General features: G+C 41.3%; 7 protein-coding genes across 11 annotated transcripts; 4 read left to right on the top strand and 3 right to left on the bottom strand.

Moving 5' to 3' along the window:
* Positions 1-3,034: 3,034 nt before the first annotated feature.
* On the top strand, positions 3,035-15,601 carry pdlim3a (PDZ and LIM domain 3a). Its single transcript, XM_066662017.1, has 7 exons — positions 3,035-3,164; positions 8,505-8,656; positions 9,499-9,583; positions 9,782-9,969; positions 11,542-11,675; positions 12,849-12,960; positions 14,506-15,601. The coding sequence occupies exons 1-7, from the start codon at positions 3,072-3,074 to the stop codon at positions 14,693-14,695; spliced, it is 954 nt and encodes a 317-aa protein (XP_066518114.1). The 5' UTR covers positions 3,035-3,071; the 3' UTR covers positions 14,696-15,601.
* Positions 15,602-22,689: 7,088 nt separating this feature from the next.
* On the top strand, positions 22,690-34,986 carry ufsp2 (ufm1-specific peptidase 2). Its single transcript, XM_066661458.1, has 12 exons — positions 22,690-23,045; positions 26,357-26,435; positions 27,024-27,207; positions 27,862-27,922; positions 28,462-28,616; positions 28,971-29,163; positions 29,903-30,049; positions 30,694-30,858; positions 31,225-31,349; positions 31,725-31,801; positions 31,893-32,017; positions 34,849-34,986. The coding sequence occupies exons 1-12, from the start codon at positions 23,043-23,045 to the stop codon at positions 34,933-34,935; spliced, it is 1,401 nt and encodes a 466-aa protein (XP_066517555.1). The 5' UTR covers positions 22,690-23,042; the 3' UTR covers positions 34,936-34,986.
* Positions 34,987-35,888: 902 nt separating this feature from the next.
* On the bottom strand, positions 35,889-39,396 carry ankrd37 (ankyrin repeat domain 37). The gene is made up of 4 exons (XM_066661459.1): positions 39,273-39,396; positions 37,914-38,066; positions 37,444-37,535; positions 35,889-37,193 (listed from the first exon to the last, which is right to left on the bottom strand). Exons 1-4 carry the CDS (start codon positions 39,294-39,296, stop codon positions 37,004-37,006), a joined length of 459 nt encoding a protein of 152 aa, XP_066517556.1. The 5' UTR covers positions 39,297-39,396; the 3' UTR covers positions 35,889-37,003.
* Positions 39,397-41,843: 2,447 nt separating this feature from the next.
* Positions 41,844-59,462, top strand: cfap97 (cilia and flagella associated protein 97). 2 transcript variants are annotated; one of them, XM_066662290.1, is made up of 5 exons: positions 41,844-41,979; positions 43,728-44,705; positions 46,510-46,787; positions 56,878-57,004; positions 57,712-59,462. In XM_066662290.1, the coding sequence occupies exons 2-5, from the start codon at positions 43,748-43,750 to the stop codon at positions 57,810-57,812; spliced, it is 1,464 nt and encodes a 487-aa protein (XP_066518387.1). In that variant the 5' UTR covers positions 41,844-41,979; positions 43,728-43,747; the 3' UTR covers positions 57,813-59,462. The 2 variants fall into 2 exon arrangements, with proteins under 2 accessions (XP_066518387.1, XP_066518386.1); XM_066662289.1 differs by lacking the exons at positions 56,878-57,004; positions 57,712-59,462 and adding an exon at positions 50,533-50,841.
* Positions 59,463-59,767: 305 nt separating this feature from the next.
* On the bottom strand, positions 59,768-63,135 carry slc25a4 (solute carrier family 25 member 4). 3 transcript variants are annotated; one of them, XM_066659639.1, is made up of 4 exons: positions 62,974-63,135; positions 61,127-61,613; positions 60,762-60,902; positions 59,768-60,285 (listed from the first exon to the last, which is right to left on the bottom strand). In XM_066659639.1, the coding sequence occupies exons 1-4, from the start codon at positions 63,082-63,084 to the stop codon at positions 60,128-60,130; spliced, it is 897 nt and encodes a 298-aa protein (XP_066515736.1). In that variant the 5' UTR covers positions 63,085-63,135; the 3' UTR covers positions 59,768-60,127. The 3 variants fall into 3 exon arrangements, with proteins under 3 accessions (XP_066515736.1, XP_066515738.1, XP_066515737.1); XM_066659641.1 differs by lacking the exon at positions 62,974-63,135 and adding an exon at positions 61,821-61,891; XM_066659640.1 differs by lacking the exon at positions 62,974-63,135 and adding an exon at positions 61,702-61,885.
* Positions 63,136-66,666: 3,531 nt separating this feature from the next.
* si:ch211-197n1.2 (EF-hand calcium-binding domain-containing protein 6) lies at positions 66,667-99,601 on the top strand. Of its 2 annotated transcripts, XM_066661600.1 has the most exons (19): positions 66,723-66,782; positions 67,179-67,464; positions 69,029-69,126; positions 71,553-71,653; positions 71,739-71,816; positions 72,581-72,709; positions 72,929-73,066; positions 73,146-73,282; positions 73,995-74,137; positions 74,820-75,016; positions 76,802-76,909; positions 77,354-77,419; positions 78,596-78,706; positions 89,912-90,041; positions 90,137-90,261; positions 96,473-96,716; positions 96,834-97,006; positions 97,704-97,869; positions 99,081-99,601. In XM_066661600.1, exons 2-19 carry the CDS (start codon positions 67,200-67,202, stop codon positions 99,327-99,329), a joined length of 2,658 nt encoding a protein of 885 aa, XP_066517697.1. In that variant the 5' UTR covers positions 66,723-66,782; positions 67,179-67,199; the 3' UTR covers positions 99,330-99,601. The 2 variants fall into 2 exon arrangements, with proteins under 2 accessions (XP_066517698.1, XP_066517697.1); XM_066661601.1 differs by lacking the exon at positions 99,081-99,601 and having other exon boundaries at positions 66,667-66,782; positions 67,177-67,464; positions 96,834-97,833.
* A 9,258-nt stretch (positions 99,602-108,859) lies between these two features.
* Positions 108,860-111,676, bottom strand: helt (helt bHLH transcription factor). The gene is made up of 4 exons (XM_066662339.1): positions 111,561-111,676; positions 110,950-111,054; positions 109,838-109,937; positions 108,860-109,418 (listed from the first exon to the last, which is right to left on the bottom strand). The coding sequence occupies exons 1-4, from the start codon at positions 111,588-111,590 to the stop codon at positions 108,916-108,918; spliced, it is 738 nt and encodes a 245-aa protein (XP_066518436.1). The 5' UTR covers positions 111,591-111,676; the 3' UTR covers positions 108,860-108,915.
* Positions 111,677-114,669: the final 2,993 nt, after the last annotated feature.

Raw genomic sequence — 114,669 nt, 5'->3', positions numbered from 1 at the left:
GCTGTTACTGCAATTCTTGTTTTTCTTAAACAAGCAACAGTTTTGTTTTGTTTCTTTCCTTTTTTCCTGATACTCGTTTTTGTCGTTTTGACATGTTTATCTCTGTGTACATTTTTTTGGGATTTGGAATGTTTCTTCTGGTTTTGACCTCGCTTCACGTATTGTGTTTAATAAATCTTCAACTGACTCTCACTCTCGCTAAGTGATTTGTGAACTCTACAGATCCGTAAACCGTGTATTAATTAGTTCTAGCTAACAATTCCATTTTGTGAAAACACATGAATTGTAAATTAACATTTTTCTAAAATGCTTACATTTTCTGCACATACAAGCTTTCCCAAAACATCAACTATGAATCTTTCTTGACTCATTTACAAATGCTTGCACACAGCGAGCCAGAAATGAAAACCTAATGTTTAAAACCATAAATACAGTATAAATCATCTACTTCTGGAACATCAGCAGGTAAAAGCTCTATTGAAACCACTTAAAGGTACTTTTACACTGCTTTTACCTTTGGTGACAATAATGTACCTTTATCTACCATCCCCTTTTTTCTGAAAGTGTGCTGTTATAAGCACTTTTACTGCACCAGTTCTGTCTTTTTTGTCAACCATACAGTAAATATTACTCATTCACCAAATGCACACGTTTGACACTAAAGCAAAAAACGTTTCAAGGAAAATGTCGTGCATGTCATAACATCAGTTGTTTGCTAGTAGAATTGAAACATGAAAAGTAATACTGTTTTTTTAATGCCATCAACTGTTAGAATTCTGAGAGTAGTTTTGCTGTGATTGACTATATGTTCCTTGGATAGAAAACATGTGCCAATGTTTTGAAAATATCACTCAATTATGAGGCAGGTTTGATGTGTTTTGATAGAGTTGGTGAATGTAGAGAAAGTTTTGTTTGAATATTGAAACGAACACTTGGTATTTAATTAACAAAATGTGGCTTTGAGCAGAAAATGAACTATTTGGCTACTTGTGTGAGGTAGATGTGTCGCTGTGTTTAGAGTTTTGAAAAATTATCTTAAGTATTGGTAAATGCTTGTTGTCAGTTATAAAAAAGACTGTAATACCCTTCATTTTAGGCCTTACAGTGTAAATAAGAGAGAGGGAGGGAGTAGAATTATGTGTGTGTGTGTGTGTGTGTGTAGCTCCACCACTCTCCACTGTGTCTCACCAAATAAGGAGCTGAGTCTGGAAGAGAGCAGGGTGGGAGTTCAGCTCTGTCGTTCTCATGTTCTTCACTCTGACAGATACCCCAGTCCAGCATGTGGAGGGTTAACAGTGCCTGTTTATCATCCCCCACACTCTAAACAAACAGGTAAACAAACTGTAACACAGAGATAAACACACACGTTAGATAAGGGTCAGTCTCATTAACCACACACACAATCTCACACAAAACACTGGCCTCGGCCCTCGTGGATTCGTTTGTGAAATGTGAGTGAATGTGTGACTGAGTGAACGTGTGAGTCAGTGAATGTGTGATTGGGAGAGCCAGTGAATGAGTTATTGAAGGAGTGAATCCGTGAGTGAATGTGTGACTGAGTGAAGGTGTGAGTCAGTGAATGTGTGATTGGGAGAGCCAATGAATGAGTTATTGAGGGAGTGAATCCGTGAGTGAATGTGTGATTGGGAGAGCCAGTGAATGAGTTATTGAAGAAGTGAATCCGTGAGTGAATGTGTGACTGAGTGAACATGTGAGTCAGTGAATGTGTGATTGGGAGAGCCAGTGAATGAGTTATTGAAGGAGTGAATCCGTGAGTGAATGTGTGACTGAGTGAAGGTGTGAGTCAGTGAATGTGTGATTGGGAGAGCCAGTGAATGAGTTATTGAAGGAGTGAATCCGTGAGTGAATGTGTGACTGAGTGAAGGTGTGAGTCAGTGAATGAGTTATTGAGGGAGTGAATCCGTGAGTGAATGTGTGGGTGAGTAAAGGTTTGAGTGGATGAGTGAAACACTGACTGTGTGAATGAGTGTGACTTAAAGAGTTGGTGAATTTGTTAGTGAATAGGTGAATGTGTGAGTCTATGATGTATGTATTAATTTATGAATGAGCAAGCAAGAGTGTAGGTGAAGGAATGTGAGTGACTAATTATAAGTTAGAGAGTGAATGTGTAATTGTGGCTGAATCAGTGAGTGTATGTGTGAGTGAGTGTGTGTATGTGTGCTTGTGTGAATGAGTGAATGGGGTAGTGAGAGTGTGTGAACAAGGGAACGTGTGAGGGACGGAGTGTGAGTCTATAAATTAGTGATTGGATATGAATGAGTGAATGTGGGTGATTTAATAAGTGTGTGAATGAGTGAATGCTATGTCTTTAGTACCTGTAATTCAGTTTGGTAAATCCAGATGCTCTGTTTTATTAACATATTTAAGAGTTATAAGACTTCAAAGAGGATACAGATGTGCCCCCTGTGTATCCTTTATGTTACACAAATTTGATGGACCACAAAGACCACTGATGCACTTTCTAGACTACACTTACAATGCTCGTGTTTATTTTTACAGCTCAACATGCTTGAAGGAGAACGCTAAAAGCCTAGTGATCTTATTTTAAGTAACAGACACCTGTGTCGTGAAGGGTCTCACTGAGTTAAGTGAGGGAGGGTGGTCTGTTCTGCCCTGTCGCCCCTGAGCTCCTGATTATGTATGTCTGTGGCATCACCACCTTGAAGTCCCCACCGATCCAGTCCCCGGAGCTCAGAACCATGGACTTAAAGGGTCCCTGGGAAAGTTTATTTCCCAAACCCCCCCTCCCCACAGTCAAACATTCAAGGTCTCCTACAGTTCGCAGTCCATCTGATCCCCAACTAAACACCACCCTGCAGGAAAACAGAACTGGGACAGTGAGTGGCTGAACAAGTGGTCAGTGTTTATGTGTCAGCCATAACAGGAGAGAGAGGGTTGGCCAGTAGAAAGAAAGAGAGGGGGTCCACCCAATAGCTCTGTCTGGAAGGAGGGGTCTGTTTAGTCATTTTTAAGGAGTACAAGCCAGGACAGATATTTATTCTGCTGAGGGAGGCTCTACATTTAAACACACACACACACAGGCTGGAGATATGCCCCACTGTGTGGTTCTGGAGGGTCCAGCTCCGTGGGGCTTTAGGCTCATCGGAGGAAAAGACTTCAGTCAACCTCTGACCATAGCACGGGTAAGTGTGTGTGTCTGTCTGTGTGTGTGTGTGTGTGTGTGTGTATGCTTGCATACATATTAGGTGGAATTATTCTGTACTACGATGCAAATGTATTAGAGTAAAATTATTTTACATTATTCATGATAAAATATTATAGTATCATAACAGAAAACAATACAGTAGTATTAAAATAGAGTAATGTAATGACTCGATATGATATTAAAATACAATCATGGTATTATAATACCACAATGTTAAAACAATTCTATATTAATTTGGGGAAAAAATATTTCAATGATACAATTTATGATACAGTATAAATTATGTTATTATCACAATGCAGCATCAAGCTTCAACATTGTGATACAAAATGACCAAAATATGATCAAAATACAAAATTGTAATATAGTGATCAAATGTAATTATAATATTTGCACCAAACCCCAAATTAAATTAATTACCTACTGTCATTTATTTGTTATTTATTAATGTTTACAGACATTTTGCACAAAAGATGTTTTGTGTTATTTCAATTTTCATTTTTTCTATATTATTATCAGTGTCATCTTGTGTAGTAACAAAACAATGAATTGTGGTGTTTAGTTTCTCTACTAATGAAATTAATGCATATTTAAGATGTTAATTCTTTAAAGAATTAAGCTCAAAGTCACTGATTTTTATATCTACCCCATTTCCATAAAAGTTGTGATGTTTTGTAAAATGCAGTGAAAACAAGAAATTTGTGATGTATTAATACTGTAGAAGATTGAGGGAGTCCAGAAAAATCTTAGTCCTTGTAGTGCAAGGCTGGGCACAACGGTTGATTGAGTGTGACCTTTGAGCCCTCAGACAGCACTGCATAAGGAACTGTCATATTACTGCAATAAATGTAGCAACATGGGCTCAGGCCACTGGAAAAACTTTGTCTCTTAACACAGTCCAACACTGCATCAAGAAATTACACCAGTTCCATGCAGAAACTCTGCTGAGATCTCTGCACCAAACCTCGTCCCAGATGGTCAGCATGTTTCAGATTGTTTTTGTGCCAAAAATGAATGTGAACACCCAGAATATCTTCTACAATTGGTGCAAAATCCAGTTTAAAAATACGGGGGTGAAACAGTGGTCAATTCATGGGTGAACTGCTTATGTGTGATGGCACCACTCATTTGGAGGTTTATATTGGGATTTTAAAGAGACAAAAGCTCAGATCAAGTTGATGCATTGTCACAGGAAGTCCATGGTTATTTCAGCAAAACAAAGCCAGGTCCAATTCTGCATGAGCTACAACAACAGTGTGGCTTCAGAGACACACTGAGTGCCTGTGCTTGCCCAGATCTGTCTTCTGGGCAAGAATTCAACTCGCTAAACAGCAGCGATTAGTCTCCTCAGTTCCCAAACGCTTAAATTATGTTATTAAACAGTAAGGTGAGGGAACACAGTGGGATACTTGCCTCTGTCACAAATATTTTGGAGTGTGTTACAGGCATCAGATTCTAGATGTGTTTATTATTACAAAATACAATTCAGTTGTTTAGTAAAAACTTTGGAAATATTTTTTCTTAAGAATTAGCACATTACAGCCTACTGTTTTTATTGCTTTTTATAATAAAAATTCCAGACATTTTCAGAAACAGGGTTTGTAGAAAATTTGTTCTGTTTCTAAATGCTGATACTGATCACTTTCTTCCAGCTTTGAAAGGCATGTATGTTTGTACTGATAATCTTCTATCCTGGCCTGAACACCTGTGTTTGAATTAACATTTATAGCAACTTACATCAAGTGACACACACACACATGTCTTCTACAGAGACAGCTGCAGTTATAATCTGCTTTAGTCTGTGTAGTGCCTCCAACAATAACTGTAAGCCTTAGTGTGCACCACTCCAGGAATTTCCAAGTTTAGAAACGTGTTGCAATGTGACGGTAAAGAATCGGCTCATTTGTGGTTCGTTTCTGCTGGAACTGAACCTGCCCTAAATTTAGAGACACACAGAAAAGCAAGAGAGAGAGAGAGAGAGACAGACAGACAATGAGAGAGAAAGAGAGAACGTTTCTAAAAACATTATCAGTGATTCATAAGGAAGGCAGCACTGAGACACACACACCTGTCGGTGCAGTGGATGGGGTGAGGCTCAGCTTAAACAAACAGCAAATGGTGGATGATGAGAGGATGAGAAAAGAGATGGATAGATGCAGGAATGAAAGGATGAATGAGGAAGTGAAAGGAATATAACTGAATGATTTTGTGAGTAGGGAATGGGTGGGTGGAGGAATGGATAAATAATGGGATGAATGCAGGTTAGTAAATGAGTGGATGGATGGATGAGTGAATGGAGTCTGGAATGGACAAAGGGAATCTTTGGTGAACACAAATGAATGGAGGGACAATTACATAAGGAAATGAAAGAAGAAATGGAAGGATTGATGAAGGAATGGAAGAATGGACTGTTGACAAAATGTAGAAACTCTGAATGAAGAGAGGAATGAAGGGATGAATAGAGCTGGCTGAGGAAATGGTTGTACGAGTTGATGGTTACATGGTTAAAGGAAGAAGGAACAGAAGTATTGATGGACTAATTGAAGGATGGACGGAAGAAGAAAAGAAAGTATGAATGGAAGACCTGAAGGATGCTTAGATTCATCATTGGATAGAGGAAGAGCAAATGACTGGATGGAGAAATAGAGAAAAGGACATGTACATGGAGCTATGAATGAATTTATTGAGAAGTGAATGTATGGATGAGTGAATGGATGATTTGTCAAACATCTGCTGAGGTTAGTACTCCTACTGCCGCTGCCAGTCCCAGGTAAAATGGGGGGTTGCGTCAGGACGGACATCCAGCATCAATCTCGTGCCAAGTCAACTGCGGACCGGTTTGATACGACCCACTCGGAAGTGGAACAACATCAGTGTTGGAATGTCGTGCACAGTTTATATGTGATCTGTCCATTTATCTAAGGGATCACCTCATATTAATCTGAAAACAACACCTAATAAATCACAACTAACATCTTCGTGCTTAAAAACATCTTCCAAACATCGATGGTCGGAATACTATTTCAGTCAACGTTTACTCAAGAACTTCAGCCTTTTTTGAGATATTCCTTTACATCTACGGAAAAGCCACTCTCACTGATGTAAGGTCTGAGATTGCAGGAGCATGTCTTGTCATTGTGAAGGTTCCCAGCTATTCTCCCAGAGCTTTACTCAGCTCTAATGAGGTTTGGCTCACAACTCTAGGTGTTACCTAATACAGCTGCACACGGCCATTTTTGGTCAAAAATTCCAGCGTCCTTCACTCTCTCTCTCTCTTTCCTTCTCAGACTCTCTCTCTCTCTCACTTTCCTGTAGCAGATGGCACCTTAACCTAGCCCATATCTGGATAAACTCCTTTGTTACCCTCTTAAAATCACTGTTACACTCCCCCCATCCCTATAAACTCTGCTAAGATAACGCTTTCCCATAGATGTGCCAAAGACAAGTTTGCCATCCAATGTATCTCCTTTGTATCCATCTGTTCATTCCACCCTTACATCCAAGAATTGCTTTCTTTCTCCATCCTGCTATGTACTCGTTCTTCCATCAAAATATTTTTTAAGTATCCTTTAAATAGTCTTCTCAACAAGTAAACCATTAACATATTCCTCGACTCATCTACTTGTCCATGTAGTCATTGGACAGATAGAAAGTGATGTATGTCCTTCCGAAGTGGGTCGTCTCCCAATCTATGAGTTACAGTCTTAGTGGTCTTTTTCCCATCACATGTTCTACATCAGTCCCCTGAGTTCTCAGTGCTGTTTCTATTGATAGTAAAACTCTCCCACCCCTGTGAGAACTTCAATACTCTCCCAGTTCACATGGGGGCTGTTTTTGCTCTTTACTACTTCACAGCTACTCTTCTCAAACTGATCTGGGAAAACCCAGCAGCGATGAAGGGAATAAGAGTCAGAAAAATCAGATGGAGTGATTCCCTTCTCTATTGCTTCCATATGGAGGTCATTGCTCTTGCTTGTTGTTGTTGTTAGCTACTTTTATTTAGCTACTTTCTGTAAAGTGAATACATACATGTATGAACCCAATTCCAAAAAAGCTGGGACAGTAAGACTAAGGCATTATGTATTACAGAAACCTGTCCGTTTTTAATGAGGTGCTGTCTGAGGGATTGAAGGTCAAATGGACTGATTTTCATGCCTTACACAAATCCCAGAAATGTATTTTAATAACAATGGACAGTATAAGTCTACATTCCTTACAATTATACTAATGACCAAATCTCCCAGCCTTACATTATCCTGGTACCTTTTTTTTGGAATATGTTGAAGGTAATAAAAAAATGTAACAAATAAAATAAAAAATTACAATATGGTCCTACACTATGTGTTAGGACCATAATAAAGATTTGCCACATGGAATAATGACACTTGAGCAGACCAGTCAGAATCTGATCTCAGAAGAGCAGTGTTAGCATTAACATAACAGTCAGTTAATTAATTTTTTTTCCTTTAATTCAAAATTCATTGTTGGCAAATAGTTAACTAATACACTGCTCCAGAATGTTCCACTAAATAAATGTGTTTGAAGCTCTTTTACTTTGGGCTACATTGCTAATAAAGCTACCAAGCTTATAGCCATCAGTTAGCATTCTTAATTTTGCTTATGCCATTTCTAACAATGATTATTTTTTTTTAGAAATCTGGACAAAAATAATTCAAAATAATAATTCAAAATAATTAGAACTATTAACATTACAGTATATTAACTGGTGTCAGAAACTACTGATGCAGATCTGTTTAAATTATTTATACTCAATGCAGCTGCAGTTATTTGGTGTTAAACAGCTAAGTCATGGAATGAGGGTGCATATGAGACATGCACATTGCTAATGCTAACAAGGAACAGAAGCAGGGCTGGAGAGTTAGCCTAGAGAATGTTATTCTGTTTACTGTGCAAACACAAGTGCACATACCAGGAAAGCCAAAAATACGCATGCGCACACACAAATACACATGTTTAGGACACTCCATCAAAATAAACAGGAGCAAATTGCAGGGAGATTTATGAGTTAAGAGCTGTTTTCCTATTTTAAAGACTGTCACTAAAAACGTACATTCACAAATTCAAGCTTGTAGCTCCATTCATTTAGCAGACACTGCATTCATTTAAACAACACTGCACAGAAGGCCTTCATTCAAGCGTTTTAATAGCTTATGTTGTTCTAGGAAGATTTTACTAGCTGTTGGAATATTGTTGTGAGGATTTGATGGCTGAAACTTGATGATGATCTAACCATTTGATTTTGTGTTGGTGTTTTAAAGAAGGTGAATATTCTCTGAATTTTCTTCACTGTGGTCAGATATCTCCAGGCAGTAAGGCCTCCCTGGTTGACCTCTCTCCTGGTGACATCGTCTTGGCCATAGATGGCATAGCCACTAATAACATGATGCACTGTGAGGCTCAGAATCACATCAGAGAGGCCAAAGCTCAGCTCACCTTAACAATCCAGAGGTCAGTGGGTCACAATACAAGTCTAATACACTTAAAGGAGCAATTTGTCATTAAAATGCTATATGGACAAAAGTTTTGGGACAGACCACCTGTTTCATTCAGTTCCATTCCCACGGGTGTATAAAACCTAATTAGTCCTGCAATCTACTTTTACAAACATTTATGAATGAGTGTGTTGTTTCAATTACCTCATGGATGGGTTTGATCACAATGCTGTAGTAGAATGCCACTGTTGCAGCATTCAGTTTGTGAAATATCTTCATCCGTAGACATTCCATATGAGTTGTATTTAAATGTGATATTGAAAAGTGAAAGCATTTAGGAACCACAGCAATTCGACAACAAACAGACCATGTAAAGTTAGTGTGTTGTCACTGAGTACTGAGATGCACACAACAACGATCTCTTGCCACAATAACTGCAGTTCCAAGCCCCCTGTTATCACTGGAAAGGGGAACCAACTCCATATTAATGCCTGTGGGTTTAGAATAGGCTGTTGTAAAAACTCCTGTAGGTGTAATGTGCACGTTCTTTTTTTCATATAGTGTATGAAAGTGATTATTCATAAATTTTATATTTTACATTGTAAAAGCCATTTCAGATTGATGTTCCATAGAGTGGGTTCCTCATATGGAGTGGCTATGTTTAATATAGTCAGTACAGAGTCTCTGACATATCCAGGCCTCTAGGTTTCAGTATAACAGCTGTATAAAGAAGCATCACTGGAGAAAATTGACTTGCAAATGAGTATATATCATGTATCAGTACTAACTCCCAAGCAGAATAGAAAAGAATAGAAGAAGACGTTCTACTCAGAAGTAAACAGACCACTTATATTGCAGGCCAGAGACCAAGCTGTGGTCTCCTCGAGCACGAGAAGATGGTCAATCTCACCCTTTCAGAATCAACTTGCAGACAGAGAGACAGGTCAGTGCAAGACTGCGAACATTTCTTCTCTGTGGTCATAAAATTGGGGTGTTCAGAAAGAAGCTTCAGCAAATTGCCATGCTAATGCACCATTTGTGTATATTTTAGTATTGTAATGCACAGTTAGCATATTCTGCCACATAGGTTCTAGAGAAGTATTAATTGTTAAGTTGTGCATAACGTAATTTTGAATGGCAGGAATACCGGCCAATAGGAACGGGTCATAACCGGAAGGCCGCCCCTTTTGTGGCAGCAGGCAACATCGATGACAAGCAGCAGGTGGTCAGCTCAGCCTACAACTCCCCCATTGGCCTTTATTCCGAAGGCAACATCCAAGACGCCTTGCATGGCCAGCTTAGGGGCCTGATGCACAACAAGCCAGAGAGGTGAGTTAGGAAAGACCTTCTAATAACTAATACCTCTCAACTAACAACTAATCAACTTATAGTTAATCAACTGTGTTAAAAATTGTTTGGGACAAAAAGCTGGAGCTAGGTCTCACCCATTCATTCAATGTTATCCAGCTGCAGGGATGAAGCCTAGCACTAAGCTTGTGAAACTTCACCAAAGCTTTTAAGCAAACAGTCACTGGGGCTCAACACGCTTGAAGGATAACACTAACTGCCTAATTCTAACATAAGAGCTAACAATAAGAACATTTCACCCACGCAGAGAGAACAAAGAGAAAACAGGGATGACATGGGTATAAAAAGGGTTCAGATTACAGGAAGGACTCTGGGGTATGACCCCACTCCAATTCATATTTCACTCACTCTAAGTGCTGTCTACAGACTAAAGGACATACAGTGTAGTTTTAGAGTGAGGATGGGAGCAGAAATTCATGTGGATAACATTAGGAATAGAAGATATATGGAGTGTGTGAGAGAATCAGAAGAAGAGCAGGGGAATGAATATCTCGTAAAGGGATTAGTGAGAGGCCACGGAGTCTGCTCGAGCCAGGTGAGCTGCATCAAAAAAGTATGTGTACAGACACACACACACACACACACACACACAAATGCACAGACAAATGCACACACAGACCTACTCAACCTGAAACTGACAACATATAGAAAAGCCAACTGTATGCTGCATGCAAAATTTCACTTAATGTTCCTTTAAATGATAATAAACCACTCGCAGTTCACTCAATTCCTGAGACCGGCAAGAGAAAATTAATTTAAGGCTAAAATGCCCTTGAGCAAGGCACCTAATCCCCAGACTGTTTCACGGGCGCCGAGGTTGTTGGTAACCCTCTGCTCTGGTTGTGTGTGTGTGTTCACTGCCCCTAGTGTGTGTGAAGAATTGCTCACTAGTGTGTGTTTGTGTGTTCACTGCTATGGATGGGTCAAATGCAGAGAGGCAATTTCCCTAAGGGGATCAATAAAGGTGTTTCTTCTTTTTCTTCTTCTTCTAAACTCTCTTTACTTGATGTCAGAAGAGGAGCAGAATCAGACTTTACTTGACTTTATCCCATTTTTCTGACTAAGGCAGCACACACAAAACTGACTGGGTGGTCTTTTTTCACAGTGTGTGGGTTGGTGGATTCCAGATCCACACATTAATGTGAACATGCCCTGAAACTGAACGAGGGACTTTTTTCATAATATGTGCCCTTTAATGTTTTAACTGGAATGATGGACATCATTTTTTTGTGGAAAAAAACAGTAATTTTGAAATGGTCTTGTCTTTTATGAAGCAGGAAGGGCTATGTATCAGTGAATAACTGACAGTTTAAGAGCACTGTGTGGTTGCAGGAATTTTAGATATTTCATCCTCTACAGTTCATAGCTTTAAAAGGGGTGAGGCCATGTGGAAAATCTGTATTAAGATCAAGAACAAAAATATGACATAAATGGTCCAGTGCAGCTGAAGTTGTTTAAATATTCAACTCTATAATGGAATCATATAAAATACTGAGGTGTGTGTGTGTGTGTGTGTGTGTGTGTGTGATTTAGTCCTAGGATTCTAACCAGTATAGAAGAGTCAGATGTGTATCGAATGCTGCAGAAAGATCAGACAGAAGAGGAACCTCATGAGCCTCGCCAATCAGGATCCTTCAAAGCCCTGCAGGACTATATTAACAGCGAAGGTCTCACACACACATACACACACACACACACACACACACAAAGTTTCTAAACTTCCGCAGAAAAAAAAATCAATTAATCTATCTGAGCGAAAAATGTATAAGCCAATCAGAGCTTTCAGTGTCAGTGACATCACAGTAGGGAAATTTTAGCAAGCCAATCAGATCACTAGGGAAACTAGTAGGGAAAATATTATGGAGAGAGATTAGTCTCAGATATATCATCATTTTGTGCTAAATAAATACATTTGTTTAAATTTACATCGCATATATTTGTGAAATCACAGTCTTGAATATAAAATGCATTTATAAAGTGTTGAATCTGTATTTGAAATCAGGTATTCTGATTTCTGTGAAATATTTTTGTTCATTTCCTCTCGTGGGTTTTTGGATTTTGAGACTTTCCTTGAGCATTTCACTCAATCCACACACAAATGCAGCCTCATCCACAAATGTGGCCAGCAGGCAAACGGAAAAAAACAAGCGAGTGACTTGATCCACAAGTGCAGACTCAACATTTTATAAATACATTTTTAATTCAGACTGTGACTTTACAAATATATGCAATGTAAATTAAAACAAATGTATTGTTTTTCACATAAAATGAGGAGATATCTTTGAAAACCAAGCACATGTGTTTATGCATTTAACTGTATTTGTACAAATTGCAAACCACGAGACACAGATTGGGATGTATTCATTTGTGAATAGTGAAAAATATTTGTGACTTTTGTTTAATTTGTGGATTAACATTTACACATTTGTCAAGTATTTTGAGACTAAGGTCTCTCCATAAAATATAACGATCCAACCAGGGCACAAGACTGAAGATTCAGCTAGCCAATGAGAGTACAAGACAAAAATGTAACTAACCAATCAGAAAACAAGACAGAATTTCAATTATCCAATCACCAAACATTCAAGTAGCCAATCAGACAACAAAAGTGAAAATTCAGATAGCCATTCAGAGTACAGAATTGGATCAGAGGAGGGACAATTTAACAATCTCTCAGAAGAGTAATGACAGATGCCAATCAGATTGTAGGACTCCAGCAGGATGCTAAAGCTAAGGAAGCTGCTACATAACATCACATATATCAGACGTTTTAAAATCTGAAATGAACTGTAGTCTCTAAAATCCATATTAGTAAATGACCGGACTGTATTTCTCCACAGGGGCACGTCCCATGGTGACGAGGACAGTGCGAGCCCCCACCACCAAGCCCCCTCCACCTGCAGGAAACATTCATAAACTGCCCATGTGTGACAAGTGTGGTAATGGCATAGTGTGAGTACCAGCAGAAACACAGCTATATTACACACAGAATCTTGATAAAGGGGGAGGGTACAGGACACTAGTTAGAAATTAGTGAGCCCTCATTATGATTCACTGACCACACAGGAGCACTTTGTAGCTCTACAGTTACAGACATGTTGTCCATCTGTTGCTCTGCATACTTTCTTATCTCCATTTCACTGTTCTTTAATGGTGAGGACCACCCAGAGACCAGGTATGTTTTGGGTGGTGGATCATTCTCTGATGTAGTTATGGTGTCTTCGTGTGTGTTATGCTGGTATGAGTGGATCAGACACAGCAGGGCTACTGGAGTTGTTAAACCTGTCAGTGTCAGTACTAGACTGAGAATAGTCCACCAACCAAAATCATCCAGCCGACAGCGTCATGTGTCCACTGATGTAGGATTAGAGGATGACTAACACAGAATGCAGAAAAGATGACTTACTGTCTCTGAATTAACAGCTTCAATGTGGATCAATGAGGTAGGAGTGTCTAACAGAGTGGACACCACTGCTGTGTCTGATCCATTCACACAGTGCAACACATTAATACACACCTACCATGCCAGTGTCACTACATCGCTGAGAGTGTGAGCCCAGTAGGGGGTCCTGACCATTGAAGAACAGTGTGAAAGTGGGATAAGAGATAAGTGGGATAAGTATGCAGAGCAACCGACAGACTACAGTCTGTAATTTTAGAACTACAAAGCACACTTATGTGGTCAGTGGAGCTAAAAGAAAAACAATTTTCATGGTTCCCAATCCAGTGATGATTTAGTGTAGTAAATTGTATTAAATGTTAGCTATATTAGCATTGGCCACATCATAGCTCCTACACAGACGTTTTAGATTGATTAATTATTGTCTCTTTTCCACAAGGCCAAACAGTTCTGAGCATAGAAGGTAAATGTTCCGGTTGCTTTCCCAGATGGACAAAGTTCGGCATGGGATGCTTAGACACCGCGCTGAGCGCAGTTTCTCAGAATGGTTAGCTAACCATACTCAGGGCCACAGAACCATTCTTAAATGATGTAGGGATCTTTATTTTTTGTCTCTTTAAGCATTTTGTTGCTCAAACATTTTGTTTTTCAGCAGCATGTCATTTTTACAGTTGATTAAACAGTACATCCTCTCCCTATATTTTAAAAATGTTTGTGATGTGTTAGTAGCTATAATAAACCACACAAGTCTTCCTATCAGCCACAGGCCTTCCACAGGCAAACCCATGGTTTTTGACGGCACTTTCGTTTGCAGTGTTCACAGAGGGTAACATTAGTCTGTGCTGCTATGAACACAAAAATTATTAAACAATCCAGTTCTCCATTTATTTAGCATGCTAACTCGAAGAATTATTATATGATTATAATGAGATGCCACGCACTTCCTGCTTGTGATGTAGAAATGGAAAGTAACTGTAACTAACAGACCTGCCTTAAGAACCATTTGGCCCTGCAATGGAAATGAGGTCTATATATGTACTATTTGTGTACTTTTATCTCTCTTTATCTCTCTCTCTCTCTCTCTCTCTCTCTCTCAGTGGGACAGTGGTGAAAGTTGGGGAGAGGTATCGACACCCCGGCTGTTTTGTGTGCTCAGACTGTGAGGAGAACCTGAAACAGAAAGGTTACTTCTTCATAAATGACCAGCTCTACTGCGAAACTCACGCTCGAGCTCGCAGGAAACCCCCTGACGATCACAAACTAGCCACTGCTTACGCCTCAGAATAGACTACACACAAACACACAAGTATAAACAGCAAATCACACTATACACTTCGAAATGTAGGTAGAATGCAGGTAACGTAGAGAGCAGTGAGATGCTGATATTGTTATATATACACCATTCATAATGGACTCCCACAGCATGTTCCAAAATGGCAGCACCCTCTGTCTGTGTGGGATCAGGTTTGGAATGAGTGTATAATTTATGTAAATCTAAAGAATTAATAAAAATTTGTACAATTTCAGATCACTGCTTTCTATTTTTAGTGGCATGTCATACACTCTCCCAACTCTTGATCACAGAATTCAATGAGACTGCGCTATTTGGACATTTTTGAAGGTTTCATATCTTAGGAACCTGAATAAAGGTGGTGCAATACATGTCAGCCAATCAGAAGAGAGGGAGGCTCATTTGCATATTTCATTATTGTAGGCACAGTAGCACAAACAGCATGTTAATAAAGCACATGAAGATGTTAGGAAATGGTCATCATTAAATAAATCTGTATTATTTGGGGTTCATAGAACAAATAGAAATAAAATATATAGAAGTACAAAGATTATCTTTGCTTTTGAACAAAATCTCCATTTTCTTCCATATTTTGGAAACTCTGACTGCTCTTTACATTGTGTGAAAATGGCATGAAAATTGGCCTAATCGGAGTGTCCCAAAATTACTCTGACAAAAGTACAGATCCATTAACTTCATTTATAAGATACCTTCTAGAAACGGTAACGTTTTGGAAATGTTTGCATTTGATCCAACCATGGATGATAAAAATGTGTGCTATGGGCCCCACTCACACTGTTTCACACAGATTCACATTGTTCAGTCTTGAAAAACACCCCCACGGGTTTACAGACTGTGTTTCTCTGCTCAGCTCTGTGTGTGCTGTTGAAATATTGACTGCAATGGATAAATACTTTAATAAAAATATAGATATTTATTTCCTTTCTTACATCTCCATTGTTTGTCTCTATCCCACTTCAAACATTATTAATGTCCCCCTCTGTGCTGTACTCTCTGAATGTAATTATGTACTATAGCTACATGATGAATCACAGTAAAAATGAACTGAATACTGTCTGGATTTGATGGCATCCACCTATCAGAGCATTAGTGAGGTCAGGTGCTTGTGTTGGAGGATTGATTCTGTGTCGCAACCATCACTCCACCCCACAGCTCACTGCTGGGGGTTCTGTACCCCTCTAGCTGTCACAGGGCATTTTATTTTTATCAGATTGAATGGTATTATGTTGGAATCCTTAAAATCCTTATTTGGTCTCTTTATAATTGACTTAATACACTCTCCAAATGTTACATAATGCAGTTTCGGCAGTGTTGAGCCCAGAGTAGCAACAACTACAGCTCAGTGAAGCCTCGTGATCATTTTGAAGTTGTAATTTTAAGATAAAAATACTACTTAGTTGCTTTACATGAAGAAGATAGTGGATCCCTTTAAGGTGGCAAGTGGAGGGAGGGGTGGTGGCGCTGCTGCACAGCTCCATGGCCATAGGGATGTGGGTTCGAGCCTCATCTCGGGTCACTATGTGGAGTTCAGTGTGTTCTTCTTGTGTAAACTCACTGCTGTGGTGAGGAGCCGAGGGTGGGTTTCCTCTGGGTGCTCGTTTCCTCCCACAGTCCAAAAACACACGTTGGTAGGTGGATTGGCGACTCAAATGTGTCCGTAGGTGTGAGTGAATGTGTGTCGCCCTGTGAAGAATTGGCTACCCCTCCTGGGTGTGTTCCCGCCTTGCACCCAGAGTTTCTAGGTAGGCGCCGGACCCACCGTGACCCTGAATTGGACAAGAGGTTACAGACAATGAATGAATGAATAAATGAATAACACTTAAAAGCCTGTTTTTTATTCTTCCTTGAGATATAAATACATAGAAAGCCTGCAGGAAAATATGCTAAAAGTGTTACATTTCCTACAGAGTCCCTAGTCTCATGGTGGAAAAATATTATTTAGAGACTTGATTCGTTCCCTCAATTTAGTCATTTGTTCCGTCAATTTAATGCTCCGTTCCCTCGATTTAATAATCTGTTCCTTTAATTTAGTAATCCGTTTCCTCAGTTTAATAATCCTTTTCAGACAGACTTGGGCTATTCAGGACACACGTTTGAGCTCTCCTGTCCATTCCTTATTTACACATTACAACAACGTTTTTAGACTAAAATATTAAAGGCTAAGTACCAGCTATATGAACGAGTCAAACAAATAAATACAGTGGAATTTGAGTTCCTAATTTGTGTTTATTGTTAGTCAAAAAACATGTTATTTCTTACTAATTCAAGGAATAAGGTTTAAAAGACCGTTGGCCCAACAATATGGGCATGTAAGGAAACCAACGAAAGGTGTTCAAGAGCCTCTGTAACATGGAGGTAAACAGGGTAAGGACACTTACTTCACCTGTTTTAGTTGGTGTTAGTTAACGTTAGCTTGACTCGCTAAACTCGGTGGCTCAGATTATACTCGGCTACGTAGCTGCATTACGGAGGTTTATAGTGTCGGATGAATTCGAGTACGACTTCGATCACATTTACAGGAATAACGGTACCTCTAAATTTGAGTTTAGCTCATTGCTAGGCTATTGTCATGAATAATGTTTGTTATTTAGCTATCAGCTAGATACTGGTATAACACTCAGTCATAACGGTGTTTTACCGCGGCGTTGTTCAGCTGTTGTCCACCAGTGACGTCACGGCTGCGTTCAAGAATTTCCGTAGCGAGCTCGGGTTTTTCCGTCAATTTAATAAAATTGTCAGTTTTAAACCAAATTAAGCTGCTATTTTTATTTTAATTCATACTTATATATGTCAGTAACTAAAATAAAGGGAAATATTCATGGAGGTCCATTAAGTGGTGCTTAGCATTTAATAGTACCGGTCGAGAAGAGAGTGAACCAGACGGGACTTGTTTTTCATTTTGTTTTTCATCCATTCAGCTGAAGGACAGTGGGCTCCTGTTGTGCGGCACATAGCCGCGGCCAAAATCACATTTAATTCTCGAACAAATTGTTCAGTAAAATCCAATTGCTCTGCTATGGTAATTATTTATCAGTTACCACATGAAAAAACAAAATAATAAAACCAAACGGGGCTTTTGTGCACAGGGTTAAGCCTCAAACGAGATAAATGAGAAGATCAGGCAATACCTCATATCGTCCACAAGAGGGAACCCTAAGATTTAATTTGGAACCTCATTCAGTGTAACGGGGCATTGTGTGATATGACGACACTTCGGGGATTTGTGACCCCGATTTTTGCAAAACGGACACATAGTTAGACACCTAGTGAGTTCATTGTTGCTTGTCAGAACGTAATATTGCCCAATATGTGATGTTCATAAGACAATTCATGCAATGTATGTTTGTAATTAATATTCATATAAATTACACGACTCCAACGGGAAAAGGACAGTTCCAGCTTTCATATGTGTCACCTTCATCTTGTATCTGTTTATTAAACGTATTGTACATTTATTTCGTAGACTACGCTTTGATGCAGACAATAGAGAATAAAGAAAATAGGTATGAACATACACCTACGCAATTGGCTAAATTAACCAAATAAGCAGTGGCGCCGACAGCTGTAATCCTCTACACAGCGTACTAGTTTTTACGGTTTTCTTCTTCTTTTTTTAATCTAAGCATTCATCCTTGAAAAACATGACAATAGCAGGTCAATTGGATTTTATTAAATAATTTGCTTGAGAATTAAATGTGATTTTGGCCGCGGCTATGTGCCACACAACAGGAGCCCACTTCAAAATTCCGCCTTCATTCACTCCCTCCTCCACCTGAACTATGACTATCGAGGTCACATCATCAGTTGTTTTACTGAGACCAACTAAAGGAGGGAAATCAGGCGTGCCCGGAATCACTGGCTCCGGACCCACCGCGCCCCTGAACTGGATTAGCGGTTATAATGAATGAATGAATTTCAGGTGTGCTCTGGTCTGAATGGACTAAAATCCAGCAGCCACACGTAAAGTGTAAATAAGGAACGGATTATTAAATTGAAGGAACGGGTTGCTAAATTTTGAGGGAACTATATATTAAATTGACGGGAAGGATTACTAAATTAAGGGAACAGATTATTAAATAGACGGAACGAATGAAGTCTCTAAATAATAGTTTTCCACCATGAGACTTTAGGGGCTCCGTACGTTTGTAATCTGGAAAAAAAAACTCCCACACTGTAGGTGGCAGTGGTATCCACTTGTCCAATGGTTATACACTAATGAACTCCTCCGGGTTTTCTAGTGTCGACTCTGAATTTGTGTCTCAATTCAGGGGCTGCATCCTTCGAAGGGCGTGTTTTGTAGGCCGATTGCGTCACCGGGTCGCGACTAGGCCGTCCCATTTCAGATCGGCCCTCGGAGGACACTCACCCGCTTCCTAAGGAAAGACCTTCGTAGACCGCGTTCTTCCAAGAATGCAGCCCTGTATTGAGACACAGCTTAAATCTCGACTCCTTCTGATGGGAATCTACGGAATCGGCTCCTCGAGAGTGTTAACTAGTGTCTCAATAATTAATCCTCTCTGTCGGAGTCAGAGCCATAGATAAACGGATAAAGGTTTAGGATTACAGATGGTTTAACCTGTCTTTAGAGAGGGCACATATCATTGTGGTTTTTTGGATACACGAGTGTCGACCCGTGTAATAATCAAGAGTCGACTCCCACTCCTGGTTCACACTGGTTGAGGTTGAAGCAGTTCTAGACCTGACTCCTGTGGGACTCGGCTTGTCCTGACTCGGGCTCAGAAAGAGAAAGGAAAACTGCGGAGCCGGTTCTGGACATGACGTTGATTGTGGCCCGGACGGTGATGGAGGCGTAGCCGGATGAGATGGTGCAGTGTTTTGTGGCGGAGTGTGATCACAGTTACAGTAAAAATCAGTGCAGTTTCTTTCGGCTTCCCAGCGACGCCTCGGCTCGGCGAACGTGGGAGAAACTCTCAGGGTCCGTGAGGGGTGATAATCTCAGGTTTACCTGCTTTAAGGGCGATGTTCACGATTTTAATCCAACACACTCTTTTTGTAAAAACAGAAAATGTTTGCTCACAATTTGCTGCTCTGCGATCTGTTTGCGCTGGAAAACATCCTGGTGTTTATGCGCAGCACTGGATCAGTAAATGGGGGGGAAAAAATATTCTCGGTCCAAACAGGCTCCGGCGTTCTCACCCTTTCTCTCTTCTGGAGGAGCTTAGACCTCAGAACGTTAAAAGAGATGCGGACGTTGTTCTATTCCATCTACATAGGTGGATAATAAAGGTTTATTTTTGATGTTACAATTACATTACTAGAGAACTGACTAAATTTGGGAGACTGCCAACTTGCCATGAAAATAAATGCTGAGTGAAAGTGTTACAAAACTAAACGGGTCGAGTTACAAATGAGTTTTTGTAGCAGATCAAAACGGAATAAAAATGTACAGAAATGTTCATTTTCAACCACCAACGAAGTACAGTTGCTTCTTTCTCAAACATTCTTTTCCACTTTAAAAGACACCGAGCTTCTGAATGAATACAAAGCCAGGATGATGTCACAAACAATCCAAAACCTGCGGGGTGGAGCTTTCAAGGTGAGGGTGGAGAGAGAGAGGCGGCAGGGACTATATTAATATTATGTTCCATGGAGTGGGTCTTCCAAATAGGTGTGGCCATATGTGAAATAAATTTAAAGCAACTCTATGTAAGCATTGGTACTCTTGCTCCTGGGCTCCCCCTACATGTTCAAAGTGTAATTTATAAATTACTTTTACAGCACTGTCATGAAATAAAAGGGACATATAAGGGGTCATTTTCTACCCTCCTCCAAAAGTTACATAGTGAGGTTTCTGTAGTGCTGAGCCTGGAGTAACAGCAACAGAGGCTCTATTCTCCCTATTACAGCTCAGTGGATTATCACATTGATTTTAAATTGATTGTGTTGCTTTAAAGCATATGTAAACCAGTGTGTGATGTGGAGAGCTTCTTATCAGCTTGGAAGTGGGGTTCCAATGTACACAGGGGGCTCTCTTCCCTCCACAGAGTGTTCCCTTCTCAAATTTCTCACAAAAGAGAGACACTCCAGAGGCAGAGTCGCTTTTTCCTACACTGAAAATATTAGGGTTGAAGGGATTGTCGCCTAAGTGTCCGTCTCTGTTGTTTTCATGGTCCAGAAGACCTCAAGACTGTTCCAATGACAATTCAAGGATCTGCAGCTGTCACTTCATCGGAGGAGTGAAGGCTGCGGGGCCCAGTCTTTTCAAATGGAATCAAGAGATGTCTCACCTTCAAGCTTCAGATCATGGAGTGAAGGTAACTGTCCAAGATCACACCATAATCAGCCAGAACAGCATTTTGTGGTTCTACAATTACAGACTGTAGTCCATCTGTGGCTCTGCATACATGGTTACTCCCTGTTTTTCAATGGTCAGGATCCAACAGAGCCGGTATAATCTGGGTGTTGTGTTAGTGTGTATTATGTTTATACAAGTGGATCAGACAAAGCAGCTGCTCCTGGAGTTTTTAAACTTTGTGTCCACCCACTCTCCACTCTTTTAGAAACACATACCTTGTTCGTCCATCCTTGTAGATGTAAGGTCAGAGACAGTAACTCATCTGTCGCATCACAGATTGTGTAGTTTGTCCTCGATTCCTACATTAGTGGACATGGTTGACTGGATATTTTTGGTTGTTGGGCTCTTCTCAGTCCAGCAGTGACCTCTGTTTTGTCCATGTACTGTATCAGGAGGAGCCAGAAGAGAAGGACGTTATGGACACAAAGGACTGTTCAGGGAGGCCCAGGAATTGCAGCTCACTGCAGAAATCTTCAGTGGATGTCCATGCAGGTAAAGCTAGAAGTGGTTTTAACTTGAACCCACAGACACTAAGATGATGAGGACAAGCCTGTGCTTAATGTGAGACGTGATGTCTACTACTGCCTTCCTTTTAAACAGATGCTAATAAAGCATCACCGGACACTCAGACACACCAGAGGAGAGCACCCATTGCTCAGGTACTCATATCAGTTGATCATATCAGTTAATGGACACTTGGTGTTAACAACTGTCCAGAAATGACAAAGAAGTCTTGCCTACTGACTCTAACTGGTGTGGGGACTTGAACCCCAGTCTCTTGTGAAGGTTTGAAGTGAGACACTCTGATTATTTTCTGCAGGAGACAAAGCTGTTGAGAGGAGGACACTTTAAAGACGAGGAGATGGAAAACAACACAACTGTATCAGCCTGTTACAGTGAGACACAATCTTCGTCCAGAGACTTATAGAAGAGGAGTGTGTATGTAAAGCTGTGGTGTGTGTGTGTGTGAGGATGGGGTGGGCCCAGAGTCTCCCCAGAGTCATTGAAGGCAAAAGACAGGAACACACTCTGGACAGGGCACTCACACACTCACACCTAAGGACAATTTCACACAGTTGCTCCACCTACCAACATGTGTGTTTCGACCTGGAGGAAACCAATGCAGACCCTGAGTTAACACACTGCATTCTTCACACATAGTTACCAGAAGAGAGGATCCCACCTGGGACCCTGAGACCCTGGAGCTGTGGCAGAGACACCACCAGCTGCGCTGGACTTTTCACTGCAAAAACTGCTTTATGTAAAGTTTGAAGGAGGGTAGGAAACCACCCCGCACTCCCTTACCCCTCTTCTCGATTCTAGAACTGCGCTGTAAATGTGAAGTACAATCTTCAACTGTAGGGGGAGCAAAAATACCAAATCTTAAATTGTTTTAATGCATGATTTCTTGTGGGTGTCGTTTGAACGCAGAAATGAAATGCTGTGTAATAAATGTGCCTAAACTTGTTGAACAGGTCATATTTAATGGTGTATTTTATTTGTTTCCATTGTGCTTTCCATTAGCCTCGAAACCTGCAGTTAAACCTGTTGTCTGTAGGACGTGCTTGTATTTATACCTGTTCTCCAGTCAAGCAGGGGGCGCCCTGCTCCGCTGTGTCCATTATGCTCAGAAGCGTGACGTGTTGTGATGAGAGAGGAGTCGACTTTGAATATCGACTCCTATGGCAAGAGCCGGCAGTAACGATTCTTGGAAATAGTCAGGATATAACAGTTTTGAACTGAGAATACTAAATATGGTTCATGATTATAAACAATACAAATGTGTAAGCGAAGCCCAGTGCAGCCTCTTCAAGTTTAATAACAGGGGTTGCAGAAAACGCTTCCAAACTAGTACTGAGTGGACTCCAATGGTTCCACTCGCTTGTTAAAAATCGACTCTCTCCAAACGCTTTGGAATTGATAAACTGATTCTTTGGAGGTCGACTCCTTATCAGCAGCCGGGAGTCAGTTGCAGCCGTTAACGGTTGTGGGGTTTAATCTTCAGAATGGTGAGTAAAGCTCTATTTAGAGACACCATTATAAACACGTTATGATTGTATTGTGTGGTTAATGGAGTTTATGTAGTCCACAGCCTGACAACGAAGGAGTTTACGGATGTTTACACTAGTTTGGGCATATGTAACTTAACGTTAAAAGGTACACACACAGGTTGTACTCAGGAGCAGCGGCACATGAGCGTAAGCTCACCAGAATTGACTGCGGTTAAGCCAGCCGCCGTTTGAGAAAACACGTTTAAACTAGCCGCACGTCAGATTTTATTGCGCGTATACTAGTGACAAACCGGTAATACTCAATGCGCGTTAAGACCTGAGCTTATGCCCTTCATTTTAAAGAAAGTAACAGCATTTAACCGGTTTATATATTGGTCATTTCTAGTAAGCAATCCATACAATCAACAGATATCAGTTCAGGGTTTACTACACTATCTATCTATGAAGTTTGAAGTGATTTTACTGTATAGTTTTTTATGTAAATGACATTCAAAATCCCTATAATTGTCCATTGTTTTTAATGTTAACTCAAGTTTACTGCTTTATAAAATGGTTATTTTGAATAAGTAGTCCACACAACCATCCATCCATCCATTATCTGTAACCGCTTATCCAGTTCAGGGTCGCGGTGGGTCCAGAGCCAGAATCATTGGGCGCAGGGCAGGAATACACCCCGGAGGGGACGCCAGTCCTTCACAGGGCAACACAGACACACACACATTCACTCACACACTCACACCTACGGACACTTTCGAGTCGCCAATCCACCTGCAACGTGTGTTTTTGGACTGTGGGAGGAAACCGGAGCACCCGGAGGAAACCCACGCGGACACGGGGAGAACACACCAACTCCTCACATACAGTCACCCGGAGCGGGAATCGAACCCACAACCTCCAGGCCCCTGGAGCTGTGTGACTGCTGCGCCACCGTGCCGCTCCACACAACCAATATATATATCAATTCAGTGTTTGCCCTACTATGTACCTATAAAATATGAAGTGATTTTACTTTATAGTTTGTATGTACATGACATTCAAAGTCCCCATAATTGTCCATTGTTTTTTAACATGAGTCACGTTCACTGCTTTATAATATGGTCATTTCTAATAAGTAGTCCATACAATCAACAGATATCAGTTCTGTGTTTGCCATACTATGTCCCTTTAAAATATGAAGTGATTTAACTGTATACTTTTTGAGTAAATGACATTCAAAATCACAATTAATCTCCATTGTTTTTAATGATGACTCGTTTACTGCTTTATAAAATGATCATTTCTAATAAGTAGTCCACACAACCAACATATATCAGTTCAGAGTGTACCACACTCTGTACCTATGAAATATGAAGTGATTTTACTGTATAGTTTTTGAGTGAATGACATTCAAAATCACAATAATTCTCCATCGTTTTTAATGATGATATAAAGCAGTGGACTTGACTCGTGTTAAAAAACAATGGACAATTATGGGAATTTTGAAAGTCATTTCCTCAAAAACTATACAGTAAAATCACTTCATATTTTATAGATACATAGTGTGGTACACTCTGAACTGATATCTGTTGTTTGTGTGGACTACTTATTAGAAATGATCATTTTATAAAGCAGTAAACGAGTCATCATTAAAAACAATGGAGAATTATTGTGATTTTGAAAGTCATTTACTCAAAAAGTATACAGTTAAATCACTGCATATTTTATAGGTACATAGTGTGGTACACCCTGAATTGATATATGTTGGTTGTGTGGACTACATATTAGAAATAGCCCTATTCTAAAGCAGTAAACTTGACTCAGGTAAAAAAAAAAATATTGGACAATTATTGTGAATTTGAATGTAATTTACTCAAAAAGTATACAGTAAAATCACTTCATATTTCATAGACACATAGTATAGTAAACACAGAATTGATATATGTTGGTTGTGTGGACTACTTATTAGAAATGACCATATTATAAAACATTGAACTTGAGTTAACATTAAAAACAAAAATAGACAATTATAGGGATTTTGAATGTCATTTACATAAAAACTATACTGTAAAATCACTTCATATTTCATAGATGCATAGTGTAGTACACACAAAACTGATATCTGTTGATTGTATGGACTACTTATTAAAAATAACCATATTATAAAGCAGTGAACTTGACTCATGGTAAAAAACAATGGACAATTATGGGGACTTTGAATGTCATTTACATACAAACTATACAGTAAAATCACTTCATATTTCATAGATACATAGTATAGTAAATCCTGAACGGATATCCATTGGTTTTATGGACTACTTATTAGAATTGACCATATTATGGGACTTTTGAATGTCATTTACTCAAAAACTATACAGTAAAATCACTTCATATTTAATAGGTACATAGTGTTTTACACTCTAAACTGATATCTGTTGGTTGTGTGGACTACATATTAGAAATAACCCTATTCTAAAGCAGTAAACTTGACTCAGGTAAAAAAAAAATATTGGACAATTATTGTGAATTTGAATGTAATTTACTCAAAAAGTATACAGTAAAATCACTTCATATTTCATAGACACATAGTATAGTAAACACAGAATTGATATATGTTGGTTGTGTGGACTACTTATTAGAAATGACCATATTATAAAACATTGAACTTGAGTTAACATTAAAAACAAAAATAGACAATTATAGGGATTTTGAATATCATTTACTCAAAAACTATACAGTAAAATCACTTCATATTTCATAGGTACATAGTGTAGTACACACAAAACTGATATCTGTTGGTTGTATGGACTACTTATTAGAAATAACCATATTATAAAGCAGTGAACCTGACTCATGGTAAAAAAAAACAATGGACAATTATGGGGGTTTTGAATGTCATTTACATAAAAACTATACAGTAAAATCATCTCATACTTTATAGATAGGTAGTGTAGACCCTGAACTGATATCTGTTGATTGTATGGATTGCTTACTAGAAATGACCAATATATAAACCGGTTAAATGCCGTTACTTTTGCTTTAAAATGAAGGGCATAAGCTCAGGTCTTCGCGCACTAAAATCTGACGTGCGGCTAGTTTAATCGTGTTTTCTCAAACGGCGGCTGGCTTAACCACAGTCAGAATTGGGCAGTGGAACTGCGTTCCATGGCATGTTGGCGCTCCATGCAGTACATTTATGAAGATTCATGATTATGTACATGATCCAGAACCCATCACCTAAACCATCTTAACCTTGCCTCACTAATGCACATCAAATGCTCACAGCAATGTATAAATGTCTAGTGTAAACCCTTTTATCTTATTTCTAACAGGTTCTCACAGATAACCACTCCATTATTTTTCGATTGAAAGGTGTGCTGGAATTTTCCTGCCAACTTCACACCTCCAATGGTAACTGCTTATATACTGTATGACTATGCTTATGCTGTTATTAGATAAGTAAATCAACACTACGTAGCTAGTATTTTATTATAAATATTCCAATCATTGTGATGATTCACAGACCTATAATAGGGAGAATGGATCTGTTCTGTTGTTGCTAGTCTGGGCTCAGCTCTGCCAATACTGCCCTATATGGGTGGTTTGCAAACCACCTCTTATGTTTACATACTGCAGTTTCTGCACTGCTGAACCCAGACTAGCAACAACATATGCTCTCTATTTCAGCTCAGTGAAACTTCACAAAGGTTTAAAAGCTAGAATTTAAAGATAAACATACTACCTAGTGTATGTTGCTGGATACCGGCCCTCCTCCAAGACTGGAGTTGGGCACCCCTGCTTTAACTAATACTAACTGCATATAAGACTACTTATTAATAATATAACTAATCAATTACTATCTGTGTTTACGCAGTACAGCTGGCTTTTATCTCACTCATACATACTCAGTCATATTTAGAAACAGCTCCACAAGGGGATGCTATTCAGTGCTTTGCTCTTTGATCAGTGTGTGTTTGACTTCTTTCTTGTTTGTTTTAGAGTCACTGATAGAGGACACCATCTCCAAGTGCTTCCGAACCCTCCACTCTCGAGTGTCATCTGAGGGTCTTGTTTTCTCCATCTGTAACAGTGCTGTGTTACTGTGGCCCAACAAGGGTTTACAAACAACAGCAGAGAATCTGACCTCCACGACGGCATGCAGAGATGTCCTTCAGCATCTGGAGTAAGCTCAGACACCTATTTACACACACGTATTTTTCAAGTTTGAATCAGAATTACTTATTTTATCCTATGTTTTCTGACTTAGACAACACACACAACTGGGTGGTTTTGTTTTGTTGTGTGTGTTGGTGGGCTCCGGGTTCACACATGAATTTTTTCCCCCTTATTTATTCCCTCTAATGCATAATATCAGACATAGGTTATTATTTCTGGAGAGTAATAGTGACTGGGTGAAAATAAGGCAAAAACATGGGCATAATGTTGATACAACCCTAATTCCAAAAAGGTTGCTATGTAAAATATAAATAGATTCTGTAAATAATTACAGAATTCAGTGATCTGCAAAACACAGAGACCCATATTTTGTTAAAGGTAAAACATTAGTAGAACACGTATCAGATGTTGAAAGTTTACCATGTCATGAAAATATTAAGTCATTTAGAACTTGATAGCAGCAATGCATCTCAAAAAAGTTGACAGGGACAATAAAAACCCTTAAAAAATAAGCGTTACTCATAAAACAGCTGGAGTAACAATTTGCAACTAAGTCAGATGACTGGGCTTTTTTTTTTTTTAAAAAAAAAAAACATTTTAGAGAGGGAAAGTGTTGGAGAATTTAGCTGATGTTGCTAAACCATCGTTTCATATTTCACAGCATGGAAGATGGAGGGAGCAAGAAGTCTTCAAAAAAGAAAGACAGAAAAAATGCTGGTCCTGTGAGTAGAGCATTAATCAGAATTGGTGCTGTCAATATGAACGTGATGACACACAAAGGAATTTTACATGTTATTTTTTTAATTGACATTTAACATGTTAAATTGCCAGATTTGCCATTTGTATTTTACATTTAACAGTCCATTAATAAAAGCTAAAAAAAATCATACTTAATTGCAGCAAATTGTGCAATTAATTTTTTTTTTCTCTGTTGATTGACATCTCTAATCAGAATAGTGTTTATCTGGTTGAGTGTGTGGAATTGTCCATGAGTCTGTGTTTATGAATGACTTGGTGAGTGTTTGATACCCTGTGATGTGGTCTGGTGGTCTGTCCAGAGTGTGTATCTTATCTGCAGCCAATGATTCTTGGTAAGGTCCAGATCCACCACTCCCCCTCCACCTTTCACTTCAGGATAAAAATTAATTACACACAATTGCAATTGTTGGGGGAACCCAGGAGCAAAAAACAAAATCATACAAAGTTTTGCTGTAACTCTCTCTCTTTATCTCTCTCTCTCTCGCTCTGTCGCTCTCTGCAGCCAGTGGTGAATATGAAGTTGTTGACAGAGGTCACAGAGTCTGAGGACATTGGAGCCCTTAGTCTCTGTAAAGTAACACAACAGCTACACAACGTGCAGATGCCCCTCTGTGTGGACTGTGTATTCACAGTGACAGGACAAGACACCCTCGCCTTGTAAGTGCACTCTTTGGAAAACCAGTCATAGCATTTAAACATAGAGTTCATTTACATATATCTTTTATATATAATCTTGTTTTAAAGGGACAATAACAAAAAATGACTTTTTTGAGCTTGAGTGGATTTGGGACATGAGCACTCCATCGTTTTCTCCAGTGGAGTTGAACTAGTGGCCTGGATGAGTCAGAGTTTTTTACATGGCTGCCCCCATGTGGGTGACCCTCTCTGTGGAGTATATTTATGGAACAACACAGCAGTTTGTGCTTTATTAACTGGTTATAATGAAAACTGTAAATATTGTTTGCTGCTTATTGCTGGTTAAAAAAAATGGTGTTCTGCTGTTTCCTGCAGTGTGTGTTCAGGCCTGGTGGCGGTGCTGTGCAAACAGCTGTCAGAGATGGAGGAGGTGGTGCAGAAGTACAGAAAAGGGTCTTCTTTGTTGGTACCACAGCCTTTCCACTTTCAACTTCCAGAGACCATTGCACTGGTCACTGTTATTTACCCGGCTGGTGTACAGGACAGTCAGCTGCTGAGTGTGAGAGAGGTAACGTGCACACACACAAACACCTGTGTGTTTTGCTATACCTGTGAGAATAGAAAAAATTATTACTATAGAAATAATAACAGGTAACCCTAATCTCAGTAAACAAACATAAATAATTCCAATTTTAAAAATTTCACCTTCTAAGTGCCAGGTTTTGTTTTAAATAAATAAATAAATAAATAAAACCTTAATCAGAAATGAGGACCACCAAAATGTCCTCACAATACAGTAAATGGGACATATTTCTAAAACAAACACATACACTCAGTCTCAGTGGTTGGCCAGTGTAATTGGTAAAACATGCCTTTAACTTAGAAAATGGGGTTCAGTTCCCATCCAGACAACCACCCCTCCACTGCACCAATAGGAGACCCTGTGCAAGAGCCAAACATGTGATATATACATGTAATATTATATCGGTCAGCCAATCAGAAAAGAGATTGTTTATATAATACGGGTCATAAAGAGATTATAAGGAGTGTGGTGTATTCTTCCTGTGTCTGCGTGGGTTTCCTCCAGATGCTCTGGATCCCTCCCCAATCCAGACACACATGCTGAGTAGTTATGTAAGTGTTTACAGGTGTGTGATAAAATAACTGGGTGTGTAATGCTCTGTCCAACACATATTGTTGCCTGCTCCCTATGATTCTAGGTTTGATGTTGACCCACAACAAAGAAATGAATGGGTGAATGAAAGATTGATTAATACCCTCATTAATGAATGCTCTCTTGTCATTAGGAGCTGCACAGGAAGTACGGGTTGCCCAGCGACAGGCCGTGGTTCCGGAGGGCAAATGTATTCCACTTCCCAGACGAAGTGTATAAAGACGGTTACCTCCGCAATCCACACACATCCCTGACAGCACCCAATGTGGAGGACGCCAAGGTGATGCCACACACACACACACACACACACACAAACTTCAGAATGAAATCCTGTAAAAGCCGTTGTACAAATAGTATAGGTCCGGCCTCAAACCTAGTGAGCTGTCTACATTTTATGGCTTTGTGTGCACACTCTCGATATGTAGGCTGTCCCAATTCTTAGATACCTCATTATGCTACCTACTGACATACTTTAATCTGCCAGAATTTTAAGGCAGCATCAAACCGTTCCTTAGCTGCGAAGACAATCCCATGGTGCAATGCAAGCACAACTCCCATCTGTTTTGCTCATATCCCATAGCAGAAATAATTTAAAATGGTGATAAAAACAGGAAGATTAGAATTCATTGTACTGAAATTATGAGGCGACATTTGCTGCTGAGGCAAATAAACACAGGATGCATGGAGGGGGCTTGAATAAGCTCTTTAACAAATGCTCTTTAACTAGAGCGTCTCGATAATCTGCCTATCCTGCCTCATGGAGACAGACGACCGTTAGGACGCTGCCTACATAAACAGCATCTGTGTAGTCAGTGCCTTCTTAGGGAGCTCACTTGGTTTTTGGGAGAGACCTTATGAATATTAAAAGATCCTTATGTTTACATTTCTCTCTCTCTCTGTCTCTGTCTCTCTCTATCTTTGCAGCTATATGTTGTGAGGGGTATGTACAGTTACTACCACTATATGCAAGATCGGGTGGACGATAATGGCTGGGGCTGTGCCTATCGCTCACTTCAGACAATCTGCTCCTGGTTTCAGCAACAGGGTTACACTGAGAGAGCAGTGCCCACACACAGAGAGATACAACAGGTACACACACACACACACACACACACACACACACACTTGGATAATCTCCACAGAAAATGATGAAGCCACACACGTTTAAGGTCTCCACACATGTCCACCTATCTCAGTAGGGGTATAAATCCCCAATGACTTGGGCTGTGGAGCAGTGGAACTGTGTTACCTGGTGTGTTGGAGTATATCTGGGATGAACTGAAATTGCCTGATCGTCAGAAATTTGCCAGCATCTAACGTAAAGCTTACCTAGAATACCTAGAGTGGAAGATGTTACTGCAGGAGATAAACTGTAATAATACAGTATTGGAGATGCATTGCTTGTATCCTTCATGAACACATCATCTGTGGTTACTGGCGTATGTTGTTTTGCAGGCTCTGGTGGATGTGGGGGACAAGGAGCCCCCGTTTGTGGGCTCTAGGCAGTGGATTGGCTCCATAGAGGTTCAGGTCGTCCTCAGTCAGCTGCTGGATGTCACCTCCAAAATCCTCTTTGTCAGGTACAATCTGTGTGTGTGTGTGTGTGTGTGTGTGTCTATCAGGGATATATGAGGGGAACCTAAACCTGTTTACATGCTTACATTATGCAGACTTGTCTACCTGCTGGTCAAATGTTCTTGTTGGTGATGTTAAACTGAGGTGTAGCAAATACATACAGGAACATTATGTAGTATATTTACCTTAAAACTCCAGCTTAAAAATGATTGTGGTGCCTCACTGAGCTGTACAAGGTAGAATAGTCTGTCTTGTTGCTACTCTGGGTTCAGCAGTGCAGAAACTGCACCATGTAACTTGGAGGTGGATAGGAAACCAGCTGGGGTACATAAGTGGACTTAAGAACTGATTTCCTAGTTGAAATGTCTGTTGTGTTATAGTCAGGGTTCTGAGCTGGCGTCCAAGGGCAGAGAACTGGCAAATCACTTTGAGACTGTGGGGACACCTGTGATGATCGGTAAGTCCTAATACTTCCAGTTAAGCCAGTCAGAGCTGTAAAATCTAGAAAATATCTTGCAAATGTGACCATTATTCTGCCTACCCACCAGGAGGGGGCGTACTGGCACACACCATCCTTGGTGTGGCCTGGAGTGAGTCCAGTGGAGAGATCCGCTTTCTCATACTTGACCCTCATTACACTGGTGGAGAGGACCTCCAGACCATCACGGACAAGGTAAAACTGACCTTAGCACTGACCAGGCAGTAGCGAACATGTTAGAAATGCTAATTCATACTAACTAGCTTAGCACGAGTGAAATTCAGGTCATTGTTTACCACTAACACATAGTCCACAATATTTCTGAATGTGAATTTTTAGTGTTCACATAGTAATCCCTGAATGAACCAGTTCCAGCTCCATAGAGCGGGTCCCCCTCATGGCAGTGCCCATGTTTAACGTAAGTTAACTACAGAGGGTCTGAGACCTCCAGGCCACTATGGGTTTATATCCTAAAGATGCATAAACACACTGTAACAGACACTGGAGTAGCATTGATACCATAGTGATTCTTTTCTTTCTTTTTCATTTATCTGGCACTGTGAATGTGTCAGTGTGCAGTACCACAAGAACCTGAGAGAAACAATGCAGTTGCTCCACCAACAGGAAATGGCATGAACTCCAGTGACACTGTTTAACTCTTACATCAAACTCGTTGTGCCAGGGCTCACACGCACTTGCACGTACACACGCACACGCACGCACACACACACACACACACACACACACACACACACACATAAATATACAAAAAGCGATAAAGCTCTTTAAACCCTAGTTGATGCACACTTGAGTTCCTCACACTAACAAACAGTTTTCTTATCAGTTGAACAGTAAGCATAAACATGTAATTACTGAATAATAAATAAGTCTTATTTGATTAATGTTAAAATCAAATTAAGATTTATGTACATGACTAAAATTACTACTAATTTAAAGCTAAACTTAACATTAGCTCAACTTAATGGTAGCTAATAGCAGCTACTAAAAATGCTAAACTTACCAACAACTTTATTGCTAAATTTTAAGTTTAGCTTTCAGTATGACCTAGCTTATTATCTTAACGTTTCTTATCTAAGGTTCATTTACTGCTAACCTTTGATCAAATATTGTTGTTAATTAAAGTCTAATTATTTTAAAGGGCTTAAATTTAGGAATATTAATTTAATATTGATATTAATTTAGGGGCAGCGCAGTGGCGCAGCCCTGTTTCGGGTGACTCTGTGAGGAGTTTTGTGTGTTCTCCGCATGGATTTCCTCCAAGTGCTCTAGTTTCCTCCCCTGGTCCAAAAACACACATTGGTAGTTGGATTGGCGACTCAAAAAGTGTCCATAGGTGTGAGTGAATGTGTGTCACCCTGAGGACTGGCACCGATTTCCAGGGTGTGTTCTCAGGTAGCCTTCCAGGGTAGGCTCTGGACTCACCGCAACCCTGAATTGGATAAGCAGTAAATAAATAAGCAATTAATTAATATTAATCTAACTAACTCAAAACTAATAAATATTATTAAAGGAGTAGTAGTATTAAGATGTAGCAACCCTACATGACTACATGAAATTTAATAACAGATAACAACTCATTTCTGAAAAATATATATCGTACAGACACCTATGTACAGATTAAAAGGAGTAAAAGCCATAGGAAAAGTGAGGCATAGTGGCGTTTGAAAGAAAGTGAGGCATAGTGGAAAAAAAAACGTTTGAAAGGGGCCACTACTGTGTTTTATATGGTATGTTTTATACGAAGGTGAATAACAACATGATTGAAAGGTGTAAATACCATTGTTTGTTTTAAAGAAATTGATGCAGATTCATGTGTGTGTGTGTGTGTGTTTTAAACAAATTAAGGAGCAAGAATTGTGTTTGAAAAGCCTTGCATATTAACCTATTTAAGGTGGAACAGAGAAATCAAGCTTGGTAGTAACAGCAAATATTAACATTTCCTTGTTAGGTCGATGAGCTCTCACCCCTCACTGCCGTTGTATGCTTAGCTGAACCCAGGTGTGCTTTTAGGTCCTTTACACATGGGAATTTATTTTTTAATTCATCCGAGAACTTACATTTACATTTCGGCATAGCTGCTCGAGATGAGGGTAAGTACATGAGCTTTGCCTGACGTAAACAAGGACTACTGACGTGCAGACTAACCAATTAAATGTTTACAGAGAAGGTTATCGACCAATAACGGTAGATCTACAGTCAGACCGTCCAATCAGAAGATTTTAGGCTACTTCACCACGCCCCCTTCTCACTCAAGCGAACCAATCGGAGTAGGGGAGGGCGGGACTAGTTTGTGAACGAAACGCTTCTCGAAGTTCTATGTAAACTCTAGAAAAACAAAATCCCGGACGTTTGTGAAATTCCGCCTGGACATTTTTTTAAGTCTAAAAAAGAGGAAATGTCCGAGTAAAAGAGGATGTCTGGTCAGCCTAAGTAACACCAGCCTTGTCTAGATGAAATATTTAAGGTTGGTTTGGATAGTAAAAGCTTGTAAATGCAGGGAAATGGCAGCCACTCATTCATTTTTCTTGCGTAGGTAGATGTTTTAGTGAGACAATGAACATTTCAGTGTAAATATGTTGACCATTGCACTTTCTTCTTAGATATTATGGTCGATAGTTCTTAAACTTTTCTCTTGGTTGTTTGTTCAGTTTTCCTCAAACTGGCAATCTGGTCGAGCTTCAAGGCTGGGGAAGAGGAGGAGGCAGACAGCTCAATTCACTGTTTTGAAACTATTCTAGTTCCGCTCTAGTAACTCTTGGCGTCAGTATTACAGATTGCTCCTTTAACTAAAGGCTAATAAATATTAATACCATACGCTAAAAACTCTTCCTAAGCCAAGGCAAATAAATATTACTAAAAGAAGTTTAATAAACACTACCAAAAGAATGTCTATTTAAGGCCTGTTAATAAAAAGAAGTTAAGATATACTAGTGGTACTAAGTTGTTTAAACTAGTAATTAAATCATTTTAACTGTAAAATCATATATTCCTCTTCTTTCCCCCAGGGCTGGTGTGGGTGGAAAGGGCCTGAATTCTGGGATCAGTATGCCTACTATAACCTCTGTCTTCCTCAGATCCCAAAAACCATCTGAGCATCTCAACCATTGTGTCTCTAACAAACTGGAGAAAACGTGGCTGAATATTAAAGACAACTTTATTCCAGGACAACAGCACATTAGCAGCGGACCCCCAGATTGTAAACCGGGACTTTCAAGCAGACATTATTGAACATTACATACAAGAACATCACATACAAAGACATTGTGTGGTGTTTACAACAAAGCTATATATGGGAGTTCAGATTAGAGCTGGACAATACATCTGTCTTCTTGTAATGGCAATATTTGTCTTTTTGATATTGTGCAAGTTATATTGCATTTGCAACAAATGTATTTTGCCTGTGCTACTCCAACCTTAAGACTCCCACCAAAAAACCCATCCAGTTATGCAGTGAAAGCTCTACATGCAGAACTTCAAAACATGACTTGATTATCCATCAAAAATTATATGTTCCTCTCTTCTGTAAACAAAACTGCACTGGAGTTGTCAACACTGAAATAGTGCATATTAAAACATATAAAATGGTCTGGATTGTATGCAGCACGCAGTTCTGGGGTGGATCACCCTCGGGTCAGATTATGTCCTGTGGATTTCCTGAGCTAAAAGAAGTGGTCACAAGGTTCACAACAGCATCTAGGACATTATAGTCATGTGCTAACAATTAGGGGATAAATTTTGGACCAGAAACACTACTGCAGTTCATCCCAGAGGTGTGGGATTGAGCACCGTACTCTGCTGTACAGCCCTCATTTGGCATACTGACTTGTCTTCATTCAGAAACTCAAGCAAGCATGTCATTGGACCAGGGTCACCCTAAACCTTGTATATGATTCTGTGTTTAACCAGAAATGATTGTTTACCCAGTCTCTGAAGTCTGAAAGTGCCAGTGTTTGGCCTCTCAGAACAATCCCTGATAATGTTTTACCTAAAATTTATAACTTCAAAATCATTGTGATGCTCCACTGACCTGTAATAGGGAGAAGAGAGCCTCTGTTGTTGCTACTTCAGGCTCAGCACTGCAGAAACTACACTATGTTGCTTTGGGAGGAGGGTAGGTTATCCCCTCGGTCTCCCACTCGTAATTGATTTCACGACAGTGCTGTAAACGTGAATTACATACATTCCTCAAGACTAGGGAGAGTCCAGGAGCAGAAATACCAAATCATACCTAGCATTGCTTTCAAGAGTGTAACTGAACCTGCTGTGACATCTGTGGTAAAGGCTGAAGTATTAGTGGAGTCTGCATGAGGCACAAAGTGATTACAATTGAAATAACTGGACACAAGGCTCTGAAATACAGTGTGAAGCTAAACCATGTCTTGAGACACTCATAGCGCTTTGGCAGGACACCATGCACGTTTGGTTACGTTTCTCCACTGTTCACAAGCTCAGCAGGATGACTTGGAACTCTGCAACATTTACACACGCATTACATCTCATTCTGATCTGACTCCAAATTAAACAATGACCCTGTCTTGACTCTGACAGTTGGTCTCTGGCCCTGGCGTTGTATTCAGCCACAGCAATGCCTCCTGCTGATGACTTATTCATGGCTCCCCTCTAAACTTGTAGAAACGTGGGCCGGTTCACTGGAAAGAGCCAGAAGAAGGTTTCAAGAATCAGGTATGGAGTTCTTTTGGTGGAAATGTGCCTCATGTACAGCAGCTTCAGAAGGTTGCGTTAAACTGGTTATCATACCCTCACACTCCTCTTTGTTCTTGTATTTGTGTAGCAGCAGCTCTGGATCTCTGCCTAAACTAGTGATAGCCAAATGGCAGACTAGGATTTGAGACCCTGCTCAGGCACAAACACAATGCTGCACCAATAGGATGCCTTAGGCAAGACTCCTAAATTTGTAATTGCCCTTTTCTGTAATGCAGTTATAACTGTGAGGGTATAACAGTGACCAGACCCACTTGAACATGTTCAGAAGCTCCTCAGATGGATCCTGTAGACCACCATCTTGCCCTTAAAAGGGACTGTTAAACAATTCAACAATTCCCAGCATGTTTGCGGTCCCTTCCTTTAACTTGTAAATAAGGGACTGACACAAAAGGGCTCCAACGCTGTGAACTTCAAGTTCCTTTGACCCCTCTGCCATCACCAGTCCTTGGCTTTCTTCCCATAAACCGAGTCCAGACTTGTGGGGTCTCGCGAACGTTTGCGCTCCTGAGCCGTGGAACCAAATATCTGGCTGTTGTTTCTGAGTGTTTGTAAAAGCCTGCCGCAGTGATTGTGACCTGCTGACCTGGCCACCTCCTCCGCAGTCAAACCCTCAGAGTTACGGATGCTGAGGGGAAAGAAATAATACAAAAACAGTGATACTTGGGTATTTTCATAATTTATGATAATGCATCAATATACTGTGATACACAAACATTTAAAAATTAAGAGCAGAATATGTAACTCCTGTTAACATTTATAAAGTATTATGATTATATTATGTAATACTAATAATGTTTTTTAAACCCTGATTCTTGCATATGAAAATTATTAATCTCCCCTTTAAGAAAATTCAATACATGGAAAACAAGACCTACTCCAGTTGTGCGTCGCTGGCCATGAGAACACTGATGCACTCCACACTTCCTGCTCTGGCTGCTTTGTGAACTGGGGTTTCCCCAAAGACATCCTGAAACAAGAACACAGTTGCTTAATGTGTGTAAACAATCCCGAAACCGACAAGTAACTCAGTGCACCTTACATAATCCAGGCTGCTGATTGGCTGAATAAACATCATTCAAAAGGAATGTTTATATCAGCGCTACATGGGCTATATAAACCCTGAGTGCCTCCGCCTTTTCTGTTTAAAGCCACACACACTTTAAAAAAAAAGATTTATCTGTTTATTTATATCTTGAGTCACAATGTCACTGGACAGCTCAACACATCAGGAGAAGAACACCAAGTGACATATCCTATATTAAAAGACACCTGCTTTAGCTATAATTGCACTAGTGGCAGAGAGCAGGACCAGAGACCAGTATTTTGAGCTGGACATTTAGGTCACCTGCTGGTTGGGGTCAGCTCCATTGTGGAGAAGCCACATTAAACAAAAAGCCTCTCCACCACAGGCAGCCACGTGAGCTGGGGTCTGACATGAAGAGTCCTCTGCTCCATTCACTTCTGACCCGGCCTCCAGGAGACGACTGGAACATACGAGCTGCAAAAACACAACCACAACACAGATGCAGTAAGGGTAAATTGCAAAATCAACCCTTCTGAATAGGCACCAATAAGATTTTTTAAGATCTATAAAAATGGTCAAAGTGGTCAAAATGGACTGGAATGACAATTCATCAGCACAGAAATTTAATTTTATTTTCAATTTTGGTGCATTAACACATTAAAAGTGGGGATCCCACACACTCACACTGAAACAAGACCAGCATTTGGCAGAGACCTTCATTAATGAGCCCTGTCCATCTGCATTAAATGATCATTTATCAATAGTATTTTCACTCCAGCTCAGGTCCCATACGAGTAAGCCAGTCAATGGCACTAAGCATGATTACCATTATATCACGTACAGCTGCTCCAGTGTCTCATTTTATTGGTCAGAGATTAGGATGTATTTGATGTGTGTCAGCAGCTGAACACCTGAGTCATCCATGCAATGCTCTTAAAGATTCAGTAGTTAGTTTCATTATCATGTATGTCTTATTGTAGTTGACCGAGCTGCCACCCATTTCACACCTAAAGAAACCTTGTCTGTGCATTAGTCGAGCAGACCACAACAACAAACTCTCGCTCCAGTCCCGAGTCCAATTTTCCAAGCAGTGTTTCTCAGAGACAGGATTAACGTGTGATTGTGATGCTCATGAGATAAACACATATTTGACTCATGTTCTTCAGACTGAAAATGGAATGAAATCATATGCAGCACCTCTCTAGAAGAGCACAAGATTTGGATCTATATCTCAGTGTGGTCTTGACTGGAAGTGTTTATTATTTGTGGGTTTCTTTGTAGATAAGCTGTTAAACTATGGAAGTAAATATTTTTAGTATAATATTTAATATTAATAAAGGTATTTCTTTAGGATTCCTGACCAGAAGTATCTATAAAAACATAAGAATACGGAGTTTATAATTAAATTACTTTAACAATGTGTTCTGAGAGTGTATGTTAAATATATTAAAGTATGTTTAAAGTTTTACCACAGTTATATTTTACAACATATTTCAGTTTAACTGTTTTAAACATCCTCAACTGAAACCTGCTCGAAAGTCAATGACAACGGAGAGAGAAACACAAACAGCCTGGTTATAGATTTAGAGGCGAATTTACTGACATTTTCTACAAAATTTACCTCGTTGTTTAACTGAGAAAATCATTGCCATCTTCAGAAATATAGTGTCAGTCTCTTACCGTGTCGGGCTCCAGCAGAAACATGTTTAATGTAGGTTTTTCTCCCAAAAACCAAAGAACTCGAAAAATCTCCTCAGACTCGGAGAGAAACTCTCCCACAGAGGAACACTGCGGCACGCGGGGCCTTTATGAGCGCGCACCACGTGACCGCGCTCCAGCCGTATATGTGCGCGTTCACGCGTGTGCTAGAGCTGTGCGGGTTCACACGTACGCAACGCGCGTTCACGAGAAGAGACACACAAAAAAACACCCCACTCCACCCCACCCCCCTAAATAATACCACGCACACTCCATCACTGCACGTCCTACGATGTTCAAACAGGTTCGTGCACACACTGCTGCAGAGAAACATCTGTTTAAAAACTCATAAAACACAACTCATCATAAAAAGGCAAACCTTTCACTGCGAAGAGCCCATTTGAAACCACAGGTGTCCGTTTTGTAGACAGTTGTATTATTAAGAGTATACACAATAAAACGAAATATAGCAGCACTGGATGATGTGAGTCTCTCCTCTTTAGTGGTTATGACCAAAACGCACAGTCCTGCTCTGAGAGGGTGTCTCTCCTCCTCATGCAGTGGTCCATCAGCCCCTGAACGCCATGATTCTCACCTGACACTGGTTATATATTTATAATAATAATAATAATAACTAAACCAGTGTTAATAAATTAAATCCTTTAAAACACCCTCGCCCCTAGTTTGAATTCCTCTGTAATAGAGCAGATAAATACAGTTAAACCTCAGCATGAGTTTGATCATAATTTGCCACCAACATTAACAATAAGTTCTACTTTAAATGGTTAATGTTACATTCAAAAACATGCTCCGTTTGTGCTCTAGCTGTTTGAAATAAACGTTTCTTAAAAAGGGGCCTCAATTTTGTCAACAAAAATGAAGGTTAATAAAAGTACAATTACTGTTTACCTGTGATTCAACTCTTAATACAATGATTACTATCTTAATCTCACACGACTTTCACAGCTTTACAGAAGGCGATAGAAAAGAAATGACTGCTTAATTGTTAATTGTTCATTTAGGTCTATTTTTGATTCAAATTTATTTGAATGAGTACATGGTGCTGCTAATTGTGTTGTTGCATCTTTTTATAAAATTCATTTTAAAAATAAAAAATGTATAATATTTGCTGAAATTATTTCACATTGTATATCAATACTATTTTTTTTCAGCACATTTTAAAATGAATGTGTTGATCCTCACTACTGTGACCATTTTGTCCAGGAAAATCATGATGATAAATTTTCATAGCATTCTATGTCTATTTCAGCTAAGACAAATAAACTGTAAAATAGGAGGAACATGATTAAAAAGACATTTTAGCCAACGTTTCAGTGCATTCAAGGCCTTAGAAAAGCCATTTTGGAAAACCGTATCTTTGGGTTTGTCTGATTAGCCTGCAGTGTTTGCCTTAAATAACGCACAAATGCACACTGTTTGGAATTTAGGATGCACACCCTCTGGTGGCTGGGTTTGGGTACTACAAAAACACAAACACGTTATCCAAAGTAATTGTTTAGTGCATCTCCAGTGTAGGCTTAACAGCATAAACGCACTGATCTACACCTGGAGATGGGCTTATATTGGCCTAGTATATAATAAAATATAAGTGACAAGGTGCGCCAACATTTGCGCACACCTGTTATGCCAAAATATTGAATATTAATTTAGGCGGAGATGTAATAACACTCTTGTCCACGAGGGGGACTATCAACACTAGTGTTCTGGGACTGAGCCTGAGCCAGGCCAATAACACTGTACCAGGGCATTCACAATGGGAGGGGGAAGGGGTATTCCAGGGCGTACACTACGTGCTCACTAACCACCATCCAGCATCCTCTGCAGATAGTGCCAGGATTTGGCACCAAGCCTGGACAAAATACACAGTACTGACATAACCAAAACACACTTAAAGGGAATGTCCACCGATTTACCAAAATTTATATATAGCTCAATTGTTGTGATGTAAACACAGTCCTTCAGTGCTTTGAGGTGAAATCGTGAGAAGGACCTTGAACATGAACATTGCTTCATCTTAGTGGTGATAGGAACCAGACGTCGCTGCAACAGAAAAAATCAGCACAAATCTGTTCTAAAAAATAGACGGCAACAACGACTGCACTTTTTTCATATTCAACATGGTAAGCGTGGTTTTTCATATATTTATTTGATTTCTCTCATTACAAAACACTGTGGGTACCGGTCTCGACTCCCTAACGAACACTTTGGGACGTCTCACACACGCTAACACCTGTGGGCAATATATTTTTGCGTGCGTGTTTGTGAGGTCGGGGCCAAACTACTAAAACACCTCTCTAAAGTTCAAGCACAATATCTCAATCACAAATTGCTCTCTGCTCCCTGGAGTGCGCTAAACGAGGCAAGAAGTGAGGGCTTTAACATGCAAACGTACACATTTACATTCGAATGTAGAACCACAGAGCCCTAACTGGACCGTCCCCGCACAGTAAGTCCCCACTGTGGTAAATACATAGAGCGCACTAAAGGGGGCGTATGAGGCCATTTGGGACAGAGCCGCATGAAGCGCAAGGCGCCTAGGGAAGTGACGCTACCTGGTTACTGTAGCTAGACAACCCACACATTTAGAGCTAAAGCTAAAGCTAACGCTGAGGCTGCGGGCGGAACCGAGCCGACATGAAGTGCTTTCAGCAGGTCCTGAACCTTTACGGTGAGTCCGGAGACGTATGCTGCGGCACAGCTCTCACTCGCCTCTGAAGTTTTTGTGTTAAGGGTTCATGTGACTTATTTTGCCGCTGTTGAGTCGGTGAAAACAGTCGTTTTATGGTAGCCCAGATCTGGATTCGGCTTTATTTGTGCGTCCTGATTAAGATGGAGCACAGAATTCCAGTAAGAATCTGAATTGTAGTTTGATTTATTTGGCAGCGCTTCAGTACAAAATGAAGCCGTGCGAATGACATAATAAGTTGGGGACACCTGATAATATTTAAAATATATTTTACAGGTCTCACAGTGGTCGTGACTATGGTCTCCCAGTGGACATGATCAGAACTGAAGATGATTCATAAATCTGTTTAATGTATAGTTCACCTGTTGCCAGTGGGTGCTACATAGAAACCACCCCAGACAACCCTTGTGTTTGCTTCAGGGGGGTTGTCCATGTAATGGTCCATTGCCCATCTTCTCTCATTACACCAGAGGAGGCTTTGCACCAAATTCCTAGTGTCTGGTGTGGGATAGGAGGGTATGAAGTAGAGCAGTGGATCTGCATCCTCTACAGTGATAGAGCACACTCCAATACCTCAGACCAAAAACTGTCCATAGCTGATCTTCTAGGAAGTATCTACAGTGGACTTTGGACCACTTAGGTACTTACTCTGGGACTATAAGGTGCACATACACAGGGCCTACGGTCACCACGATCTGTTCCCCGGATGAACTGGAGTACTGTACGTGACAGAAATCTCCCTAAAGCCTTCCGGAAGCAGCCCAAGCTGGAGAGACCGGCCTTCCAGAGCTGGAGCTGAAAAACTAGTCTCATTTGATGGACGGAAAATTAACCCAGCCACAACAAAAACCCAGGAGAATGGCACTCTCCTGAATTAGAAGCATGTCGTGACGCAGTTTCTCGAGAGGTTTCATTAGGCTCTCAGAGCCGCAGAGGTGTGTAGGTGGAGAAATCTCAGCAGAGAGGTTGAGGGTTTTAGTGCTGAAAGATATGACCCATGGAAGGATATACACAGATCAGACATAACATTACAACCTCCTGCTTGTTGACTCTAACTGGGGCAGGTGGATTAGACACAGCAACTGCTGCAGGAGTTTTAAATACTGTGCCCATCCACTGACCACCTACCTTGTGTCTGTAAAATGTTTGCCTACATTGCATTCTGTGGAAGAGCGTTTGGGGGAGTGTCTCTCAACCTGCCTCTTGCTGAAAAGCAAGATATTGAATCTCTAGAAGTATTGTTTTTTAAAGTTTATTACACATTATTTGCTGAGATTTATTCACAAAAACAAGTCTGGCCAATGGAAAGAAATTGTAAAACTTTATAAAGGGTACCTAGTTATTAAAAACTAACATCAAATTATCAGAAAACCCCACAAGAACATCCTGTTCTGATCCACAGGGAATAACAGGCATCTGCTTTTACTATAGGCATATGGAATTTGGTAGTCCAGTGACATTTATTATTGAAATATTACTCCTTAAAGGAACACTGCGTAATATATTTCCTTAAAATTACAACTTCAGAATTATTGTGATGCTCCACTAAGCTGTAAAAAAGGAGAATAGAGCCTCTGTTGTGGTCTTCTGGCGGTCCTGGGCATTGAAGAAGAGTGTGAAAGGGGGCTAACAAAGGATATTTTAAAGCAACAGATGGACAACAGTCTGTAATTGTAGAACTACAAAGATGTAGAATAACTGAGCTCTCTTTCTCTCTCTTTTCTCTATAGTCAGTGTTGTGTGAAGGTCCATGGAAAAGGTGGATGTAGCCATGTTCAGTCCAAAAGAGCTGGAGGGTGAAGTGGACCACTCCTTCTTTGACAGTGACACTGAGACTGGAAAAACAGTCCAAGAACCGAAAGAGCAGGAGGAGAACCCTGTGAAGAACCCAAGCGGAATCAAACTTTTGCAGAAGGAGAGCACAGTCGAGGTGGTGGAGAGTGATTTGAGAGAGAGAGAGGCAGCTGTTCTGAAAGGAGAAAGGTTAGAGGAAGGTTTTTCCAGTCTTCAGATACACAGCGTGGAGACAGAGAAGTCCGAGGTTAATTCTGTCTCCACGAAAGAAGGAAGAGGAGATCATTCTGAGAATGCTGCTCTGAAAGAAGGAACAGAGGAGGAGTCTGGAACTCTAGAGTCCTCACATCTACCCTCCTCTGATAGGTCGGAATTCAGACACAGCAGCCAATCAGAGTCTGAGTCATGTAGCGAGCCTTCCTACTCGTCTGCTGAACCGCTTTCTGATTCGTCGGCTGAGGAAAGAGAGGAGGAGATGAGGGAGGGCCGTCCAGAATCTCCGCCTTCGGGAACCTCCAAAGAGTCTGCAAAGATCCAGAATCGTAGCTGCAGTCGCTCGTCATCTTCTTCATCCGAACGGGGAAGCTCATTGGATGAGAGTGGGAGAAGACGCACTCGTGCACAGAAGGCCACCACATCCCCACGCAGACGGGCTCATCCCCTTCGTCCAGGCTCGGCCAATCAGAGAGAGAGAGCGAAGACGTCGGAGTCTGAGGACACAGTGACAGACGTGACTCCTCTCTCCACTCCGGACGTGAGCCCCAGACAGTCGCTGGACCTGATTCTACCCCCTAGGCTCTCGGTAACGGTGTCTGAGAAACAGCAGCAGGACGTGGCTGTGGAGGTGCCTGCTACTGAGGTGGATGCGGGGAGGAGGAGGAGAACCTCGAGCACAGACGGCGAAGAGAGATCCGGTTGGTATTACTGGCTGTCGTTGTTAATATTTGTCATATGCTAAAAGTATCAAGCAGAGAAATTAGAAATTGCCAATTTCCGAGATAATATTCAGGCTTCAGGAGTAATCTAGCTCAAGTACACAACTTAAGACAATAAATTATTTTATATATATATATATATATGTGTGTGTGTGTATATTCCAAATTAATCACACAATTTTCTGAAGTTTAAATCCATTGTCCCTTCTTAAATTATGGATATTTAAACATATTAATATGAGATAAACACAATGGAATTATATTTATATTACCAGTGTGTACTGATTAAAAAATATCACAACAATAAAGTGAAAACTTCCTTGTGTTTATGGGAGGGAGATAAATGAGTAGTGTGATATTCATGACAAAACTGAAATATTAATGTGTTAAATTCCTGCATTTTTTAACATGTGTTCTCAGTCCTCAGTGGGGGTGGTCTCAGTTCTTGTTGGGATAGAGGGGTAGGGTGAAGTTTGAGGGCAACCTCAACTTCAAACAAAGAATCACACACCCAAACAGAGGGTTATGGCACCTTGTGAATCACCAGCGAGACTCTGCACAGTGACCAAATTAGTTTTATGTAGTTTCAGTGGATTATGTCCCTTCAGAACAAACAGATACCAAATATCACTAGCTGATGTCTCCGTAGTTAGCAGAGTATATTTCCTGTTCTACCTTAAATGTTGCAGCAGTTACATTCAAGCAGCTTAGGCTACTGCAACAGTTTTGAACATAAGCTGTGAAATCAGAATCTGAATACAACCAGAAGTGTGAAGAGAGGGTGATAATATGATTGTGGAACTCTTCTGAAGGTGAACGAGGCCCTAGGTTTAACTGAAGTCCAGCAGCTCCTCTGATATAACTGCAGAGCCGCTAGAGAACACAGCTAGTCGTCTGGGAATAAAGCGCTGCACTATTTTATTTTTGTTCTGAAGACGTATCTGGATCTTGACGGGTTGGCCTGCTTCATAGGGGAAGATTTTAATCTCTACACGTTGGGGTAGGGGTAGACTTTCACTTAAACGTTCTAATGTCATTCTGTGATATTAGTCGAAAGAGCAGATCATGCGTCCAAAATGACCTCATACCAGATCAGATGTACCAGATCCAACCAAATCTGTAATACAAACCTTTATCAAGGACAAATGGCAAGATGAATGGGATACATGCCAAGATAATAAATTACAATAAGTGAATTGGACATTATTGGACAAACGTTATTGGACGAAAAGCTGTTGGACTGTATTTAATTTGGCCACGAGAGACAACAGATCCTAACTGCAAAGTCCATAACAGAATTATTCAACAATAGTAAAGCATCTGCCCCTAAAATTTCTGTCAGTAACGAAACTTAAGTAACTGATATGACAAACTTAAATAGATGGCAGCCTCAGCATGTCTAAAATAACAGTGTATTAGTAAATCAGTTGCATGTTACTACCGTTTTTGCCCTGTGGGCAGATATGGTGTTAAATACGCCATATGTTATTAGTCATTGTTCCTGTTCTGATTGGATGAGTTCATCGAAGGATGTTTGTAATGCTGTAAAATTTTTACACGTCTCCACAAGGAAAACAACTGATGCATTAAAATTACTACAGGATGAGTGAGTTTCCTGAAATGTTTTGCTGCCGCACCTCTGACCTACATTATGTGCAGAGACAAGCTGTTGCTTTCTCCAAAGATAATGGAAAATCATAGAGATAGACATATTTATATCTCCGTAAAGTACATTATATAAAATCTTATTCTATTTGTTTTGTCTTTCGCTCTCTCTCTGCAGGAATGGACAGTGTGTTGGTCCTCTCGAGTCCCAGCAGTGCCTCCATCAGCAGCTGCAGCAGTCGGAGGCAGAAGAACTTCACCTTCACGGACGACGAAGTGCGTCGGATCGAGCGTGAGAACCAGCGTCTGCTGAGGGAGCTCTCACGCTCCTCTGCTCGCTGCCGTGGCTCCGCCCACATCTCCACAGCTCGCCGCAGTACCCCGCCCACCGCACGCTACTACCACAGTGCACTCAACAGGCAGCGAGAGCAGCAGCGCATACAGAGGGAAAACCTGGTCAGTGTGCGAGCTTGAATTTGAGAATGTTTACATGATAAAGACCTACGCTTGTAATCCATGTACAAGTCTCTGTAGCACGCAGATGCTTTTAGACATGCTGACATACACAGCTTGACTGCATGGTGTGCAGCTCTAAGGAGCTGTGTGTCCAGTAAAAGCTGATTGGTGCTGATCCCGTAGCTATGGTCAGGATATGGTCCCATAGCCATAGTCAATATAAGAATGAAACCAAACAAACTGAACAACCACTAAAACAATCTGTGTTCCAGGATTTCATTGTAAAAACACCACATTTACACACAGTAGCACCTATACACACAGCACTGTGGTGATAATGTTTACTCAATGAAGGTTTTCTGATAAGGAGCCTCTGTAAAATTGGTGTGAGGTACTGAGATATTGTACCTCTATTGTCCACTAGAGGGACTCTCAACACATTGTCACTGCTCTGATTGCTCATATTGTCAGTCATGATTCATGTGTGAAAGTTCAGATCTGACAAAAATCAAATATAAAAAGATCCATCAATATCCATTTATTTCCGAGTTCCTTCGTTCCTGGCTAGGAGGGGTCTTGTTTTTCACATTCAGGGTTCTAAAACCAGGAGGAGACTAGTGGGTTTGAGGAAAATCTCCATGAAATGGAACAGTGTATGTATTTTTATGGAATCAGATGTGTCTTGAGTTTTCTGTGCGAAATATGGCGCTTGCAAAACTGAATGATGTCCATGGCACTGAGCAGCCACTGAAGAACGCTTTAGCCAATGAGAACACACCCCTGATAAAACCCACCCACGAAAGCGCTTTGTTCCTGAACTACTTTCAAAGAGGGAGTGCACATAAGGCTCTGGACACAAATATTATTCCATAAAAATACATACTTCTCTGTTTCATAGAGGCAAAAGACGAATATATTTCTCAATAAATCAATTCAGAAAAAAAGAAAATACACATATAAATATTTCGTCCATCCATCCATCAATTGTCTACCGCTTATTCGGGTCCAAGTCGTGGGGGAAGCAGTCAGAGTCAAGACCTCCCTCTCGTTAACCCCCACTTCCAGAACTTCTAGGGGGATACTGAGGTGTTCCCAAGCAGGTCGAGACATATCATCTCTCCAGCATATTCTGGGTCTTCCGTGGGGTCTCCTCCCCCTTGGACATGCCCAAAACACATCACCAGGGAGGCATACAAGTGTATCAAGGCCAGACGCCTAAACCACCTCAACTGGCTCCTCTCGACGTGGAGGAGCAGCGGCTCCACTCCAAGTCTCTCCTTGAAGAGTCCGGACACCCTAACCTCATTTTAGCCACTTGTACCCGCAATCTAATATTTTCAGTCATTACCTAAAGCTCATGACCATAGGTGAGGATTGAAACATAGATTGAAGGGTAACTTTACTGTTCAGCTCAGCTCTCACAATGGACTGGTACACAGTCCACATTTTAGCAGGCACTGCACCAATCCGACTGTCAACCTCCCACTCCATATTTCCCCCACAAGACCCTGAGATACTTGAACTCCCCCACATGAAGCAGGAGCTCACTTCAAACATTCTCATCCTTGCCATTTCACACTCAGCTGCAACCTGGTCCAGCTTGATGAAGCCAACAGGACCACATCATCATTGAAAAGCAGACATGGGATCCTGAGACTACCAATCCAGACACACTCCAGCACTTGGCTGCATCAAGAAATTCTTTTCATAAAACAGAAAACAGTAACACTGACTTACTGCTGGCCATGCAAACCAAGCCAACCAAACCAACTTTTTTTTAAAAGAAAGGACCGGATAGCTTGTAGCAATCAGCCCAGTACCCCATACTCCTGGAGCACCCCCCAGAATACCCAGAGTGACACGGTCGAATGTCTTCTCCAGATTCAGTAAGCACATGTGAACTGGTTGAGCAAACTCCCATGAACCCCAGGGTCCTAGCGAGGGTGAGCTGTTCCAGTGTTCCACAACCAAGACAGAATCTGCATTGTTCATCCTGGATTTGAGATTCAGCAATCGGCCAGACTCTCTTCTTCAGTACCCCTGCTTAGACCTTGCCAGGGAGGCTGAGGAGTATGATTTCCTCTATAGCTGGAACACAACCTCCGGTCCCCCTTCTTAAAAAGGCAATCACCACCCTGCATAACCAGAGGCTGTTGCAAAAACATGTCAGCCACATCCAGAATCTTGATGAATCTGGGGCGGCCCTACCACCAAGGAGTTTTCGGACTACCTCAGCCATCTTGGCCCAGGTGATAGATGAGCCCTCCCTGGGGTCAATAACTCTGCTTCCTCTAGAAGGTGTGCTGGTGGGATTGAGATGATTCTCAAAGTATTTCTTCCACCACCCAAATCTCCAGGTAAGAACTCCTCACCCCAATCATATACAGTGTTGTTGGAAAACTGCTTTTCCCTCCCGAGTCGCCTAATGGTTTGCCAGAATATTCTTGGAGCCAACTGGAAGTCATTTTCCATGTCCACACCAAACTCCTCCCTGAAGCCTCAATACACTTGGCCCTCTGGTACCCTGTCAGCTGCCTCCAGAGTCCCACAAGCCAGCCAGGTTTGATAAGACACTTTCTTCAACATGACAGCCTCCTAGACCCGGGGTGTCTACCACCAAATGAGGGGTTTGCTGCCATTACAGGCACCGACAACCTTACAACCACAGCTCCTGTCAGGCTCCTCAACAACAGAGGTCCAGAACATGGCCCATTCCGGCTCAATGTCACTAGCCTCCACCCGGGATACAGTCAAAGTTCTGCCGGATGTGAGAGTTAAATATCTTTCTGACAGGTTCTTCTGCTAAATATTCCCAGCAAACCTTCAACGCATGTTTGGGCCTGCCAGGTCTCGCCGCCATCTGATCCAACTCACCAGCACCTGTCTTTGCCAGAGTGTCCACAACATATGGCTGCAAGTCTGATGATACAACTATGAAGTTGATCTTCGAAATGTTGCCTAGTGTATCCGGATGCCATATGTATTTATGGACACTCTTTTGCTTGAACATGGTTATCCATGTTATGGATTAACCCATACACACATACGGGTTCAGATTGGGGAGGCTGTTCTTCCCAATCATAACCCCTCCGTGTCTCGCTGTCATTGCCCATGTGAGCGTTGAAATCCCAGAGCTGGACAATGGAGACTCTAGAATGAGTATCTTCCAGCATCTCCTGTAGGCACAGGGAAACTACCCTCTCTTCCTCTGACGTAAACTGCAACGTACAGGCTCTGAGCCAGGGTGCTATTAGTAAACCCACTCCTACCCTATGCCATTCACCCTGGGCAACTCCAGAGTGAAAGAGCATCCAGCCCCCCTCTCAAGGAGATGTTCCAGAGCCCATGCTGTGTGTTGAGGTGTGCACCAGCTCAGGTTCCTTTCACAAAAGACAGGTTGCATTCCAAGTTCCAAGTGCTAGTTTCATGGGGTCTCATTGATCATGCTTTGTTTGGCCCATCACCTAGGACCAATTTGCCTTGGGAGACCCTACCAGGGGCTATTGCCCCTGACAACATAGTTCCTTGACTCGCGTAGGCAAGCAGACCCCTCCACCACTTTAATGTGGTGATCCAAGATAGGGTATATAAATTAAATCTAAAGAAAAACATTTACATAGCTAATTTAATTTATTTCATCAATTAAAAATGTGTATCTCCATTTTTGTCAATTTTAAGTTTACTATAGGATTTGGTTATTGGTTCATCCATCCATCCATTATCTGTAACCACTTATCCAATTTAGGGTCGCGGGGGGTCCAGAGCCTACCTGGAATCATCGGGCGCAAGGCGGGAATACACCCTGGAGGGGACGCCAGTCCTTCACAGGGCAACACAGACACACACACATTCACTCACACACTCACTTTCGAGTCGCCAATCCACCTACCAACGTGTGTTTTTGGACTGTGGGAGGAAACTGGAGGACCCGGAGGAAACCCACGCGGACACGGGGAGAACACACCAACTCCAGACAGTCACCCGGAGCGGGAATCAAACCCACAACCTCCAGGCCCCTGGAGCTGTGTGACTGTGACACTACCTGCTGTGCCACCGTGCCGCCATGGTTATTGGTTCATTTACTTTTTATTTAGTTTTCATTTTGTCATATCTGCTCCTTCATATTTATGATCTATTTTAAAATCAATATGAAATGAAAAAAATATCAGCAATAACTGATATTTATGATATTTTACTGATGTTTATGCTTCTGCTGCTGTACACTATTAGCCACTATTACAGTTGACATTATAGTAAAATTAATAATAATATTGTTAGACTTGTGAGGTAACTCAACTCTAGTTTCAGCTGTTAATGGTCAGTGAGACTCATCACGGGATGGCCGTGTGTGTGTCTGTCCATGTGTATTCATTAGTAGGCCAAAATGAACACGTTTTCTGCATATTTTTATGTGTTATGTCAGATGGGATTAGCATAAAATGTGCCATAATATCGGCACAGGACAACTTTTCCACATTTTCTGCCCAGTTTACATTAATTACAGACATGCAATGTTCTGAAGCTTGTATTCTTTAAAGAATATGTCAACAGATGTGTATCCCCATAGAAAATTAACAACACCATAAACGCAGTCAAACCTGCATGTGACTCTGTGAGGACACGACATATTCTCTTGCTCTCTCTCTCTCTCAGATGAGCAGAGACAGGTGAGGGCAGTGTGTAAAAGAGTGAAAACGTCGGCCCACCCCTGGCCCTGCGGTCATTCATAGCTCATTGCCTCCTCTGCTTCGTTACTGTGAGTGTTTATAAGGGAATGCTTGACCGTAGATGCTGAGTGCATTTCTAGGGAACGAATTAGATCCCAATATGTTAAATATACTTAGTGATAGGACCATGTACAGAAAAAAAGTTGAAACAGTTATTGGAAACTCATTCAGTCAGAGAGGGATTTCAAATAATAATAATTGTGCCAGTTGTCCCACCTCAGGAAAGCTCTGAACACTCCGGTGTGTGTTTGTGTTTGTGTTTGCACTCCTGCAGTGTGTTTACAAACAGCTTTAATTACCTTCATTGTAAAGGGAAAAACTTATAGGCAAATACAATATTAACAAAAATGGTAATATAAATAAAAATAGGGATATATTAACGTATATGGACATATAAGTAAAATACAGATATATAGATTATAAAAAAAAGGTAATTAAAAAAAACATTAAAATGACAAAATAAATAGAAGAGACGTTTTAAAAATCATAATTAAAGAATTTACGGTCTGTGAATGTGTGTGAAGGTCATGATACCTGTTAGTTCTTAGAACAATTATTGAGTAATAGTGTGGTGGCTGTGAGATTGGGACGGACCGTACCCACTATTGGGGTAATCTCTCTCTCTCTCTCTCTCTCCCTCTCTCTATTCTTAGTTCTGAGGAGTAACCTGACCCAGCGTCTGACCATTAACCCCCCCCCTTCTCACACTCTTTAGTAACTTACACTTTCACCATCACTTTCTGTGCCTTTTGCTCTCTCTCTCTCTCTCTCTCTCTCTCTCGCTCTCACTCTCTCGTTCATGTTTCTAGGGGACATGTCAAATTCACTATATTTATGGTTTGATCTCAACAATAAATCTTTAAAGTGGTCAAATATAATAATTAAAAGTGGAGTTTTTAGGTGCATCTCAATTGAGGGGGCTGCATCCTTCCAAGGACGGTGCCTGTGGAGGTGTGTCCTTCGAAGGCTGTTGAGTGTTCTTTGAAGGCCAAACCGAAATGGGACTATTGCAGATTTCCTGTTTGACTGGGGTTACCATCACTAAACTCCACTCCTGACAAGTCCTTTGCCATAAAGGCGGAGCCAGAAACTTAAATTACAGGTGGAGGTGAAAACGTTTTATTGTATTGGATTACACTGAAAAGATATCGGACGGCACGGTGGCACAGCAGGTAGTTTCACTGTCACACAGCTCCAGGGTCCAGGGGTTGTGTGTTCGAGTCTCACTCCAGGTGACTGTCTGTGAGGTGTTTGGTGTGTTCTCCCCATGTCTGTGTGGGTTTTCTCTGGGTGCTCCATTTTCCTCCCATGGTCCAAAAACACACTTTAATAGGTGGAATGGCTACTCAGGTGTGTGTGTGTGCGCGACACACCTTCAGGATGTGTTCCCACCATGCGCCCAGCAATTCTGGGTAGGGTCCGGACCCATCGCGACACTGAAATGGATTACAGCGGTTACAGGCAATGAATGAATAAATGAATGAATGAACAGCCCTTTTGATTGAATATTCTATTTTTAAAATAAGAATTAGTACACAAAAAACCCAATGATAGTAGAAGAAAGTAGTTTATTGAATTTTATTAATTAAATAAACAAAAACTTTCTCTCTGCTCCTTGTTTTTCTCTTTTCCCTGGCGTGCTCTCCTCACAGTAACTGTAACACACAATAAACGGTAATCTTTTTAAAATAAACAGGGAACATTTAAGTCAGTGATCTTGGAATATGAAAAGGCTATATTAGTAACCACAACAGATTTCTGATATAAACAGAGCTCAACAATGCTCTTGTATAAACAGTATTTTACAAAAATAATTACTGTGTTCTGCTTCAGCTTAAGTCGTATTAAGTGTCTTTACCTCAGACCAGTGTCGATAAACGAGAGATAAAAGGGTTCATTCCCTCTACATTCCCTACACTTTAATAAACTGCTCCTTAAACAAAGGAAACATTTGAGTACATTTTCCTTTTTAATCCTGTCATTAATAATTTGATAAGTACAGGACGTTTAAAACCCAGCTCGCTCCTCTGTTGACCTCGCAATTTCTGAAATTCCCCAGCACGCAAAGAACCATGGGATATCTTGGCTGGTGAAGGATAGTACTGTTGCATCCTTCTGCTCCTGCTGCTCCAACGTTCAACATGAATCTTGGTTCCATGGAGCCTTAGGGAAACAAATCCCAGGCTGAGGACTAATATTTAACCCTGGGGATAGACAGTATGCTACATCTAATTAGCCTCAGCCCTATCACATTAATTGTCACTTAACATTGTCACACAATGGGGGTATCTGATAATGCTAGTGCCTACTAGCCTAAGAAAATACCTCAGAATTATTACTTAATCTTGGGTATACACTAGCCAAAAACTTAGCTTGTGTCACTTGGCATTGCCAACCAAGGTGGGCGCTAATGCTATCAGCTATCACTAGTGTTTTCTTGCTAATGCTACAGCTTCGTGTAGGTTTTGACCTCAGTGAATGTAAATTTGTGAACTTTGTTCACACAATCATAGCCTGTGCATTGAGAAACTGGTGAAATGATGAATGCTGAGGACTCTTTTCCCTGTCTCTTGGTGGATCTCCTCAAGTCCTTCACCTTTGCTCTATTTGCACTGGAGCTGCTTTCCCTTTCTGCTTACTGTAGGTTTTCCAAAGCCCTCCTCACTTAGTCTCGAGGAGGAATGACTGCTGGTGACATTCTGATCCCAACCCCCTGGTTATTTATACCATCAATGGGTCATGCTGAACTTCCTTACACTCTGTTCTACCACTCGGTTCAGCCTCTGGAGTAGAAGCCTGTGATCTTATAGTGTTGTGGTAATACAATGTTTTTCATAGTTGAAAGTCACCTCTGCAGACATGGGTTTACAAACCTGGTGTTTTCCACAACAGCAGAAGGGTGAATGGTTTTTAGCCATTTTAGCTTGGTTCTCTTTCTTCTCCATTCACATTTTCTCTGTTTTCACTCATATTTCTTCATGCTCATTGTCTGTTTTGCTGCATTGGACAGACTCGGACATGGGGGCGGGGCAATTCTAACATCTTCACTTGATGTCAGAAGTGAAGGAAAATCAGAATGTTTGGTTTTATCCCATGTTTTCGGACTTAGGCATTTTATAAGTTTGCTGTCCCTGCATTTTTTTCATTAATCAAACAGATTGAGTATTGTGTACTTGAAATGAAGTTTAAGTGCAGTTCAGGCCATTAATCTGGGTGTTCTCCCCACTACAGGACATGGTCGTGAATGTGGTCCAGGCTGTATAGAGCAGGGCTGTTAACTCATACACACAATTCCTGACCACTGAAAACCTGAAGGGTGGTTGGGGGCAGTGATTTGTAGCTCTGAGGTTTAGGCAACAACCTGAACATTCAGACGCGCTTATTTTCAAACTTCTCTTTTGACCTGTATCTCTCTGTTTGGTTTTCTCCTGTTAGATTTTTAGTGGGTGGGGCTAAATTTGGCAAATTTGAAATCAGGTCTATCACAGAACCAATCACATTTAGCGATACGTTAATGGGCCTCCTCTCAAAGACAGCGCATTCATCGTCTAAAGCCTCTCAAGGGGACAGTTCTTATGAAGCATTTTACATGTTTCCTTAGTGATGGACCACCTGCATCCAGACTGCTTTAAAATCGCTGTAGGACGAGCGAGCTTCTCCAACCGCCCTATTGTCCCGCCCCCCAGGCTTTTCCGTTGCCCATGCTGGTGGGTTTCTTTAATCCAGCCATGGTTTGTTGCACTGGGTCAGCGTAGAACACGGCTCCTATGTACAGTGTCACAGGGCCCATTGTGCGTATGTTCTCAGCTCTTGTCTGCTGCAGGGACGTCCATACCCAGGCTAAGCTCAGCCTCAGGCTTTTTACCTGAGGTTCTTACTGTTGCTACTGAAGGTGCATTGTTTCCTTTGCCATGGTGATGACACGGCCCCTACCCTCCTGGCTCGACAGAGGCAGAGGATTTTTGCAGCTTTAGTGTGGCATAATTATAATACTGTATACCATGGTATTTAAAAATGTAGACAGTATTTCAAAATGAATGTGGTTTTTATGATGTGTGTGTGTGTGTGTGTGTATGCGGTTTGTCAAATGTCTGTTCAGTGTCCATAAGTACAAGGACATAAAGTTTATTTATGTGCATTTAAAATCACTATAGGGAGGGGGAGCTCTCGTACTGGTGATGAAAACAAGTGGAAAAATACACAAACCCAGTAGCTAATCGCAGTTGTGTTTAGGCTAAATGTGTGAGAAAGGGAGATGAAAACAGACGAAATACTCAAAAGACACTTTACTTGTCGATGTGCTCACAGTTATGAGGCTTAATCCTCTAAATGTATGTTTTGAGTCTCAGTTCACAGGAAAAGCATCTGCTATGGTGTGCCGTGCCTGTTAGTTGGCCTCCTATGCTTCTAAACAGTGTAGACATGTCTTATTTCAGTTATTTTTTTAACTTTACCACTCACTGAAATTTGTTCTCTTATAAACTGTTTTTTTAATCATCAATACGTTTTGGTTTGCACTGTGGGGCTGTGCTGAGTTAAACTGCCCATCTCTGAAAACCAGAGTTCATTAGACCCACACTCTCAGATATGAGGCTAAAGCAGCCCAACAGTGCATTTATGAAACATGTAGCAACCACCTATTCCTTATGTGTTTGTATATATAGTACCAGTCAAAAGTTTGGATACATTTTCTCATTAGTCATTGGTGGAATAGTATTCACTGTATAGAACTGTGTACCAGCCCTACTGTGTACACAACCCAAGTTATGGTCTCAAACACATAAAGAATGCGAGCAGTTCTACAAATTAACTCTTGACGAGGCCACAGCTGTTTATTGCATAATTCAGTGTGTTCATTCATAATAGTAATGTCTTCCATATTTATTTACAGTGTCGAAAAGAATGTTGTCCAAACTTTTGACTGGTACTAATATTCATTCATTCATTCATTATCTGTAACCGCTTATCCAGTTCAGGGTCGCGGTGGGTCCAGAGCCTACCTGGAATGATTGGGCGCAAGGCAGATATACACCCTGGAGGGGGCGCCAGTCCATCACAGGGCAACACAGACACACACACACATTCACTCACACCTACGGACACTTTTGAGTCGCCAATCCACCTACCAACGTGTGTTTTTGGACTGTGGGAGGAAACCGGAGCACCCGGAGGAAACCCACGTGGACACGGGGAGAACACACCAACTCCTCACAGACAGTCACCCGGAGTGGGAATCGAACCCACAACCTCCAGGTCCCTGGAGCTGTGTGTGGTACTAATATATATAATGATTATATTTTCTTATATATTCACTGACAACTTAAATTATAAAAAAAATTTTGGGGTGGGTGTGTGTGTATTAGGCATTTCTCAAGCGTCTGGAGTCTGTGAAGCCAACTCCAGGAATGACCCGAAAAGAGCAGCTGACCGACTACCAGCGGCAATGCGGATACCTCGGGATTCCCGCCCCCGTCAGCAGACCCTCCACAGGTGAAGACCACACAGACATTCAGAAGCCTGGGGACACCAGGCTTTTGAAATTCACTTGAGTAAGAAGATATGAGCTGACACTTTGGGTACATGTGGCTTCATCTTTGTTAAACATATGATTTTTGCATCTTTTCCTGAGTAAAATGCTTTTTAAATGCACATATTGAAAACCATCAGGTCAAAAGGCACTTGAAACACTGGGGTGCTGACCTCACAACACAAGGGATTAAAGGGGTGGGCTTGATTCTCAAGGTAGCAGACGATAATATGTGTGTGAAAGTGTGATTTCTTCTGGTTAAAGCCACTTAGATATTTAATATGGAGTTTTCATATGTATTCAAACTTTTGACAGACCATGTAATATTGCCATTGGAAACCACTGCAATTAGTTGGGGTCACACATATGCCAAACCCTCTATATTCATATACTCCTCCCCCTGGTCCATTTCCTGGTTTCCTATTCTTCTCCAAAGGTTACATAGTGCAGTTTCTACAGTTCTGAGCCTGGAGTAGCAACAACAGGGGCTCTATTCTACCTATTGCAGCTCAGTGAAACTGTAATATTAAGGTAAAACTACAACCTAATATTGCTTAAACAGTGAAATAAGAGCACAGCAGTAGTTTGGTCACATACAACAGGTAAGATCGGGTAGGATTCTCTTTAATTAAAGGAACCAAACCAATGTCTCCTTTTATTTTCTCCACAGGGAGAGGATCCAGACCCTCCAGTACAAACAGCCCTCACAGATCCAGACCCGAAACAGCAAAGCCCAGCAGAACCACAGCCCCAAGACCTGCTTGGTCATAATTCATAATTCATAACACCAGCCCCAGCCAATAAACTCTCAGTTCAGACTAATTTAGCCTAGTCCCAATTACAGGTAATCTGTCTTTCATTTTATGGACACATCTCAAGTGTTCTGCTTGATGGGACTCTGGAAAGCTGGAACAGTTGAAGAATGTCATTACTTGCAGTCTCTCATTTTAGTTTATATTTTAAATAAATATGGTTATGGCTCTTGAAACACAAGAAAGCCATTTAATGAAGTCCAGGTTTAAAAAAATCCTGGTCAAAGCCACATACCTCTTATTTAACCTAAACTTTATGGCTGCTAGCGTCAAATCTGAAACTGATGCCAACGTTACACTGAAACCTTATCCCCTTCCCTTTTATGATCTTCAATTATAATACAAATAATAGCAATTAATAATATTAGTTATTTAATTTACAATTGGTAGAAAGTCTTCAGAGTTCTTCTCGGTCTCCAGCCTGAGGATAAGTCTGAACATTAACTCTATGTTGCCTGAGGATGTCCCCTATGCTGACTAGCAGTCTTTGACATCCTTAAGGAGTGCCTGGTGTCCCGGAACCTGCACGAGAACTTTGTCCAAATTTACCACTATGCCATGATGGTCTTGGGTCATTTCCTGTTCATTTCTGTAGACCCAGGTTTTGGACTGTTAGTATCAGTAAACTGTTTTAAAGATGGTGCCCAGTGGATTGCACCACTTCTGCCATTTCAAGACAATATAATGCGAGAGATAATCTAAATTAGCAATGCTCGGGGATGAAGGCACTGTGCAGGTTATGCCTGACTTGAATTTACCCACTGAAGGACTTGACAATCAGCGGGTGCACTATAAAACATGAGATGTTTTATGTTAACAGAGATGCAGAGCCGCTTTAAATTGTGTCAGCTTATTAGTAGAAGCTCATTTTTAGGCCACCTAGTAAGTTACAGTTTATGGCACAGCCTGGGCATCCTCTAATTTTCATACTGCAGCTATAAAAGCACTCTATATGGCACTGAATTGCTTTTGAATAAGTGTATATTAGAAAATATGTATAAGACATTCCACTCAAAGTTACTCCCTTGGTGCCTCTATATGTGCTCATAACAAGAGCCTTTATGCCTACCTTCCCTGTGATTCTCAACATGATTTATCAGTTAACTTGACTGTGATTAGAGCAGACGTGCTGAAAGAATAATGACGACAAATCTTAGAGAGACATTATATATTTAATATTGTCTATGTTTTTGTTTTGGTATTGAAATAAAATCACTTCTGGAAACAGCTGTGCAACACTTGAGTGCCTCATATAAATAAGAGCAGATTCAGTCTCTCCACCTGTGATGATTGATAGCCTGTTTACTACAGGGCAGTTTGCCTCGCTGACCTCTCTGACAATGCTGACCTTTTTTGACTCTCCTTAACTTGTAGACAGACAGAAGCTGGTATTCCAGGCGCTGGAGTGAGAGTGGCTTGTTGTTCACTGTGGTTTATGACGTTGCAGTTTGAGCAACAGAAACTTGGATTATTATTTAGGATTTCTGTAGCACGTATTACTTTATGAAGACAGCTGTAAACAACTGGCCAGTGTTAGAAATTGCATTAGCTTTTAAGGTATTTACCTGGGGTCTAAAATTCATGTCAAGCAGAGTTCTAATAACTATAACCAATCCATTTTCATTGCCTGTATTCAAAGGTTTTAAAGATGTAATAGATGTATATGGCTAAAGCACTAAAGTGTCAGCATGATTAAAGCTTCGTGGTGGTTTCTAATGTCCAGTTTTGTATATAACCTATAAATGATCAGACAACACATAAGCAAATCTATCTGAGGCTCGTCAGGTTTCAGACATAAATAGTCAAAGGTAAAGGATTTGAAAAAGGAAGACAAACAGGTTGTATTTTTGATTTCATTTTTATTAAAAGAACATGTATAAGGTGGACAATGCCACGAGAACAGTCAACCTTCCATTGAACAGCCACTGCAGAGCGCTTCCGCTCTCACACTTGTTCTGGGGTTTCCTGATTGGAACAGAAAAATAAATAACCAAACAACCAAAAAAAAAAAAAAAAGTCAGACTGGACAGGATCATTGTAATCTGAGATGCGGTGGCTAGGGTAAAGCTTATTTACACAGGATTAGGAGTGGGAGATGAAGTGGCCGCTTTCTCAAACATTCACACAATGCGCCACGTCTGAGCTTGTTCTCTTTAAGTGGGACTAGCGCATCTACCCTGCTCCTTGCGCCGGTGGTGGAATCACACTACGCAATTAAGACAAAACTCTGCGTTAAGGGTCTCATTTGGTGGGTTGGTTCTGGATAGAGAATGTTTATGTGAACTTCTTGATCTCATCGTAGAGGACAAGCACGAAGGCGCCACCCATGCCCCTCAGCACGTTCGACCAGGCACCCTTAAAGAAAGCCCTGGGACCCTCATCCTTGGTGATCCTCTTCCAGCAGTCGATTGTGCCCTTGTACATGATATCGGCTGTTGGGAAGGACAAAAATGTTGATATGACAGGACTGTAGTGTTGATGTACAATGTATGTACAATGAATTTATTGCAGTGGTACTCAGTTCTAGTCCTAGAAGACCACTGCCTTGCAATGTTAGTGTTATCCCTGCTGTAAACAATCTCATTCAACAAATTTAGGTAATAGGCTAAGTGCTTCCAGAGTTGAAGTAGGGTTGAACAGTCTGGAAAAACCCTGAATTATATGAGGCAGGAATTATCCAGAACCAGGATTGGAAACCACAGAGTTAGCCTGGTTCTAGAGTTTCCTTGGATCCCAAGATGGTTCACAATTTTGCTCAAGCTGGGTTAGGTTGGGTTATGAAATATGTAGACCATCTGTGGACCCCTGAAGAGTATTTTAAAAACCACTGTTACCCAAGATGCAGATAAGAAGTTTTTCAGGACTAGTACTAAGAAGCAGTGGCATATTGTAAGTGTCTTTAACTCACCTCCTTTGCGTCCTGACTGCATCATCATACGACGTCTGACTGTGTCGAAGGGGTAGGAGATGATGCCAGCCACAGCAGTCACAGTCTGGGCGATCATCCAGCTGATGACGATGTGTGTGTTCTTGGGGTCTGGCAGCATTCCTGGGAGACAATATTCACTGTTATTGAGCTTTATGTTATCTTCACTAACTCATTTACAAACAATCTGTGTATCAATCTTTAAATGTATATCAAAACACAGACTGCTCCTCAGGGACCACCAGACATTCTAGGTTTATTCTCTGTCCCCAGTGTGTAGAGCACAGCCTTAGATTGTCTGATGGCACCTTGGGATTGGGTTGGGATTTGCCACTAATGCCACCTACCTTTAGCTGTGTCATAGATTCCGAAGTAGGCGGCTCTGTAGATGATGATACCCTGGACGGACACATTGAAGCCAAGGTAGAGACCCCTGACGCCATCAGATTTGAAAATCTTTGCGATGCAGTTGCCAAGGCCAGTGAACTCTCTCTCTGCTGCCCCTTTGCCAATGTCGGCAGCAAGCCTGGTCCTGGCGAAATCCAGAGGGTAGACAAAGCACAGGGAAGTAGCTCCGGCAGCACCACCAGAGGCCAGGTTGCCAGCAAAGTAGCGCCAGAACTGTTTGTTCTTGTCCACTCCGCCAAGGAAGACCTTCTTGTACTTGTCCTTGAAGGCAAAGTTCAGGGCCTGAGTGGGGAAGTACCTGATGACGTTGGCCAGGTTGCCTCTCCAGAAGGACAGGAAGCCCTGTTCTTTGGGGATCCTCATGGTACAGTCAATGATGCCTTTGTACTGCATCTCGGCCGTGATCTGCTTGCTGGCATGCTGGACCTACAATGGAAGAAGTGTGGTGTTTATTTCATGCAATCTTTTAATTTGCTTAATTTTTTTTATTAAAGAATTTGATTCTATGGTTTACTTGGCTTTCTTTTTCTGCATTTTTTAAGGTATTGATTAATCTGACTGGTGTATTATTTTTGCAAGACCAGAATTTTTTTGTCCTTTTTCCTTTTAAATATTGTAAAGCTTCTGTGTAACCTGCTAAAGCTAAAGGGTCTTTGGTGGGAATCTATACATGCTCTGGGATATCAAATGTCTTTCTGTTGTCACCCACTCTGCAAACTGGGAGTCTGGTGTCCTGCAGACTTTAATTCTAACCCCAAATCTGCTTCACCTGCTCCAGCTAAAGGCAGCAATAAAACTGGATGTTGATCAGCTGCTAAGTTAGATGAGGCTAGTTAAATGTACGTTGTCCAGTTATCTGCACTATGCCAGAATTCTTCAAATATACAGGCTTTACTTTTACAACCGGCCTTTACAAGTTGCCCTTTTTCAATCTAAGAACAGGCTCACATCCCTGTTCTTATTCCAGAAATCGGATCTGCCCCGTGCATCAGCCGGCTATGACGGGGTGGGGTAGAGATTGAGGGGTGCGTATGTATTGAGTTGCAAACCCCAAACTATATTTAGCACTAAGCACGTTTTTAACTGAGCTCAACACACACGACTTCTAGCTAATTTCTCACACAGCAGAGACATTGTGAATGGAAAAATAATAATAAAGATAAAATGTCAATGGGACTTTGTGTAAAACCTTCCTCAAACTAGACCAGACAACCACTTTAGTTTAACCACAGCTAAACTTTAAATGTCATGTCGGGCTACCAAAACCTCTACTAACAGTTCTATGTGAACTACGGGCCTTGAATTCAAACAAACTCGTGAAAAATTTGAGTGTTCCTGCCTGAATTACATCTAGGTATATCTTCACGATTTAAGCCACAATCGTGTGATTTAACACATTACTGGAAAAATAACTCATGTAATGAGGCTTACTTTCATTTAAGTTCAAATTTTAAGCATTTGTATTTGAATATGTCCATTTTCTATGCAATCTGGAAAGAAGACAGCAAGAACAGCCTCACTATACCTCCCTTGTCTCGCTCTGTCTCACCTGTAATACCTCAGACTCTGCATGAGAACTACTGAAACCATATATACTATAGACAGAAGCAAGCAGACACTCATTCAGAGCTAACAGGAGCAAATACTGGACATAAACGCACAATAACACGCTATTAATATATAAAGGGGCATGAGAAACCAAACCTTTAACACGCTTGGCTCCCTCAGGGAGGCTTAACAGACTGTACCTAGGGCGCACACCAAAGGAGACCCCACTGTATCCCACCTGTAGCAGGAGTTTGACTCTCTCGATGGGCGCTACAGCTGTTTTGGAAATGGCCGCGGCGATACCACCGGCCAAGAAATCCTTCAGAAAGCTCACTACTCCTTCAGCCATGGTTCCTCGGGCTCGTTTTTACGCACAGATCCAGCAGTGACCACCGCGCTCCGAAGGGCTCCCCAAATGGACGACCCATGCGCCTCCGCGCGTCTAATAAAGGCCCCCTCCCGTGGTCTCGCGAGAGCACGCCATGGTTCTTAAAAATAGCGTCCGCGCCATGAGACAGGGTCGTTTAAAGGACGAATCCCGGTATCTCCCCGGTGGCTCTGGACGTGTCCACAGCGTGCGTAAAGGTTAGGTATTCGGTTTTACGCACAGAAGCTGTCTGTACAACAGATTTCCTAATCCCTGCAAACTGAAAGGATCTCTGTCATAGGAAGGTGATATCACACAAGGATCATGTACATCGTATAATACTGACCGCATTTTATGTGAGTGTAAACGGGTCTCTAAGGGTTAGGTGTGCATCTCCACAGTGAAGTGTCACTGTAATATCTCTGACCGTGTATATGTCCACACTGCATGCTTGTCCAAAATGTGATCTCTTGGACTGTCCACTACTAAATGACCCCTGTGTGCTCTGCACCCTTGCTGACGATCTTGATGTTTGTGACACTGCTCTTGATGAGCACTGTGCACATGCCCACAGCGTATCACTAAAATTAAAAATTTACAGGAACACAAAATCACTGTGATGGTATACTGTCTATATGTCGTATACTGTGATAAGGGGAACAGAGCCACAGTCTTTCCTATCCTGCACTGCAAGAACTGCACTATGGAGAATCGCCTCAAACCAATCCCCTCCTGCCCCCTCCCCATTTCAATACAGTGCTGTAAAAATGAATTACTCTATGTGAGTCCCAAAAGCTAAAACAAAAAAAAATCTTACCTAGTATTACTTTTCTGTGCATAGTTTTATTTTTTTGGTGTGTATTTTCATTCATTCATTCATTATCTGTAACCGCTCCAGTTCAGGGTCGCAGTGGGTCTGGAGCCTACACAGAATCACTGGGCGCAATGCAGGATCATACCCTGGAGGGGGCGCCAGTCCTTCACAGGGTGAAACACACTCACACATTCACTCACACACACACACTCCTAGAGTCCACCTACCAACGTGTTTTGGGGTTGTGGGAGGAAACCCACACAGACACAGGGAGAACACACCAATCTCCTCACAGACAGTCACCCGGAGTGGGTCTCGAACCCACAACCCCAGGACCCTGGAGCTGAGCGACAGTGACACTACCTGCTGCCCTCTGTGCATTTTATATCAGGTATGATTTGTGGTGGATCATTCTCAGTGCCGATGTGGTGGTGGTGTGTTAGTGTGTGCGGTGCTTGTATGAGTGGATCAGGCACAGCAGTGCTGCTGGAGTTATTAAACACAGTGTCCACTCACTGTCCACTCTGTTAGACACTCAATGGTCCACCTTGAGGTAAAGTCAGAGACAGTAGCTCATCTGTCACTGCACAGTTTGTGTTGGTCGTCCTCTAGTCCTTCATCACTGGGCTGATGTTTTGGGTTGGTGGACCATTTTCAGTCCAGCAGTGACATTAAGCGGTTTGAAGGAACACTGTAATAAACCTTAATATTACAGCATCAAAATCACCATAATGCTTCTCTCCTGTAAATTGGAGAATAGAGCATCTGTCGTTACTACTTTGGCCTGAGCACTGCCGAAACTGCACAATGTATGTTTTGATAGAGGATAGAAACGCACCGCACTTCCCTCCCCACTTACACAAATTTCAGTACAGTGCTGAAAAAATTATTTCACTAGGGGGAGCTCCAGGAGCTACAAAAACCGTGCAAAAAATATAATCACCCAAATACCATACATGCTCCGTGGGGGTCCTGAGTGCTGAAGAACAGGTTGAAAGGAAGCTAACAATGTATGCAGAGCAACAGATACAGGACAAGAGTTTCTAATTCAAAGATGTCAAAGGGCCCCTGTGTGGTCAGCAGAGCTGTTGGGAATGGCTGTAGTGAAGCAGGTCTGCAGGAGGCCTCAGTGATCAATGGTTAGGGTTTGAAATGAAAAGAGAGGCCTGAGCCCACTGTGTTGTGCGTGTGCGAGTGTGTTGTGTGTGTTGTGAGTTGCCTGGTGACTGACCTCCCCTCTGCTCCCCTGCTCTACACCAAGTAAAGCCTGTAATTAAAGCACAATGGGAACTGAAGCACATGTCAGAAGTGTGTTCTCTTCATCATGAAGAGAACGTTGTGTTTTACAGTCCTTCACTTAGTGTTTACTTAAAGGACAAACAGATGGCAGAGAGAGACAACACTGGAGCACACATGTAAATGCCTGCAGACACCCATTGTAATGAGTTGACTTGGCTAGTTTAAGGTAAAGCATGAAACAATATGGAACACTCTGGAGCTGAGCCTAAGTTCAGCAGGCTCAAGATGCCAAGCGTTGGCTAGAGGGCTATAAACACCCCCTAGTGTTTTCCTGGAGGGGGTGATGCAGTGGGGCGTGTTCTCTAGAGAGGTGAAACACTATCTGGGATGATTTTGTGATGATGGTGGGCAGGTGGCCACATACTTTTGGACATACAGTGAATTTTATAGTGGGCTGACTAGCTGTCTTGATGTAGTAACCTGGGGTGAGTTAATGCACAGGCACTGGGTGCAGCCTTGAAGCCCACGCAGGTATTAGTGTCTGTTGGTTGGTCAGATGTTTCAGCTTACATTTTCTTTTCTTTTTTTTTTTTTTTACAAAAATTGAACCCCAATCTGTCCATTATAAATGGCAGTTTCTGTAGTGCTCAAATCACTAAAGCATGTCAACTAAAGGAATGATATTCACTTGACATTTTATGTAAAAAAACTCAGAAAGGGTCTCTTTTTGGAATAATTTGTTCCACCTTAAGTAACAGCTATACAGTTATAGTAATGGTACTGTACTATGGTAAGTCTTCACAAGTCTTTCTATTTCTGAACATGTTAGTGCATGAGAATGAGGCTGAAGTTGACATCTACTAAGGAATTACTTCATTCCACTTAAACTGGTACAGTTGTAGCCAAGCCCCAATATGTAACTGTCACTATCTTTAAGGTGGAACGAATAAGAGATCCAACTTCTTCCTCTTGTGCAGATATGTTCAGAAGTGGCAGAGCTTCCAGCTTCCAAAACAGCTCAATTAAAGGTGGAACAGGCTAATTGAATATGAATTCAGACCAAGCTGGTGAAATATAAAGTAAGGGTCCGAGCAGGCTGAATATGTAGACAGTAGTATAGCACAGTGATGACCTGGCACCGTGTGGGCCCCTATATGGGCTGCCCAGCTGTGAACATGCAAGATATATTTTATACGTTATACATATGGATGCCCCCCCATGGTCAGTGCTAGGACATGGCCCATATAAAAATACTTGGTTGCCTACACGTATCCCACTTACAAGCAGCCCACCAGAGCCCACTTTTAACCCTTGTAGGTCCCGCTAACGTGCGCAGGCTGGGAAACGCCCGCATTTGCGCATTTTTCTCTTCGTGTCTACGCTCGTTTTACGCAAACCCCTGGCGTCGCCACAGGCAACGGTCAGCAGACACAACCTCAGAGAGAAGCAGCGCTGGACACTCCATGTACACACCGCTTTCTGCGGTTTATTGTTTTGTGAGATTGGAAAAGCGAGGAAATGTCATCTTTTGGAGCACTGCATCTACTTTTCGTTGTTCTGGATTCTTCGTGTGTGTAAATCCAATACGCATTTTACGTAGTCTGACTGTGCTTGCTGTGGAGACAAGGTAAGAGCTACATCTTCTGTGTCCTGAAGGTTACAGCCCTTTAGATTGTATTAAATTAACGAATCCTTAGTTCTAGCTGCGTGTACTTCTATGGTTCTGTGCTTCCAGGGTCCTATATTTTCTCTCTCTCTCTCTCTCTCTCTCTCTCTCTCTCTCTCTCTCTCTCTCTCTCTCTCTCTCTCTCTCTCTCTCTCTCTCTCTCTCTCTCTCGCACGCGCGCCCCATGTTCCCTATGTTTTCTCCAAGGGTCACACGTTCCCCATCTACGTACAGCACACAATTGAAACATGAAAAAGATGGAATATATGAGCCTAGGAACATAGATTACGCTACTGTACAAATGTTTACTTCTGCTGGACCTTGGCTGAATAATAATGTACCTGTTTATTCTGAGAGTTAAAGAGCCGAGCTCCTGACATGGCTATGAGGGCGTCCTCAGTGTCTCGAATGAGTCTCCCGGTGATCCAGCACCCCTCCTCTAGGCTGGGGCGCCTAGATGCTCTCTCAGTGAGTGGCTGCAGGACGTCAGCACTGTCCAGTCCTGTCTCCATGCTCTCTGGAGACTTGGAATCTCCCTTTAGGAGCCAGAGCGTGGACAGAGGATTTGGCTGGGGGATAAAAGACTATCCCACAGCTCAGGAGAAGCATGGACACTCACACTGGACACAGCTGCCCTTGCTCGGTCAGTATGAAAACCACTGACTTCCAGTGGTGTGCAAAAGTTTGGATAACACTGGTTAACACTTTGTTGAAGAAGGGAAAAGAACATTATTATTATTATTATAATTAAATGTTTTGCAAACTTAGTGTTTCTATTTAATCATTGAGTGTTTAACAATAAACCCATAATTTTATTTATAGTTTGGAAACATCAGCAGATCTTTGAGCTGTTTCATAGTGGTTATTTCTAAAAGGTTATCCAAACAACAATTAAAGTATTATTTAGTCACTGGGTTGTAAACCTTTTTAGGACTTAAGTTTGTACAGTGGTGCTTATATGAAACAAATTCATATAAAACAATATAAATAATTTTTATATGTTAAAAATTACCACTTAATCTACATGAGTTTTCAATTTTACACAGAATTATGACGGTAAAATAGTCGTAAATCTGTAAATAAGAAGCCTATCTCAGAATACTACAGCGTTTCAGACATTGTATTTAACATTTCATGTAGTCTATTAAATTTACGTAATTTTCGTAAGACATTTAAACTTCAAATGTCTGGTGTCATTCACCATCATTGTACTGTGTTTATAGCTGAACCTTGTGTGAGATTAATGCAGAAATTATGAATAATTTGCTGGACTTCTCCTTTAAGGCAGCACGAGCGCTCGTGATTTAAAATTCAAAATGTAACGGATTCTGTGCGAGGCCGAGTTATAGGTAAACGGTTCAGCTAAAGTTTTCAGAATTTTTAAGTTCAAATTTGCAAAATTATTGCCATAGGACACATTTATTCAAGGACATCCAGATTTCAAATCTGTTTTAATTTGTCACAAGCATAGTTATACATTATGCAAACAGCAGTGGAATTATTTGATGAGTGATCAATTGGAATTTAAAAATCAATATCTGACAGAAACTTTAACATAAGAGATTCAAAATAAAGACATTAAGGTAAAGAATTAAGTTCAAGTACAAGATCAGCAAAAGTTAAGGTGCAACACTGAGAATGGCTAGAGATGTTTTAATGTATCCACCCATTTATTAAAACGTTGTTTTACATGCTACCTTATAATAAGTATTTAATTAATTTGTAAATAGTTTACTGAGTCTGACTGTTTCTACTGGAATTTCCAAAGGCAACTTTAGGTCGGCAGACTCTGAGCCAAAAGTGTCGTAAATAATTAGCATATGTAGTGTACAAGATTGGCCGCACGAGGCCGCACGCGCCTTATTACTGGATATTATCGGGGTAATGAATAAGCTTTTTTTTACAGTTATTCCTAACAGCTGCAATATATATAACATTTTAAATAGGAGCTAGTTAAATCAGTTAACACACTGGACACAGTAAACAATTAACCTGAATAGTTTTTCAGTAGAGAATCTAACGTTTTGTCCACGATATAAACATTTTAGTTTGAGATGCATCCGCCAGAGAAAATATATCATTCATTTATCACCGGAGCTCAAAAAACAAAAAAGTTATTTTTTATTCTAATTTTTATTTCGGCAAAATAATGTGTGTGTGTGTGTGTGTGTGTGTGTGTGTGTGTGTGTGTGTGTGTGTGTGTGTAGGTCAGAAGGAGGCAGCGGAGAGCCGTGCTGTGAGTCGAGTCTCTAAAAGCTCGTCCTCCAACAGCACTGAACCACAGCTGAAGGAACAAGTCGATCAGGTACTTTATTATTTTAATTATTTCTTCAATATTTTTACTCACAACAACCTTTTTTATGTTCTAAAAACATACTGTAAGTATCACTTGTCTGTGATTTCTTTGTTGAGTTATCTATATTGAGGTTTGATCTCATCTCAGTACATGGCATTCTGGGTATTAATTTAATTCATGCTTCAGTTAATAATTACTGTAATAACTGTAGTTTTAGAAAAGAATTAAGAAAATACTGTAATTTTCTAAATTCACAGCTTCCTACCAGTGGCTTGAAAAATGTGAAGTTGCTGGGTCTAGAATAATAAATATTTAAAAATGTTTCTGCTGCAGGGTCCATGAATTGTTGAAGTCAACTTGTGGTGACTGGCCATTTCTGTGTAGATAATATACGAACAAATGATTAAAAATACCCTTGTGTTTTTTATTGGATTCTATACATATTTTTACACTTCCACTCACAGTGAAATCCCTACCAAAATCCCATGTGCCTGTAAAAGTAGACTGAATCTAATAGGCATGGGATAAAAACTCACTTTTCCAGCTGTGTGGTGTAAACTCGATTTGTGTTCAGCAAATTCAGAGAACAGAGGAACCAAAGAAAAAAAATAAACAAACCTTCAGGTATGGGTGAGGACAAAAGTGGACAAAAATGGATTCAAATCAGGAGAGATGAATGTAAAGAGGGTGATGGAGTAATTAAGCATTAATCTTGAGACAAATCTGTTCCGTGTGCACTCACAGAGTGATGTAATTAAAATATATAGAGAAATATAAATGTATGACTCCACAACACACACCATTGTGTTTTTGTAGACAATGAAATCTGAAATCTCTCAAAATGACCTTAACCACATCTCATACATTTTCAAAGTTTGATTATTACCGTAGCAGCTTGTAAACAGAAGATATTAGATCAGAACTGATCCAGAATAAATAAGATTAGGGTAGTAGGAAAGATAAAGTGGCGTTGCGTCTTCTCTTCTTTAAAGGATTAAAAAAGTCTGGTGTGTAAAAAAAAAGTAAGTGTGTAAGGCTGGTGTTAATATGTGTGTGTGTGTGTGTTTGGGGGGGTAGACTGACTGGTAAAGCATTTTATAGCGAAACTTTACCAGAAAAGAGATTAGCTTAAACAGTGTGTGTGTCTGTCTGTCTCTGCATGACCCTGCCAGACAGACCCTCCCAGTCACGAGAGCTGCACTTAGTCACACACACACACGCTTTAACTCGTATACACAAATCCTCCAGGCAGCTGCACCCTGGTCTCTCTCTCACACACTCACATTTATGCATAAAAAGCAACAAAAAACTCATATTCTCTCTCCTCAAACACCCCACAGACACACACAAACACAAATCACGTTTTTAGTTGCAAAATAATTGTACATTATTGCAGGCAGATATATTCTGTCTCTATCTATCTATCTATCTATCTATCTATCTATCTATCTATCTATCTATCTATCTATCTATCTATCAATTTTTACATTTTAATTATTTTCTGGTGATAAAATATAAAAGATAATCTTGTGACTGTTCAGATACATAGTAATGAATGTATTTCTGAATTTTAGTCGAGAATATAAATGTTTTATATTTCCTTTGAAACAATGTAAATAGCTGGTGATAGCTCTCTCTCTCTCTCTCTCTCTCTCTCTCTCTCTCTCTCTCTTTCATGAAATGCCACAGATTAAAGTCTTCCATGTGTTAGCACTTGTTTTAATAGTGTCTACTAAACAGTTTCAATCCTGGGTTTTTAAGTGAACACGGAAAAGGACAGCCTAGTGCCAGCTTCTGAATTTTATCTTTGGGGTTTGTTTGTCTGTAAGATGGTTAAAACTTGTGTTTTAAGTGATTTAAATTCGTCCAGTGAAAGACCTGTACGTTTTTAAAGTCACTCGGCTGTGTCAGAATCTGTGCCCTGTTTACTATGTAGGGCACTATTTTGGAGTTCTGCTATTTTGTAGAAGTGTCTGAAAATATAGCAATATAGACAGTCTTTTTTGAGCTCAAACAATCCCACAATACACTGCAAAAAGTAGGGTACATGCAACCTTCACAGACACTGGTGGATAGCAGATACCCATAATGCAATGCGCTGTTTGGTAGAAACCCACATGACGTTGTGTTGGAAATAAATTCAGTTCCCTATAAGTATGCACTGTTTAGCGAGTAATATAGGGAACAGTGAATAGGGTGCCATTTTGGACACAGTGCTGGTGTCGAGGGGATGCAATGTGCTCTGTGGAGGAGGATGTGGGTCCCAGTGTCTGGAGACTTTTGGAGATGATGTTTTTTCCCCCTTCATTCCCTATTTGATAAAATGTGCCAATGATGTCTGTGTGGACATAATAATAATAAAAAAAATCGTATTCACTCTCTCTCTCTCACTCTCTCTCTCTCTCTCTCTCTCTCTCTCTCTGTCTCTGTTTCAGTTGGAGGAGAGTTTAAAGGAGCGGATCCAGAGCACCGGTGCTCTAACTCTCAAAACCATGTTTAAAAACAACCATCCTGAGGGAAAACCTGTGGCCAACAGGTACACACACACACACACACACACACACACACACACACACACACACACAGGGGTTTACCCTAAAATCCTGTTTTTGCTGTTACAGATCTGTGCTGCTTTTGATCCTCACCAAGTTCCTGAGACGACTCATCACTGTCAGACAGCTCAGACTCCTGCTGCAGCGGTAAGAGAGAGAGGGTCTGTACATGTGATGATATTCTTTTCTGTGTACACTGAGTTCAGCTGCAGTAGATGAAGGGGCACCCGTACTTGCTCTGCGAGTGCAGCTTGTACAGTCTCTATAGAAAACCATGAAATGAAATGAGACACTCCAGAGCAGCTGCACCTGAGCGTGCCGGTTGCTCAAGGGGTATAGAGCCCACCAACACTGAGCTGTGGAGCAGTGGAACTGTGTTCTGAGGAGTGATGGACCTCTTGACCAGGACTAATCGTCCAGCACCAGGGCCTGACCTCACTCAGGTTTATGAGGCTGAATGAAGTCATATCGAGAGTACAGCCTCCTCAAAGGAGTCTGTAACTGTTGTGAAGAAGGACAAACTCACTGTGGATTCCCTTTGTTTCTGAAGAAGTGTGTGTCTGTGTGTAAACTTCTGCCCATGTAGAATGTGTATGTGGAGGATATTCAATACCTCCATTGTTTCTGTTGTGTCTCTTTTTTTTCTTTGTTTATTTCTTACATTGTGTCTCTTTCTCTCTTTCTGCTCTCTCTCTCTCTCTACATCTTTCTCTCTCTCACTCTGGACCAATAGAAATGCTATGTAATAATGCAGAATACAATCATGTTATTTCCTTCTGTAAAGTTACTTCTTTGGAGACAGTACTGACGTAGATTATAAACTCATAAGATTATGAGCTTTAAAAACCTAAAAAAGAAAACAAAACCAGAAAACACATTTCAATTTATAAATGTGGATGTGTATGTCTCAGTCTGCAGCTTTCAGACAGAGCTGTGGTCAGTTTCAATGAGTTGTACAGAGCTCTGAGAGATCCCGAACCGACTGTCTCACTGACCGTCCCCACCACCCTGACATTGCTCCGCGGAGCCGTTCGCACCAGGTGAGCCCTAAACACTGGACCCTCATCAGCTCTCTCTCCTCACAGAAGCATCACACTCATAAACTGATCCTGGATCTGCTCCTCCTCCTCTTTAACGCAACGTCACACTGATAAACTGATCCTGGATCTGTTCCCTACCCTCATATTCATTTTGGTAGGCTGTTTTACTGTGGCTATGTTTAGTGACTGATCAGAGACATGACCCTCCTGTCTCTGCAGGTTTCTGGAGTGTTTGGAGAACCTTTGTGAGAAAGAGTCCTGGAGTCAGAGCTGGATTTCTGCCACTCAGCTTAGGAATATTCTGGAGCAACTGAAGCTTCATCTCAACAACCCTGAGTTTGAACAGTTGTGGAAACGGTAATGGGGTCCGTTTAGGAGCATAAAACATGAATGGGTGAGAGCAGTGCTTTATGGGTGTTTCCCTGTCATCTGTCAGGTTGGACTCTAACAGAATTGGAGCCATGAGGGTCAGTGCACTGCTGCAGAAACTTGGACTGGACAAAAGCAAACAAGGAAACCCAGCAAACAAGGAGAACCGGAGCTCCTCACCAGACAAAGCTCAGCACACTAACAGTAAACACAGCAAACACATGGAAAAAAATTGAGCTATAAAGAACTTTCAATACAACAATAAAAACACGATATTTAAACAAACTATACACAGCCAAAATAATAAAAAAGAAACCTAAACAAATAAAATCTAAAATAATACAAATTCTAAGCCGTAAACTGCAGTAAGATTAATTAAAAGTAAAATATAATAAGAGTATAATATTTCACTCAATCCCACTTTGCGCCCCGTGATTCAAGGTAGGCTCGAGACCCACATCATCCCTGGACTGGATAAGGGGTTACAGACAATGAATGAATGATTGAATGAATGAATGTGAATATTAGTGATAATTTACAGGCCATATTTTATGTCACACTCAGAAAATAGAGTATAAATAAAAGATACATTAACTCTTGCAGATGTGTGTTCTCTGTAAAGCTTGTGTGCCTTAATTCACTCAGAATATCAACAATATTTAATTTGACTCAGGGATAACTACATCTTGTATATATACATTGAATAAGCAGTGCTCTACCCATAGAGGGAGCTGCTGAGTCTTTCCCACAAATAACATATATCATCAGCTTAGAATCCAGTTCTGGTTTCAATCCCTGTCCTAGAGTCAGTCATATTCCAGGCTTTTGTTTCAGTGTCGCCTCATTATTTTAATGTTTTAGCACTGGAGTCCAGTGTCTGCTCATAACTTTCCTCATGATGCTGTGCTCTCTCCAGCCCCAGCTGCGTGTCCTGCAGAGGCAGAGCAGGAGCGGCAGGTGTCTGTTGCCATAGAGATGTGGCTGAAGAGCAGGTTCAGGACTGGTGTCCAGAGGATGAAGACAGAGTTTGAGAAAAGGGATCCGGACAGATGTGGAAAGGTACTAAACTGATTTCAAATCATGTCTTTCCAAACAGACGTTTCTGTACTAGTGTCTTAATACAAATGTTTTTTTTATTAGTGTTTTTGTGCTGTTGGTATTTACAGGTGTTGTCATACAGATGTTTCCATACAGGTGTTATTGTACATGTGTTTATGTACTGGTGTAACGTTACAGATGTTTCTGTGCTAATGAGTTTCTGTACAGGTGTTTCCATGCAGGTGTTGATGCTTATTCATACAGATGTTCTTCTTAATGCTGTGTCTTTGGTGAGGAGGACTTCATACAGGTGTTTCTGTACAAGTGTATCTGTACAGATGTTTCTGTGCTACATGTGTTTTCATACAGTGTTTCCATGCATGTGTTTTGTACTAGGGTTTCTTTACAGGGTTTTCCATACAGGTGTTTTTATGTACAGTTGTACAGTTATTTCTGTACTGCTGTGTCTGTACAGATGTTTCTGTGCTAGTTTGTTTCCATGCAGATGTTAATGTATCTTCATACAGGTGTTCTTCTTAATCCTGCATCCTGCATTCAGGTGTGCAAGGAGATTTTCATAGAGATGTTTCTTTACTTGTTTGTTTCTTTGTAGGAGTGTTTCTGTACTAGTTTGTTTCTGTACAGATGTTTCAGTACAGATGTTTATCCAAGTGTTCCTCTGAATGCTATCTCCTGCACTCAGGTGAGCAACGAAGACTTCATACAGGCATTGGCTGTGTTTGATCTGCGTCTTAAACGAGAGCACCTGGGGCTGTTCCTGTCCCGCTGTGGGCTGAAGTTCAGGAGGGAAGGCGTGGACTACAGTCACTTCCTCCGCACCATCCAGGACCGCAGTCAAGACGGTGTCACCCACCAGATCATCTCTAACCCACGGCACCGGTCAGAGTTCAGCACCAGCAGCTTCACATCCCTCTCTTTACCATGTGTGGACACCTGCTCATCCAGAACTTCTTCTGCCTGAATGCAATCAGATCCTCACAGCAATGTCCTGGCATCTAACTAATTGCTTCCCAGAAGAGTAGACACAGTTAGAGTAACAAACAGGAGACAAACTTCCTTTGAAATTTTAGATGAGCAGGTGTCCACCGACTGTCTGCTCAGTCTTCTACTTTTCCCCCTTCCACAAATTCAGCAGCTCATCAGAGACAAGCAAACAACCCAAGGACCAAAAAATTGTCCCCACTTCATGAAACCACCCCTCGACTCTAACAGGAGTCCCAAATCACACACAGCTACACAGATTTTGGTTGCTAACTCTTGTACTCAAACTAACTGGGGCTGTAACAGGCTTAGGGCCATAGTTCTGGCTGCCCCGGGTCAGCCTGGGCCAGCAGCTGATGTCCACAGCTTAAAGGATTTGGGGACAAGTGAGGAGAAAAAAGACGGAAAGGGCTCTGTCTCCGTGGAGACCGTTGCTGAGGCTGTGGGACGGGGCTTTCGGGGAAGGTCTGTATGACTGTGGTTATCTGTGTGTGCTCAAAGGATTTGCTGGCTGACAGAAGTTGGTCAGAGGACATTTCCAAGAAGCAAGTTGCTGACAGGGATCTGTAGAGCCGTTCCAGGTTCCAGTCAGGTATGACACTATACATGACCAGTCCAACTAGCAGGTCCAGCTATAGTGTCACACCTGCCGGCCCTTTTAAAATCCTGGCCTGGAACCTGGATCAAAGACCTCTGACCTACACATATGGATTGGAATTGTTGCCGATATTTAAATGTGATTTCTGATTTTAAAAAAAAAATAGTTCCGTGTTTGATAAATAGGAAGAGTGGAAAAATTGCAAACTTGATTGAAAAAAAACATGATTACACCTCGCAGTACCTTGCTCCTTGAGCTACTTCCATGTAATTGAATGTCGCTATACCTGCTCTCCAAACTACCTCTGGCTGATTAAATCTCACTGTACCTACTCCTTGAGCATTTTAGGGTGATTATGAATTGCTGTACCTGCACTTCAAGCTAACTCAGTGCAGTTAACTCTTATTGTACATACTCTTCAAGATACCTCAGATGATTAAACTTGCTGTACTTGCTGTACTTGCACCTACTTGCTAAGGTGACTAAACTACTGTACCTTGTGGAGCTACTTCAAACAACAAGGTGTAATACCTACACCTTGAGGTACCTTGGAGCAATTAAACCTCGCTGTACTTACTCGAGCTACCTTGGATGACTAAATCTTTCTGTACCTGCTCCTTGAGCTACCTTAGGGCAGTTATACCTTTCTGTACATGCTCCTGAAGCTACCTTAGGGCTATTAATCCACACTGCACCTGCTCCTGAAGCTACGTTGGGGCGATTAAACCTCACTGTACCTGCTACTTGAGCTCCTTCTGGGAGATTAAACCTTGCTTTACCTTCTCCTTGAGGTACTGCATGGCTAGACCTAAAGCTACCTCAGGGTGATTAAACCTCCCTGTGTCTCCACCTTGAGCTTAGTAGCTAACACTAGAGCTGAGTGGAGCGAGTTTGGAACCTGCTGCTATTTTTTAACACAACTATCCCTTCCCAGTTAGTAAACAATTATTAAATCTAGTATTGTTCTATTACTCCTTGGAAGGCATAACAATAGTGAATAATTCTGAACATGATCTTTGCTGTTGTTGCTGTTGATAATGTTGCTATTATAATTGTATTTTCCTTGTGCGTATGCCCCTTTGCAGTTATCACTCTGAGGACAACGTTCGACAGGGTTCTTCTGTGACAGAAGTAGAAGCGAATCTCACTCGCCTTCTTCACTCCGAATACCTTTCTCTCTTGGAAACGTTTCAGTGAGTCCATCATTCATTCTCTGTCCCTTTTTTGCTACCGACCGTGTTGTGTGTGGCGATAAGTGGCCATTAACACACTGCAGGAGTATTTACAGGTGCCTTTTCCTCTCTTCATGCCTTTATTAATCCTTAGAGACATTGTGTCCCAGGGGTCAAAGGCTGGGGGGTCTTGTCGGGTGTTTAATTAAAACCTCTGTGTATGAATGAAACTCTGGGAGCGTTTTAAAGTGGGAGAGCTCATTATAGCCAAGTACTTCTCTCTGTGGGTAGGTGAAGGGCTTCTCAATGGCAAGGGCTTCTCAATGGAAGGGCTCCATGTCTCTATTACTGAAGCACATTCATCTGCAAGAGCAGGAACGAGATGATTTGTCTGCTCAGAGCTTTTTAATAGCAGTGAGAGGTGAGCAGTGCCCCTAATTCAATACTCTGTGTGTGCATCTTCAGGAAACTCGACAAGCACAGTAAAGGGATCATTAGTCAAGAGGAGTTCAGGGCAGCTCTGGAGAACAGGTACAATTTCTTTTATTGTCTTTTTTCCTTTCTCTCTCTCTGCTCTGCATCACTTTTTCTGATCTATCACTCTTCACCCCCCCACCCCCACGCTTCCTTCTTACCTTTTCAACCTCTTTCATCTCCCATTGTAATTTCAAAAGAGATTTCACTGAATATAATCCTTTCCTGTCAGGCCGCTTTAATAAACATGAAACCCTTTAGATGTCTGGTTCCCATCACTAACTCTGTGAACTGTTCTGACATTGTAGGATACACTGTATGTTCTTTGTGGGTCCTCAATCGTTCTTCAGTAGAACCACTACATGCGTAAAGGTTCTTCAGGCTGATGGAGATTGTGTTGTATAAGGTTCTATACATATAGTACAGCAATAGGGATTTTCTGTTGTTAAAATCTTGACATCCCAACAATAGCAGAACCCAGTGTGGTGCTACATAGAAACTTTTTCAGAGCAATTTTATATAGAACAATGTATTATATATATTTTGAATGTTATTTAAAGCAAAATTAGTGTATGATTTGGTATTTTTTCAGTTGTAGAGTGTAATGCACTTTTACAGCACAGGGGAAAGGAAGTGAGGTGGTTACCTGCCCTGCTCCAAAAGTTACATAGTGCAGTTTCTGCAGTACGGAGCTCACAGTAGCAATGGTAGAGGCTCTATTCTCTCTAATACAGCTCAGTAGAGCTTCTCAATGATTTGGAATCTGTAATTTTAAAATTAAACCTTTAAGCCTCATTCCTTCCTATAATCCCATCAGTCTGGACACCAGGCCAATTGTGGTCAGTGTGTTGGTCAGTGGGAGCCAAGTCTATTAGAGCTTAATGACATACAGGCAGAGGTATTCATAAAGTTTGATAAATCAATCGGTCATTATTTGTGGTTTCTGGACCGAGTGAAGGTTGTAGGTTGTAGGAGTGTAAGTCTGTAGAAGTAAAGAATGTGTGTGTGTGTTGGAGAGAGGTTTTAATCCTGTGATTGAGAGATTGGTCAGTGTGTGTGTGTGTCCAGCTCTCTGTGCCATGGTTGGGTGGAAAGGCCAGTTGACCTCTCCACCTCTCCAGCCTGTGCTATGTAAGAGGGTCAATGAGCGGCGTATGCTGAAGGTCTTCTTAGCTGACCGGACTCTCGGCTTGTGCTGACCTCTCGCTGAACTCTCCCCAACTCTCTCTTCAGGTTTGGGATCATGATTTCCGCCCAAGAGTTTAAACAGCTGCTGGACACTCTACCCATGGACCGTCTCGGAAATGTGCAGTACAGCATTTTTATGGCAGCATTTGACACAAGGTAAAAGCCTCAGATGGGCACAAATACAGAACTTTTTACAATTACTTGCTCGGCACGGTTATTAAAGGATTTATGAAGCAATGATTATGAAGATATCCCTTGTTCAGTGTATGTTTACATTAATATGTTTATCTGGAGTCCACCAGTCCACACACTGTGAAACAAGACCACCTCAGTTATTTTTTGTGTGCTCCCTAATTCAGAAATCATGGGATAAATCAAGCTAATATGATTCTGCTCCGGAGGAAAACAGAGACAACAAGCCTAGAGAAATAAGAGCACTGAGTAAAACGGAGAAGAAAGAGAACTGAACAAAAATGGCTAAAAACCAGAGCTACTCATTCCTCACTAGCAAGCAGCTTAATGTCTAAACATTGCTATTTAGACAGACACTGCTGTGGGCCTTGTGGGGTTTTTAACCAAAGCAGGTCACAGACATTTTATTAAGAAGCAGAACCAGTTCCACTATGGAGAAGGAGGAGTATATGACACCAATAAATTAAAACACTAGTTTAAGGAAATATATTTGGATTAATTTAAATATAACCTACAGTATTTGTAATATGAAAATACAAAAATACATTACATAAAACCCCCTTTTTTTCATAGCAAAGTTACACACTTGGTTGTTCTACTAGGGTTCTTTATTAAAAGAAATGATTCTATATAGAACCATAAATGTTTCCTCATTAGATTCTTCAGATTAAAGGAGTATATGCTGTACTTGGTTCTAAAAAGCACATTCTACAGAAATCTGAAGAACCATCTCAATGAGGTGCTCAGGGTTCTATACGGAACCATTTTGTTCACCAATGAATCCTTGCAGAACCATAATTTTTCAGAGTGAAGATTAACCTTGTCGTCAAGCGATCTGTGTTAGCTATTTCTCTGACCACGCTTAAGAAAGACAACTGTAAATTTAATAACTGTAGCAAGGGTAGGAGTTGATGTTTGTCCTGAGTTACAGATGTTGATAATGAATCTAGCTAATGAAGCTTCTTTGACTAATGATGATAACATGGTAATATCTATATTTGCATTTTCTTGAGCTGTTGTTTGTTAATTGCTTGTATGTTAGTGTAGCACAATCAGTAAATACAGATTTAATCTCCAAACATTTCTTTCAGTGACATCTGGTGGACTCCTATTACTAGGCTAACAGGCTAACACACTAAACACAAATTAACACATTAAACACGTTACATACAATGAGACACTGAAAAATCTAAAGTAAAATGTAGACATTGTAATATATATGGTTGGTCCTCTCTTGTTTTCTGAGTACTGTTAATATTTGGTGTGTGATTGTGCTTTGGTCGCTGAAATTTTTTTTTTCAGCGTTTACATTTGACTTGTTTCTGTTCAGTGTTGTCTTAATTATAGTCAAATCACAACACGTCTAACCACAGACGCTGTGTTTTTCTTTGGTGAGAGCTGCTCGAGACGCTCGGTCGGCCTTGACGTTTAGGTTGCTTCCATGTGGCATATAGGGGCAGTGCATGAGCATAGTGTGGGGACATAAAAGAACAAAAATAATAGATGTAATTGATAAAGACAAGATCATGTTGATTAGAAGTTCTGAATGTCTGAAAGTTTGGTTTCTTACATCAGGAGTGAAGGTGAAATATCTCATGATCAAAATGTTGATGTGTAAATACATATATTTTTAAATACCTTCTCCACCCAGTGCTTTTTGAGGTGGTATCATTGCTGTTGTAGTAAAACCTTGTATACTGTCACTGTCAAAGTCTACCATTTCCATTCTTAATGCTGCTCTTTACATTGTTGCACCAGCAGAAATGCTCCAGAATCAAAAAGATTTTTGCCCTCACCTTTTATGCATTTTTTAATTAATGTTGAAAACTGATCTTTTTTAGAGTAATACAATAATGGGATTTTTTGTATTATTTTATTTTATTTTATTGGTTTAGTTTGAGTTCATTTGCTTTTACATATTTAGACGCCACATATTTAGATATTTTAAACATCATTTTGTGTTAATTCCTAAATGTTTTTTTCCCCCAGAGTTTGATGTAGATGGTTGGGTAGAGTTGAGTTTACAAGGTTGGATTTGGGGATTAGATGTCGGCCACCCGTGGGGGAGACTCATGAGAACTCCCCCAGAATGTCCAATGAATGCCCCACAATACACAACGCAATGTAAACGTTTCTGAAAAAGAACAGGGCAATGAATTTAAATCTGCAAGAGTAACAGCTCCTACACATGTGGTTTCTGTGGGGTTTGTGTGTGTGTGTGTGTGTAGGTTGGATCGGGGATGGGGGCTGTAGGCTTAGCTTCTCACTTTTTCTTTCTCTCTGTGTGTGTGTGTGTGTGTGTGTGTGTGTGTGTTTGTGTGTGTGTGTGTGTGTGTATGTGTCTGTGTGTATGTGTGTGTGTGTGTGTGTGTGTAGGATAAAGACCTAGAAAACCAGCCTGGCTTAGTTGACAGGTGACAAGGGTTACACTGAATGGGGATTTTGTAATACCAACAGTGGGGGAAAAAGCCTGGGCACCGAGGGACCTCCTGAATGGAGAGAAAGGGAAACTTTCGGACTGTTATAAAGACCCTCCGCGACTGACCACCGACACCACCATACTTGCCTTTCTCTCCATCTCTCCCCCTCCCTCGCCACCCCCTTACTCTAATCAATGCTAAATCATTGCCATGCTAAAACAGGCTGATCCCAGTGTCACCAGTTCCTGTGTGGCATTCTCTCTGCTCCGGAGCAAACTTTTGACATGTTTGTCTAACTCCGGCTTAAAGCCATCCGGCATCATTTAAACTGGACACATATACGTCATTCCTGTCCCTTTCCACCCTGTCCAAACCCACCCCGTGTCCCTAACTTTAGTATCTGTATCTGGGACCACATCTGTGTACACACTCTCCGGTACAGGTATGTTTTCCAGAAGTCTGGACAGTGTAAATGTTCCTCCAGAGGTCCAGTAGTGGCGTTATGTTCTTTTCTCCAGAGGTAAAGTAGACAGGATTTCAGCATGTGTATGATTTGTTTGTATTTGGTTCAGTTTAGAGATGAGCACACAATCATTTAGATTTGTGTGTATTAGTGTATTTCTACCAGTCAACAAGTGGTCCTCAGAGTGTTGGGGTCAGTTTTATGGAGCTGGTTTAAAGAGGGGTCCCAATTCACCTCATAACAGCACTGTTACTTCAGTGATTCTAATTAATGGACTGTGATTTCTCTTCTCTTCTCTCCTTGACGCCATTTTTCTCTTCTCTTCTCTTCTCTTCCCTTCTCTTCTCTTCTCTTCTCTTCTCTTCTCTTCTCAATGCCATTTTCTCTTCTTTTCTTTTCTTTTCTCTTCTCTTCATCTCTCCTTGACTCCATTTTTCTCTTCTTTTCTCTTCTCTAATTTTCTCTTCTCTTCTCTTCTCTTCTCTTCTCTTCTCTTCTCTTCTCTTCTCTTCTCTTCTCTTTATCTCTCCTCAATGCCATTTTTCTCTTCTCCTCTCTTCTCTTCTCATCTCTTCTCTTCTCATCTCTTCTCTTCTCTTCTCTTCTCTTCTCTTCATCTCTCCTCAACACCATTTTTCTCTTCTCTTCTCTTCTCTTCTCTTCTCTTCTCTTCTCTTCTTTTTGCTTCTCTTCTCTTCATCTCTCCTTGACTCAATTTTTCTCTTCTCTTGTCTCATTTCTTTTCTCTTATCTTTTCTTAATTTTTTTCCCTCATTTCTGTAGCTTCTTACCTCTTCTTTATTCTCTCTTATAGTTTGGTATCTCCTTTTCTTTACATGTTGCTTAAAATGTATTCTCATCCATAATCCATAATTTACTTATCTAGTCTCAGATTTTCTCTTTTCTCTTGGTATATGCTTAATTTCTCTTCTCTTCTCTTCTCTTCTCTTCTCTTCTCTTCTCTTCTCTTCTCCCAGCTGTAGTCATTTCATAAACAAGCTATCTTCCTACCTTTCGTAATTCTTCAGGACCCACCCTCTGTGTTTGTGTGGTCCCTTTTGCTAAGAAAGGGAAAGTTAGAGAGGGGGAGAGTGATAGAGAGAAAGCAAAGTCAGTGGATGGGACTCTTTTCTTGTGGGAACCCTGAGCCACAGAAAGCCCACCATCGTACAGCACGATGTTGGTAAAAGAAACATTTTGTTTTTTCCCCCTTCTTCGTCTCTTTCTCTACGCAGCCATTCATGGCTTTAATTTTTATTCATGGGTACTGGGGGGATATTGAGGCGGGCTCAGGGACAGAGAGGAAAACCGCTTAAACCGGGTCCAGGCCTCAGCCCAGCGGCCGGCACAATGGCCATAGTGTTGGGGCGGGTCGGCACGGCTCAACACATTCTGCCTCTGTCAGGGGGAAAACGGCTCGGGATTAACATCTCATTAATACCATCCATGACTTCTGTTCAAAGAGCAACTTGTGTAAAGTTTCCGTGTGTATGACGGGTAATCCGGCCAGCCTGCAGCTGTAGGGAGGTGCACACACACACACACACACACACACACACACACACACACACACACACAGACACACACACACACACACACATACATTAACTTTGCTTAAACTTCTGGGATTTTTATACAGTTCAAATTCAAACTTAACCCTGGGTTGGTGTGGGTTGCCTGGTCTAGCCCTAATTATAAGCCCATGAAATCTGTGATTGAACATAAAACATAAACCTTAGGTCATCATTAAGATTTAAGGCCACAGAAGATAGAGGTTCTAATTGATTGCTCGGTTAGCTAGTGTACTTGTCCTGAGCTAATTCATAGTTTATCTGTTTAAAATCTTCTCAAAATATTGAGCTTAAACCACAACCAGCTCTGGATTTTACTTTCTCTACTGTGCTTTACTTCCAGGAAATAGCCAAATGTCTTTCATCTTAGTGAAAATCTGTCCCCACTAAGGGATGAATACACATTCAATACCCAGAAAAAAACTGTTTATTTTCATGCATTGTGGGGACATTGCATAAACGTGCTTCTATTTTGTGGAAATATACCCTAACCTTATGTATTTGTACTCCTAGCCTAACCCCTAATCCTAAACTTAACCCCAAACCCTAAAACTCAAACCCTAAACCATATTCCAAAACCAATCCTTATCCTAAATTTAGCCAGACATCATATCCTCAAGACATGTTTTCATCTTAAGATGTAATGATTCAGACTGTGGGACCAGTGTTAAAAGGTCTTGATTGTCACAAGAACAAATATACCTGTTTTATACACACACACAAACACACACACTTCCATTCTAGGCATGATACTGAGGAGGGTCATGAAACATTTGAAGGACAATTAGCAGACACTGCTCCATCAGACTCAGTAAAACAGCTGAGGGATTTATCCTGCATTTCATATAAGGTCTGTTATTTTATTCATTCATTTATAGTCTGTAACCAGCTTCAGTTCAGGGTTGCGGTGGGTCCGGAGGCTACGCGGAGTCATTGGCACAAGGCAGGAACACTGGAGGGGGAATTTTTCTATTATATAAAATATAAACATTATATGAAATATTAAAAAGTGTACATATAGTTTATATATTTATATACATAATTGGTGCAAATATGGCATAATTATTAATTCATTCATTCGTGTAATTCTCAATTTGGTCTGTGACACTGACAGATCCATACATGGAATAATAAACTGATCAGCCACATTATTAAAACCACTGACAGGTGACATGTCTCGTCATTGAAGTTGATGCAGTTGATTTTGAAAGCAAGAGAAATGATCTGTGACAGGATTTACAGGATCTGCTGCCTTTGTCTCAGTGTCAGATACCACAGGACACCTCCACGGGTCTCATGAATTGGAGGAAGGAGGATGACCTGTGCAATGTCAAGCAGGTGGTTTTAATGTTATGACCGATCAGTGTATTTTTCATATGTGATATATGGTACAACATCTTGTAATGTCAAAAATGGTAGCAAGACCACTCAGTCAGTTTTTGTGTCTTTCTGATTCTGCTCCGCTTCTGGTGTCAAGTGCAAGGACTTTAGGATTGCCCCGTCCCCTCGTCCGAGTTTGTTCAATCACAGCACTGGACCCGCGTTTACCTGATAGAGCCAAGACTAGGTTAAACGCAGCAGAACAGACAAAACAGTCACAGAGAAGTAAGAGCACTGGGTAAGAACTGAGACAACGAGAATGGTGAAGAAAGAGAACCGAGTGAAAATGGCTGAAATCCAGAGCTTTTGCTCCTCGCTCCTAACTGCTGTGCACTCAGGTTATGGTAAGCAGTGAGTGGCTCATTATCATTTAAAGGACAGGTGCTGACAGTGGCCATTCTGAACAGGGCTGTTTAGACAGTGGGGAGAACGCTGCTATGGGCATGTGGGGTTTAAAAATATACAGTTCACAAGACAAATTTATAATGGTACAGTAACACATTCTTTCTGTATATCCTACAAAGTGAGGACTGTACTGCAAATTTATGAGAACCTGCATATACACACACACACACACACACACACACACACACACACTCACACACACACACACTTATCTCTCGCTGCTCAGATGGTGGCCCAGATTAGGCAGACAGCAGATAAACGTGCATCTACTCATTCTCCTATTTTCCTTCCCATGGCTTACTCCCTCCCTCTCTCCATCCATCTATCTATCCCTCAATCCTAGCACGGGACGAAAGAAAGAGAGGAATAAGCCACTCATTCATCCGTCCGTTATCTCTGAGGGTGTCTTGTCTCCGCGAGTGACGGGGATCATTCTTTTCTCTCCGTCCGTCTCTCGCCTTTTCTCTTTTATTCCCCCTGCCTTACAAATCCCTCTTTCTCAGCCTGGGGAGAACAGTGGGAACACGGAGAGAGAAAACATACTCCCTCTTTTTAATATCTCGTTGTCCTGATCCGATACTGAGAGGGTGTTGACGTGATCTGGAGTGGTGCTCCAGCGTAACCTAGAATCCAGGAGAGTAACCGTGTTGTCTGGCTTTTTTTACTGAACTGTGAATCAAAGTTGGTCTTCACACACTCGTCTCTCAGAAATATCTGAAGCAGTGCTAAATTTAAGATCAGTGCTTTGACCAGTGTTTCATTTAACATTAATAAATAAAATAATAGCAAATAAAGAGAATTGTATTTTCAGAAACTTAAGAAAAATACTGAAGTTTGTAAATAAAAATGTAACAGGACCAATATTACATTACAATTTAAATTGTAATTGTAAAAGAGGCAAATCAACTTTAAAACAAATGCAAAACAACAGACACTTCCGCAGTGTGGCCGGGCTGATTAAGTTTACAGTATGACATCACCATTCATTCATTCATTCATTCATTATCTGTAACCGCTTATCCAATTCAGGGTCGCGGTGGGTCCAGAGCCTACCTGGAATCATTGGGCGCAAGGCGGGAATACACCCTGGAGGGGGCATGACATCAACATGCATCAGATTAAACATTGAATATTTAGTTTTCGAATATGTGGCTGTTTGGTTATTAAATATTAAAATAATTTATCTTCTCAGTAAGTGTGGTGCTTGTATAAAATTCTATATTTACCATAAATACAAAAACATTAATGCTTTAAATGTAAAATGAGTGTTCATTCACACATGGAATATCACACTCACTGGAATAATGTTATTTGATTTTTTTCGTATTTGGGGTGGGGGTGTTGGTTTGTTTGTTTCTAAGTAAGTTAGTAAGAGTAAGAGTAAGTAAGTTCTTACTGGTCAGATAGATTTTGAAAACTTTTATCATTGGATACATATGTGAATGTGAATATTAAAATTTTGTTTAACGGTTTTGGGTATGTGTGTGGGAGTATTATTTCATATTTGAGTTTTGGTTATTTTATATTTGGGCATTATTTTGTTATTGAGTATTTAATGTTTAGGTATTTAATGTTTAGGTATTGGTATTTAATTTTGGTGTTCTTTTTTAATATCTGGGAAAACGTATTACATTTTTGATTATCTGGTATTTGGGAAGTTAATATTTCTCTATTGGGTGTTTGGATAGTTTATTTTTGGCTATAAAGGTTTTAAATGGCTCTTACACACCTTACCACTATAGAACTGTAAATATTTAACACATTTTATTAGTAAAAATTCTTTCTCCAGTGTATTTATTTATGTGTTCAATTGATTAATGATCCTCTGCTCTGCTGATTTTCCAGGGTTTGCTAGTTTTCCTTTGAGTGTTTCTGTGATTTTCTGTATTAGTGTGAAGAATGCAGATTATTTTGAAATTGAAGGGCATGTAAGGGCACACAATATTTAAATCTAACTTAATTCAAAATGGATATTTGCCTTTAATACATTTAGTGCAATATTATCTTGGGTGAAATATTATTTATTTGGACTGTGGTCAGTCAGACAGGGGACAGCAGTAAAAACACAGGCCTAATTGAGTCTGCAGTTGAAGTAAGAGTGTGGGTTAAATCTGTGAATGATTGTTTTGTGCAGGATCAGGACACAGAAGCTTGTGTCCAGCGGACAAAGTGCAGTACAAGAATGCGGCAGCGGCAGTGTCTGCGTGTCGCAGCGAGTTTGTCTTCATGTCGTTGCTTCTGTGGCATTTTCCGTACCTCCACTTGACTGAGTGCTGGCCTTTTATTGCGGCACAACTTCATTCTCGCACATTCGTTCTACTTTCTTTGCTGCAGTCTGTGCCACGGTGGGTTAATGGCAGACTGATTGGATTAGAGGACATTCCTTCCACACTGACGTGATGCAGAGAGACAAACCTGATTCCCATCATTGGGAGTGGAGCTTTACCACGTCTCCCAAAAAACAAGTCTCTTCATCAGAGGACATACAGACAAATTCTTCTCTGAACTGGCCCCAGATCAGCCCTCCTGGTTTATTCTGTAATGGTAAAGGCTTGGATCTGAGGAGATCTCGGGAGGGCAGGGTCACAACTTTATCCAATGGACTTTTCGCTTTCGTATCAATGAGAGCTTTCAAGGTTTTTAGGGGGAAATGTTCTTTCCATTGGAAACAGAGAGGGATTTGAGAACAAAGTGCTAAGGAGCTTTCTGAAGCTGTGAATGGAGGAGGTACATTCCCTCGGGGAAATCTAGAACCCTTTATAAGGTCAGAAACGAAACCACTGACATGGAGTGATTTCAGCTTGTGAAATCTGAAATTTTTCTTCAAATTAACATTTTTCATCTCGCTGAATTTTAGTGGACATTCCAGTCTTTAATGCATTGGACATCTATTCTACACAGGACAAACTTAACATTTTTAAGCAACATGTAGAAATCCCATTTCCAGAAAAGGTGGGCTGCTGGGCAAAATGTAGATTCAAACAAAGTGTAATAACCTGCAAATAATTGAAACCCTATATTAAAAAAGACTATATCAAATAGTGAAAAAAAATTTGTTTTTGAAAAATCTTTGCCCATTTTGAATTAGATGTCACTGATATGTTAAAAAATTGGGATTGGAAAATAAGTCTGGTAAAGTGTAATGCTACCAAAATAAAATACATGAGATTCATTGGCAATAGGTTTGTGATGTGATTGGGTTTAAAGAGAGTAGAGACTGAACTCTGAGCCTGAGCTTGTTTAAAATGGACTGAGGTGAAGCGAATATGTGCTGTGTGTCTGTCAAATCAAAAATTGAATATTTTTAAAAATTACAGACTGTGGGCTAAAGAGGAAAGGGACCATACGGCTTGTTATAAATGCACAGTTCAAAAGCCAGCATCTATGATGCTATGAGGGGCATTAGTTAACAGGGTATGGGTGACATGCACATCTGTAATACAGTTACAATATAGCTCTTTAGTAAAACAGTCCAGGAGCTAAATTAGTCCAGACCTGTCACATACTGAAAACAACTGGTGCATTATAAAACAACACTAACAGAGACCCTGAACTTCTGAGCAGCTGAAACCTTTTAACAAGCAAAAATGTGACAATATTTCACTTTCATTACTACAGCGACTGGTCTCCTCAGTTCCCAAATGCTTACAGAGTGTTGTTAAAAGAAGAGGTGATGTACACTGTACATCATTATGTCCCAACATTTTTGGAACAGGGTGCTGGGTTCAAATTCCAAATGGACAATTTTTTTAAACATTCTTTTCAATATTTAAAATGTTGTCTTAGTACTCTTTAAAATTAAATATACAGTTTCAGTTATCCAGACACCAATGAAGTTTTTGGGAAATGCGATTGTATCTTTGTTGTAGCTATATATTTCCCAGTGTGTAAAATTCAGCTATACATAGTTACTTTTAAAATCAATGAAACATCATTTTACGCAAACTTTTATTTCAGCTGTAACCTCCCACAATTAGTTGTGTGTGTGTGTGCTTGTGTGTGTGTGTGTGTGTGTGAGTGTGTGTGTGTGTGTGTGTGTGTGTGTGTGTGAGTGTGTGTGTGTGTGTGTGAAGTCTGCAGTAGCCTGGTGATGACTTGTTGGCTGTACAGGACCCTGCTGTGCTGTTTTGTGCTGGGTTTTTGTTGTTGTTGTTGGACAGCGCTATCCTGCTGTGCTGGCTGTAGTAGGTCAGTGATGCTCCGACCGCCCTCAGTGCTCAGTCTGGGTCATGTCTCAGACAGAAGTGTGTGAAACTATCCACAGGTGTGACACTCCAACACACAAATACACACACATGTGCTAACTCACTCTAATGCACACGCACACAAACCTGTTCTGGCATGGGTCACTAAGTGTCACTGCCTATAAGTGGACACTCAGCTGCTATCACCTCCCTCTCTGCTCTCACTCTACTCCCCCTTTCTCTTTATCCTCCTTCTCTTTTCTTTCCATCCTTGCCATTTCTCCCTCGCTTTCACCGGGCGCGTTTCTCCTCTCTCTACCCCTGACCTCTCCAGCCCACGGTCCGCCCACCTCACCCTTGGCTGTGTCTCGACCCTGGCTTGAGGCCTGGGAGTGGACGCACGTCTCCAAGAAACAAAAGAGCCGGGCCACATCAACCCAGCCAAGCGCACACGGGGCACATTAATACCGGCCTGCGTTTCTTACGTGCCTTCTCCATCCGTCTCTCTACCAAGTGTCCAGGTGTTTCACTGTAACAGGACAGCTTAAGCAGTAGCTGGGTCTGAAAGTATGTAGATATGTCAAGGAGCCCTTACTAAAGAAAATATATAGACACAAAACAAGTTCTTAGCTCTGGAGGAAGGCTGTTATAGATGAGTCTAAATTTGGGATTAACATTCAATCTTTATTTTGTTTATATCTATGTTTTGTTACATGTGTGTTGTATATGCATTTTCCTCTCTTTAGAAAAGGAGTGCCCAGTCTCTTTGAAGCTGGCCAGACTGCTGGAACTGAGGGCCCTGGAGGTCTCTCAGAGAAAGGCGAGGATGAGGAAGATGAGAAGAACTGTGTAGGAAAAGAGCGCAGTGTCACTGAGGTACACCCGGATTAAGTTTGCAAATTTTATTTATAATGTATATGAATACTGTAAAAACCTGAAAGGCAAGAAATACAAGTATGCGTGTGTGTTAGCTCTCCAGGCTGATTAGGACTATAGTGGCTCAGCAGTACAGAGATGTGGTGCGGGAGTTTGAGGAGCTGGATGAAAAAAACACCAGAAGACTCACGCAGGAAAACATGTACCAGCTGCTCAAGAGGTATACACACACACACACATACAAACACACACACACACACACATATACTCCTAAGAACGCCATTACTGGTCAGCACACCTGATGTAAATTGTTTATACTTTATATATACGGATATATATATATGGACAAAAGTATTTGGACAAGCAAACATTGCACCTACAGGAGTTTTTAGTATGTCCCATTCTAAATCCACATGCATTAATGTTGAGTTGGTTTCCTCTTTGCAGTTGGTTTGGGAGTCTACAGTTATTGCATCAGCAATGTCTGCTTTTAATGCTGCAGCTTGCATTCATAACCCATTTTTCACTAGTAAATATCTTCAGCTCACATTTCACACCAATACATAACAATAAATTAATTTTAATCTGAGAGCATGCACTGAGGCCCTGTCCAGATAGAACTGTTTATTTTTAAAAACAAAGGTTTTTGAAACACACACACACACCAAGGAGAAACACACATGAATCTGCCTCAATTTCTTTAAAACAAACAAACAATGGTATTTACAGTTTTCAGTCAAGTTGTTATTCACCTTCTTCGTATAAAACACACAAAACACAGTACTGACCCCTTTCAAACCTTTACTCCTTTTAATCTATGCATAGGCATCTGTACTTATATATATTTTTCAAAAATTATTTGCTGTTACCTATTTTGAAGAAAATTAACCAGCTCTGGCTGTGTTCTGTAAAGTTACTGCATCTATACTGCCTCTAATTTTCAAACACGGCCAATATTTCATCTCATTTTACTACGTCTGTGGTCATGGAGAGTTTTAGAAGGGCAGTGGTGCTTTTGGGTCATTTCATGGCTATGAGACATTGTTTGTAGACCTGGCCTCACGTAAAATGACTGTAAAATGATTGGACAGAGGGCGGGACACAGGCAGGAGCTCAGAGGACAGGATCTATGAGCTCCACTCCGGACTGAACAGTTCTTAAAGGAATATACTACTTTAGCAATGCTGTGAGGGGCAGCAGTGTTTTAGCTTTGACTGTTTCCTTAATCTATGATCACACACCCTGCACATTTTATGACTAAGTACAGTAAATATCATACAGATTGCTCCTTTAAATGCACCTAGTTAAAAAGCCCGGTGAAGGTGGATTAAATCATTTAGTGCAAGGGGTAAGGGTGCCTGTCCTCAGACACTATATGTAGGCTATTCAATCCATCAATCAACCGATTTATTAACCCAAACATTACATCTACATTAGTTAGCAACATCCTCCAGGGCCTCCTCAAGGGCTCTCCTCCTACTTGAGGCCCTGGTAATTCAGTCCCACTTTTCACCGCACTATGACGCCCCTGATTGTAGGTCACTGTAAACAGGGGTTTTCGAAAAAGCTGTCCAAGGTGACGAAGGAACCAGGAAAACTGATATGTTTTTTTAAAATGCTGACTTTGGCTCTGTAATTCAAATCGCCCATCACTCTTTATATAGTGAAGTGCATGAATCATTAAACTACAACGTTCAGATAGCATTAGATTTCAGATTCCCACATATGAATAAATATAAATATAAATGATGCTGTATTACAAATATATAATGTACTATTAAGATCTAGATTCAGTAATTTCATGACATGCATAGCACACAACATAAGAAGTATGGAGTGATTTGGGAATATCTCTGTGTTTCTCTCATGTTTGGTGGCCCGTGCAGATAAAAGTGTATCTATTATATTTGTTTTCATGTTATAAGACCTAGGTTTAACTATCTTCTACTAAAAGGAGACTCAAGATTTATTCAAGACAAAAATGAAAGAAGACCTGAATCAGTGTAACCAAAAAAAAAAACCCTGGTATTATCTAGGGCTGTGCCATATTGTTTTTCACAATAGTAACCCAAAAATGTTCAATATTGTTATAATAGTTATATTCTGAATTGTTTACGCAATGATGTCATGCAGTAACACACAATATGGCGTACATTTATTACTAGTCATTTAGGCACAGTGAAGTATAGTGGAAGGTTGCTCTGCGGTGGAAGAATTTGCTCCAAAAGGGAAGTGACTTCAGTTGTGTGGAGGTGGTTTGGTTACAAAATATCAGAGGTACAATAACCCACTTTATTATTAAGAGAGAAAAGAAGCCTGAAAGAACAAAAGAAGGAAACACTAACAACTAATCTGTTTCACCACTTCAAGCAGAAACAGAAAATCTGAAATGAGAATAAAACAGCCAATGGGCTCTAACCCAAGTAGATAAACTACACTGACAATATTGTCTTTTTTGTATTCATGTTTTTTTTTTCTTTTGAAGCTTTAAGGTTACTATTTGTATAATTGTTAATATTAGCTGTTTATATGCACACACTAAATTTTCTGCACTTTGGTTGTGTGGTAGATTGAAATGCTACATTTATTTCATACAAAACCTGAATCTTAGAAAGTTACTGTTGTTTGCAATATAAGCACATAATTACAGGAAATGTTTTTTTGCTTCTTCTGAATGTTTGAAACCTTTACATTTGTAGAAACCAATGGAGTGAAGTTATTTGGAGTTGCTGTATTTGTAAGCTTTTTTAGTTGTTTCTTTTGCATTCATGGATCATGGAGAGATTTTGGCTGCACATTCAGGACGTGTCTCAAATCACTTCCAATTCCATACATAATGCAACATTACATGTAAAATATAACACAAAATTTTTGTGTTTTACAATTTAACACAAAATGTATAATGTAAATTCCTGCAGCAAATTGCTGATTATGGATAATGTTAAAATATGGATATTAAAAGTATAATGCACTGTTTGACTGCTGAAACAGCTAAATCCCTATTTAAATAATTCACTACAAAGGGAACAAAGGAAATTTGAGATATTTGCAGCTCAACCGAGCCCACCGGACTTGGTAAAGCCTCTTTCGGACAAAAGTAAGTTCATGTGGAGTAATTTAGGCAGCAGGTTAATGATAGTGTAGTGAGAATGTTAGTGAGCTGAGTCTGAACCAGGCTGATAAAATTTGGCGAATTGATTTGTGAATTTTAAATTCACATTCAAATTTGACACTACTTTCACTGCTCCATTACTTTATATCTTGTTATTTTACCCAAACTTTTGTAAATAAACAGCAGAACACTGGAGATAGTGTTATCGTGAAATCTCAGCATGGCTGTGCCGCATTCAACAATGACTGCTGTGTAATTTTATATGGTCTGCCACTTCAAAGCCGAGTTGCTGTGGTTCCTAGACACATTCTCTTTTCAGAAATACCACTCATACACAGTCGATCTTCGAATATCCAGGCAAGATAATTGAAAACAGTGGCATCCTATTACTGTACAACACTTGAATACAGTGAGTATTTTGGAACAACGAATGCTCTTATAAATGTTGGTAAAGGCAGACTGTAGTACTAGGTTGATATTATGCATGTATGGCAATGGGACTGACTGAATGTGGTGTGTCCCAAAACATTTGTCCTTATCAGTATATAAACATACTATAGATAACACGCTCTGCACATACACATACACCCACCTCTTTTAACACACATCCAGCTCCTGCAACACACTTTCAGTTTTTGTGTAGCTCTCAGGACCCCCCTTCCCATCTCTCTAGGGCAGATCGGGGTTCTTTTTCAGCTTTTTTGTTCTTTAAGACAATGAGATCGGAAAGTAGGTCCTTTCTCTTGGCAAATGATGCCTTAATTGTGTAAGTTAACAAGACCCTCACACCCCCTCCTCCCCCTCCCCTTCTCTCTCAACATTCTCTCTCTCTCTTTCTCTCTCTCCACTATTTTACTCTTTTCCACTTCCCTTTCTATCTCTTTCTCACCGGTTTCTCTCTATATTTCTCCTCTATATCACTCTCCCTACTTTTTCTCTCTCACTGACTCTCTCCCTTACTATCTCACTGACTCTAATATCCCTTTCTCCCCTCTTTCTCCCCTCTTTCTCCTCTCTCTCTCTCTCTCTCTCTCTCTCTCTCTCTCTCTCTCTCTGTGTGTCTGTCTCTCTCTCTCTCTCTGTTTCTCTGTCTGTCTCTCCCTAGTCCTGGGCCAGGAAAGAGCCTTTCAGCCCGTAATCTCCATTCAGATTCTAACTTAATCTGTGTCTACAGCAGGGGCAGATTTCTCATGAGAATTTCTCTCTCTCTCTCTCTCTCTCTCTCTCTCTCTCTCTCTCTCTCTCTCTCTCTCTCTCTCTCTCTCTCTCTCTCTCTCTGCCTTTACCACCCTGCATCCACAAATGATTTATTTATTTGTTTACCTCCTCTTTCCCTCTCCACCCCCCAACCCTTCCCTTGACCCTTTTGTCGTTTACTTTTCTCTCTTGCCCTGATCTCCCTCTTGTTTTTCCCCTCTTGTTTTTCCCTCTCTCTCCTCCATTACCCTCTTTTATCTCTTTATTCACTTCTTCTCCAATGCTGGGATGTGGCCTTAAAGGAATGGGGAGCCAAATAGGGGGGATTGGGGGGCATCGCGATTGGATTTGCATAATCTGTGGCGTGGCACTGGCAGAGAGAGAGAGAGAGAGAGAGACAGTGCCAAGGTAAAGTGTCCTCCGCCAGCTTCGAGATTAGTGACTCTTAATAGGCTTTGGAGCAGCCAAGTTCACAGAGGGTTTGGCTGATATATCTGTGCCAACGTCTTTGGTTCACGCAGTGAGGAGTATGTGTTTGAGTGTGTGTGTGTGTGTGTGTGTGTGTGTTTGCTAAAGTGAAACTGTTGCTTCTTTGCTTGATACTCACAGTGAGCACAAACACACACAGACACACAAGGAGGGCTTTTTTATTAAGTGTCAGCACATGGGCTTGTGTGTGACTGGTCATTACTGCATGTAATGTGAAGACAAAAATATGTATAATACAATATAACAGTAGGTTATACATATAACATATATATATTTGTGGGTTTGTTTTGTTAGTTTTATGGGGGTTTTTGGGATAGAGAGAGAGACAGAGAGAGAGAGAGAGAGAGAGAGAGAGAGAGAGAGAGAGAGAGAGAGAGTATGTGTGTGTATCAAACAAAACTGGAGCTGCTGAAGTCCACAGGAACAGACGTGTATCTGTGTTTCACAGAGTGTCGGACACAGACGTGTTTTTGTTTGCCGTGGGTTCGAGCACCTCCATTCATGTCTGTTCTCACACGCTGTTATCCTTTTCTTCAATCACCGCATGTCTGTGTGTATGTGTGTGAGTGCGTGTGTCTGTGTGTGTGTGAGAGAGAGAGATGAGTTCTCTCACGGTGCTGTCCTCTCTTAAGCCACGGTCGGTGCCAAGGCCTAAAGATTACTGCTCCTGTGTGTGTTTTGTGTGTGTGTGTGTGTGAGGGAGAGAGAGAGAGTGAGAGAGTGATGAGAACTGTTGCTTCCATGCTTTTGGCTGCCAAGTCTCGGCTTAGATGCAGCTTGGGCAAAGGTGGGGGGTTTGAGGGTGAAGGAGTCGGGGGTGGGGAGTGGAGGGGGGATCTAAGACTGGAGAGATGGAGAACAGTAGAGGGATTCACTGTCTTCCTCTCACTTAAACACACATGTTTAAATGGTGTCAGTCTATAAATGGCCCCCAGACATTTGAGGTTTCCCGGTCAGAGCCTTTCATGGTTATTTACTCTGGTTAAGTCCAGAAAAGAACAGTAATAACTTTGAAATACCATTTTAGGGATGGAAGATCAGTCGGTTTCATCAGTGCAGTTTAAAATAATGCAGTTTACAAAACACAGCATTAATTGGACAAATTAGAATCAACCACACTGTGCTGTGATATCACAATTGCAAGTAACTGGTATTAACTAAGTAACTAAGTATTCAGTCCTCAAGGCACAAAAATTGGGTGTGGTGGCATTTGGGAGTAAAGGCAATAAAAATATTTATATAAGTGTATTGACACTTCATGGCACTACAAGTGTGTTAGGATCTTTGGAAGAGGGTATATATATATATATATATATATATATATATATATAAATTGAATGAGTGAATCAATAAAAACAGAGTGTCTTTTTATGTCTTTGGAGACTGCTTTACACTACAGGTTGCAAATTGCTGTGAGGTTTTGATGGTATTCTGCTATAAGGACATCAGTGGTGTCAGGTGCTAATGTTAGAGGATTACTTCTGGATTATACCCTCCACTAGGGTCATCCGGGTTATTGGGGAGATCTCTTTCTAGAGAAGTAACTCTCTTATGTGTGAAGCTAATCCATAACTGTGATATTCTGAAGCTGTTGTACAGCATCTTGTTCACCATGTCTCCCTGTTTCTCCCAGGTTTTCCGTGCAGTCGGAGATAACCCGTGGTGAAGTGAGGCACCTGTGGTCGTCTTTGCTCACGAGGCAGGATGGCACGGTGGAATTTGAACACTTCATCCGCCATTTCGGCCCCTCGCCCAGGTCCCGCCGTTACCCCAACGCCAAGCGTTTCCCCCCAAAGCGCGGGGACTATGACTTCTTGCGCCTCTCCAACAAACTCAGCTATGTGTCTGACATCCTAGTGGATGCACTGCGGGCCAAGGTGGCTACCACACCTGGTCACATACACATTAAAAACAGCTTTCATAAACATTAATAACTCTCTCTCTCTCTCTCTCTCTCTCTCTCTCTCTCTCTCTCTCTTTCTCTCTCTCTGAAGGTGGAGCTCTCCGTGGCTGAGTTGTGGGCTGAATTCTCCAGCATGGATGAGCTTGGTACAGGTTTTGTGAGTCATGAGGAGTTTAAAGAGGTTTTGACCAGTCTCTGTGTCCACCTCAGTCAGTATGAGTGTGAGGTTCTTGCCAACAAGTTTGACATGAACCATGACAACAGGTAATACAAGAAAATACATTTGCATATACAGCACACATTCACCTCATTTTTTTAAATTAAAGTATGTAATTATATCAAAAGTATCAGTGTAATGAGCACTTAATGTGCAGATGCATGACTGTAATTACTTTAAAGTGAACATATTTTGAAGAAAATCCCTTGTTCACATTAATGTGAGGAGCTGAAGTATACCAGTCCACACACTGTGAAACAAGACACAACCAGTCTTTTTTCAGTGCTCTCCCTAAGTTTCTGACATCAAGTGCAGAGAATTTAGAATTGCCCCACCCCCTCGTCTGAGTCTGTGCACTCACAGTGCTGGACCTGCGTTTTAGTGAAAGCATAAAGACAAGGTTAAATACAAATGTAGCAAAATGAAAAAACAGTTTTGATGTGAACAGAGAAGAAAGAGGACAGAGCAAAAACAACTAAAAACCAGAACAGTTTTCAGAACAGAACAGTTGCTGAAAGCGGCCGTTCTGAATAGGGCTGTTTAGAAATGGGGAGAGCACTGCTGTGGGGTTTGTCAGATATTGACCAAAGCAGGTCACAGTCGTTTCATTAAGAACAAAAACAGTGATCCACTGTGTAGAAGAGGGGGGAATACCATACCCTTTAATATCTAATATGCTATAAAGTAACTGCAGTTACACTAATGGAAGTTAGTAAACATATACAATGATATGTTATTGTCTAGAGTTTCCTACAGAGAGTTCCTCAGACCTTTCACCTCCCAGGAACAAGCCTGGAAAAGTGGTTTCAACATGGCCGCTGCACTACAGTCTCCACGAGAGCCTGGGGATAAGCCCATGGGTCCGGACATGACCTCCATAGAAAATCTGAGCACCAGGATCTGGAAGAAGGTGAGGTTTTTACTGCAGGTCATCAGTAAACACTTCTAACATTTCTAGACTTGCATACACAGGCTACATGTCGCCTTGTAACTTATGCCAGGGGTCAAGCACTACATTATTCATTGTTCTCCACTCTGTGAAAGAGTGCACCGAGAAATAATGCAACAATTCAAGAATAATTATTCTCAACTTAAAATAGTAAAAAACTGGGAGATTTCATTATCTCCAGAACTTAATATAATTAAACAATTGAGAGAATCTGGAGAGATCTCTATATGTATGAGACAAGGCCAAAAATATGCTGTGGTCTTCTGGCTCTCAGATGGAACTGATTTAAAAACTGACACATTTCTGTAGTAGAAGCCACTGTGCTCAGAAACACTTCCCAAAACCACTGCCTGTGAACACACTTGTATTATTAAACACTCATTTTATAATGTGTCAGCTTTAAATCAACTTTGAATCAACGCTTTGTCTCTGCTAATTTTAACAAACACAGCTGTAGGCAGAGCAAACAACAACTTGTCCTAAATATAGTTTACTCACTTTTAACATTTCAACTGTCAAAGTTGGGTGGAGTTTCCATGTTCTCCCTGTGTCTGCATGGGTTTCCTCTGGGGTCTCCAGTTTCCTCCCACAGTCCAAAATCATGGAGGTTAAGTGAATTGGCTTTTCTCATAACTGGTGTGTGAGTGAATGAGTGTGTATGTGAAAGAATGTCTGTATGTGCCCAGATATAGATTGGCGCTCTGTCCTGGGTGAAACGCTGTATGTGTTTGGCTGCCACTTCTCGCTAGTGTGTGTGTGGATTTAATGTTGAGTGTTGATTATAAAGCGTCCTTGGGTTTCTAGAAAGGAGCTATATAAGTGTAACATTAAATACATTTTAAAAAATTAAAAATAAATAAAGTCATTTACCTAGAGTCGTCTACCGACTCCCAGACACATCCGAGTCAAAGGAACCACTTCCTGAGTGTTGTCTCCCTAGCACTACTTTCATTTCACAGCAGTTATATCGAGATAAAGCTTGTAAACAGCCACAAAATCAGGCTTACATCGAGGATATGAGAAATGGAGACGAGTCTAACGTTCACTTTAGTGTCCACTGTCCACTAATTTTGAAGCAGCAGCTCGTTTTGGATTGATGTTTTGCGGAGATATAGAAAGATGCCCCCTTGTGCTGTGGAGACTGGACATTGTAATGTGTCTGTGTGTTCCAGCTCAGCAGAAAGCAGAGGGTCGTCCGTAAAGCCTGTCTGCGGCTGGATGGCTCCAGCTGTGGTCACCTCTCTGCAGCAGAGCTGGCCACGGTGCTGCAGCTGTGTGGAGTGTGTGAGAATTCGGAGGATCTCCGCAGTGTCTTCTCAGGGCTGACCACAGACTCTGCGGGGCGTCTGGATTACCGTCCTCTGCTCTACCTAGACGACCAGCAGAACCTTCAGCACCAGACCAGCCAGAGAAGCATTTAGAGACCACCTTAAATAGCTAGGAATCAGCAGTTAAACACACACTGCTCTCAAAACGAGCACCTTAAATCATCTGTTAGAGCAAGAGAACTTCTGAAGTTGGAGCTTTCTCAGTCTGTCTGGGACCAGTTTAGTGAGACAATCAAAATCATGTAGGGTAGCTTGGGGAACTGATACAAGAATAAGAAAACTTTAGCATTAGTCACTAGGGACAGCATAACATTTTAAATTGTTTATTGATATAAACACTAATAAATGTTTGTTACAGCAATGTTTACATGTTAATAAATTATTTAAAGTGGCAGCTTCCTGTGTGAATGTTTTCCTTTATGTGACCAGTGAAATCTGAACTTGGGTAAAATCCTAAACTCTTTCAGCAATGCTGAGGTAAGGGCTCTGGGCATTTTGTCACAGGGGAAGCACATGTCTGCTTGCCTTGCTACAACAGATCCAGCCCCGTAGACCTCCAGAAACACTGAAAGTGGGAAACTTGAATGTGGACTCAAAGGGGATGCTTTGAACCACATGCAATTTCAAGAGACAAGTCGCTAGAGGTGGGAGCAAACCCAGTTCATATCTCACCTCTGATGAGTTGATGGTGGTCTGCAGGGTGTGAGGCATTCCCTTGCTTAAAGGCAAGGCCTCCCAGTTCCTCCATGTTGGTTGCCTCCCATTTTCAAATTCACAATTTGGTGGTCTGTGGACCTGGATCTGTGATAGCTCAAGTTGACCACTGAATCCCCAGCATTCATTTTCATTCATCTTTTGTTTTTATTACCTTGTCCCTCAGTAAGGCCTTATTAAGAAGTCCACATCTTTTCTGACTCAGAATATTGTTGCATTTCTTCATTGGAGTCAGAAGCATTGCAATGTTGTGCTCTTGTTGCTGATGAACAACGTAATGTCCAGTTTGTTTCATAGGATGTTTCTCAGCTGCAAGCATTACTACCAAAGGTTTCTTAAAGAAAAACTAGGTAGTACCTTTACATTAAAATTGCAACTTCAGATTTACTGAATCGACTTTTCTCGTGACTCAGCTAGTGATACACAGAGAGAAACCCTGAGCCAAACCCTGGGCCGAGACTCTCCGACTTCTTTCCCCAATCACTGAGTCAGGGCTGCTTACAGGTGGAACGGTATGTTTGAGTGACAAGTCCAAAGTTTTTATGCGAAAAAGCTAAAACTATTCAGTGCATCAAATTGAAACTGTAGACAGCGCCTTTAAGAGTCTGGGCCTGGTTTCTCAAGATGGCTGCTTCTTCCTTGGCCTCTTTAAGACATTTTACATGAGAAAGGGCCAACTCCCTGGGAGCGTTTAGGAGGGCTTCATTAGTTATTATTCATAGAGCCCAGTGAAGCTAGAACACTCTAATTTCTCTCTGCTTTTTTCCCCTCCGCTTGGCCCACTGTTCTCTGCTGGGTTTTAAACCAATATTGGCTTGTTGGTCTTCTTTCACAGCGCCTGCTTTCATGGCATTATGGGGTCTTTTCCATCTGCGTGCCCCTCTTTGTCGGCCCTCCACTCCTCTCTTTCTGCCTGGTTTTATCAGCCCAATCATTCATTCATCGATCCGTTTAGTGCTTCGGCTGATGGACACCTGCTTGTCATTCTTATGTAAACTTAAACATGAGATGGGATGTTCATTTAGAGATATCATGGTTTCCAGAAACCCGTAAGGACCCAATACTTTACACAGTGTTTGTGTGTGTGTGTGTGTGTTGATCTTACAATCCATTTAAATCATCGGTTTGAACTCTTGGATTACGAAGCCCTGTTTTCAGTTACTTTACTCAGCAGCTTTGATTTCACACGCCTGATTATTTTCCTTCAGAGCCACTCAGGGATGAAGCCCAAGGAGCCCAAGATTTCACCCTTTCCTCAATGGGGCAGCCCCCCTCTACAAGAATCACTTCTTAACCCCCCCAGTCCCCCTCCTCTCTTTCTTAATGTATTCATGCTTCCTCCTTGAAGACTAATGGGTCTAATTCCAGACCAATATTGCACACTGAACCACCATTTCCTTAGAGGTAAATTCTCCAATGAAGCCAAATGTAAAACGAGTTAAACAAAAATTTTCTTGCTCCAGCTTATGACCATTAATGAAAGTAATGAATCATTTAAAGTGTTTTTATTATGAAATATTAAGTGCAGATTAAAACACAAACTCTACTCCCAGAACAGCTGGGACATTCTGTAAAATGTAATTAAAAGAACAATCTGTGATTTGTTCTTTCTCTTATTTCACTGACACACTCTGTAAAGCTGCACGGTGGTGCAGCAGGTAGTGTCACAGTCACACAGCTCCAGGGACCTGGAGGTTGTGGGTTGAGTCCCGCTCCGGGTGACTGTCTGTGAGGAGTTTGGTGTGTTCTCCCTGTGTCCATGTGGGTTTCCTCTGGGTGCTCTAGTTTTCTCCCACGGTCCAAAAACACATGTTGGTAGGTGGATCAGCAACTCAAAAGTGTCCATAAGTGTGAATGTGTGAGTGTATGTCACCCTGTGAAGGACTGGCGCCCCCTCCAGGGTGTGTTCCTGCCTTGTGCCTAGTGATTCCGGGTAACCTCCAGACCCACCGCGAGTTGGAGAATGAACACAATCTATAAAAATTGGGACAGATTTGTGTTTACCAATGTGTTACATCACCTTTGCTTTTATTTAATACTGATTGGAAATTAATTGTTAAAGTTTTGCCTGTGGAATTTTTACTCGTTCTGGCATGATATAAGCGTTAAACAGTTCAGTCTGTGGTCACCGATGCCTGATTCCTCTCTTCATGATGTGCTGTAAAAGACAGATCAGGACTGTGGACAGGTCATTCATACACACACACACACCCTGTGCCTACGGTGCAGCGCTGCTGTAGCATGTACAGAATGACGACTGACATTGTCTTGCTGAAAATAACCATGGACTCCCTAGGATAAGGCATCATTTTGACAGCAGCAAGTGTCTATATAAAAACCCAATATTTGCCTGCACATCAATGGGCATTTCTCACATAGGCAACTCCCACATACTGTGGTGACTAAGTAATCCCCCATTACCAGGAGAGATGTTGGCTTTTGCACCTATCACTCAACAGTCTGGATGGTCCCTTTCGTTATTAACACAAAACATGACATTTATTTTATCCACACAGTTCTGCTGTCTTTTGGACCATCTGAACTGAGGGCTTGGACTCTGTAGTGGTTTTGCATAGAATTAATTAATACTTTTCTCCTTGTGTAATAAAGTTTCCGGTTCAAGTTGCCATTCTTGATGTGGACATGTATTATATGGCACTCGTTTTCCAAAATGCTCCCAAACCCATTTGTCTGTATTTATCACAGTACCATGACCATTTCTTATGCAGTGCCATCTGAGGGCTCAAATGTCATGCTTTTAAACTGTGTTTCTGTACAGTTTTCTCAGGATTTCCTCAATCTTACCTCAACGTTTTTGAACTTTTTGGCACAAAGTACTGAGCCAAAACTTGTCTTTGTGCAGAGAGAGTCTTTGGTGGAAGTTCCTTTGCTATTCCTTTTGTTTATTCATTTATTTATAAAATGACATTCAGTTGTTCAGTGTGAACAACTTTGGTTGTATAAAATGTTTGATGCACAGAGCATTGTGAATGTGTCAATAAAAAACATGAATTGACCATAGGAGTGTTAATGACCCTTGTTGTATTACGTTGGAGATACACATTCCCCAAAGTTGTTTAGCCTTTGCTCTTCCTTTTCTGTAGATGTTCCCCTGTAGCCCCCCAAGTGTCCATCGCAGAGTTACTCCCTCGGGTTTGCAGCATTAAAACTGGGTGACTCGGAGGAGGAGAAGGCTGTCGCAAAACTCTTTCTTCTGTCCTCCCATTGTCCAGGCCTGAGAGAGCTTCACTCCGTCCAGCCAACAACACCTCAGAAACAATCAGCGTCACGGTTCACTGCAACTTGGTAAAATTATATGCAAATAGCCCCAAAGTTTTGGGAGGGGCTTTCTCCTGCCCCTCATTTCCACCCTGGTGGCCGACTCCTCTTGGCTTTTCCACATCTAATCCTGACCACAGCAGAGAATGGAGAACCTCATTTGCCTAAATACAGCTCAGGAAGGAAGCACAGCATCTCAGAATCATCGTGTGCTGCGTAGGAAAAATTACAAATGTGAAACCTCATTAATTCAGTCTAGTTTGTAAAAAAATGTAATTACAACCCTAGATATTGGGGACAGTTGTGGGCTTATAAGTGTACTGATCACTATGGGCCCGGGGGTGTTATAATATGCCTAAAGATTCTCTCTCTCTCTCTCTCTCTTTCTCTCTATGTTGACCATCCAATTCCATTTAAATATAGGTGAAAATGACTGTGTCATAGGAGGAGGAGGGGTGCATACATTGTGTTGGAGTCAATCCCCTGGGAAAATAGCTTATTGTCAGTCAAGTCGTCATCCATCCAACCGACTGGTCAGCAGCGAAAAGAATGTGAGCTGACGATGACAGCATATTGGGATTGCTTTTTGTTTTTCATTTTTAATATTATTAATAATGTATTCCTAATTGGAATTTTAAGATATGAATGTCTGTCCCATTGGCTGAGTTAACACATTTGTCTTAAGTATCTGGACATCTGTGGTGACTTCACTACATTAGTTACATATGTGTGATTTTGGAAGGATCGCGCTCTGATCCTGGGGTGGCCACCAGGTAGATGACCAGAACCGTCCCATAATGCCTTGCCTTAGGTATAGGCAACATGCGATGTACCCCAATGTACTTCTGCAACTCAGCCTTAGTATTAGTTCATGATTATAGACCTAATATTAGCGCAAGGGTATGGAGATTTGAAGCTTTGATGCGCACCCGATTTTTTATCACATTACTTCAGTTCACACCACATTGCTACACAAAAAGCTTGTTAAGTACAAGGATCTAGATTAGTTTTTGTGTACAAAAATACAGATACAGTCTCGTGTAAACGTTTGGGTGCCCCTTTTTTTAGACTACAGTCTGTGCTCTATGTGCTCTTCCCTACACTTGGAATTGTGGATCACTGCATAATGTACTATGGTATGGAGCAATTTTAGTGAAGGTAGGGAATGATTTGACCATATTTCTCATTACAGTTTACTGACCAGTGTAATCCCTCAGTACAGTTTACTGACCCCATGTTAACCCCCTCAGTACAGTATACTGACCAGTGTAATCACTCATTAGAGTTTACTGACCAATCAATTCTCTCATTACAGTTTACGGACCAGTGTAATCTCTCATTACGGTTTACTGGCCAGTTTAATCCCTCAGTACAGTTTGCTGACCAGTGTAATCCCTCAGTACAGTTTATCGACCCTGTGTTAACCCCCTCAATACAGTTTACTGACCAGTGTAATCCCTCAGTAAAGTTTACTGACCAGTGTAAACCCTCAGTATAGTTTACTGACCAGTGTAATCTCTCAGTACAGTTTACTGACCAGTGTAATCCCTCAGTACAGTTTATCGACCCTGTGTTAACCCCCTCAATACAGTTTACTGACCAGTGTAAACCCTCAATACAGTTTACTGACCAGTGTAATCCCTCAGTACAGTTTACTGACCAGTGTAAGCCCTCAATACAGTTTACTGACCAGTGTAATCTCTCAGTACAGTTTACTGACCAGTGTAATCCCTCAGTACAGTTTATTGACCCTGTGTTAACCCCCTCAATACAGTTTACTGACCAGTGTAATCTCTCAGTACAGTTTACTGACCAGTGTAATCCCTCAGTAAAGTTTACTGACCAGTGTAAACCCTAATTACAGTTTACTGACCAGCGTAATCCCTCAGTAAAGTTTACTGACCCCATGTTAACCCCCTCAGTACAGTATACTGACCAGTGTAATCCCTCATTACAGTTTACTGACCCCATGTTAACCCCCTCAGTACAGTATACTGACCAGCGTAATCCCTCATTAGAGTTTACTGACCAGTCAATTCTCTCATTACAGTTTACTGACCAGTGTAAACCCTAATTACAGTTTACTGACCAGTGTAATCCCTCAGTACAGTTTATCGACCCTGTGTTAACCTCCTCAGTACAGTTTACTGACCAGTGTAATCTCTCAGTACAGTTTACTGACCAGTGTAATCCCTCAGTAAAGTTTACTGACCAGTGTAAACCCTCAATACAGTTTACTGACCAGTGTAATCTCTCAGTACAGTTTACTGACCAGTGTAATCCCTCAGTACAGTTTATTGACCCTGTGTTAACCCCCTCAATCCAGTTTACTGACCAGTGTAATCTCTCAGTACAGTTTACTGACCAGTGTAATCCCTCAGTAAAGTTTACTGACCAGTGTAAACCCTAATTACAGTTTACTGACCAGCGTAATCCCTCAGTAAAGTTTACTGACCCCATGTTAACCCCCTCAGTACAGTATACTGACCAGTGTAATCCCTCATTACAGTTTACTGACCCCATGTTAACCCCCTCAGTACAGTATACTGACCAGCGTAATCCCTCATTAGAGTTTACTGACCAGTCAATTCTCTCATTACAGTTTACTGACCAGTGTAAACCCTAATTACAGTTTACTGACCAGTGTAATCCCTCAGTACAGTTTACTGACCGTAATCCCTCAGTACAGTTTACTGACCGTAATCCCTCAGTACAGTTTACTGATCAGTGTAATCTCTCATTACAGTTTACTGACCAGTGTAAACCCTAATTACAGTTTACTGACCAGTTTAATCCCTCAGTACAGTTTACTGACCCCGTGTTAACCCCCTCAGTACAGTTTACTGACCAGTGTAATCCCTCACTACAGTTTACTGACCCAGTTTAACCCCTTCAGTACAGTTTACTGACCAGTGTGATCCCTCAATACAGTTTACTGACCGTAATCCCTCAGTACAGTTTACTGACCGTAATCCCTCAGTACAGTTTACTGATCAGTGTAATCTCTCATTACAGTTTACTGACCAGTGTAAACCCTAATTACAGTTTACTGACCAGTTTAATCCCTCAGTACAGTTTACTGACCCCGTGTTAACCCCCTCAGTACAGTTTACTGACCAGTGTAATCCCTCACTACAGTTTACTGACCCAGTTTATCCCCCTTAGTACAGTTTACTCACCAGTGTAATCACTCAGTACAGTTTACTGACCAGTGTAATCCCTCATTACAGTTTACTGACCCCGTGTTAATCCCCTCAGTTCAGTTTACTGACCAGTGTAATCCCTCAGTACAGTTTATCGACCCTGTGTTAACCCCCTCAGTACAGTTTACTGACCCCATGTTAACCCCCTCAGTACAGTATACTGACCAGTGTAATCCCTCATTAGAGTTCACTGACCAGTCAATTCTCTCATTACAGTTTACTGACCAGTGTAATCCCTCAGTACAGTTTACTGACCAGTTTTATACCTCATTACAGTTTACTGACCAGTGTAATCCCTCAGTACAGTTTACTGACCAGTGTAATCCCTCAGTACAGTTTACTGACCAGTGTAAAGCCTAATTACAGTTTACTGACCAGTGTAAACCCTCAGTACAGTTTACTGACCAGTGTAAACCCTAATTACAGTTTACTGACCAGTGTAATCCCTCAGTACAGTTTACTGACCAGTGTAATCACTCACTACAGTTTACTGACCAGTGTAAACCCTAATTACAGTTTACTGACCAGTGTAATCCCTCAGTACAGTTTACTGACCAGTGTAATCACTCACTACAGTTTACTGACCAGTATAATCTCTCATTATGGTTTACTAACCAGTTTAATCCCTCAGTACAGTTTACTGACCAGTGTAATCCCTCATTACAGTTTACTGACCCTGTGTTAACCCCTTCAGTACAGTTTACTGACCAGTGTGATCCCTCAATACAGTTTACTGACCGTAATCCCTCAGTACAGTTTACTGACCGTAATCCCTCAGTACAGTTTACTGATCAGTGTAATCTCTCATTACAGTTTACTGACCAGTGTAAACCCTAATTACAGTTTACTGACCAGTTTAATCCCTCAGTACAGTTTACTGACCCCGTGTTAACCCCCTCAGTACAGTTTACTGACCAGTGTAATCCCTCACTACAGTTTACTGACCCAGTTTAACCCCCTTAGTACAGTTTACTCACCAGTGTAATCACTCAGTACAGTTTACTGACCAGTGTAATCCCTCATTACAGTTTACTGACCCCGCGTTAATCCCCTCAGTTCAGTTTACTGACCAGTGTAATCCCTCAGTACAGTTTACTGACCTGTGTAATCCCTCATTACAATTTACTGACCCCATGTTAAACCCCTCAGTAAAGTTTATTGACCAGTGTAATCCCTCACTACAGTTTACTGACCAGTTTAATCCATCAGTACAGTTTACTGACCAGTGTGATCCCTCAGTACAGTTTACTGACCAGTGTAATCCCTCAGTACAGTTTACTGACCAGTTTAATCCATCAGTACAGTTTACTGACCAGTGTAATCTCTCATTACAGTTTACTGACCAGTATAATTCCTCATTACACTTTACTGACCAGTGTAATCCCTCAGTACAGTTTACTGAGCAGTTTAATCCATCAGTACAGTTTACTGACCAGTGTAATCTCTCATTACAGTTTACTGACCAGTATAATCCCTCATTATAGTTTACAGACCAGTGTAATCTCTCATTACAGTTTTCTGACCAGTTTAATCCATCAGTACAGTTTACTGACGAGTGTAATCCCTCAGTACAGTTTACTGACGAGTGGAATCCCTCAGTACAGTTTACTGACCCAGTTTAACCCCCTCAGTACAGTTTACTCACCAGTGTAATCCCTTATTACTCATTACTCCCTTATTACTCATAACTCATCCTGTAAACCCACTGTACAGTTTACTGACCATGTAAACCCTCAGTACAGTTTACTGATCCTGTAAACACTCAGTACAGTTTACTGACCCTGTAAACACTCAGTACAGTTTACTGACCCTGTAAACCCTCAGTACAGTTTACTGACCCTGTAAACACTCAGTACAGTTTACTGACCCTGTAAACACTCAGTACAGTTTACTGACCCTGTAAACCCTCAGTAAAATTTACGGACCCTGTGTAAACACTATTTACTGACATGTAAACACTTAGTACAGTTAACTGGTCCAGTGTAAACACACATTACTATTTACTGATCGGTAAAACCCTCATTACAGTTTACTGACCCAGTGTAAACCCTCATTATGTTTACTGGCCAGCGTAAACACTTATTACTATTTACGGACCTTGTAAACCTTCATTACAGTTTACTGACCCTGTGTAGACCCTCATTAGTGACCAGTGTAATCCCTCATTACAGTTTATTAACCCAGTTTAAACCCTTTATTACAGTTTACTCACCAGTGTAATCCCTCATTACAGTTTTCTGACTCAGTGTAATCCCTGATTACCATCTAATGACCCAGTGTACACCCTCATTACCCTTTACACACCCAGTGTAAACGTCATTAATGTTTATTTACTGGTATTTTAATCTTTAACAAAAAAATAAAAAATCACAGACACTCTTCACTTCGGTCTTTTTTTTAAATGTCCCCAAACTTTCGCACGTGACCTTCTAAAACCCGAGTATAAATTACAGAAAGACGCAGACCATCAGTGCGTCAATTTGTCACAGAGGCGCGTGGAGGCTCAGAGCGCTCGCGTGCGCGTGTCCGATGAGGCTGAGGTAGTGGTGCTCGAGTCCCTGCGCAGGCGCGAAGTAGCCCGCGTGCTGCTGCTGTTGTTGTTGTTGTTGTGGTTGATGATGATGGTGTTGGTGCTCGTGTTGCGCGCTCGCAGTCAATGGCATCGGCGCGTATGTGAGTCCGTGTCCGTGTCCGTGCCACGCAAAAGGTCCCGGAGAGCTCGGGTACTCGGCGGGGCTCGCGCCGCTTTGCATGTGATGGTGCTGGTGATGTTGGTGGTGGTCCGCGCGCTCGGGCTCGGAGACGCTCGCAAGCGCGCCAAACACGGGCTCAGAGACCACGCGCGACTGCAAGAATGCGAGCACACGTGCGTACTTGGCGTCTTTGGTCTCGGCGCGCTCCACCGTGGTGAGGTAGTGCACCAGGTTCTTCATGCATTCGCGGTAGCCGTAGTGGAAGTAGCTCGCGAATTCCGCCAGTAGCTCACCTGCGTAGGGGAGGAGGGGGATCTTTTAGCTTTTCACAGCGGTTCAAGGACAACGAGAAAACAAATATATAGGAATCTGAAAACTGGTCTTCACAGGGTTTCTGAGCAGCTATAGGGGCTGAGCTTCTAATCTAGACTTCTGATTGGCTGTCAGCAAACATTCCAACAACTCTATTAAAGCCACGCCCCCCGTTATTTGGTTTAAAATTGTAGGCCAAAGGTTTTGTCACTTAACCAGATAACTTAATCAAAGTCAGGCTTAGAAATAGAGGAACAGGATTTGGACCCCTCACACTCAGGAACCTGTTAATTAATAACGAAATTTGTAGCAGGCTAGTGCAACATGTGTCCAGTTCCCTGGGCTGGGACTGGAACCCTGCTCTGTGTGGGACAGAGGTGGACAGTTACCGGACCCTCACCTTTCTCTCTCCCTCCGCGAGGAAAGTCCGCTGCGTGGAGCGCGCGCAGATACTGCACCGTCATCTCCAGGATCTCCGCCTTCTCCAGCTTCCCGCAGTTCTGCACGAGCCAGAATAAACCACAAAACATTCATACACAGACACACAAAATAAATAAATACATAATAAATAAATAAATAAATAAAACACCCCTGCAAGTTTAATTTACAGCTCTACCAGGAATATGTATTTTGTAACAGAACAAAATAATAACAACATAAATATTACTGCTAATTATATAATATCAATTAAAAAAATAATCAATTATATTATGAAGTGTTTAACTACTATGAATAATGTCTAGTTTAATGTTTTTCAAATATATTCAATTAATTATTTAAATAAATATGAATAATTACAATTATATAAATGAATGTAAATGTGTAACCAATAAATAAACAGCTATCGCTGCCGATAACAGTAATAGCGAAAAATTTAAATAACGCATTAAAAATATTGAGAAATAAACAATTAATAGTAACAAAATAAATAAGACTGTATCAAGAAAAATACTACCGCTACTAAAATAAGTAATAATTATAATAATATAAAATAAATAATATAAAGTAATTTGAATGATGATGATGATAATAATAATAATAATAATAATAATAATAATAATAAATCCTAAGGAAAGCAGTATGTTACTTGCACTGCAGTGCTCAGACCCCTAATAATAACATTAAACTGTATTAAAAGTTATGGTCCAGGCACTTTTTGATGTTAAATATCAATGTGTGATGAATGATGTGTGTGTTGTGTCTGTAAAAGTCTTGTAGAGTGATATGTGTGTGTTGTTGTAAAGTGTGTAAATCCCTGCACAGTAAACTCAACATTATTGATGTTAAATTAACACTGTTACTGTAATAATTTAACACTCTCAGTATTAAGTTAACACTAATAATGTTGATTTAACACTGGAGAATTTACTGCGTGTGTATAGTTCACTCCCTCTATCTACAGACCCCCTACAGACATGAGTGGAGCACGCAGAGTGTCCATCCGCCAGGCGAGTAACCGTAAACAAACAAACCAACAAATAAATAACAACCCCCCGCGCGCTCTGTACGCACCTGTTTGGCGAGCGCCATGGGCACGGTTTTGCCGAGCTCGTGCAGGCAGCGGTTGATGCGGTCTCTCCTCCGCTTCTCGATCACCTTATGAGAGACGGGTGTCCTCTGAGAGACAGGGACAGAGAGAGAGAGAGAGAGGTCGTTAGAAGCGGCTCACAGCTCTAGCGCGCGGCCCCACCGTTCACGGCCTCGCGTTGAGCGCGCGCGTCAGAGCCAAAATGAAAAAAACAAACAAAGCGGGTGCACGTGATAAACAGAGGTACGCCACTTCAGAACCACGTCTGGTACCACATCAGAACCTGTTTCCCGAGTGTCCGACACGGTTCTGCAGACCCGCGACTCTAGATCATTGTGCTTGGTTCCTCTAAGAACTTTTCATTTGGGTTCTTGAAAGCTTTTTCTGGTTCCCTAGTGCTAAAGAGGTTCTGTGTCTCGGTGTCGCAGGAGAACCATCTAAGGTTCCTCACTCAAGAACCTCGTCCACCAACGCAGTTCTGGCGCCTGTAAGTCTTTAGAGAATCAGACACGCTTCTGGTTCTCTCTACTGCAACTTGTCTAACATTTAAATCTCGGGTTTTCTAAGAGCGTGACACGAGAGCGCGCGCGCTTACCTTTCCGTCCTTCATCTTCTTTGATGTCATGGCTTAGTGCAGGAGCGCGAGGCGAAGGTCTCTCTCTCTCTCTCTCTCTCTCTCTCTCTCTGAGGACTGAAGATGGTGTAATGATGGTGTTCCTATTGCTGGTGTTTTATAAGGCGCGCGGATGCGGAGGAGGAGGGGTCTCGTAGTCTTCAGCTGCTCCGGGATTATGGAAGCTGATGATGCGCGCGCTGAGGGGTCGCTCTAAAAGCAGCAGCGTGAACCTGAACGGAGGGTGTGTGTGTGTGTTTGTGTTTGTGTGTGTGTGTGTGTGTGTGTGTGTGTGGAAGGGGGGCTGTTGGTGAGTGAGGGCGCGAGACGTGTTTTGTTAACCCGCGTGGCTCATTAGAAACACACGTGAGCCTGAAACTGAGCTGAAGAGCGTGGAAAAGGACACAAACACGCAAGCGCCCTCTCTCTCTCTCTCTCTCTCTCTCTCTCTCTCTCTCTCACTCTCCCCTCCTCTTCTTATCTGCTCAGTGGGTTCTCACGCGACTTCTCACGCGCACTTTTTTGTGCGCGCGCCCTGTTTTTTGACGCTCCCTAATTTCTTTATATTTTCTTAAGGCTAAGGCAGGTGTGTGTGTGTGAGTGTGCGTGTGTGTGTGTGTTTGAAAGAGTGAGAGACCCCCTGGCGCAGCAGCGCGCGCACAGACGTGTGACCGAGCCCTCGGCTCGCGCTCCTCCACCGCTGGATCCTCTTTATCGCGCGCGGCTCAGTTTGTATCCTATTATCGCGCGAGACCCGTCCATTCAGGCCCATCGTCCCCGAACAAAACGGAGCAGCGTCGGAGAGAGTGAGCGAGAGAGGGTTAGAGAGAGAGAGAAAGAGAGAGGGAAAAGATTGAGAGAGAGAAAGCGCGCGCGCGCAGCTGGGGCCTCCCCCCCGAGCGCGCACATTATTCCTGCTCCTCATCACCTGCGCGCGACGCTATTCATTTGCCTAATTTTCCAGAGGCTCAGACTTAACCAACTTTTCTTTCTCTTCCCACTCTCTCTCTCTCTTTCCGGGGGTGGGGGGTGGGGGGCTTCTCTTGATCCAATTAACGGCGCGTTTCAGCGTCGCCAGAGCGAACGAGACAATCGCGCGCGCGCTTTGCGCACAAAAGGGGCCGGTGCCACGCGGGTGTTTGGGGTTTTTGTGGGGTGTGATTGGGGGGGGGCAGTTGTTGCCCCCGACAAAGGGCATTATTTTCCATACTTGAATACATTCCCCTGCAACAATTGGCCGCTTCTTCTTTAAACAAAACAACAGGCGCGCGGGAAGAGAGGGGGGCGAGGGAGAAAAAGGAGAGAATGCGCGCTCTTTGTGCTCGAGCGCGCGCGCCTCACGCGCTCCTCTGCGCGCGCCTCTGTGCTCCTCCGGCCGCTTTCTTCTTCCTCTTAATCTATGAGCAAAAATAACACGTCGATTAAGAGGGAGAGAGAGAGGGAGAGAAAGAGGGAGGGGGCAAAACAGAAAGAGAGAGAGAGAGTGAGAGAGGGCAGGAATAAAGGGGGCACTTTTCTGGACATGGGGCGCGCGATGGAGTAGAGAAAGGCACCGGTGGAGCAGCAGAGGAGAGCATAAAATCCCATTACTATTATTGTTGGATTGAACACTGGACAGGGCTTGGGAACCGTGTGTGTATGAGTGTGTGTTAATGTGTGTTTCGTAGTTCTGACTCTGAGGTAGAGAGCGCTTCAAGCCTCCACAAAGAACCCGAGCGCGCGTAAAAAAAGCTCTCCCCAAGTCACTTTAACTGCGCACTTCCACCTTAAATCCGTACTGCCACCTTAAATCCGCGGCTGCTAGTTAGTGACACCTTGCTGAAGCTTAACCAAAGCTACAGACAAGGTTTCGAAGTGTGTGTTTAATAGAAACCCCGCCAGAACCCGCGGTGCCCACCGCGCGTCTCCAAACGCAGCCCACTGCCGCTGTAATGGCGCATCTCTTTTTGTTTATATTTCCAGCTGTGTTTACGGGTCAGCGGCGTGAATCACACACGGACACGAAAGATCTGGGTCAGTCGTGTCCAGCGTTATGTGAATACATTAACTTCGCCAGCGTTTTCCCGCCCAAAATCCCGTGCGTAAAACACAAAGGAAAGCGAGGCGCGCTCTGGTTGCGCGTTCACGCCGCTGATGTGTACTGAAAGTTGTGTAGTAGTTGTGTTCTACACACCACCACTGTCAAATAAAGTGCTTACAATCCCAGCCAGGACCCCTCAGAGGTCCTCACATGGGTTAAAGGTGGACTCTGGGGAGAGGGCGGCCTAATTATAATACAACATTATCCCAGTGGGATGTGAACGGAAAAGTGAAAACCTTATTGACTCAGTTCAGGGTTAGGTTTAATCATAGAACGACATAGTATGGTCTATATAAACGTTTTATAAGTAACGTTATGTATTCTCTATGACCAAAAAGGGTTGCATTTCCACGTTAAAATACGACCACGACACTTTTAATGAAAAGCCATCTGAAAAACCTTTAATGTACGTCTCCCAGTTTCGTCAATGTCACGTTTTTAAACAGCCTTTATGCTCGCTGGTATTAGTTTAGCAGTTAGCGCAGCACAACAGTACACAACATCAGTCCTCCTAACGACAGGACTGTTATGAAGCGTTGCTATGACAACATTCGTCCTCGCGAGCAGCGGTTATAGCTCTTGCTGCACAAAATGGTGTTGTATTTATACTGATGTTGTTACCTTAGCAGGCTAGAAAAGTTACAGCTTTAGAGTGTAAAACCTTTGAGAGCTATATCTGGCTTTTCCATAATGTATTAAAATAAATGCATTTTACATTTGTGCACAAATTGAGCCAGGATCTGACTGTAGACCACTGATGGGCCACTATCGGACCACTCAGATTACTGTCCTGTGTGGAAGGTTTAGCTGGTTTTTAATCTCGCCAAATGTGCACAGAGACTTTCTATTCTAAAAAATAAAGTATTACAACACAATGAGTAGGTCTGATATAATTATTAGGTTTAAAATGACACAGTATTATTAAAATTAATTAATTAATTATTTACTAAATGAAAATGATACTAATTTAATATACAATGAATAACAAGAAAAAAATAAAAATAAGGAAAA

Source organism: Hoplias malabaricus, chromosome 2 (genome assembly GCF_029633855.1).
Source record: "Hoplias malabaricus isolate fHopMal1 chromosome 2, fHopMal1.hap1, whole genome shotgun sequence".
Taxonomy (NCBI): Eukaryota; Metazoa; Chordata; class Actinopteri; order Characiformes; family Erythrinidae; genus Hoplias; species Hoplias malabaricus.
Note: the sequence above shows the minus strand (reverse complement) of the source record. Positions and strands in the feature narration are given on the sequence as shown.

What these genes read in the sequence shown, in the direction of transcription:
- si:ch211-197n1.2 (XM_066661600.1), top strand. Translation starts at nt 67,200, where the DNA reads ATGGCTATGAGGGCGTCCTCAGTGTCTCGAATGAGTCTCCCGGTGATC. An exon ending in TGAAGGAACAAGTCGATCAG is followed by an intron (nt 69,127 to 71,552) that starts GTACTTTATTAT and finishes TCTCTGTTTCAG; the next exon opens with TTGGAGGAGAGTTTAAAGGA. An exon ending in AAGAGCGCAGTGTCACTGAG is followed by an intron (nt 90,042 to 90,136) that starts GTACACCCGGAT and finishes CGTGTGTGTTAG; the next exon opens with CTCTCCAGGCTGATTAGGAC.
- helt (XM_066662339.1), bottom strand. Translation starts at nt 111,590, where the DNA reads ATGACATCAAAGAAGATGAAGGACGGAAAG. An exon ending in AGAAGATGAAGGACGGAAAG is followed by an intron (nt 111,055 to 111,560) that starts GTAAGCGCGCGC and finishes CCTGTCTCTCAG; the next exon opens with AGGACACCCGTCTCTCATAA. An exon ending in CCATGGCGCTCGCCAAACAG is followed by an intron (nt 109,938 to 110,949) that starts GTGCGTACAGAG and finishes TGGCTCGTGCAG; the next exon opens with AACTGCGGGAAGCTGGAGAA.
- slc25a4 (XM_066659639.1), bottom strand. Translation starts at nt 63,084, where the DNA reads ATGGCTGAAGGAGTAGTGAGCTTTCTGAAGGATTTCTTGGCCGGTGGT. An exon ending in AATCTATGACACAGCTAAAG is followed by an intron (nt 60,903 to 61,126) that starts GTAGGTGGCATT and finishes ATTGTCTCCCAG; the next exon opens with GAATGCTGCCAGACCCCAAG. An exon ending in GCAGTCAGGACGCAAAGGAG is followed by an intron (nt 60,286 to 60,761) that starts GTGAGTTAAAGA and finishes CCTTCCCAACAG; the next exon opens with CCGATATCATGTACAAGGGC.
- ufsp2 (XM_066661458.1), top strand. An exon ending in GGGGACACCTGTGATGATCG is followed by an intron (nt 31,802 to 31,892) that starts GTAAGTCCTAAT and finishes CCTACCCACCAG; the next exon opens with GAGGGGGCGTACTGGCACAC. An exon ending in TCCAGACCATCACGGACAAG is followed by an intron (nt 32,018 to 34,848) that starts GTAAAACTGACC and finishes TCTTTCCCCCAG; the next exon opens with GGCTGGTGTGGGTGGAAAGG.
- cfap97 (XM_066662289.1), top strand. Translation starts at nt 43,748, where the DNA reads ATGGAAAAGGTGGATGTAGCCATGTTCAGTCCAAAAGAGCTGGAGGGT. An exon ending in AGACGGCGAAGAGAGATCCG is followed by an intron (nt 44,706 to 46,509) that starts GTTGGTATTACT and finishes CTCTCTCTGCAG; the next exon opens with GAATGGACAGTGTGTTGGTC. An exon ending in GCATACAGAGGGAAAACCTG is followed by an intron (nt 46,788 to 50,532) that starts GTCAGTGTGCGA and finishes TATCCAATTTAG; the next exon opens with GGTCGCGGGGGGTCCAGAGC.
- pdlim3a (XM_066662017.1), top strand. Translation starts at nt 3,072, where the DNA reads ATGCCCCACTGTGTGGTTCTGGAGGGTCCAGCTCCGTGGGGCTTTAGG. An exon ending in CTCACCTTAACAATCCAGAG is followed by an intron (nt 8,657 to 9,498) that starts GTCAGTGGGTCA and finishes CTTATATTGCAG; the next exon opens with GCCAGAGACCAAGCTGTGGT. An exon ending in GGACTATATTAACAGCGAAG is followed by an intron (nt 11,676 to 12,848) that starts GTCTCACACACA and finishes ATTTCTCCACAG; the next exon opens with GGGCACGTCCCATGGTGACG.
- ankrd37 (XM_066661459.1), bottom strand. Translation starts at nt 39,296, where the DNA reads ATGTTTCTGCTGGAGCCCGACACG. An exon ending in TTCTGCTGGAGCCCGACACG is followed by an intron (nt 38,067 to 39,272) that starts GTAAGAGACTGA and finishes GTGTTTTTGCAG; the next exon opens with CTCGTATGTTCCAGTCGTCT. An exon ending in GAGCTGACCCCAACCAGCAG is followed by an intron (nt 37,536 to 37,913) that starts GTGACCTAAATG and finishes TTCTTGTTTCAG; the next exon opens with GATGTCTTTGGGGAAACCCC.